This window comes from Atractosteus spatula, chromosome 11 (assembly GCF_055471065.1).
Source record: "Atractosteus spatula isolate fAtrSpa1 chromosome 11, fAtrSpa1.hap1, whole genome shotgun sequence".
Lineage (NCBI taxonomy): Eukaryota > Metazoa > Chordata > Actinopteri > Semionotiformes > Lepisosteidae > Atractosteus > Atractosteus spatula.
The window spans coordinates 47,565,323-47,707,775 of NC_142716.1; the positions used below are offsets into that span (position 1 = coordinate 47,565,323).

General features: G+C 45.3%; 2 protein-coding genes across 8 annotated transcripts; one reads left to right on the forward strand and one right to left on the reverse strand.

Annotated features, from left to right (window-relative positions):
- Window positions 1-37,127: 37,127 nt before the first annotated feature.
- Window positions 37,128-100,471, forward strand: tnrc6c1 (trinucleotide repeat containing adaptor 6C1). Of its 5 annotated transcripts, none has more exons than XM_088926912.1 (23): window positions 37,128-37,847; window positions 54,172-54,274; window positions 55,718-55,739; window positions 68,968-69,285; window positions 77,801-80,299; window positions 82,623-82,826; window positions 83,482-83,648; window positions 83,857-83,937; window positions 84,306-84,363; window positions 84,820-84,968; window positions 85,521-85,670; window positions 86,192-86,287; window positions 87,680-87,829; window positions 88,110-88,229; window positions 88,770-88,853; window positions 90,165-90,399; window positions 90,585-90,752; window positions 92,165-92,353; window positions 92,975-93,124; window positions 95,746-95,961; window positions 97,812-97,882; window positions 98,270-98,409; window positions 98,827-100,471. In XM_088926912.1, exons 2-23 carry the CDS (start codon window positions 54,212-54,214, stop codon window positions 99,170-99,172), a joined length of 5,676 nt encoding a protein of 1,891 aa, XP_088783038.1. In that variant the 5' UTR covers window positions 37,128-37,847; window positions 54,172-54,211; the 3' UTR covers window positions 99,173-100,471. The 5 variants fall into 5 exon arrangements, with proteins under 5 accessions (XP_088783038.1, XP_088783042.1, XP_088783040.1 ...); XM_088926916.1 differs by lacking the exon at window positions 86,192-86,287 and adding an exon at window positions 94,702-94,812; XM_088926914.1 differs by lacking the exon at window positions 92,975-93,124.
- A 10,241-nt stretch (window positions 100,472-110,712) lies between these two features.
- LOC148824228 (uncharacterized) lies at window positions 110,713-118,463 on the reverse strand. Of its 3 annotated transcripts, none has more exons than XM_088927643.1 (5): window positions 118,173-118,463; window positions 115,522-115,887; window positions 114,464-114,823; window positions 112,325-112,428; window positions 110,713-111,363 (listed from the first exon to the last, which is right to left on the reverse strand). In XM_088927643.1, the coding sequence occupies exons 1-5, from the start codon at window positions 118,219-118,221 to the stop codon at window positions 111,145-111,147; spliced, it is 1,098 nt and encodes a 365-aa protein (XP_088783769.1). In that variant the 5' UTR covers window positions 118,222-118,463; the 3' UTR covers window positions 110,713-111,144. The 3 variants fall into 3 exon arrangements, with proteins under 3 accessions (XP_088783769.1, XP_088783770.1, XP_088783771.1); XM_088927644.1 differs by having other exon boundaries at window positions 114,464-114,820; window positions 118,173-118,444; XM_088927645.1 differs by lacking the exon at window positions 114,464-114,823 and having other exon boundaries at window positions 118,173-118,328.
- Window positions 118,464-142,453: the final 23,990 nt, after the last annotated feature.

The following is a 142,453-nucleotide window of genomic DNA, read 5'->3' on the forward strand; positions in this document are numbered from 1 at the left end:
GGGGAGTCTTTACTGCAGGCCAGACATGAAGAACCACTGAACACAGAGATCTGTGTGTGGCAGTGGAAATGACTGGCAATCCCAGGAGAGACATTCAGAATCACAACTTCCTGTAACAACTCAGACGTCATTCGTTAACTGGCAGCAGGTCATTCTGATATTCAGGCACCGTGTCTATTGTCTTAGTGGATTGCAAACTCCTACGAAAATGAGAACGATTGCAAACTAGAGGATAATTTTCTGCCCATCTGGCCTTTTTATGATTGCCAGTTGATCCAAGGATGTCATCTAGCCATTTCTTATAAATAGCCGGGGTATTCATCAATCTGGCTGGTTAGCCTGTTCCAGAGGCCCCACTACCCTTTGTGTCACAAACTGCCTCCTCTTCTCGTTTCCAAACAGACTTCTGTGTAGGTCCCGGCTCAATCAGTTCTCGGGTCTTGTGTGTGTGTGTGTGTATGTGCACGCAGCTGTAGACACAAGCACGTGTGCGTGCAGGATATGTCAGAGTTCATCCCCGAGACCCAGCCTGATGAAAACGGGAGGATGTTCTGCCCCCTTGCCAACACGTACGGCAGGTTATTCACGAGGACGCGACTCTGCGATGCGAAGGTTCGCAGGTTCCCCTGCAGGCTCCTGTTATTGCACCCCCCTTCGGGCTGATCTATAATCCCCCCCGTCCCCCCTGGAGGTGATGAGCCACCGTCTGCCTGGAACTGCCTGATGTGTGAATGAGCAGAGACCTGGGTCAGCCTATTATGTAAATAACTTTCCGTTGGGTAAAAGGTGAAGCAACAGCTAATGGAGAGTGCCTCACCCCCCGTCCGAGCGGCTGTTAATGAACACGGGAAATGCTCAAGTGCGCCATAGCTTTCTCACGGGGGGAGAGCAGCGTTTGATCTCGTCTCTGCCCGTGTCTGCTCCCATCCTTCCTCAACAATGCCTTCACCCCCAGTCCCCAGTCTGTACATTTTGCCACTTCGTTTTTATCAGATTCAGGTTTGGCACAGCCCAGATCGAAGTCGGGAAATCGGCCATATACACCGCAAGGTGTAAGGCAAAACATTTTTTATTTTTACAGTCTGGGCCGCCTTTGTGTGTTTGCAGAGTGGACTTTGAGCGTGCTGGAGAGGACAGTGCTGTGGAGCTGAAGTGGGAAGATGTAAAAAAATCTCCTGGACCCCATTACCGCTGCCAGAGAACCTTCTTTCAGTCTCCGACATCATTATCTCTGCTGCTTTCGGGAGATTGAACTATTCAGAACGAATCAGATATTTTTAATAATCCTAATATATTGCATTTTAAAACATCTCACCTGTCATCTAACCTCCCTGCCGGCCATTAGAGTAATTAAGATTGTTGAAAGACGCAGGAGATGTAAATTCCAAATTATTATATTCTAGCCGCTGCTATGCATTTTCACAAGAGGTTCCCGAGTCACCTGGATCACAGCTCCTAAGGGCCCTGCAGAATGAAAGACTTAAAGTGGATGTTGCAGATTCGTCAGCCTGTGTGACTGAGCTGTGTGCTTGGCTTTAAAAAAACACATGGTTGGATAAGCTCAGAAAGGCACAGGGACATATTGTTTTGGTACTGAAGTTTAAAGAATTATTTTTTTTTTGTTTGGGTTAGCAATTTGCTTACTTCTTTTAATTGCTCAGAATACAATGCTAATGCACTGAAATTTCTTCAGATTTTCTGCTTGACCCCCTTTCTCAAGCCGGTTCTCAGGCTCCGACAACCCCATCATCAGCCTGTAGTGATCCCTGACAACTCTGCCACCAACCGGTCTTGAACTAGCAACCCCCCCCAATCTTCAGTCTTACTTTTAGTTATCAGTTAATTACTCAATGCATAGCAGCACTCGCAAACCGAATGAGAAGACAGGAGTGGCCCTGCTGTCCTCCTTTACTATCTGTTCATCAATCCCTAGTTCATCATCTGCTGAACAGCAGGATCCCTCCCCGTGCTCTGGCTGGGTTGGGTTCACTAGTTTCTTTTGCAGGGGAACCCCACTCTTCCCACATGCAGAAAAAATAAACTAGGATATTCAACAAAAAGCAGCAGTCTGTTCTGCACCGTCGTTTTCCAATCCAGCTGAATCCGGCTGGTGTCCGGTGATTCACTGTGCAGAGTCACAGGGCTCGGTCTCGGTCATGTTTCCCAGACCTGTTGTCCAGTGCCTCAGCCCATAAAGACAGCAGGAGCTGGTAGCACCACATGCTAACTAATCAGTCAGCAAAACTGTCAGCTACAAAGACGGAGAAGAAAACCTGGAAGCAAGCAATCAAGGACGAACACGACAGCACTGCAGAATATGAATTATATACAGATTACAGCTAGTTTCTATTGGGTGGTTGAATCTTTGTCCTGCTCTGGCTTTCATTTCTGTTTAGGCCTTCCTCAGCATTCTTGAGATAGTTGCATTCTCGCATAATAGCAAAGAAATGCAGAGAGAAACGTTGCCACGTTGCGAGCTGTTGTGTTTGTAAATATGGGGGCAATTAAATATTCAAATCTGCTTTGAAACCGTCGTCATTTCATTCATTTAAATTTATACCACTAAAACAATGAAACACGGAGATGAAATGAGTGCCGACTAGCATGCTGTGTTTGTCAGGAGGGGGGCAGGGAGCTCTGTGTTTTAATACAGCCACTTAAAGATCTTCTGTGTGCTGCGCAGTCATGACAAATAGTCACTTAAGCTGCTGCTGACACCCAATTCAGAATCTTTGATTATAAAGCTCCTTTGCACATTTCCGCAATCACCCATCACCGAAGTGACAAAAAGCCCATCCTGTTTCCATGGGTCTGAGCAGAGAGGCGGGGGAGGTGGAGATTGTGCACTGGAGGTGGGGAGGGGGGGGGTACTGTTCGTACTGCGCGTGCATATTATTATTTTTTTTCCCTACCAACATTTTGCTGCATGGGCTTCTCGCTAACCTGGCCATGAACTCCCCCCGCCAGCGCGCAGAGATTATTCACCCTGGATACTTCACATCAGCGCAGCCAGAATAAGCCCCAGCTAGGTAATCTCGTTAGTGTGATTCACAGCTAAATGGATCTTGATTGAACAGGGCTTCCTGTCGCCGCAGCTGGAGACGTTCAATCGATGCCCATGAGCAGAAATGGCGAGCACGCTTGCGGACCTGGGTTCGGGCAGGCAAATGTCATTTACCGCAATAGAATAGAGCCAAGCCACTCACACCAGAGTGACCAGTTATCCTTCACGGGGGGGATGAAACTCTATAACAGTAGATTCTGAAGGTTTGGTTGCACCCAGTATACCTCAGCAAAGTGCACATCGTCACGCTGGATCTCAGGAAAGCTCCTTTTCCCTTCTCTATGTATGAGGTTACTGAAGTCACTTCCCATTTGGTATGCTCTGCTGTCTAAAGAGAGTCACCAAATTCTGTTGTGTTATGGATTAACAATGGGGGCAGTATTACATTGGGTACAGGGAGATTCAGGGAAAGCTCTCGTTACTCATGTTGTGGGGGTGGGTCACCTCCTGTGGCACCGAACGAGGTTTCTCACGAAGATTTGGACCATTTTTCACTTGTCATGGGGAAGCTGGTCAGAGAGCGTTTCCCGCTAGTTAGTGCTATGGCCGTAACAATCTCAATGTGCTGGAGCAGCTAGCTGAAATCCCAGGAACGCCAGGGGATTATCCAGGTAAATCCATGGGAAGATTAAAAAGGAAGAAGCAGAAATCGTGTTAGTGGCCATGTCTGCCTTTAAAATGTCCACAAAAAGAGATTGAGGTTCTTAATGAGCTGGGGGGGATTACTTTCAAAGTTTCTTAGCATGATCATTTTTAAAAACATTCTCTGAGCATTCACGTGGTCACGTGCAGCATGGCTTTTTTTTTCCTGTACTGTAACTTGTTAAAAATAGATTTTAGACTGGCTCTGGACATTGATTTTTTATTCGGACATACATGTACAGAAATCACTGTATAGACAGAACAGTAATCCATGTATAAAACAGTAGTGCGAGGTTGTAAGAAAGTAGGATGTTTCACTTGTAAATATTTGAAAAACAAGTCCCACTTTCACAGCTGTTTAATAAATGATGGCGTTACAGATAATACAATCTCTATGCAGCCCATAGAGATCTCAACGCAATCTCAACAAGAAACCTTAGTGCGATGCAAGTGGTAATAATTTTTACAACAACAAATAGAAGTTCCGCCAGTTATATATTAAATTAAGGTTAAGCCATTAAGAGATTATGGTGATGAATGCTAATACACACTCTTTGGACTTGCTTTGTCCAAGTAATGGAAATTAAGCAGACTCTTGTCCATGCTTGTCATGAAAGAAGTCTCTTCCTCTGGCTAAGAGTGGGGGATATTGGAATGGATGTGACCCGGTTTGCGTTTCTGTCGCCGTACTTTAGGTGTGAATCTTGGGTTCTATGGTGTGCCAGGATTGTTTGGAAATGAACACTGCAGCAGAGTCTGATGCATGGTGCCCAGCTGTGGGGAAAGAGGGTACATTGGGCACTGTTGCTGTGCACCTAGAAATCTCCCCGCTAGCAGCATTCTGTCCTGTCCTTCACAAAACACCCTTTATCTGCTAATTAATTTTAATCCTCTTAGTGAAAAAGCTCAAGACGAGGACTTATCAAGTTACCGCAAAGCCCATCTGCCACAGGGAGGTCCTTTTCCTCGTTAGGCAGTATTTCCCAATAACCTACACACCTCTGGACCTGGTTGCTCCTAGGGCTCATGTGGAAATCTCTCTTCAGAAAGAAATATGTCAAGGAGAGAAGCTCCTCAAGTCTGACACTGGACAATTAGTAGCACATAGAAAATCCAGAATCCTGGAAGCATAGGGCACAAGGTAGGATTACACCCTTGGGCTATACCCTGTTCCCAGGCTGCTGTGTGGAGCAGTGGTTATACTCCTGGACTTGTAACTAGAAGAACTGTGAGTTCAAATCCCAGGTGAGACACTGTTGTTGTATTCCTGAGCAAAGTATGTCACCAGTTTCTTTATTCAACTGTATAAACAGGTTGAACTTTGCTTCACTTTGGATTAATGCATCAGCCAAAAAAAATTAGTCGTCAGCAAATTAATAATGCATCCGTTGCAAAGGAAGGGAAGCAATCCCACTCTCCTTGTTTGGAATCGCTGACCTGATCTGGATCTGCCTCTGTATCCATCTACTTGAGACAACCACATTAGCTTAAAGAAAAATGCTTTTATCAGTTATTTGCAGAATACATTTTACACACTGTGTGTGGTGCCTTGGGTACATGGGATTCATGCACCTTTGTAGAAAACGTGGGATTTGATTTAACATTAGATTGAAGTATTGAGTAAGTGTGTGCAGTGCAATTCACAATAATACTTGAAGAGCCATATAAAGAAAAACATACGCCCCTACCCCCTGGAAACTCAGGAGAGTCTACACCCTTACAGGTACGTGGATAGATCCACCAGTATCAACATGTTTTCAGTCGTTTGACCCACAACACAACACATTTAACGAGCAGAGCAGCCATCTCCTTCTTCCTGCCTTGCATTTCCTGTACAGAATGGATCCAATATGGCTCATGAGGCCAGGTCCATCCAAGTCCTCCCTTCCCCCTTACTGCCCTCATACCAGCTTATCAGCTCCAGCTCCCCACTAATACTTCCTGGGAGACAGCGTTTTCGACTATGCCATCTCTTCTGATCAAGAATGCGGCACTCGTACGCCAACGTTGAGGGTGTGCTCATGGGGTGACAATGTTGAGTGTTTTTACACCAGTCGGAAAGCGTGCCGGCAGGCTCTCCAGCTGACCACATGTGCTTATGACTGAGTGGTGGCAGTTTAGGTTCAACGTTGCCTTGTTAGTTACAGCTAACGATCCTATCGCCACCCACTCTCAGGTTTCAGGTACTATGCTGTGATCAGACACAGAGCTAGCAAACCTACCCTAGAACCATCACCTAGAATGTGAAAACCAGCTTCCTGAAGACCCAGCTTGTCGTTTTTGTAAATGAATATTGTGAATATTGCAATCCAGAGCTGGTAGTGGGTTTGTCTGTAGTCTGTACTTCTGCAGGTTTTGCAGAACTGCAGAGAAAACAAGTCTGAACACAGATTGTGCATCAACCCCTTGATCCTTAACGGTTATTAGTTTAGTGTCTCTGGTTCCATCATGGGCAGAGAAGAAGACATCAAAGACTCAAAGGTCATATTCAAATCTTATATGGGGATAACATACTGCAGTAGCACTGAGCTAGGTCTTGAGTGTGTGGAAGCACTGAGCACAGGCATTTCTGCTGCAGCTGTGTTTGAACAAATAGGACAATAACACTAATAATTTAAGTGCATCTCTGATTCTGCTGGCACAATGCAGGGGGAGGGGGGGGCACTTCACTGGAGCAAATTGGTCATTCTGACTATTTTTTGTTTCTTTCAATCTTTTTCTGTTTATTCCCCAGTTAACTTTGATGTCTGAAGAGCTCTGTTTGTGCCCAGAAGGGCCCTGGAGACGATGAGAGCGCAGAGGCTGGGAATTCAGCTCTAACGTTCTCTCTCTTTCATTCCCCCTCCCTCTGTCTTTCAGCTGCAGAGCAGCGCTCCAGAGTGTACTGGGAAAGGGCTGATGGGACTCTCTGAATCCCACCGTCTACCCAGACCCGATCAACACGCAGGTCTGCTCAAGCCTCCAATGCCAAAGCCCTGTCACCCCAGCAGCTGACACAGTGGGACTCCTGGCCACACACATCCACCTACTGTATGCAATGCTCGCAATTTAAAACCTCGCAGAATGTAAACAGCAGACGAGTCAAAGAGGAGTTATCAATGGAAGTTTCCTTTGAAAAAAATCTATTAGATTAGGGCGGATTTGGGAAGCATGTGGAAGCTCAGCAAGAGCCTCAAGCCCAGAGATTTGCCCTCCCACTCCCTGACATGAGCACACCTCCAGCCTTGATCTTCCCCTGCTTCCTAGGATTGAGAGCTCCCAATTAGCTGCCTCAGAACTGATGCTGTAGCTGCCCCGAAACGTAATTTCAAACCTTGCAGAAGCAGCAAGGCCAGAACCCAGAACTTTTTTTTCTGATATTAAGTTGAATATTAAGGACAGAAGAAGAAACAGAGATAGAAAAAAAATACTAAGGCATTCTGAGATTACATTTCTAGTACAAAACTGTACTATATGTGTGTGTGATACAGAAAAAAAAACATCTAATGTTATTTTCCTCACAAATGCCAGAAAAATACATCTAAACCAGGAGACTCTGGCTCGGAAAACATCTTGGGTCTTGCAGTTTATTATTCATTGTGTTCTGTAGTACTGCAAAGACATTGTTTCACCTTTGTATTGCTTTAACCCTGAACAGCAGCTGCTGTCTCAGAAACAAGGGCGAGATTTTATTTTTTTGTACCTAAAGAAATGGCTGAGTTAAGATTTTGTGAAACTCTCAATGGTGTGCGCAGAACAATGTCTTTACACTGTTCCCTCCACATCTGGTGGGCTTGCACAGAATTCAGATGAGTCCACTACCCACTGCAGAAGCCTTTCAATGGCCAGTGCTAAAATGAACATTGATATTCTAGTGCACGAGCCTCCAGCGTACTGGAGTCCCAACCCCCAGCCCAGCGTATTTCACAGGTAACCGATGAATCTCCAGTTCTGACAGAAAGGGTGCGATTTTGTCGGGATTAGTTAAACGTTATTTGTAAAATTCAGAGATTAAGAGATGGAGTGATTTAGAGAATCTGAATACCTTTCAGCTGTCTGAGGTCAGAGTTCCCGTAAACAAATTACTTGCTTAATTGGTCAATGAGTTTTCTTAATCCTTAAACAAAGGCCCTTTAGGATAATCCGGCCTCCCGGGATCAGGTCTGGAGACCCCTGTTCTGAGGGATATTTTGCAAAAGAATTTGCACCAGTACAGAGGAAAGCAACCTTGCAGGCTGTTGCAAGACTTGTTTCGCTTGATCCTCAATTGCTGAAATGATCATCACCAACATTAAGCAATTAAAGATGACTTCAGTGATTGAAGGATTCAGTAACTCATTAGTAGGTGGTATCACATTCCGGCAGTGGTCTGGGACGGCAGAGGTTGCCGTCTAGAGCCAAAGGCAGTTGTGCCCAGCTGGGCTTCAGTCTTCTGGGTTAGGCTCTGGAGCGCTGCTGTGTCTGCTGGTCTTCAGTCCAGCTGTGCTCTTCATCATTTACCCGAATCGGCTCATTATCAGCCTAACTGGACAGCTGCTCAGGTCCTGGAGCTTGGCAGAGCCCTGGAAATCCTGCAGACTCCCTGCCCCCCATGACCAGGAGGACTGGGGACCCCTGGCCTGGAGCCACAGCTGGACACCCAGTCGAGCCAACACACTGCGATCTGTAATCCTGTGTGTTGATAGCACTTGAGTTAAAGGTCTGAAGCCTGCTCTGTCAGTAAAGGCAATTTACATTTACAAAGACAGCCTTAAGAACCACTGATTCACTGAAACTCTGTAGTTCCCACCCCAGGAAAATGTGCACTCACAACAAAAAGCATAGTTTTCAAAAACATCAGATTAACCAGATTTAAGACCTGAAAATTAGTCGCATTCAGTGTGTCCGGCAAGAGCTTTTATCTGCGAGACAATTTCAAACATGATATCCTTACGTACATGACCAACAGCCCTTGTAAAGCAAGCTCTGTCTCATTTCAGTACATAAGGAGAATAAAGACCCTGTGATTAATGACTTAATTTGTATTATAGAATAATAATGATGATAGTAATCCTTCTATTCAGACTTTACATTCTATCATTATATGCATTATATATAATGAGATTATATGTAACATTATACAGTATATAAAGGTGCCAGTGTTACTGTTCACTCTCTCTTGCAGTCTGTATTTTCTGGTCAGAGTGAGTGTGCACACTCCTGCTGTCTGTGGCAGTGTTGTGCAGTCAGGCTGAATGTGCACTCTCTTGCTGTCTGTGGCTGTGTTGTGCGATCAGGGTGAGTGTGCACTCTCTTGCTGTCTGTGGAAGTGTTGTGCGGTCAGGCTGAGTGTGCACTCTCTTGCTGTCTGTGGCAGTGTTGTGTGATCAGGATGGGTGTGCACTCTCTTGCTGTGTGTGGCAGTGTTGTGCGGTCAGGCTGAGTGTGCACTCTCTTGCTGTCTGTGGCAGTGTTGTGCGGTCAGGCTGAGTGTGCACTCTCTTGCTGTCTGTGGCAGTGTTGTGCAATCAGGGTGAGTGTGCACTCTTGCTGTCTGTGGCAGTGTTGTGTGATCAGGATGGTTGTGCACTCTCTTGCTGTCTGTGGCAGTGTTGTGCAATCAGGGTGAGTGTGCACATTCTTGCTTTCTGTGGCAGTGTTGTGCGGTCAGGGTGAGTGTGCACTCTCTTGCTGTCTGTGGCAGTGTTGTGCGATCAGGTTGAGTGTACACTCTCTTGCTGTCTGTAGCAGTGTTGTGCGATCAGGGTGAGTGTGAACTCTCTTGCTGTCTGTGGCAGTGTTGTGCGGTCAGGCTGAGTGTGCACTCTCTTGCTGTCTGTGGTAGTGTTGTGCGATCAGGGTGAGTGTGCACTGTCTTGCTCTACTTTCCCCTTTCACTCTGGCAGTCCACCTCACCACCAGAAGGTGGGCTGTCACCACAGTGCCACGCTGCTCAATGTTTGGGTCCTGTAGCACTAGAAGCACGTCCTGCCTCAAGGACCTCTAGTCTCAAAGCTCAAAAAGTAACACCAGCAGCGCGCTGAGCAATCCCAATGATTAGAGTGAAAAAACTTGTGAACGTGCTTTGAAATCGTGCCCTGATGTGCTTATCCTTCACCACGGAGCAGCTTGCTGAGTCTCACTCACCACACTGTTTATTCCAGCTCTCCTGGAGGCCACACAAATGCATTCAGCTAATTGGATTATCCCACCAGTAATGCGCTGCTGGGCTTTGCTCAAACTAACTAATAAATTGTGCGCAGGAATTAGGCATATCAATTGTGAGAGAAGATTAAAAGAGATTATATTAGAATTAAGTAAGTGCAGCCCCCTTGATGTTAATAAAGGATTTCATTTTTTTTTAATGCCATCACATACTGTATGTATGCAGTAAAAGAATTGCATGAGGCCATAACATCATCATCATCATAATGACCAGTGTAAGTGACCCAAACTTAAGCATTTACTTGCAGCTTCTTTCCTCAGGCTCAGATCTATTAACCATCACTTATTTGGTTCCATTACATTCATTTTGCTTGTGTTGGACACACAGCACATTTTCGAAGCCCATCTCTGAAACAAAACTACTGCGGAGTGTAATGTTGCAGGGCACCCCATAATGTTTTAAACTGGATTACTGATTTCTAAGCGTGAGTTTCAGGTCAACAAAGACTGCCTTCTCTTTTCTCCTCTTTCTTCTCTTTTTGAATGGCAAATGCTTGTGTGCAGTTTGCTCTATTGATAAAATGGTCGGAGAATGTCCAGTTTCATCAGGTCAAGTTTTATGTGTTATTTTGTCAGGTTCTCTTAATGAGATGATTTTTTGTTGTGAGTGCTATGGGTTGTCGTTCCGTGACGTGTTCTGGTTGTGAGCTCGCCACTCCTTCACTGAGTCCCCCAGAGCTTCTCAATTTTGTCACTCATGGCTGATGGTGTTTTGCTCGAACCCTCTTGCCGCCTGGCTCTGGGGTCAATATCGTTCTTCTCCTGCAGGCGGAACCTTTTTTCCAGTTTCTGGTTGACCTTCGCAGTCTGGTCCTGCCTTCCATCTCCTTGACCTTTTCGGATTTCTCCAGCCCGGTTTTGTCAGCAACCTCAGGAGCCGGAGGTGAAATTATGGTCTGGCTGGCTGACAGATTTATTCATCGTCTCCTCCATAGCAACGGGCTGCAACAGCTGTGTGGAAGAGGGGCCACGCCCCCAGCACAGCTGGATCGGCATCTCTGATGAACAGGAGAGCTTCTGTGTCTGAGGTTGACACTTTCAATTATCATCGTTAGTCCACAAGGCTCATTTATAAGATTAAGATTAAGACTAAGACTGGCCATACCCAATTTCTTGCTTTAGGAATTTGTCTTTTCTGCATACCCCAGCTTGCTCCATGAGACGTCCAGGAACAGCTGGGGTTAAGGGCCTTGCTCAGGGGCCCAACAAAGTAGGATTCCTCTGCCGGCCACAGGATTTGAATCGGCAGCCTTCCAGCCACAGAGCCACCGCTCCGCCCACATTACTATACAAACAGACAGGGAAACCAGAGGATTTTAATAGAAAATATCTTTGTTGAAGTAATTTGTTCCTTTTTAAATTCTTATTTTCTCAGGCGTTATTACTTTTTATTAATAAGGCAACAGAAATTCAGTGAAGTTTACTATAATTATGCTTTCTACAAGTTACCATAGGTGTTTAAAGATTTCTGCATTCTTCCAATAAGAGTTTGGGGCAGATGTGTAAAATTAACACATTTGAAGGAAACATTCAGATGTTTGTTCCTGACTAATCATCTCTTCAGTATCTCATATACATTTTATATATAGTATAGTATACACTACACTATATATAGTATTAGCTTCAAGTGTAGGTGGTAATAGCTTTCAGATTGGCTTTTAAAAAGGCTTCTTTCATTCTCTGTGGATTTAAAAGGTTCTATACTGTCACAGTGTATCAAATATGATGATACTAATTATAATTTGTAGTACCTAGTGCTTTTAATTTACTTATGCGTTTCATTGTTGGATTCAAATGGGGTCTTTCCAAGCTGTTTCAGGTGAAAGCAACCTGCACAGAATTTAAGACATTTCCTTGATTTTTTATAGAACCTTTCATACAGACGGAACCCAAAGCGCTTTATTTGCACAGCGCAGAGAAAAAAGATCGTGTTTTGTGAGAAAAACTCCCTGTTTTGGTCTGCATTCTCAGATATTTTGGACCTAAAACGTAATTAAAGAGACGTTCTTGAAAGTAAATGATTGAGATAACCTGATGAAACGTAAAAAAAACACAAATCACACAAACATAATATATATTTGGATTATTTGGTTACCAAAATGACGCAGCAGCAGATACCCTTGTGGGAAAATGTACTGTATGTGATGCCTTGCATTCGTTGACTGGAGGCACCTCCTCTGAGCAACAATGGTTTCAGCTAGATGTTTCCTGGAATTGTTGAGCTGAAGTCTGCAGTCTTACAGAGCTGCCTGAAGTCACTCACACAGGAGAGTTGCCTTGCATGAACAGCCTCCACCCCAGTACCGACCAGGCCAGCTTTAAGTTTCAAATTTGCGCAGCATAAACTGGTTTTCCTGCCATAAATATACATTTGATCATATTGTATAATCTCGGGAGAAGGCATCTCAATCAGAACTTTTTGGCATGCCTTTTATTTTTTTAAACACCACCAAAAGAAATGGCATGAAAGCAATAAGAAAGCACAGCAACAATCTGAAAACAACGGGGGAATTTAAAATTATTACCTGAACACATAATCCAGACTCGAGGCCAAACTAGGGGCGTGCAGGTAGATTAATAACCTTGTTGTGCAACATGTCCACCGATGTTGGTCAGATATTTTAGGCTGGAACCTGAGAAATTGCTGGACAGGCGATACTGACTGTGGTAGGTGATCTAGGATCGCGTAGCTTCTGCAAAATGGACACAGAGAAATCAAATTAAGCTTTCTTTGTCTTTGTAAGAAATTTTTCTGATCACTAAACACAAACAAGATTGTATTTAATTTGTCTTTCCCTCCTCTTGCTACTTCCTAAATTGAAAGCAAAGAGACTCACTTTAGCTCCTTACCAGGTATAACATCTGGATCTAATGTAAGTCTGGCATGTACACTACCAAATTTTAAAACACAGCCCATTGTAGGTCCTAACAGAAGCTCTAATGTGACCTGAAAGTGCTGAGTACCTCTGTGTTGATCTGATCTTTAGGCCCCAGAGCTCCTTGAACCCTGACTCTCAAGCTTCGCAAGTGTCATTTCCTTTGGTATCCAGGTGAAAGGCATTAGGAATCTGGGGCCATTAGACTGGTGTCCTGAATAAGCAGTGAAGGCTGAAACGGCTCCTCTCCTCACTCTCCTCGTGGCTTTTCAAACAGTCGTGGGTGATAAATAATTCAAGATGCCGAGAGATATCGGGCACAGTGAGCTGAAGAAACCGAGAAGATGGGCTGTCTGTGAAGGTCCCTCTGCTCAGCCGAGAGCTGGGGGCTGAGAGCATGAAAAGCTTACCTTCTTAATGGGAAGAGAAGCTAATTATAAAATAATGACTTTCTCATCTTTCCCTTGGCTTTATTGTGCGAGATCTAATTGCACCGTGCGATTTCTTCCGCTCTCCCTGTCCTTAACACCCTTTGCGGGTATAATTGTCAGTCTGGATAAGAAATGTCATAATCTGGCTCTGTTAAAGAGCCGACTGGAGCCCATATGTTCTTTAATTGGGGGAGCTGGCTGTCTGATTTAGCACCTCTGTGGTCTCGGAGCTCAGAACAGGTATGTGGGTGGTGGCTGTGCCAAGGGCGGGAGGAGGGCAGCAGCGCAAAGCAGGTCGCTGACACCCCGATATCTCTCCTCTTTTGAAGCGCGTTTCCTTTCAGAGGCTTGTCTGCCTGCTTGATTTCTCGTGCCTCGCTCTGCAGAACTTCGAAAAGGGCCGCCCAGAACTTGGTGCTAAAAGATCTCGACACGGATCCTCGGTAAACTTGGGGTGCATTCAGCAGCCACCCCAGCTACCGTTGATCCACAGTGCTCGCCTGGAGTGGAGACTTCTCCCAGACGTCAGACCTGAGGCTCCAATGCATTTTATTACGGTACATTTTTAAAGAGCATTTTTCCTTAACTTTGCCTGTTGTCCACAAAATGGCCCTCTGTCAAAAGTACATTTGTATCATTTTTTAAAATGAGCATCTAGTCTCAAAAATAAAACAGTGTTTCAGGAATGTGATTTATTGCTCAAGCAACTGAAAAAAGCCTGAATCGCTTAATCAGCCGTTTAAACACACAAACCGAGAACTATTATTGTTCTTTTTGCCTTTTAAAGATTTAATTTACATGTGACTCAGAAGAGACCCATGCATCCTGTCAAACAATAATTATTGCAGTTGTTTGACTAGAAGTCAGTGGCTTTAGTTCACAGCAAGAACTGAAGTAAAATCCACTAATGGCGTCAGCAAAATAAACAAAACCCGTTACGGATTTTTGAAAACGTTAGTAAACGCTGAATTGTTAGTTGTACAAAAGGATTTGTTAAGATCCCCCCTGTTTTTTTTTGTCAATTGCTGTAAAAAAAAGCACTTCTGAGATTTGAGCTCGATGAAAGGTTCTCTTGGCATTTTCCTCTATGTTCAGAAGCACCAGGATTTTACTTCCCTTTCTAATCACTCCTGAACGCGAGATACCAATCTGCTGCTCCAGATGAAACCACTCAAACGTGAATTATCAAGGAGCTCCGTCTTCCATTCTTGAACATCTATTCATTGTATCTTAATCTGAACCTACAACATTACATGTGGTCAATTAGTACTGAGTTTCTCTTGGAGGAGATGAATCAAAAGCGTCCCTTTTTTTCCTAAAGTGGTTGCTGTCTTCCTCGTTAGTGTTTTTAAACATGAATGTGCCCAGAGGCATGTGTGAGATGAAAACCTTATTCAAGAAATCAGCAAGGGAAGTCTGGAAAACAGGCTGCTATCTCCCCTGTGAGAGATTAAGTACGTGTGTAGAACACCAAGGAGGAGAACTAACCCAAGACGCCGTGGCTTATAGTTCAAGCAGTTCAAGTGTCCTGGGTGACCCAAAAGAGAGTTTACAAGGCCACACATGCTAGGGGTCTGCGCTTCCCCAGTGATGTAGTGCTCTTTCTTCGCAGCAGAGGGTGCTGTTGAGTAGTGTGTTTTGTGCCCCATGGGGTAAATGAGATAACAGCACCAGAGCTCCACAAATATAATGTACAGTTTTTGTATCTTATTTGGCCAGGATAGAGATTAATATATATGTATGTACATATTATATATAGGCAATTTATACCTCAGCGGTGCTTACAAAATCTGTTAACAGTTTTGGCCTGGGCTAGACAGAAGGGACAGAATTACTTAGGAAAGGAAATGCTGCTAAAAGGTTTTAATCATACTGTAACAATGCACATGAAAATGTTACGTTGACATGTTTTGGGCTGACTGGTGCCAGTTCTTCCTCATTGCAGTATCGCAGAGCTAGAATGACTCCTTCGTGAAGACGTCAGAATGAAGATGGAATGTCCTCCGCTATCCACGATACTTCCATCCTCCCGTTGTCTAATCTGCCTGTCCAATACAGCCACAGTACATGACAGGGCACACACGATCACCAGAGGCCAATGAACCTTCCCATATGTCTTTTGGACTGTGGGAGGACACCAGGGCGCCTGGTGGAAGCCCATGTAAACGCACAGAGACCATGCAACCTCCACGCCGACAGCACCCCGGGATCTGACGAGGGGCCCCAGCACTGCGAAGCAGCAACGCTTCCTCCTTGAATAACTTCCTGTCCAGCAGAGAACAGCTGGTCTCTCAGACAGGCGCTTTCAACCCCTGAGGGTCCTGTAGGGTGCTCTAGGAGCTTGGGCTCTGTATCGACTAGACGCTTTCTGCCATATCCCCGTGGGAACCCCAGGGGTTCATTCACGTTCCTGTAAGGCTTTCACCCCATGGTTCTCGCTTGGCCAACACTACAGGGTGTGACAGAGCTGGTTTCTTCCGGTGGCTGCTGCTTTACAGAGGGGGTGTGGGTGGTCAGTCCGCACAACAACAACAATAATAATAATAATAATAGCGCTTTTCTGGACACTCCACTCAAAACGCTGTACAGGTAATGGCGATCCCCTCCACCACCACCAGTGTGCAGCCCCACCTGGATGATGCGCTGGCAGCCATAGTGCGCCAGAACACTCACCACACACCAGCTCTCAGTGGGGAGGAGAGCAGAGTGATGGAGCCAGTTCAGAGATGGGGAGTATTAGGAGGCCATGATTGGTAAGGGCCAGAAAAACAAAAGATTGAAAAGGCCAGAACACCTGGGCACCCCTACTCTTTTCAAGAAACACCCTGGGATTTTTAATGACCACAGAGAGTCAGGACCTCGATTGTATGTCTCATCCAAAGGACAGCACCTTTTTACAGTATAGCATCCCTGTCACTATACTGGGGCATTAGGACCCACACAGACCACAGGGTGAGCACCCCCTTCTGGTCCCAGTACTACCTCTTCCAGCAGCAACCTCAGTATTTCCCAGGAAGTGTCCCATCCAGGTACTGACCAGGCTCACACCTGCTGAGCTTCAGTTGTGAGATGCAGGGTGATATGGCTGCTGGCTATGAAGGCAGAGGCAGTTATGTCACAACCAACTTTTAGCTTTTCATCTCGCTCGTAATATCTAATAGTAGCCCCTCCTGTGCTTACCCTCACACCCCCCCCCCCACCTCCCCACCTCCCCACCTCCCCTTGCCTCTGCTCTCCACAAGCTCCTCTGCGCTTTATCTACATATATACTGTAATTGACATTTTCCATTCGGCAGGTTCTATATCTCCTGCCTGCTGTCGCCTAGGTAACGATCGTAGGGCCTCAGCTGGCAGGTTCGTGCTGCCCTGTGGGCTGCCTGTCTCCACATCACCTTTTCCCGACCCGAAAAGATGTTTGACGTGCGTTCTTAAAAACAATTAAATAAGCCCTACAATAATCATTAAATGAACTGTAAGGAGCAGGGTGACTAGAAGGGAATAAGGCATTACCATGTCATAAACAAGGCAAAGTGGCCGTAATAAGGAAGACGGATTTTAGCGACTCACTTTTAGGTCTTTCAGAAATCAGCTTTTTTTTTTCCATTTTTAATTCCAGTCTCTCTGTGTGCTAGTGGCAGGGGTAGGGGGTGGGGGCTATCGGGAATCAATACATTCTCTGGCCTCGATTTAATTGCTGCAACGTCTGTGGAAGGTGATTAAAAGCAGCGGTATTGCTCTGTTCCTCAGAAAAATACTCCCAAGTCCCTGATCTGTATTTAACCTAGATGCTGATGAAGATGAATATTTCTGTATTACTTCAGTAATGGCCATGATAGCAGTTAGAAGAAAATAACGAAGAAGGCTGAATTGGTTTTTATGTCATTTCTAAATCACCTACTGCCTAGACTCCTCTCTCAGTCTGCAATTCCCATCATTTAAAAAATGGTAGTTGGCAGAAAAGGTGTGGATGGGTTTCAGGATTTAAAAACTAGGGATTCCTGTGCACTCCTTTCTAAGGTTAAGCATCCGAGTTGCAAGAGGCTTTGAATGAATCAAATAAAACAAATCAGTATGCTGAAGTCATACGAGCTCGAGGCATTGTGTGTGTCGCAACAAAAAGAGTTTGTTTGTTTTTTTTTATTTCAAAATAAGATTGAGGTCATTTCCTCTGGAACAGTTTCCCATGCTTCTGTGATGCCTTCACAGTGCCAAACAGACGAGCCAGCCTGCTGGGCACCCAGAGGAGGCAGCACTGGAGGGGGCGTTCTTTCTCCCTAACTTCCTCTCTCTTCTCTCCCTTCTCCTTCTCCCTCTTTCTGTCCCTCTCTCTCAGGAGCACAGGCGGCTAATGATATAATCCCATGGAATTTTAAGAGGATTTAGTTGGGGCACTTATTATCCTCATTGCAGCCCTCTGTGCAGCGCATTCCTGTAGGCCTTCCACTCATGAAGGTCTGGCACTTAATTTGGCATATTGCCTTAATTACTGGGACAAGAGAGGAGCCCTGTGAATTCTCTGCCCCCTCGGGGGGCTGGGGCAGGGGAGCTGGGATTTCTGGGTCTGTGTGCTCTTGTCCTCCACCTCCTCCACCCCTGTGTGCACTCCATGCTGTTGCTATGGCAACCCCCATTGTCCTGACCAGACCCCAGCGCAGCCCATGTGACTATCCGCTCTGTTTAGCCAATAATTTACTTCTCCACCTGCGCTGACTATATTCGAAAATGTGGGCTTTTGCTTTTTTTTTGCCCCCACTTTTCTTTTTTCCTTAAAGAATAATCCCCTCTGCCCAATCTGTACTGGAGCGTCTACGTCCTGGCAGACAGGACCACTCTGTTAACTGTTAACGCATTGAATTTTTTCATTGAAGGAAAGGTTGTTCTTGTTGCTATCATTATTTCTCGTAATAACAGTAATTAGGCGGTTTACACAGTGAAAATAAACTGTTCCTGTTTGCTGCTAACATTCAGTTATACAGAAAAGCATCTTTTAGAGTTTAAGGTGGTGGCAAAAAAGAAATGCCCCCTGTTTGCGAGGCTTGTCAGGAGAAGCAGAGTGCTGCGTCGGTCTCCGAGCTCGGAGGACCTGTTGGGAGGACGGACAGCATCATTCCCAGCTCCCTCTCTGTCTCCCAGTCTCCTCCTGACACTCCTTCTCTCTGTGTTTGCGTCTGTGGCCATGTGTCGCCCATCTGGATAGCACAGGTGCGTGGGGGGACCTACCAGGGGGGAGCACTGAGGGATCGTGTTTTCCGTCATGTAAGGGGAAACCCTCCAAAAACCATCCCCTAGATGTAATTATGGCTAATAAATTATATTAAATTACAATCCCACTGTAAACAGATGGGGCTCTGTAAAGACGAACTGCTTGTTGCTAACTAATCTTTCTCACCAGATGGAATAGAAACCACTTTCCAAGATGGAAAGACCCGTCACTGTACACAGATTAGCCCTTCTTTGTGGGTTCTGACACGTTTGCCTAGAGCCCTGACTTTTACTTGGCATCGGCTTTAATGTGATACGAGTTTCCATGCTCTTCTGGAACATGATGCCGCCTGTACAACTGGCTGATAACTGTTTATTTATCGACTTTTGTTATGGTTGAAATGAACTTGGCAGGTTAAAGAACTGTCTCGGTGGCATTTCAGTGCAGGTGCTTGGGTTCAAGCATGGGGCAAAATAATCATATTAAACTGAGGACAATATTGTCCAAGTGCGTCAGACCAGCCCTGGTCCTGAAGAGCGCCACTCCAGCTGGCCCTGCAGGTCACCTGCTGGAACTCTTGGCGATACCTGTAATCTATTGTAAGCTAAAAGCTGGTCATGGTCCATCAGTTGTGATACCTCTGGTCCTTGAGGGCTTAGGAATACTTAGATCTGAGCCAAAAATGATCTCTAAATTAATCAATTTGAGAAATCACCAGTTTAATTGAACACGGTGGATTGTGTGCTATAGGACATGCTGGACTGGGTCTCCCCAAGACCAGGGCTGGAGATCCCTGCTTCTGAACATGAGAAAGCTTACAAGCCAGAGGGGGTCATTCAGCTATGCTATAGCTTGGCCAGCTCTTGCTGTGCTCCCTGTTTCATCTTTCAGTGGGGAAAGCATCTAATTTGTTAACATGATCTGTAATTGCTGAAAACAGAGCACGTCAAACTATTTTCCTTCTGCTCCACGTGAAAACAGCTTATCAGGCTTGCAGACGGAGGTATCTCACTCATTTGCCAGGTAAAGAACATCTCTTTATGCCGGTGTGACCCGAGCTGTTTCCTAGCCGCTGTCCTGAGTGGATCTCGGCACTCCGAACGCGTTCCGTTGAAAAACAGATTTGGAGGAAATTGTCCCTGAAGCTTCCCTTCCACACCAGCTCATCCAGCCTCCCTGACAGTATAATTAGGGGCTGGAGCTCTCGTCAATTGCACAAAGAATGGAAAAGCTTGCAAATAGTGGAAGAAAGTCTGGGCGTCTTAATAAGCACTTCTTTTTTTTTTTTTTGCTGATACGGAGACTTCAAAGCTCTTTGTAACGGGAGTAGAGGATGGAGAGAGCAGATAGAGGGTGGAGGGGTAGCACTTGGAGGTGGTAGGAAGAGGGGTTGGGGGTTGGCGTTTAAATGGAACCAACAATCCCAGCATGCTGAGGAAGTCTGCAGCCATAAAATTACCTGGAGAGAGGGTGTCGCTCAGCAGCGCCCCTGAGGTGGCAGGCATTAGAGAGGCTGGGCACGCAGCAGACACGGTCAAAGCAATTTCCTCTCTGGGCATTCTAGTCCTCTGCATTCAAAGCCAGAGTGCCTACTCTAATTGGGCCATGCTACATTTCACACACGGTACTTTTTGCATGGCGATGCAGGCAAATCATTATCTAATAGGTACTGCGACAGTAATTAAGCATGTAATGTGTTGTGTGATGTTTCTCGAAGGTGTCACTCAAGTTGCTGTATTGTCATTTGTACCTCTCCAACCAGGAATTCCCAGCATGGAGACACCTTCCTAGACCTCCCCACCCCCCCCTTTCTGTCAGCATCACCTAATTAGTAACAAAGCAGAAACAAATCAGATTAAAGATTATAAATTAGCGTTGATTGACTTAATCTTAAGAGGCTATAATTACATTGTTTTCAAGTCCAGAGGTTTCTTCGCCAATACAGCTTAGCGCCTCGTCTAGGTTTGTGAATTAGAAGCAGGAAGGGAAGGACGCCGAGCCACACTCTCCTACACATTGCTCATAAGGAGGTGAAAAGGAAGGCATCGCAGATATATGGAGCCAAACTGCAATCAGACATAATAATGCCTTCATTAAGCCTGTAATTACTTCGTCAGAACATTTTAATTTGGTGCGTGTTGTGTGTTGTTACCCATTCTTTATTAATACAATGAACATGTTAATGCTGGTTTGCTGTGTTCATGTTTATTTATAAAGTATTTCTGAGCGCCGTACACGTTTTATTGTTACAATTTGCTTTCCCCGTTGCATACAGTGAAACAATAATCGTAAACGCGCCGCAACACCATCGCTGCAGAGGAAAACGCACCTTCTAAATCCCTCTTGGAAACAGACAACGGCTGCCCTCCTCTTAGAGAGCTGAGAGTTAGAACGTCTGAGAGCTAGCTACAGTAAATAGCATTTCCTCATACCATATACAGTACCTGTGTATGAGTATAATGACAATAAACTCGAACTTGAACATCAGCGCAGGAGGCCGATGTTTGTGGGTGGAGCAGTTAAGCCTTTGGGATCTCTGAACCCCCTAGATGTGCACCCCAACTGCCCCTCCCCTGACGAGGGGGTGCTGTCTCAACTGGCTCCCAGAGAGAACATCCTGCTGGAGTGACAAGCGGGGCCTGATGCAGACAGCACGACAACTTGACCCGCACTTCATCATCTCACTTCAGCGCTGAGAGCTGGTGGTTAGCAGTAATTTGATGGGGGTGAAATTAGGATTCTGCTTTGAAATGAGTCTGAAATTGAGCAATATCTGGGCCTGTAAGTGGTAATTCAGAATGAAATAGGCAGCCTGTCTGCCTCTTCTTTTCTTACGGTTTGAGACTGTCACTCCAGGATTTTCCGTCTGCCCCAGCGATTCCGATAATTTCCAGATCTTTTCACGAAGTGCAGTACTGGCAAGTATCAACCTTAAATATAACAGTTCTGTATTTATCAGTCCATTAATACATTTATGATATGATCAATTATAATGCTGGGGGGACAGGGCTCAAGCTGCAGTGCTGTACTCATGCAGTTTAAAGTGGTATGTGTCACGGCACTGGGTTTGAGGAACAAAAGCAGGTGAAGACAATGGAGTGCTTCAAAAAACTCACGTAGGGTAAGCAAGAATAGAAGATTAATCAGTGCAACCTGTTCTGTAATCAGTATTAAATTAAGAACTGAAGAATTTACAAAGACATTAGTATAGATTTTGTATACATATCAGAGTTTCCTATTCTCTGGGATATAGAAAAGTAATTTAATCTGTCATCAGAGTATACCAGCACTGCTGGTGGCATGAAGATGAATGCATTGCATGGTCACGGAACACATATTTCCTGATCCTTTTTGGAACTTTAACCTAAATTGGAGGGGAACTTTATAACATTCCCTTCAATTTTATGCACATGAATGGATCCCGGAAATTGGACTTCTGAAAAGCCGCCAGCACGTCTTTGGAGAAGCAGCAGTGTCTTGGCTCTGCGCAAGGGAAGATGTGCAAGCTGGAATCCAGTCCTCGAAAAAGGGCTAGGATTTGTCTGTTCTGTTCGACACTGGGCACATGAGGCCCAATCTGGTATGAATGTCGTCCAAGTCAACAGATGCTCGTTACATGTGTACCTGACTGATGCGCTCGTGTTTCCTTATGATAAACTTGTTTGTGCTGTAATTGAGTTTCACGGTGCTGTTTCTTCTCGTTGTGACAGTGCAGTGCGCCATTGTGTCAAACAGCAACCCTAATTCTCTATGACAGAAATGTAGCTCAGGGTTCTTGCTAAGCTCTGCATCCAGGAAATGTATCCCACTGGCTACCCAGCAGAGTGTTTTGATGTTTCTGACTGAGCACTTTACATCAACAATCCCCAGACAGACAGAACAAGCATTGTCTGCCAGTATGTGAGCAGGTATGTTTTTTTTAATTGCTGTCAGTTTTACATGGTTTTAGAGTATAACGGCAATTTCTGATCACCTGTGTGTGTGTATGTGTGTCCTACTTGAGGCATGTGAAAAGAAACAATGTTTAGGTAGAAGGCACGGGACCCAGGAGAGCAGCAATGCTCAAATTAAAGCACCTGTCCCTCTTACGAGCTCCTAAAGTGTCTTTGTGCAGGTAATGCCGAAGCATCAGGCTGGTGTGTCACCAGGAGCTCCAACCCTCCCTTTTCTGTCTCTGTCTCCAGCACTTATGCTTCTCAATCACTTTGATTACCTTGTTGCTAGACAACCAGCCCGGTCCCGCTCAGTTTCACAATCAAGACTGCTCAATGAGGAGCTGCAGGATCCTGAGAAGCAGGAGGCCAACAAAATAAACCCCATTTGCATAGAATATAGGCTACAATGAAGGGAGTGTGTGTGGGGGGGGGGGAGCAGAGTCGTTCTGTTCCTGAGTGGATGGGAAAAAAAATACGGAACATTTCTTGCTGTTGCCAGTTTGATGAGCTGCTGAAAAGGTGGAGGTGTACCATTCTCTATCTAAGTGCACCTGTACTCAGGAAGGAACTCTGACTCAACATGACATCAGAGGGCCTCATCAGACACCTCAGGCCTTTCCGTCCTACCTCTCCACTCGCCACAAATAGCACATTTTTAATACACGGGCCTATGAGGAATAACTGGGGAGTAGTGATCAGGATGAAACTCTCATGACCAGATATCATCATCAATCTGAGAACGTCGTGTGGTGCAAAATATCAGCTGTTAAGTCGCTTTCTTCGTACTCGTTGGGAATATTGAGGTTGTACAAACAACAGTTGAATCCAGCAGCACCAACAGCTGCATTTTAGCAAAACGTCTTTTAAGCTTACATTGCTAGTTATCCTAAAATAAAATTCTTAGGGTGAAATTGCTCTTTTGATGGCCTTACTCACCTGCTGCTCTCAGGAGTTTGAAATACCCATCTGTGCCAGTATGTAGCGTGTGTGAGGGTGTGGCTTAAACGTGTGGGTAACGGCAATAAAAGACATTAATACAACAAGAAGAAAGGGGCTTCTCCAAGGCAGCAATAGTCCATAGGCATTAGAGACTAAATTGCTAGATTTACTTAAATAAGTTGAAATTAAAACACTCTATCAATTACATATTAGAAACATATTGCTTTATGCTCAAATTACTGTCCTGAACTGACTGTATTGTGAGAGATTCCTGTTGAATGGTCTATAATCCCATTGTGTTTTTAAACAATGAATAAACATGATATATTTCCTTTCCCCCAAAGCTGACTGTCCTACCTACCAGGGCTGGAGGAGACACACACAGCTTCAGCTGCAGCTCCACCCCTCCCTCGCACACACACACTCGCGCTCACACTGAGACCCTCCTGGGAACATGACTGCAGTAGCTATAGACAACGGTCTAGTGTGAGCAGTCAAGCTCATCTTTGTCATAGCTTTGAGCTGTACAAACAAAAAAAAGCAGCGATGTGACTCGTGCAGAGGCAGCATGGTAAACACTCTGACACTACAAAGGGATTAGCCGCTCCTTTTGAAAATCACACCACTGCCAACAAAAAACTATTTATAATCATGTGAAAGGGGAAACAAAACACATCCATGGTTGCATTTGCCACTTAAACATTTAATGCTAACCATGCATTTAATTAATATGGTACTATCTATAGAATAGTTCAATGCTAAGAATTGCATTGATTTATTGTATTGGATCGGTAAGTCTATTTTCAGGAATTATGTTTATGTGCAACATATTATGAAAGAGAAGCAGAAATTGATTTTAAGTTAGAAATGGAATTTCTTTACTGTGAGCCGCTTTTACATAAAACAGTTTTTTAAAGGTGCTTTCATTACGCTTTACAGTATGGTACACAGCGAGTTGTATTATAGTGTGTGATCACGGATGTGCTTCTTTTCCTTCCTTTGTTATAAGTATATGGACCTTTGCTCCCATCCCATGCTGGGATGCTGTGCAGGTCTGTTACAGGACGAGAGGGTCTTGTCCCAACATGTTGTTATAGGGAGTGGTATGAGGGCAGGAGGAGCCATGCTCTGCGAGGGGAGATAGATGACATATTTTCTCTCTGGCTCTCACGTTTTAGGTGCAGAGACTGGCCAGGATCTGGATTCCTCCATCTTTCCCCAGGACTGCCTATAGCTCATCCTAATCGTGTCCTGTTTAAAGCGCTCATAAATACAGCACGTGTTGGGCTCACAGCAGGCTGTACGGGTGCTCTTGAGCTGCCAGGGACTGATGAAGACAGCACAGGAGCACTGCATGTCATTGGCCTTGACCTCCAAGAGCTCTCCCTCTGCTCTCCACAGCTGAACATTTACAAGGAAGCAACCAGAAAGAGATCCCCCCCCCCCCAACCTATCGGTTTAGATCTCTTTTCTTTTCTTCAAAATGATGCGTCATGTCTTAGTGATGCAACCAACTGCAAATAATAGCATCAATTTTCAAGTTCAAGTATAAGTTTATTGTCATTATAGTCATACACAGGTGTATAGTATAACGAGATGCTTTTTAGCTAGGTCTCAGACGGTAAACAGTACAAAAAAACAACAATACAATTGTATAAGAAAATAAAGAGAGGCAACAGGCAGTGTGCAAAACAACAACAGGCAGTGTGCAAAATCATACATCAACAGAATGAAATAAAGGATAGGAAATTATGGGGAGTGAACTTTTGACATGTGAGATAGAGGTAGATTTTAATGTGTGTTTGGGTTTTGAAGAAGAGAGAAGGCACTGTGAGGGTTCAGATTGTAGGTGAGAGAGGCTGGGAGTTTAATAGTTTGATAGCGCGGGGGTAAAAACTGCCTCTGAGTCTGGTAGTCCGGCCTGAATGCTCCGGTACCGTTTTCCAGATGGTAGAGGGTCAAACAGTCTGTAGCTGGGGCGTGTGGGGTCTTTGATGATGTTAGAGCTTTCCTCAAACACCGTCTGTCATAATTGTCCTGGATGGATGGGAGAGCAACCCCAGTGATGGACTGGGCAGTTTTCACCACCCGCTGTAGGGCTTTGCGGTCAGCAATACTGCGGTTGCCATACCACACTGTGATGCAGCCTGTCAGTGTGCTTTCTGTAGTGCATCGGTAAAAGTTACTGAGGATCTGGGGAGATATCTTAGCCTTCTTCAACCCTCTTAGGAAGTGCAGGCGCTGTTGCACTTTCTTAATCAGACAAGTGGCGTTGAGGTCCTCAGTGATATGGATGCCAAGGAATTTGAAGTTACTGTCCCTTTCCATTTCAGTCTGGTTGATGTGGATAGGGGCATGACCGTTTTGCAGTTTTCTGAAATCAACGATCAGCTCCTTGGTTTTGCTGACGTTGAGGGTGAGGTTGTTGTCTTCACACCACATTGTAATGAGATTGACCTCCTCCCTGTAGGCCCTCTCATCATTGTCTATGATCAGACCTACAACTGTGGTGTCATCGCAAACTTGATGATGGGGTTGGTATTGTTTTTGGCCTTACAGTTGTGGGTGTAGAGGGAGTAGAGTAATGGACTAAGCACACACCCCTGGGGGACCCCAGTGTTCAGAGTTAGTGTGCCGGAGGTGTGGTTTCCAAGCCTGACAGCCTGAGGTCTGCTTGTCAGAAAGGCAGAAAGGCAAATTTTAACGCAACTAGCACAGCTGTAAGAGGCTGAGGCATGAAACACTCCTGAAGATCTGCACAAACAGCTGGCATTTTTCTGATAATCTACTCTTTCTTTACATGTGCAGTTCAGGCAGGGCAGTTTCATCGATGCTGGGTTGTCATTCCTTAGTCTTTGGCCTCAGTCCCCTCGCAGGGTCATTATGGAGTTGTAAATATACAACTGCTGAGCAAGGAAGCCCAACCATCTGTTGACTCAAAAGAAAAATGCAAGATTGCATTTGGAGGCCTAAGGCTGGAAATTGAAGAAATGCTGCATAAAGTTTATAAAGTCATGAAGACGCCACGGAGAATATACAAGATTTTGCTGACGTGTCATGATAATTATCTCATCTTCAGTCCTGAATGAAATTCAGTTTTAACTCAGCGGTCTAAGTGCGGAAATGAGCCGGCCGAAGCCCGGAGTGAGACGGACTGCTTTGTTCTCCTGCGCCCGGGCTGGTGAAGGGTGTAAAGAATCTATACATTCAGATCAGGGAATGATCGTTAGTCTTCAGTCCTTCTGAAATGCCAAACCGGGCAGGAGAGTGATGAAGGGAAATGAGCTGATATTTCTTTTTAGATGTGTGAAGAACGAACAAGAGGGATTCTGGCTATAGCAGGAGGCTGTGATGTGCTCTTTGCCAGCTCCCTTCCAGGAAACTCCTGGCAGAGGAGGACTCGTATTTTCCCCTCTGCCTCTCGCCTCTTCCCTCTCCCCTTTCCTGTTCCTTTCTTGCATAGTGTTTCTTTTTCTCTTTTCTGCGCTGGAGATAGGAGATGAAGGCGGCCAAGCAGGTCTCGAGGGAGAGCGCCTTAGGGATTATGCAGAGTTCTGGCATGAAAGATTCATGACGCTCCAGAGAGTGTGTGCGCTGACTGAAAAACAGGAGGTGGGTGAGGGGGGGGGAGTGTGTGGGGGGGGGGGAGGGAGAGCGGGACTGGCTTTGCTTTCCGAGCACAACCAGGGAAAGAAATGGAAGGGATCGCAGAGGGACCAGTTCAGGGCTGGAATGACAGACTGCTCTCTGCCCCAGTCTGCAGCAGAACACGGAACCCCTTTCTACTGAAAATACCCCCCCCCCCTCCAGATCACCACTCAGCCTCATTACACATCCTGGCCACGTCTCCCTCTCTGCTCAGGACAGCGGAGCTTGGCAACGTCCTGATTTCAGGGGACTGAAAGTCGTCCTCTCCCCCTTCGTCCCAGCTGACAGGAACGGGGCCCTGTTACTGATCTTTAAACACCCACAATCTGTTACAGACACACCCTGGGAACGGATTCTGCCATTCGGAGCTTCAGGAATCGGGAAACATGCATCGCTGCTGTTCCAAGCATCGCAGTGCCCTCCCCCCATAACCTTTGAGGTATTTGTGAAGTCGGCCCTGTTTTATGAAAGAGTTCCCGTGTGTAATTAATGGCAGGCGATTAAGAATGCACTGGGTAAAGTGGAGTGCCGTCCATTCAGGTCTGTGGGATCTGTCAGGGGAGGCCAAGTCCTGGCTCTCTGCCCTGCGGTCAGAGCCACTGTGACGGGCGGGGTCTGCAGTACAGTTGTGACTGTGGCTGTGTCAGTATCAGATCTGCTGTTTGTTTTTCTCACTGGCTGCATGCTGAGCAGCCCAACAGCGCTGACATGCACTTGGGGTTTCACAATGTAACCCCAAGTAATAAATGAGAATATCATCATCATCATCACCATCATAATTATAGGGTCCTATAATAATGTGTTCTCCTCTTCATCTGAGATTTTATTAGAATTAAGTGAATCGCATTGTGTTAGTATATAACTATGAATATAATATGACTCAAGACATAACTGTTTAAACGGGTTTTAAATTAGTGTCTGCCTTTTCTCCTTTTTCTTTTTTTAAAAAATCTCTTTATTTCTGTTTAATGCTATTTTGGTTTTATATTAATTTGGCGGGGGGGTTACTCTAACACGTGCCCCCAGACACTGTTAGCGTATATAGGCACTGAATTTAATATAAAAAAAAATACAAAATAAAGTTTTTTCATTTTGATTCAGTCAAGCACTGCACTGTCTGTCCTGAACAGACGTCCCAGTGCGGACCGCTAGTCAGGACGGCACACGAAATTAAGAGCAGTCATCGGAGCAATAAGCCGTTATTGCTGATGTGCATCTGCTGAGTGGAAGCAGACCCTGCCGAGCACGTCGATGTGTCCGCAGTCGGGGTGGGTTCAGCAGTTTCTCTTTTCCGTGTTGGTGTGGTTCTGGAAGCAGCTCGGAGCAGCTCCGTTTTCCCGAGGCACACGGAAAAGTGGAATAGTAAAACGTAAGAGGTTTATTCCCAGCTGAAAAGAGAAGACAGGAGACACCCGAAGAAGGCTCCACAGCTGAAACGTTGTGTTTCCTGTCTTCTCTTTTCAGCTGCTCCGAGCTGCTGCCAGAACCACAGCGGTGTCGGGGGGGAGCTGGCTAGAGTCGCCTTGCATTGCTCGGACATGGGAGCCGGTGCCTGTTGCTTGAGCCGCAGAGCCGGCTGGGGGAGAAGGGGGCGCCGTGGTCCTCCACTGCTGGGTTTACCGAGCCGGCACTCCCGGGGGTGGCCAGCTTTTGGGAAGGCTAAAGCGACCGCAACCTTCACTATAATCGTACCCCTGAAACCTTAACACAAAGGAATAACGATCTCAACTTGCAGCGCAATAGGCAATGGAGTATCGGTGCGCACACTCTCCCCGATAATACTCATTTGCTCCGTACGTGTGACTGCGTGTAATGTGTTTGCTAGTGGATACGGTTATTGATATATTGCAGCAGATACAGTGTGGCACTGCCCTGCGGATTATCCTTCAGGCAGCAGCGACTTAAATTCGTTTAATATCTTCCCATCGATCCTGGTGCCTTTGCGGTATGATTTTATTTCCTGGTGAATTTCTAACAGCACGATTCCCTTCATCTTTCTGTAGGTGCAAAACGTCACCCAGAAATCGAAACTGCAGCTGCGGTGCTTCCAGAGGCGAAGGCCCGTTCCCTTCGCTCTGCGGTGTGACTGAGCCCGTGATCGCCGTGTACCGGGGCTCTCGCAATGCAAAAAGCGCACCGACTCGGAGGATGTCTGATCGGTTCATCGCCCTCGTTCCCTCGTCCCCTGCCCCCCACACTCCTGGTCCTCCGAGCAGGTGTGTGTGTGTGCTGGAGGGAGTTAAAGAGAATTGGGGGTGCTATGAGTAATCGTCCCCACTCCCCCCCGCCTCCTTGAACCGAGAGCGCCGCGCAGAGCGTTGCATTACAGAGAGTTTGATTACATTTCAGATTCCAGCAGCGGCGCTTCGCTCCGGTCCTTCAGGGAGTAAATTATGCAGTCGCTTCCCCCCCCCCACGGTGTTCCGGGGAGTCGGGGAGGCTTCGTTCCCACTCTTCAGGTGACCTTCGGGGTCATTGAAAGGGAAGCGGCATTAATCAAAGTGACACTCCGCGGCGGCCCAGCCCCGCTTCTCTCCCGCGGCTGCGCTTCCTGCGGGAGACGCGCTGTGGTCCTTCACCCTCGCAGTACGGCTTTGTTCGCCACCTCTGTCAAAAGGCTTTCCGAGTCTCCGCTGTCCGCTTCTGGGAGCTTTATTTTGGGGTACCGCCAGCACGGCAGACACCATCTCTGGACTTTTAACCTCTCCCTGTGCCCCTTTACCCATCTGTGTAGTGTTGTTGTTCCGAAATCCCGCAGGCGGGTGTTGATACGTCAGAACAAGACTGCGATGACAATCTGTGGTAGAATTTGCCCCGCATTTGGCAGAAGCAGCTAAACCTATGAATTATGCAAATCTGGGAAATTCAGTCAAGGGTACTCTTTCAGGTTTTAAAGTCTGCCAAGTAAGAACAGATGCTTATTGATCGCTGACCTCAATGGGGCACAGAGACCATGCCACAGCTAGAACACTGTATACAACTCCAGGAATAAGCTTTTGTAGAACTTGCAAGGGGGGGGGGGTTATCGAACATTTTCTGCAGTTTGACTTTCATATTCATTGCACCGGGCATTAATGTGTGTGATTAAAATGGCTAACAAATATTTTTGTGACAAAATGCACAACATGATAAGGCCACACAAATGTTTTAAGCATAAGCAGCTGTTTATAATTCTCGAAAGTAAACTTTGGGGAATTAAGGTAAGCTCTTTCATGACAATCAGCCTCCTACATAAATGTTTTTCAGTTATGACATCTATAACACCGTGAGGCTAATTCACCTTTTCTTTTGATCATCACTGCAAATCACAATGACTCAGCCCTGTGCTTAAACTGTGGAAGGTCTGTCAATATTAGCTAATCAGTTCGGGGCTGGTTAAAAGATATTACTTGAAGTTGGATTCAGTAGGATTAAGCTGTGGAAACAACCTATCAGAGAGCTGAGTTATCAATTATGAAAGAAGTGAAGCTTAAAATGCATTATCTTAATTCATCTCATTATAAAGACTTGTGCTGGGCCACTACACCTCCCTTTTACAAGAAGAACAAATTAATTTGTATTTCCTTTCCAATTTTTGCAATTAATGTTATAGTCCTACAAGCAGTTTCTATCAAAACATACTGCAGTCTGAAAACTAAATCTACTATGTTTATCTTGTGACAATCTAGGTTACAAAGCATTAATTGTATGTTGCTTTCCATGCCTAGGAACTGGCTCAGTAAAACTGATAGGCATCCTGCTGTCTAATTAAAGCACTAACTGCAAAACAGAGGAGGGCCCATCTAGCTTATTTGGTTGCTTGTACTGTAGCTGATTGATCTGGGGATCTCATTCAGAGGTTTCTGGAAAGAAGTCAGGGTATCGACTTCAAACACACGGCCTGTTCCAGACTCCCACCACCCTTCATGTAAAGAAGTATTTCCCATTCTCTGTTTCTGTTTGTGTCCTCTTGCTCGTTCAGCCTCTTTCGCTGCGGAAACTGAAGAAGCCCAATGGTGTTGGCTTTAGCAGTGCTTTGAGGATTTTGAATACTTGAATCAGTTCCCCAGCCTCCCACATGACAGACAAGGGTACTTGGTGCTATACTGAGGAGGAACACTGAAAAGTGAAGAATACTGATTAGCTGGCAGATTTAGACCTTTTTACATGTTGGCGTTGACTTCACATTTTCAGCCTCTTGGAGATGTTAATGAAAAAGGTCCAATTAATCAAATTATATGCTCAATTAAGGGTTCAATTAAGCAACTGAATGCACAACTGGAATAGGAACCATTAGACAGTGGGGTGAGGTGTACCAACATTGGGAGCCTCTGTCCTTTAGAAAGTTCTTCTCTCACGCAAGCGCCATCATGATGGGATCCTCTGTGGAAGAACACGGTGGACCTCTTTGACTGGCAGAAATAGCCCGAGCAGGACTACAGCACGTATTCCAGATTTCGAAATACTTGTAGTCCATTTCTTTTCCGTCTCAGGGCAGGGTCGTCTTCAGCTGGAGAGACGGAGAAGGGAGAAGGCATATGGGAATTATTCTGCAGGTTGCACCATTTCCACCAGTTGGATTGAGGTCGCGGGAGTGTTCTGGCTGAGGGGTGGCCATGCACATGTGTTTGGTGCTTCAAAAGCCAACCACACATATTCTGCTATAGATAGATGGGGGGGGGGGGTCCTAATATTTTGGCCAGTATGTCTGTATCAATGGTTTCTCAATCTGGGACACTTGCACTCCACTCCAGAGCTTCGTGCGTGACTGCCAGCCCCTCAGTTACCTTAATTGATATTGACCAGGAGCAGCTTGAGTACTGGGTGTATTGAAGCGGAGCAAGATGCAATGAACTGGGAGTGGCTTGTGTTGAGCATGGTTGCCCTGCTTATGCAGAGCGTATATCAGCATTCACACATACTGCTCACACCATCCTCTAATCTGAGTGTGTGCTACACTCTGACGGATGCTCTCCGGTGTTGTAGATTTGGGCGGTAACTTCACTGCTGTAGAATTTCTCAAATAGAGTATCAGAGGTGTGATTGGCATGTGCCTTTTCAGTACAGGGCACTGCAGCTGAAACAAATACCCAGACGGTTCTATACGATGCGGTTCTCTGAAAGTCCTTACTGGCGGTTAATTATTAATTTAGATTCATAAAGACAATGAATTACGTTTAAGTGTGTAATAAATCTGATTAACCAGTCAGCTCCCAAGACATTAGAAGATCAACACGGTCCTAATATTTCATAGGAATGTGTGTGTGTGTGTAGGCATGTGCGCTTGTGTGTGTGTGTGTGGAGAGATGTCTGGTTGCGCAGGAGGCTGGTCTCTATAGGAAGGCAATGAATTTTACTTTTAAAAATGCATTATTTCTTTCTTTATGCAAAGTGGTTTAAGTTAAAGCTTCACACGTATATGTCTTTAACCTGCATTTCAGGTCGAGCCGGTGAAGGATATATATTCCTGATCACTGTCTTTAATCCGAGTCCGTCCCTCCCTCAGCCCCAGCGCACTCCCCCAGCTCCGTCTCACTGCACTCCCAGACCCTTGCTTCAGTCCCACTCTCCTGGGAAATCAAGGCAGCTGAGAGGCACGGTCCCATTACTCTGTGCTACTTATGACCCGCTTACTCAGTAATGGCCTGTGTTGCTTTGCTAGCTCCTGACCGTGATATTATTTGACTTTTCCTGTGTAAACTGCCCTGAGCCACTGTGGGAGCAAGGTCCAATATATTAGCAAGCTGTGGCTGGTCCACATTGCTTTATCAGGCACCTCAACAATGCTTAATCCTAATCTTTACAACGCCCCGTTGAAAAACACCCCCCAATGCCACCTAATCTCAGTCTGCATTTGACAAACGGTGACTGCTCTCTGATCTTGATCACGCTCATGTCAGTCCCTGCTCCCATCCATCACAATCCTCCCATCATCTTCTACTGGAGCCGAGCAGACCAATCCTGACCCAACGCCTGCTCTCGTGTTGTTTATCGGCAACACTGTATTATCTGACGTCTCCCCTTGTTCCCATGTGTGCCATTACATGGATCACCGTCTTTACCATCCAACTGCTTGAAAATCCCCAAAACACACCGGCAAACTATCTTTCAGAATGTGGATGCAATGCTCCGTGCTTACTCCGATCAGGGGATGTTAACCAACCGGTGATCAAGCACAAAGTCAAAGATTGAGGGATGGGCGTTTTCACACTCATCAAAACTTCCAGCTATCAGCCTATCATTTTCACTGCTGACCTTTTCTTAATTCACTGAAAAACAAACGGGTAGCAGAGTCTGACAGCCCTCATGCTTTCTCTTACTGCGTTGGCCGCTGAGCTACTGGGCTTCTAATTGCCATCAGTAATTAACAGGGGGAAATTAAGTTTGTGTAATGTAATAGATAGATAGATAATACTTTATTAATCCCGTAGGGAAATTGATAATAATAATAATATTCTCCAGCATAAAAGGTGACGTAATTGCATGCTGAAAATAATACAAACAAGTGTTATGTTTTCATCCTGTGTTTCCAAAGGACTCCCATTCATTTCTCTAGAGTGTCAGGTGTGGCTACTGATGAGCAATATCCTTGGTAGGTGATAACTTCAGGCAGACACATCTCATTTTAGTGAGGTCCAATTCTGAGCCATTGCTAACTCTTTTTTAATTGGTCGCTGCATCTTATATATTCTAGCAGATTCAAGTGAGGGGGCTGTCACTAGGAAAGAGGAAAAGCAAGGTCTTGAGTTGTACTAGTAGAAATAATGATGCTATTGTGGAGATCTTCTTACAGTATATTTCTATAGCCTGTAAGGAAAGCAGAGTGAGTGCAGTGCTTCTCACATCAGCAGGGTAGGGTGTAAAATAAATACCTCTACTGGATTTTGTGAACACATTATTAATTAAACTGCAAATTATATTTTGGCAGGAACACCTCTAGGTTACTTACAGTGATAGATGTCCCGATGTGTCCTTTCTGACTTTTTTATTTTGTTGAGAAATTGCGAAAAATGGATTTTGAAAGTATAACATCAGTTTGACCCCGCAGGCGCAGTGGTTACTGTAACAGTGCTTTGTTTTGTGAGTCCTAGTAATTTAAACACTCTTTACTCCTTTTATAACTTTTGCACACCTTTGGTTATGCTGCCCTTTAACAATGTGAAAGACCTGGGATGAAGTTCACGGCCAAATGCATGAATTAATTATAATTTTTCCGAAATTAAAATCTGCCGGCAGGCTGTTATATGTGGGTTTCTGTGGAAGCCCAGAGCCGGAGCAGCAGAAGACACAGACTGCACCTGCACGGGCAAGAGAGATTCTGCGAATTCCTGGAGCCAAACCCCAGAGGAGTGAAATCAGATCATCATGTGTGACTGGGCACGATTTAAATTCTCGACTGAAACGAATGGCAAGAGGGAGAAGAAACCCCAGCGAGAGTGGGAATGACTGAGCGGTTGCCAATGGTGGATGATGTGTGTTCGTGTCTGTGCTCCCTCTTTTATCAGAATGTCAGCCAGACCTTTCCACTGCCTGTGCTCCATCACCAGCGGCTTAAATGTGAAAGCAATTAACAAAATTGGCAAAGTCAAAGAAACATCTGAGGCACTTCAAAGACAGGAGCTCGATGTGTTTTGGAGGGAGCACGCGGGGTGAGGATGCTCAATGCCTTTTTATTGCATTCTTTGTTCTCCAGACCTACTCCCGATGCTGGGGGATGTGGCACCGCCTCGATCAAGATTCTAGAAGGTGCTTTTTTTTTTTTCATCTCTCCTGGAATGCTGGAAGTAAAGTGCCGCTACAGATGCTGTCTGGCGCTGGCAGTGTCACGTTAAATTACACCCCCCTCCCTTTCTCTCTCCCTAGCCCGCACAGCATTCGTGTAGTCTCCGCACTGTTGCAATCCTTCCCTGATATTTGGTTGTTCCTCCGGAGCTGGAATGCAGCCCAGAGAGGAAAGCTGTGCTGCAGCCTGCATGACGGAGCTTCTGCTCAGACTGCCCTCTTTCTCTTCATGTACATCCAAGGGTCTGGGCCGCTGTTTCAGCCAAACAGTAATAAAGGAGGTAGATCTGTAAGACCGGTCAATTAAGATTGGAAGAGCACTGTTAGAATCCCCTAAGGTTTCTCCTTGTTTCATTTTGTTTTCTATTTTGTGGTGTACTGCATCACTGCCACCTGTGATATTTACTGGCAGTAGTGTACCGGTTTTCAGGAGATCATGATTAATGAAGTGTCCTTGTTAATTTGCATGTGAAGATTGCCGTTGCTCTTGTAGGTAAAATTGAAAGTTAGGTTCAAACCGCAAACTCATGTAAGGGCTGTTTGCTGAATTGTAAAAAAAATAAAAAATGGAGGAAAAGTGAAAGCATGATTTGAATCTCAACAGAGTCTGTTAACAGAGACTAAAACTAATAGAGAGGTATGCAAAAGATCTCCGAATAATATTTTATTAAATATCCATCTTAAAAAGAACATTTATGAACCAAGAGCAAAGTTTTTGCAGCGTGCATTGTTATTTTTTGTGCACTTGTAATATTTTGATCCCTACAACTATGACAGACACAATGCGATAACATGTGCACAGCTCTATACACACAGTGACACTGAAGTGCTTCTCTGATTAATCTTGAGGTGACCAAATGCTTATGATGTGTTTCTGATCAGGTGTTACCTCTGTCCCCTCCCTGAACTAAAAAAGCCCACACTTGGAGGTCATGTCTGAGGGCTATTGAAAGTGCTTTTAGTGGTCAGCTGTAACTCTAGTCCTTATTGCAGCACTGACCTGCTTCCAGAGTTCAGCCTCATCTCCATGAGAAAGGACAGCTCCGAATGAATGGGGCCTGTGTATTGGGGTGGTCCAGGAAGGATCGGGACCTGCAGAAGTTACTGAGAATGGAGCAGCCTTTCACCTTGAACAACTGAGCTGAAAACTGAAACCAAGAACTATATCATGGAAAGCAGCGATGATGAAACAGGTTTCTAAAGTGTAAAATGACAATGCAATGTGGGAATTTACTTCGTCCTGTAATCCAGGCAATCTGTTCAGAAAATCATACATGGTAGACCTCGGTTGTTTTATATACTCTCAAAGGCATGGATTAAAACCCACTAGTATTTACATTTAAAATAGACACAATAATTAAAAAAAATAATGCTTCGCCCCTTGATGAAAAACAGCTCATGGAAATTCGGACCGGTAGTTTAAAAACACCAGACGAGACGGTGAACTCGACTGATCACTTCGGTTTTAAGATCTTCTATTTGAAGTAGGGTGGCGAGGGGGGCCGGCGTGGAGTGCATGGAGCATTAGACTAATTGCTTAAATCCGACTTAAAACGAAATGCAAAACGCCGAGAGGACGGCTCTGGTACTTGGCGATGCTCTCGAAGGTTTTTTTGTGGACTCTACGGAAGTGCACCCCCTCTTGGCGATCACAGGGAACCACAGTGTAGTTGCAGAAAAGCCATGCCCCGTTTAGTTTAGACTGGGAAACCATGGACGCGCATTTTCCTGTGTTGAGTCACTTAGATGGTGTTTCCTGCGACTCGGGTCTGCGGAAGGCGACCTGTCTATCTCGCTGTCCCCGACAACGGTGCATACACGTCTTTTTAATGTTACTCCTGGAGTTGGGAGAGGGGGTCTCTAGAGCACACTCTGAGCGAGATTTGGGAAATAACAGTACCGCCAGAAACAAAGAGAAACATCCGACTCAGATCTGGAAGAGTGTAAAACCCACAGCACTCGCACAACCAGCGGGTCTGCCCCGACAGCAGCTTTGAACTCAACCATACGGCTACGTATCCGGGCCTTTTTAAGCATTCAAATTGCAATTGCAAAGTTTTTGTTGCTGTGGCTGATATGCAATGAGTGGTCCTAAACTGGGGTTGGAATCTCTAAAAGAAAAGGCTCCCCACGGAAGGAAAAGGGAGGGTGAAACCCCCCCACGACACCGTCTTGTCTGTCCATCAGATTAACGCAGCAGCAGCGCTCGTCTACCCGAGCGGGTCAGCTAAACAGCTCTGCGCCTGACGACGCTCAATTCTGCAGCGGGGGATGAGGAGGAGGAGGAGGAGGAGGAGGGAGGGGGGGCGGGCTGCCGGGCTCCGGTTGTCAAGGCGACGGCGGGGCGGAGCCAGTCTTTTTTTAGAGAGGCTGGTTTGTTTGTTGGCCGAGGTCACATGACCAGCAGCTGGGGCATGGGGGCCACTTCCTGTTTGAGTTCGGCTCAGAAGCGAGCTGCAGTTGTCAGTTACTACAAAATGGCTGCTGGAACACCATTAAGGAGATCTCACTGAATGCTTTATTATTATATAATTATAGTTAATGTTGGGTTTTTTTTTTCCTGTTTTCATGGGGATCTGTCAGAGACTTTCCGCTCCGAGAATTGGACTTCTCAAGAATTTTCTCCGTTGGATATAAATTCTGCGTGTGTCTGTGCGCAGTTTTTTATATATTAAAAACAAACATTTCCTTTTTTTTTTGCACTTTAAAGTCTCGTTACATGGGTTTTTCGATGTGCATTCATTAGAGGAGAAAAACAGCTTAAAAACTGCGTTTTCCATTCTGCCGTGTAACTACAGCATGTCGTCTTGCTTTACAAGATAATTGTTGGGAATCTTATTGTAGAGATTTGCACGGGCGGTCTGTATTCCCCCTTTTTTCCTCTCTGGAATTTGGAATTTGAATAAAAAAAAAACAGCCCAGCTTTGGATCAGACACATTTTACTGCTGTTTTTTTCGCTTCTTCTCACTCTAGGGCAGCTTGAAGAGAGGGGACATCACATTCAGTGTTAAACTGCAACGACCGAATTCGCGATCTGTCAAAATTACGGGTACTTTTCAAGAAACGGGAAAAAAAAGATTTTTTTTTCTCTGCATTCTTTACCTTTTCATGCAACGATTACGCATCTGAAGCTACCTGACCTAAACGAAGGGTTTACACACCAGGTAAGCTAGATATCATTTTTTTAAATAGTTCTTTTTATTTATTTATTTTTTTTTGCTGGTGAGGGAAAAGATTTTTACGTTTTTATGTTGGAGGAGGCGGGGTTAGGTATGGGTTTTTCTCTCTCTCCCTCGGAGAGCCGGAGTGTTTCTGCTCCCCGGCCGGGTGAGGTAAACACTCCCCCCCCCATAAATTGAAACTTTATGGAGACTGAACGCAGGAGACACGACTTCCTTTAACAGAAAGACCACCTTGCGTGTCGTGTGCCCCCCACTCACCCACCAGCACCACGCGTGGGTTCGACACAGCGGTTAAAACGGGGGGGGACTGGGACGGTTTAAATTTGAAACGTGCCCCCGGTGTCGCTTCCACGAGCACCCGAACCCGGTCCGGTACCGTGTGGCCAACAGCCTGAGGTCCCGGGTTGCCCCGGTCCGGTCCAGTCCAGTCCACGGCATGTAACGACCCGGTTCGGCTGCCGGAGCTGAAGTTGGGTCTCGGTGCCGCGCTGGACCGGGGGTTTTGATGGTCAAAACCCAAACCTGCCTGCAAACGGCTGCCTGTTATCATTCCTGTTAGTAATTAATACATTGATAATACAAATAATTATTATTGGTTCATAGCCGGGGGGGGGGCGGGGTCGCGTCTTGAAAGTCACTTAGGGGAGCGGACGGCTGTCGAACCGGCTCCATTTTGACATGAGAGGTGGTGGTGGGGGGAGATGGGGATAAATTTAAAGCGAAATCTACCCCCCCCCCCCCCCCCCCAGACACACACACCTCTTTATCTGCCCTCCCCTCTCCCTCCATCCTTCACATGCCGGGTGCGCCGGTCAAGGACGGGGCTGGCGGCGATACCGCCCTGATTATCGCTTCCGATCGGATCGATATCGACACGCCGGCCGGGGCGTTTGCAGACCGCGCTCGCCTGTGAGGAGTTAAAAAGCCGTCTCAAAGGGTGTATGTAAACCCTGTGCTAGATGGTGACCTTCACACACCAGATAGTATATTTAGCTACAGGAAGGAGGAAAAAAAAATCGGGTCATAACGTCTGGTATGAGGGGGGGAAAAAACGTGTTTTTTTAACGTTTAGGAGAAAATAAAACAGTGGTTTGGTACTTGAACGCGTTCGACTTTTCTCTATTTTTTTTTTGCTTTTTTGCTGAGGCTGGTTGGCAGCTATGGCAGCAGCGAGTTTAGCCGTACGCGTAGGAAACCAAACATGTCGGATCTAATCCAGTAAGGTTCAATCCGGCGGCTTTCGATCAAGATTCAGGCAGTCTGGGGGGGGGGAGATGAGTGCTAGTATCTAAAGGCTTGTGGCTGGACAGATAAGGCGATTACTGTGTTTATCAACGCGGCTTGTCCTCTGTGTCGGATGCACAGGCGATCCCTCGGAAGCAATACATACCTTGTTATTTATTTCTCTGCTCCATAGGTCAGTAGCCTGACAGCCCTGCTCTCTGTTTGCATGTTGAGGTGTCACCCGAGGAAAAGAAAAGCTGCCCCAGGCCGATTGTGCCGTCACGAACTAGAAAATAGTAATATGTTTCATATAGCGCCTTTGCACAGCAGTCACCTCAAAGATTTTTGCAATGCATGGAAAAGCACGAAGCACGGTAAAAGAATAGAGAATTAGCAAACAAAGCAGGTGCAGAAGATCTTCGCAGGAGAAAGAATCGTTTCTGACAACATAAAGGTGTTCAGGCTAGTTTTAAAAACGCTCAGTGTGGCCGAGTCCCAGGTTTGTTGTGGGCTGTCCGGCGCTTTGGGGTTACAGTACAGCAGCACAGTGCCCCATCGTCAGAAACGCAGGGTCTTTGAATATTAATAGTATTATTGGTATGTGCATGTGCTCACCAGCAGGAGGTGAGGGCTTGACCTGACACATACTGCATATTGCACGAAAGGGGAGGCTTCGTGGAGCTGCTGGCTGACCTGAAGGTTAAGGGTTTTTTTTTGTTGCAGTAGGAGGCCCTTAATTTGGCTCTGTGATGCTTTGAACTCCCTCATAATTGCAGGGCTTTCCTCACTCTCCCAAGCTTTTAGCTGGGGCTCTGAAAACCTTTCCACTGTGTAGTCGGACGTACAGCTGACCCTGCTTCCTTTTAGCTCATTTAACATTGGAAATGTTCTCTGGGGCTCTGGGTGTCCTATCGGGAAGATAATGCACAAGGAGAGGGGGTGGGTCTAGCCTGGAAATAGGCACTGTGTGAAAGGTACTGGCTCAATAACAAGGCAAGGCCCATGGACCTGTTAGCAGATGAGGGAAATATGAGAGTATGTGTATTTTAGCTTTCTTAATTAATCTTTTTTTAGTTTAAGTGTTGCGAGTGGAACAGTGCTGATTTGAATTAAAGTTGCACGGACTGGGTGCAAAGCAGATGGAGGTGATTCCAGATTTCACACAGATTTATGTAGGAAGCCCTTTTTTTTCCTTCTCTCTAGGCCTACATTGTTAAATTAAATCTGAGTTTTTTGGTGAAAACTCCCCGCCCCCAATGTGGATCTTTGTGGAACAGTTGGCTTCATCACTCTGCTCTGCTCTCCTCTCCGCTGAGAGCTGGTGTGTGGGGGGCGTACTGGCGCACTATGGCTGCCAGCGCATCATCCAGGTGGGGCTGCACACTGGTGCTGGTGGAGGGGATCCCCGTTACCTGTAAAACACTTTGAGTGGAGTGTCCAGAGAAGCGCTATATAAGTGTAAGGAATTATTAATTATTATTATTAGTTGCATTACTATCCCATTCCACACAGATCGAGTGCAGCCTTGGTTGAATGGCTGTTCTTAATGTATGTCCATAAACACTCCTCTACATCCATTTTGTCCCTGGTTAATGACCTACATACTTTTGTCCTTTTTACATCTGTCCTTGCAGTCTTTCCCCCATCCCACAAAAGGCAGGGGCGATAAAATCTATCAAGATAGGCTTAGTGGCTTAGACTGTGACACATATGTCAACCTGAAGGCCTTAGGGTTGGTTAATGTGTTACAGTCCCTAATCAAGCTTGCAAAGGCTTCTTCTGAGGAAAACAGCTGTCAGAGCCTCACTTATTCCAATAGGTCAGTGGCCTCTGTCAGTGCTGAAGCCTGCGAAAGGAGGGAGTTGTACTGAGGCTAAAAATGAACGGGCACGTGATGCTTTAATTACTACCCCGTTAGGTCATCCATACCTAGAGAAGATCTCATCTTTAGTTTCTGGAGAAAGCCCTTAATGAGGGATCTGCTTCTTCGCAAAGCCACCATTAATTTTTATGTGGTTCAAGACATTTCTGCAAGCTGGCTTCTCTTCTAAATAGTCAGTGATGACAGCAGATAGCCTGAGTGTTACGTTTTGCAAGAGAGAGCTTGGCTGGGCACAGAGTCCTAATCCACCAGCTGATCCATAAATTTAGACTCTTCTTTTGGCGGTAGATTTGGTCTCGCAATCTTTGAAAATCTTTTTTTAATTGTTTTGTTGGTTTTTCTGCCTTTGGTCTAACCGACGCATCGCCCTTTAAAGGGCAGCTTTGAGATGAATGAGTCGGTTTGAATGCTTTGACACTGAATTATTTTAACACCCATCATAGCCTGGACTAGTAAACAGAAAAGCACAGCAACGGCTAAATATGTTTTAAGAGTGGGTGACTAAGCTACGAGTTCTCGTTGGAATGAGGGAGTGGAAATGGATTCAACATAAAAAAATACTGCAACGCCTTACTTAGGTTTTTAAGAAGTGTTCCAACATCGGAGCTCCTTGGCCGAGGTTATGTTCCCAAAAGATTTTAGAATCGTTCTTGTCAAGTAAGTTAGTCTCCAGAAATAATTAAACGCTCTTGTTAAATAATAAAGAGAACTATGACATTGGTGGTGCCACAGACTGTTTCAGGTAAGACCTGATATCCTACAGATACTGTGTGTGTGATTTGAGCACGCTGTGCGAAAGATTAATTTTAGCACGTTTGTGAGTCCAGAGCTGTGTAACGGTGGTGACCTTTCATTGTTTGTTTACCAGGTGCCCTTTGCCTGGGTGATTCAAATTGGTGAAAAAAAAATACAGTGCAGATCAGTGCAGCCGTATGATGGTAATATTCAAACACAGTACAGTTCAGTGCAGTGATATCAAGAGCAGCACAAAATGAATACATGTGTAATATACAGCTTGGAGGAGCAATAATGGTACAATTTAAATACCAGTCAAATGCAATCATACTAAGAAAATGCAATGCCAGTGCTGTGTCAAGGATGTTTAAACAATCTCTAGTCTTTCACTTTGATGGTAGGAATCAGACCAGTCCCAGCAATCTGTAATTTTGTTTCTGGTCTTCCCATGTTCAGTGTTGTGTGGTTTTAGAATGACGTCTGTAATATTTGTTTGGAAGAACAGGTCTTTCCTTCTGTCCCAGTTTGAGTGGTGCTACCACAGCATCAGACTTCATTCAGAAAGATGCCGGTTTCTCTGCCTCCACAGCTTGCCTTGGTAATCTGTTCCTTTAGGCGATACAGACGGAGTTTTTTGGTATCGGGGCACCATCGGCCTTAACAGATTTCCCTTTGTGTTTTCGTTTTTTTGGCGTTGTGTTGACTCAACTGTCCGCATCAGTGGAGCTTTCACCTGTTGTGGTTCCTCAGCCATCTTAACTGTGGCTGAGAAGCAAGAGAGGAGAGAGTTCGGACGATCACACTCATGCCTGCTATAGTCTTTGGGAGTGATGGTGTTTAAAAAGACCTGTCACCTTATTTGGCTGTTTTAGAACTCATTAGGAGATGGGACCAGATCAATACAAAAATCTCTTGCCATGTGCTTGTAAGGTACAATCTTTGGATATTTCTCATTGTGAAATGCTTAATTATACTATATGGCATGGTTATTAGGATATTAATATCTATGAAAATGGGAGCAGACATGGCGTTTGAATTCACTCCCTTTCTGAAAACCGAGCACGTAACCCTGACTGTAATGGATGATGGAGTCTAAATCAAATGAAAAGGAGTACTGTTTGAATTTTTAAGTAAATTCCTAACCCAATAATACTGTCGATGAACATCAACTTTTGTGATACGGTAAAGTTGATTCCATCAAATGGTTTGTGGTTTTATTCCCAGAGCCCGGCATTGTGCTTAACAGTGTATTCATCTCTTGCCTCCTATATCCCAGTGCCATTTCTCTGAAATGCTGTTTTAAGAACAGGTTGTGTTTGCCTCATGGTTTCAGACTCCCTAGGCGTCCCTGCACACAAATATCAGGTGACAGCTGTACGCCCTTTGTCTTTTCACACAGTGGACACATTTAGCCATGCAGACTAATTTGATTTGTGGAGAGCCAAGGCTGAGTGGAATCCAGGTGTTGGAGCCACTCTGACCCATGTGTAACCAGGCAGACAAAACATCCAAGGACGCAGAAAGGCATGTGGAGGGGTAAAGGAAAGGCTGTAGCAGGCCGGGTTGTTCGTAGTAACAGGGTGTTCGTCTGTCTTTGTGTGTTTTGTCTCTGGAAGATAAAGCACTTGAACACATTTCCGTGTTGAAAGGATCACAGGTTATTAAGGGGAAGAACAGGGCATCAAGTTCATACTTTGAGAACAGCTTAACTTTGAGTTTTATCGGTGCTTCTGAAAATAGACAAAAAAAAATCCCACAGTGGGGATTGTACAGGAAAAAAGTACAATTTTTACTGTTTCCTCAGTACTCTGACTGAGGAAAATGTTGCCTGCGTTATTATGGGCCTGGACAACACAGGGCACCTATTTGGACAGCTGGTTAGAGTGAGATCTGGCTTGATCATTAAATCTCTCACCTGGGTCCAATGGAGGAATTGATTGTTTCGGGATGTACCCAGTGAGCGAGTTTCTCCAGGAGTGTGAAGCGGATGATAAGTGACCTGGAAGGGGCAGGTCTAGAAAACAGTAGCAGTAGGGGGAGACGGTTTCTCAGTAGGTTCGTTGGGTTTGGTGCTGCCATGTGAGACGCAGACACACAGATAACACTCCTGGTTGTTGGGGAGGGTTTGGGAAACTTAGTGTTTGGGTGGGGGCCCTCCCTTACATTATTCTTACTTTACATGAGGCTCTTATTTGGAATGGTGAGATAATGGGGACACTCCCAAGTAAAACCTCAAAAGAAGCTGCCAGATGACTTACCTTCCATAACTTCCTAACTTTCTAGTGATGTAATGTTGAACTCCAGACTGTGCAGACCCTGGAAACTAAACGGATTTCTTAAAGTGAAATACGGAAACCATGCTCTGTTCTTGGTTTAAATGTGGAGTGATTGCTTTCTTTAGAAAAGAAGCACAGCGTTCGATATTTTGGAAAGGTGAACCATCAGAGTTTCTTCTCCATAGTGGGTTGATGTTAGGGTGGTTTCAGCCAGTCTATTGTTCTTTTTCATTTTCGGCTCTTATTGTTACCTGATTTGTTGGTACTATTCCAAGCTAGTTAACTGCAGAAACATTTTTTCGCTTGATTCCATGTATTTGTTTCTGGTTGGTCTAGATCAGGGGTGTCCAGTCCTGGAGAGTCGGTGTGTCTGCAGCTTCACATTCCGACTCGCCTCTTAATGAGCTAAACCAGCTGGTTTCTGGCTGAACTGGACCGATTTTACAGCTCCTCCCAGCTCTTCAGGTGCTGCTGCTTTATAGACGCCCAGCAATTCTGCTGACACACTGACCCCTTTTGGACCACGATTGGATTTCTTTGCATCAGAATGGTGTGAAGCCATTAGGGTTTCCATTTCCTCCCTACAATGTGCAACCCTCCATCTGCTGGATCCTGGCTTTGTCCGAATATGACAGCCGTCTGGTTTTTCAGTTTCTCCAGCATGTCGCAGGCTGGACGCTTAGTGAAAGACTATCTTTAAGCAGGAGCTGGCTGCAGGGGCGTCTTTAAAGAGCGTATCTCACTCTAGTTTGAATTTTGCAAAGTTAATTTGGGTGATGGTATTTCACCTGCTGAATGTGTTACTATTATTGAGAATTTTCACATTTAAGTAAGAAAAAAAGTCATTTTTTTCCCTTTAGCGTTATACATGATGGTTTACAAAATGAGTCTCAGTGTCCTTTTTTTCCAGGAGTCATTCTCCACCCCCTCTACACACACACGGACACCGAGGCAGGCAAAACTGTGGTTTATGTGTTTGTTGAACCCTGGGAAGCTGCACTGATTCTTTCTCTCTACAAAGTTTTTCATATGACTGTGTTCCTGTGATATTGTTCTAGCATGCCCTCCCTGTTCTGTCTGGAGGGTTCAAGGGACACTTTCACTTTCCTGCTGCACTTGTGTGTGCTCATCCTGCAGTCTGTGTCTAGCTCAGTGTGGTGCAAAAAATAATAATCGGTTTAAATAGCAGCAGGGGTGGGCTTCCTTCAGTCGTGTGCATTATAAATAGCACTGGTTGCACATGGTTTTGAACATCTTCGGAGAGTTTTTTTTTCTCCTGCATTTTTCAAATCTAGGCACGCACATGGCGAGATGAATGCTTTTCCAGTGCTTTACCCGACACTAAACCGTTCCAGTCACTCAGCATTTTTTCAAAGGCTTTGTTCTGGCTTTAAAAGAGAAACCTCTCTTTTCTTATTTGCTCTGCTTTATCTCTTGACAGGCATCAGTGCTGTCAGCTGTTTTGATTGACACCTCCCTGTGTTTAAAGCCTGCTTTACATATGGCTTATAGACATCTTCTTTTACAATCATTGTAATTAGAGCCTGTTTTATCATATTTAATATTTTTCTTTGATATTGTTATCTCAGAATGCTTTTATTTCTGCATTTGTTTGTGTAATTCATGCATGCATTTCTTATTAGTGAACAAATCCATTTAAGTGAAATAATGATCTGTGTTTCATGCAGGGACTGTGCTGGAATATTTGATGAATATGTAAGCAACTCTTTTAGTCTAGAATGGAAGAAGATGAAACTATAGTTTTGATACTGTTCACTGTTGTCAAGTGGGTTAGCAGATGAAGTAAATGAATTTCCTATGCTGAGATTTATAAATCGAAGGCTTTAAGTTTTTTTCTATGGCATTTTTAACTTTTAAAAAGCGAGTCAAGGCTTCTGGATTTGGTAAGTAGATTGGCAGGTGTGTGCTTCTGTTCACATTGGTACAACAATATGAGATTTCTTTATATGACATTTAAAGATGCACAAACCTATCCAGAGGTAATCCTGTAGAAAAGAACTATTAGAAAGATAAATAATGAAGTCAGACGTGTACATATTGTAGTACATCGGATGAAGGCTGTCGCGGAAAGGTGAAGCCTTTATTTGAAAATTGAAACACTTTTCTAAAAATCTGCCTCATTTGTAGTTGTATGAAATGGTCATACATTTTCAAAGAGTTTATTGGTGGTAAGATGCGCTTGTTTTAGGAATGCAAAAGCTGTTGTAAATACCCTGAAATCTCTCCAGTCTGCCCTGGAATGTGACTTTATCACGGATCACAATGATTTCCTTTCAGGTACCTAAACAGAGCAGTGGGACACATGCCTCTGTCTGTTGGTAAGGGGGTGAGACTTAACTACAAAATGGGTTTTCTGCCTTCGTGAGCATTCCAACTCTGCTCGGCTTTTCCCCTTGCAGTCCCTTGAGAAGTCCTTTTGCTTCTGTTAATTGCTAGAGATTTGAAGCAGTTTACTGTATGGGTGCTTCTAGGATGGGAGGCGAGCTTGTTTTTGTGTGAGTAGTGGGTGCCTTGTGCTATTAACCCCAGTGTTGCTCCTGGGCTCAGTCCCGGGATTGGGATGTGTCTTTTGCAAGGACCTCTGTTTGCAGATCTTTGGATTCTCAAGTGTTGGAGGGCAGTGAGGCTAAAGGAAGTCATGGTTTTTGAGGACTCATTGAGGTGTGGTAGCCCCAACCCCCCCATTCAGACTTTCTTGTCCTTAATCCTTTTGTCTAATTCCTAAACTGTGGAGATCGCGGAGGCTTGTGGTTGGCTGAACTGGTAAAGGAGCTTGTGCAGGTTGAGCTCTTGTGATCTAGGCATCCTCACCTGTGTGCACTGAGCGGTGCTGATGACCGGGTTGGGGGGAGTTAGCTTGGCTGTCTTGGGCCCCCAGCGACGCGGCGACGTTCCTGGATACCTGCGTGCCTGCTGTCCCGCCGCCAGTCGGGAGCGTATGTCTGCGATGCCGAGCGTCCTGGACATGGGAGAGGCCGCGGCTGGCTCCGTCCGCTCTTCCTCATTTTCCTCACCCTCGGTTCCAGGGCTTGTAGCCTTGAGCCGGGATACGAAAATACTTTGCACTTGCCAGGTGTGAGAAAGTAATTGAAAACCGGAAACCAAATTAAAAAAAAAAACAAACAAAAAGATTGCATATTGTGGGCTCTACCTTTAGAGCGAGCAGGAAAACTCTAGGCTGGAGTGTCTCTGGGTTCGAGGGATGTGTGTGGGGGATGCAGTGCAGTAGTTTAGCACCTCTTTGGATGTCGCTGGACTGGGTTGTGCAGTAAGAACACCGCGTTTTGGTCCAAGAGATAAACCTTTGCCACTCAGAAACCTGATTCTTGGTCAGTCGTGTTTTAAGTGTGGCGCTTTTCCCCCGTGGTAAAGGCAGTTTCTGTGGTTATATATAATCTCATTTAAATCTGTCCTTTCATTGAGTAATTTCCCTTTCTTGCACTGACTTGTTTTATACAGTTCTTACTAAGCAGCTGGCATTACGTGATAGTTGTACCTCATTTTCCAAATAAAGAAAACTTGTCACCAGATGGGTGATTTTGAGGCTACATAGTCAAACCCTCACACTTTCTTCACAACGGAAATTGATTTTATAGACATGCTAGTACAGTAACATTCCATTTCCCTTCCAGAAGTCCTTATTGTTTGCTAATTTCTTATTTATTTTTGGCATCTTTCTTAACTCTACAGAAATCCTGTAGTGCAGATATGACTGTACCCAAGTTAAAGACATCTGCTACCTGTATGTGAAAGTGTTTTGTTTTTGCAGGCTAATGAATACATGGGCTACACTTGGAGGAAATGAAAATCTTAGCTGGGTGATTTAGAAATGAGTCATAAGTTCTGTTTTTAGAACTATTGAGACTTTCAAAGTGAAGTATTTGAAAAAAATTAGTTTGCCATGAGGTGGTAAAATCATTGTTAGAGCAGAGGGGGTACAGTTTGGTTGTTTTACATCTGCCAGAACGAACCACATCACACAGAAAAGGGAGTTAAGGATTTCTGAGCCATCAAATTAGAGACCGTAATGCAGGATTTCTACATCTCCCCCCTCCGTTTGCAGCGACATCTGTCTCTTTTTAAGCTTTCTTGATCTGTTTGGTCTTTCCTCGGATGTTCCGGGTTCAAGCGCCGGGTCACGGGATTGCCGGATTAAGTCCCCTTCGGGAAAGCTTGGAAAGCTGCGACTTCCTCATGCGAGAGTCGCGGCAGGCGGGAGAGAGAGAGAGAGGCCATGGCCGTGGCCGGCCGCAGGTCTCTTGCAGTCCGTGCGGCTGGCGCTAGCCGGAGGGCTCTGTGGGAACGCGCACCTCTGTCTTGCAGCGCCGACATTCTTGGCCTTCCGCCCGGAGCGTCGAGCGGTTTCTCTTTCTCCCCCCTCCCTCTACATCTCTCTTCTGTCTGAGGCGCGCAGGAGCACGTACCCGTGTCTGGTGGCTGGAGATGGAAAGAGCTCTTCCTGAACAGCCGTCTGTTCCCCCCCCCCCCCGGCTCACGTTCGCCCGTCTGCATTTCCTGCCCTGTTCCTCTGCTCTTCTTGCCTTCTGCCCCCCCCCCACCGGCGAGCGGGTTGCGTCTGGGCTCCTGCGTTGTACCGTCAGCCCGGGCTGCTGTGTTTTTAAATAGTTTTGGGGGCAAACTTTCTTTTTTTTTTTCACTCCAGTGGCTGGGAGACGGCTGACCTCCAAAAAACAAACGAACAACGTATGTTCCCCCGGCTCACGTTGAAGTATTGCTGCCGAGTGAGCTGATGGCGTCTTAAGAGCCGTTTTGTTAAGACCCCTCGTGGGTCATCTGGCCTTACAGGTTTAGCTATATGCTGCTGTAGCACTTAATGTTATTCAGCTGAGCCCTGTTGAGTAACACTGGATAATAAAAACCAGTAGACCTCCGTGCCCTTGAGTGCTCACTGGCCTTGTTTTGATTGGACGCTGCAGAAACTCAAGATCTGGCTGCCGTGATCTTGCCACAAATAAAGAAATGGAACATTTTTCCATTATTTGCAGAAGCAACTTTTCTTTTCACTCCCTCCGGAAAGAGCTAAAGGCAAAGAGAAATTCCCTGCTGCATCTCCCCCCCCCACCCCCATTCCAGGCTGTCCAGTTCTTACTTAAATCCCAAAGGTCTTTTTAATCTTCACCTTTCGTATGCAACGGTTGCCTTTGCCTGCACTCCGTACCTGCCAGAGTCTTTCATCATTAGAAAGAACAGCCATGATAGAAGAGATGTGAAAGAAGATAATCGCCCGGTATCTTGAGAAAAAACAAATGCATCTACAACCGCAAGCACGTAACCCCACAGTGTAATGGAAAGAAATTGAGCCTAGCAGTAAATAATCTTTCCTTTGTGTTTGCTCTGTGTTCTCCTCACATCATGAAGAAGTGCTGCTTTATAACAGGGCAGATGATCAGTGTTGGTTCCCTAGTGTCTTATGCTATAAACTTTTCAGTTTTGTTCCTATATGTAGTTTGGTTCAGCCTAGGACCTATATCTCCGCCTGTTCGAGAAGCAGTTAACCTACGTGTCAAAACTAGGGCAGTCTGAAATGTGTGTCCTCACCTGTATAAATATTTTTCCTTCTGAAAGCAGCCTCTTACGCGGAAGAAACAAGTTTTGTTGCTGCAGGAACCTTTTCATCCACACTCCAGACAGAGATGGACCCGGCCTTTGAGTCTGTGAGAAACGAGTGAGACCAGTTCCTTTAAGTGATGCTGTTCCAGTGTGACTTGGCTTATACAGTGCCACTTATTAAACACCAGCGACCAGTTTTTCTCACATGTTTGTTTTCATTCTCCCTCTTTAAACATAGTCCCTTTAATGCCAGCCTGTACCTCACTCTATCGATTTTTTGGTGGCATGGTAGCAAAAGTAATGAAAAATGACAATTTTTGACAAGAAGGAAATATTTTTTAATGTCAGCGCTTAGTGAAAGTTGTCAATTAAAAAATCGAAAACGTTTCGCTGTTGTCGGTTATCTTGATTTGCGGTCGACTGCGAGCACCGTGTCTGCTCCTGGCTGGCGCTGGAGTGAAAGCTGTGTGTAGAATTCCACCAGGAGGGAAAGTTTTCATTTAGATTCGGGTTTGTGGGTGCGGTTTGCTTTTGCCTGCGTGGAAATAGCAAGCAATGTCAGACAGAACCGCTGAGTGCTGAGGAGAAGGATAGATGAGTCTGTTTTAAAGAAGCGACCGGAGCTGTCTGTTCATTCTGCAGAGCACTGTGCAGGATTCCTGGTGGTGTCATTCTTTAGGCCCTGCTTAGATGATGGATGAAGTTTTGAATTGGTCCTCTGTGTGCAGATAAATTTCTGTAATTTATCTTCTGAGCAGTGTGATGATCTCTTCAGTGTAATCACTGAGATTCTCATTCGCCCATTCCATTACAAAGCAAGAAAATGAGAGCAGTGGAGCCAATCCTGCAGTTTAATACCGGTTTCTTTGATGATGAGACGTACTATAGCACTTCACTTTGCATTGCGTTTATTAGCTGTACCACATGGTACTTGCTGGTAGATATTTTATCTAAATTCAAAAGTCATTTTGTTATCTTTGATATTTCTTTCTGCTAAGTGGGTGTAGCGTTTTCACTCGGAATACTATTTTTGGATCCTTTTTACTGGCTGAAGATAAAGGAAAATTGTGGTGATAGCATTGCAGCTAAATATTTGGAATGCTGATTGTACATGTTAGAGACTGCATAGACTTTTTTATGAAACTGCACATGCTGTTATTGAAGTGTTAATTCAATAGATCTGGAATTTTTTTAAACTCTTAGAACAGAAGCAAAGCAAACCGTTTTATTTGTGCACACTAACAGGAAAATGTTAGCTTGCACAGAGTTAATGAAATTCAAGATTTTTGGATGCATGGGGGGGCCTTTTACATGACACATGGGTGCAATTTATTCAGCTCTGAAGCCTGGCCTTCAGTGGAATGCATCCAGACAGACTTGCTGTAAATGCCTGGAAGAGGCAGGGTTCTAGTCCAGGGTCACATGAACGTTTGGGGGAAGCAGGACTGTAGGCTCGCTGTGATGAGACTGTGAATAACTGGCAGGGCGACTGGGCCCCCATCAGCACGTCGACAGCCCGGATACCTTGTCCCGGAGCCTGGAGGACACTAGCATGCTGAACGAGCCGTCAGTCACCCTGAGTGACGTCTCCCCCGCCAAACTTTTTGGCTCGACGGCCCCCCCAGTCTAGTTTCCGAATGCAGGCTCTCGTTGTAACGATTACGATTCTGCGCCCCGTGTAGCTGTGTCAGCTGGTCCTATTGTCTGTGGGGGGCGAGGGGGTGTGGCTCGGCCGGGAGAGGGGAGTGTTTCACGGGGATAGTGGAGCCTCCTCAGACAGCAGGGGAAGAGCACAATGAGCCCCATTGTGCTTGGCAGGCATGGGGCTCACTTCATAGGCAAGCTCAAACAATAGAGCGCTTTTCCTGCAGTGGGGTGTTGAACACCAGGCCACGGGGGGTGAGGGGGGGGCTGAGGTGTGCGGACAGGTTTACTGAACAGGAAGGCTGGAAAGCTCTCTGGCAAACAGAGCACAGGGTGATGAGTGATTAAAATATCAGTCATTAATTGAGTTTGCGGTATCTTTCTTTTCAGCTGTGTTTTAAGACAAAAGGAAAATGAGTTTTTCCCCTTCTCGTTGGGAAGAAATTGCATTTTAAATTCATTTGTATCTGTACACTTTAATTGTGTTTTTTTTTGTGTGCGTTTCTAACCAGGGTTGGTCTGTTGTTAAGTTTTCAGTGATCCCTAACTGAGCAGCTGGTTGGGTGTCATGAAAGCCTTTGAAATACGTTGCTGAAAGTAACCCCTCTTTATTTTCGCTCAGTAAGCGGAATACCTCACAAAAGAGGTCAGAGATATTAACTGTTGATATGAAGCCTGAACTTGCATGCTGAGCCACCACAAGAAGACTCCCTTCGTCTTTCTTTCTGCTTTTCTGTGTGGAACTGCCCACTGATTGTTCCTCTACAGCCAACGCGTCCTGATACAGCTCCCCACTCATACCTCCACACACGTTATGCCGGGTCTCTCCACTTAACATCTTTCTTTTCTTAAAAAAAAGAAACGCAGGCTTACACTCTTCAGCTAGCTGGGCTTTTGTGTCTGTCAGTTCTTTTTTCTTCTCCTTGTTTAATTGTGAAATTATTTCTGCCGCCGATCATGTTTTCAACAGAAGAAGTGCCTTTTTTTCTTGAGGAGAGAAATGCTGTGGACAGCTTCTTTGATTTCTGATTTTTAATGGGATGTAGTATGCCCGGCTGTTCTTTGTGGCTCTGGAGAAACTGATGGATGGAAAGATGTTGCTCCTTGCTATGCTGTACTCCAGTCTCGGCTCTTGAATGCCTTGGGATTGGAGTGGCAGTGAAAATGCGCGATGCCGTTAAGTGCTGTAGGTCGTGTAGGGGATGTCAAGCATTATAATCTGTTTTACAGTTGGGATGTGTTGATTGGAGCTGTGTTTGGCAATAAGGATCCCATGCTGCATACTGTAGGTTATTTTTCTCTTGGAATATGCCCTGTATTTCTGAACATCCAATATAGGATCATTTTGACAATGTACATTTTCCCGATGGCAATTGTGAGTACAGTGCCTGCATTTAATCAGTGTTTGCCAATTCTTGTGGTCTAGAGCTTTCAGGGTAGGATACTGTACTTCTCCCAGTCCTCTTGCTTTGTTCAAGACATCCGCTTTCTGCAGTCGGTTACCGAGGTATTGATGTATTGAAAAGAAGAGGAGAAATAATGGATTCATTTCATGGATTCATCCAGCTTTAACTGTTGGTATTCAGTGAGCTACTGACTGAGCCATGTGGTCTCCTGAGTATATTTAAACAATTCGAAGATCTTAAGGAGGTGCAGGAAAGTTGACAGTTGGAAATCTCTGGGTTTCAGAGGCAGGTTTCTCTTGTTCTGCTCTCCAGTACCTAAATCCAGTCCCGCACTTTGCTAATCTCTGCCTGCTGTAGGTCTCCATGGGACTGGGGGGAAAATCTTGGTGTCTTGGAGAGCTGGACCATATAAAGTGTTGCATTTAAAGCAACTCATGGACTGTCAACTGTAAAATACTGAGCTCAGGTGGTGACCTCCCTGTAAATATCTGCATTGTACTTATCTGAGGGTAAGATTAATAATAAAATCGTGGATATAATTTGAAATTGCATTGCTCTAGTGATACTTCCATTTTAGGGATGGGTTATAGTCACTTATAAACTATAAAGAAATGAATAGGTTTGCTAGCAGAGACTATTATTATAAATAGTTTTATATTGCACTTTCTTTTTTAATTGTTGTGTGTAATCTTAACCCCAGGCAAGGGCAAAACTGTTAAGAGCATAATTGTTTATGGATTTTTTAAAATGGATTCTTAAACCAAAGGGGTTGCATTTCCCAGTATGCTTGGTGCTCTCCGAGGTGTAGCCGATGAAACATCGGCGCAGAGCTGTGATGATGTGGAGGTAGTGAAGCAGTCTCGTGTTGCTAGCCTTCCTGCAGTATCTGTTTTCCTTCAGGTGAGGATCATGTGCTGCAGTGATTGTTAACTGACCTAGCGTGTCGTGTCATTGGTGCCAGTGGAGCGGGTGAAGTCCCTGCTGGGATTTGATCTTGAGCACTCAGGGGCTCAAAGCACCCACCACTCCACTCCCTGGACAGCGGAGAATTGTGCCGCTCTGAAAGCCAGGCTCCTCTGCCACAGGAAACGTGTGTGCTTCACTCTGCCCCTGCCAGGATTGACACCGTCTAGATTTCAGAGGGGTTCGACATTATTCTTATAGCTGGCTATAAGCTGCGCCGCAGTCGAGTCGAGATACCTGTCATCACTAGAAATCTAGTCCTTGGTGCCCCGGGTTCTGTTAATGTGAACGTGATAGTGTTCCAGCAGCGTTTGGTAAAATGGAGCTGGGGAATGTCTTTCTATATTGAGGAAGCTGTTACATCTTCTTGGCAATGTTGAAAAGAGAGCTGCCCTTTTATTGGCTTACACATTACTGGCTTTCCTCAGCCCTGCTCTTTCATTGAAGGGCTTGAGGTGAGACATGGATGTCTGGCAGCAGAATGAGGTGGAAGGGAGTTTGCAGGTGTTATATCAGCTAAGCTTGTCCCCCCCCCGATACTCTCTGACCTCTCGGCTAACAAAACCTGTCTGCTTCACTTCCAGCCGAGAGAAGAAGCAGGAGACACAAGACGAGAACCATTTGATGGAAGAAAAGAAAAAGAAAAGGCAAGAAGAAAAGAAAAAGAGGGACGCTGCTCAGAAAAAGGTGGGTTCATTTCTTTTTGCCCCGCTCAGTCATACCTTGAGTGTACTTTACCTTGCGCAAGAACCTCAGGTGTTTTTGACGCGATGCAGGCCTGCTTGTTTCAGGTTAACAGGACAGGAACCCCCTGTAAATAGGGCTCTGCGGGCCCAGTGGGTATTTGTTCTGTTAATTAACTGTGGCTTTTAAAACACTTTCACTCCGCTGAAGTGCTTGGCTCTGTGTGTTTGCACCGCACACACATCTGCTCGGCTTGTGGCTGCACTGGTCTAATGTTGTTGACAAGCTCCCTTTTCCTAATGGAGTAGCAGAGAGTCGTAGTGTTGTCCAGGTGAGGTTATTGCAGGCTGATTAGCTTAGAGCCCTGGAATTATTAAATGAGTGACTGGCCTTTCACACTTCTGGGCTTGTGTATCTAATTATTCTCGGATTAGTGGGTAAGTGGTGTAATGTGCCACTATCTCCATTTATCTTTTTTAGAGTTTAAAATGAGAATGAGTTACACCAGCTGAACTATTTGATCTCAAGCCTGGTTTTAATTTGGTTGGTCTGGATTTATGATTCAGTAAATTACCATCTGTAAAGCTGGCAGTTTTGTAAATCCCAATTTGAACAGAAAAAATGTGCTGCAAAAGCCATTTATTATTTGTGCTGAAAATACTTTGAGAGTACACTCCATATTTAAAAAAAAAATATCTTATTTTGTAATTTATTATGCTTTTTTTAGTATGCAGCTTCAACTAATAAAACTCTGGGAGTTCCAGAGTAGTGGATAATTGCTGGATTATGAAATTTCTCTAGTACTACAAAATAAAGTTAGTCTGTGCCAGGATATTTCTTAGATGACTGTATCCCATTTACAGTCAGTGCTGTAACAGTGAGTAGATTAATGTTTCAGAGATAGCATGCATGTTCCCTCCCTGAATACTCTTACATACGTAACATATGAATAACATTTACCGATTGAATTCCTAACAAGCTAAAACAATATCGTAGTAATCAAATTGTAATATCAATTCTAAACTGATGGCTGTACCCACTGTTAATATTACAAGGCCCAGAATGCCACCCAGAGTTGGTTTTGAACTGTAGTTTAGTGCTGCTGTATGAATTCTTAGGCAATTGTCATTCTGAATGTGAGACATTCACAGGCATCTAGCTTTTCATTGTTGAGGTAAGTGATAATGGTGATCTGCTCTTTAGCGACTCAGTGTGATCTATTAAAACAGTCAGAGGATCTTGTGCCTTTCAGGTCTGTGTAGAGTATCATACAGTTAGGGGTGACAGCGTTTTTTCTTAGTGTTTGGTCCTGTGTGTTGTTTGTGTCACCTTGCCTTGTTGCTATTGAACATGTTCCAAAGGATAACTTGAACCTTATCTATAATGTTTTCAATAATAAATTTAACCGTTTCAGCTGTTCATTTCATTTCTGTTTTTTCCTTTCAGGCTGCTGAACAGAAAACCAAAGGTGAGTGCTGAAAATGCCCGTACATGATTTTATCCGTGGTTTCTCATATTAAATGTCAATAAAAAAATAGAGGTAAAATAGACGTCCCATTTATCGATTCCTCTCCTTGTAAAGACGTTCAGTGTGATAAGTAGCTGTGTCTTTCTGTTTTTTGTCTAGGGACAATTCTGTATTGCGGTGTAGATTGATGCAACGCTTATTTGATTAGCATATTCTCAGTGATGCTTTGATTCAGTGTAAACAAGCTGATTTGACTTGGGCTCAGCACAGTTCCAGTCCGTTTTTTTTGTGGCTGGCCAGATGACGAGAAGCCCTGGCTGCCTTTTGGAATGGCTCCCGCTCCAAAACAAGCCTCTTTACCTCCTGCTAATGTGGACTGTCTAGCCGTGTATGACATCACTTCCTGCCGGGAGTATGACATCACTTCCTGCCAGCTGTCTCTACTGCCCTGTGTGCCCCTCCAGCAAGGACCTCTCACAGAAGCAGAGGACTGATCTGTGGCATTGCCTCATTTCTTTTTCCTTTGTACTTTAACTTTGCTTAGCTGGTACGGTCCTCCATTCTAGGTCCAAACACAGGTTAGCTATTACTTGGTGTAATGTTTTGTAAAGCTTTCTGACCGCATCCACTGAGGTGGGTTTTTAAAACTGTGGTGGAATCAGCTTTGAAAAGCTGAGTCGTGCCGGGGTTGTCCTGGTGACTGCATGACCTGTGATTTTGTTTGGCCTGCCCTGTCACTGTTTGAAGGAACGATGTTTTTAATCAAGTGGGAGGCGTTTTTCTGAGCAAGACGCATGAGTTTTGAAAGCACCTGACTAAATACTTGTCTGCTTGTCATGTGTTTTAATTTCACGTTAAGGTGGGGGAAGCAGTGTGATGGGTGGCACTGCGCAGACAGGAGCCGGGTAGAGAAGTAAAGCTTTAAATGGGAGAGTTTTCCGTTGGAGAGCTGTTAATCTCCTCCAGAAGGGAACTGGGTAGGTCTTTCCTGGTGCTGTCAGGAAAGCAGATGGGGTCTGGGTTTACGTCTTGTCAAAGCCCGGCTGATGTAAATCTCATTAGAGCTTCTGCTAATGGCACTCAAGTGAGCATTTCTCCGTTTGGGTTCCTGGGTCTCGGCAGTCAGAGTGGTCAGGAAAAGAAATGGGATACTTAAGATTGAGGCTGGCAAATAGTAGCTTTTCAGCCTAGAGGTGGTCCAGCTCTTCAGTGCATGGCGGGCTCAGCTGGGACATTGTGCTGAAGTGCTCTCAGGTCCTTAGTCGTGATGAGAAAGCATCCACTTAAGTAGAAGTTGTTGTGAAATAGCAGTGGATAAAGCTAAGACCCTCCTTCAGCAGAAGTGAAGTTCCCTCCCTTTTTCTTTGTGTGATGTTATTTCTGAACATGGAGGCCTTTTAATAAAAGGTCTAGAATATCAGTCTCTTCCCACCCTCAGTCACTGCAGAACAGTGTTTATGGATATTGAATGGGTTTTGTCTAAGAATCTGCTTGACTGAGAGGTTTTGTGTGATTTCATCTGAAATGGCTGGCTTCCATCTGTTATTTTTCATTGTTTGTTAGTTACTATTTTCTTAGTTTTGCGTTTACTGGAATTCCTGTTTTGTTAATATTCTGGTTTCTGAAGGGAAACGTCCTGGAGAGAGCGCACTGTCTTGGCTCGGGGGGGAACGGAGTTTAAGACAACACTCCAGGCTTGAGACTGCTGTTCTGAGGAGGCCCTTAGCAGGGAGAGACAGGGGAGGGGGTGGAGAGACATAACTGTGAAGGAAGAAGCAGGTTAGTGATAAAAATGAACCCGGGACCAGGAGTCCAGGGAAGTGTTGAATCGAAGATAGGGGAGAGAGGGAGGAGAGAAAGAGACCCGAGGAGGAGGAGAGGTGCAAGAGCATGCTGGAGAGGATGCCTAGGCTTCCAGTCTGATTAAATGTACTGTTGACTGCGGCAGTGTGTAGCTCGGGGGGGCCTCTGAAGATTCTTCAGAGTACCGACAAAACAAGCTCCCGATGGCGTCATTCCCAGCTGCCCCCCGAGTGCCTCATGCGCAGGCACACACCATGAAGTAGTGCAAAGAGCAGCTAGAACGAGGAGGAAAGACAAATTGCTTATAGAAGCACGCATTCTCCTTTCCTGGCGCGGCCGAGCGCTGTACGCTGGGTGTCTCCATGCAGATGCGGAGCAGCTGCTGTGCCATTAACCCTGTGCGGGCAGGAGCCCGCGGCCGCGCTTGAGCCGAGCTGCGGCCTGGCTTCCTGCGCGGAGCGGGCCGCTGTGTTCGGCTGCGCCACGTCGCGCTACTACGGCACAGCTTGAGATCGCGCCTGGCTTGCTGAGCGGTCTGTTTACTGGAATCAAAAGGACAGTCAGCCGGCGTTCGTTTGCCAAAATATCTGAAGTCCACAGTCGGCTCTCATGCCGCAGCGGAGCTGTTCAGTGGCTGCGAAATGTGCTGTCCTGCTGGGCCGACTGTGTTGCTCTCTCAGTGGCCAAAAGCGGGACGTGTGAATCTGCGCTAAAGTGTTTACTCTGACTAACAGTGACCTTGTATAGAGGCAGTAAACTGTTTTTTTAAACGGCTTCAGTATTGCATTTACCCCTTGCCCCTCCCACCCCTGCCTGTCTCATTTCCATTTTAGAACCTTGCGTTCCAACCCACAGCTTCGGCTTGCTGTATATGTTGCTGTTCATTTAGAGGAGAGTCTCGGAGCAATTATCTTTGGCCTGTACAGCACTTGGGAATGTATTTCCTGGGGTTTGTGTTTTTGCACTAGGGTCAGGATGGTCATAGCCTGTTGGAAATGTGATTCTCGTGCTGTGATTCTGGCGCACCGGAGCGAGGCTGTCTCCTCGCGTTCCTGTGCCCTTTGTTTTCCTCCTGGCTGCAACACCTCTTGGCGTTTCAATTTGTTTGCAGTAGTCGATCTCGCCTCCCCGAATATTTACATGTATGAAAATGAGATAGACTTGGGTGCTGTTGAATTAACTCCTGTGCCCCCGATTTGCATACGCTGAAGCGTACTTGGGTCCAGCCAGCTGCTTTCCACATTACAGGGCCACGACATACAGCAATTTCCAGACGGCTGTGTGAAGAAGGAACTCGTTTGCCAGCTGAGAGCTGGAGCATCCATTAACTCGGGGCGAGGGGTCTGGGATCTATCAGTTGGGAATTCTGGAGAGAGGGAGAGTCGGCTCACTCAAAAACAGTGCCGTGGCAGGGATCTCCTTGGAATGCGGTGGCGAAAACAAAGACATGGCGATGTTAAACCGACTCCCTCGGAAGACGTTGACTGCAGTGAGCCGCTGGCTTTGGAGAATGAAGCGCCAGTTCCTGTACTGGACAGCTGTAGCACAGTGCTGTTCGTGGATGCACAGGGGGTCTCCGTGTGTTAGCCGTGCTCTGTCTTTACACTGCTAACGAAGCGAGATTAAAGGTTCTCTTGTACGGGGGCAGCTTCCCTTGAAGTTAGACCACAAACTGAGGAAGGGTCCACAGCCAAAACATTGTCATCTTTCTTGTTACCCTGCAGTGTGAAATTGACCCCTACTTGCTCCTTTGCATCTTGCATGCTGATGCTGCGGCATAATGTCAACCCTTGACCACAGATTGTAGATTTGTGTTCATGCAAGATTCTCTGTAAGGCCTTCTTATGCACTGTTTGGAAGTACATTGTGATTGGCTGATTCTGCTCCACCATTGGTGTAGGTTGCAAAGAAATAGGATTTAAAAAAAAAACCCAAATGAAAATAGATACCCTTCTAATGGAATGGAAGCTAACATGTGTATGGTTTCTGCCTTTCTAATGTATATTGGTGACTTTATTAAAGACATTTCTCAGTCATGCTCTTTTAGGGAATAAAGGAGGAAATTTGTTTAAACGTTTTATGTCCTTTTCCCTTTTGCACTTGGTTTTTCCCTGACAACGTGGTTTAGCATACGTAAAGTGCAACATGTTTACATAGTGTCATGACCGATAACAGGATTGTCCCATAGCAAGCACATTGTAATTTCATATTGGCTTAATTTGCAATTTCACATTCAATTAATTACATCAACACTTTGTCGGATTTCATGAATTGCAATCTAATTAAAATCCAATTTACTTTGCTAAGTTCTTAATAACATTTATAAATTCACTATAAATTAATATTGTATAAAGGGTGAGTTATGTGTTGCAGATTGATTAGCGGGAGCAGTAATTATGCTCTTTTTTAAGTGTGGATATTGCATGCACTGATTGGTAAGAAGGGTCCCAAATTTTAATTTTCCTTATTGCTTCTGGTATTGCTACAGCTTTGCTCATGAGAGTCATTACCTCCTTAAGCTATAGCTAACCTGTTCTAGAAAGAACAAAATCACTTTGCATTCTTTTTGAATGCGTTATGTGTAAAGGTTTAAAAGATTTTACATAAAAAAAGATTGAGCCAGCAACTGCAAGGAGAGGATAATTTGCATTTGATGCATGAAGTAAATCTTTTCTTGTTTTGCTTTGAGAAATGAGGAAGTATGTGGTAAGCTTGCAGCACATGAAGATCATTAATTGGCATTAATCGATACCCAGAGTCTCTGAGACCCACTTGTTTTCCTGGCACAGGTTGGCACAAGAGACGATGGATTAAGGTCGCCTGACTGGGACCAGTGTTTTTAACCTCCTGGGTGCGAGCTGCCTCTCGCAGTCTTTTCTCTTGAGTGGCTTGCTAATGTATTGGTCACCTTGTGTGATCTGCCTGCACAGTGGTGTTGGAGAATGAATACAGAAAGATGCATGGCCTCCATGGAATGTCAGCACCAACTGGAGGCACTGAATATCTTTGACTGTCTCTTTTGGTATGAGAACCCTTTTGGTGTAAAACAGGGAACCCCCATTCCTCAAGGGCCTGTATATATTACAGGTACTTGTTAATCAGTAATTAGGACCTGTCTTTTCCTGATAAATAGCCCAATTAAGTGCTTAAAATCCCACTGAAGACATTTTGGCCCTTGAAGACTGGCGGAGCCCACTGTGCTGTGCTAGATAAGATATCTGGGAAAACCTGTTCATTTTCAAGGATGCTTAAATGTGGCTGAATCATCCCCTCACTTCAGTACACAGGGGCAGCACCCTCCTCCTATTCCTGCTCCCGGCCTTTGGATGCAATAAACGTCGCTGAGCCCAGCCTGGCAGGAATGTTTGACATCGACAGATATCTCTTGAAACGGGGTCTCATGAGAGAGCCTTAACTGCAGGAAAAGATCTGCTGCGGTTTCACACGAGCTGCCAATTCATGTCATTTTTTATTCCGGTGAAGCTGGTAAAATGTCATCAAAGGTCTGAACCTGTCACTGCATGTTTGTCTAACCCGTGTGCTGGTGAGTTTGCTGAGAAAGTGCCGTTTGTGTTACATTGTGTGTGTGGCAGTCACAGGTGCTGTCATTTGTTTAAAGGGGACAGGGGTAAATAAGCCACCATGACTCTGAATCTTGTGCAGTGTTCATCTTCTGAGCTCAACACTCAGGAATTCCCCTTCAGAGAGAAAACATTACAATGTGCTCCTCATTCGTTGCACGCGTTCATTCATATCTTTCCCACTCTTCATTTCTAAGATCACGAAACCATCTTATTCATACTGTACAGTGGTGTGAAAAAGTGTTTGCCCCCTTCCTGATTTCTTATTTATTTGCATGTTTGTCACACTGAAATGTTTCAGATCATCAAACAAATTGAAATATTAGACAAAGATAACACAAGTAAACACAAAATGCAGTTTTTAAATGAAGGTTTTTATTATTAAGGGAAAAAAAAAATCCAAACCTACATGGCCCTGTGTGAAAAAGTGATTGCCCCCTAAACCTAATAACTGGTTGGGCCACCCTTAGCAGCAACAACTGCAATCAAGTGTTTGCGATAACTGGCAATGAGTCTTTTACAGCGCTGTGGAGGAATTTTGGCCCACTTATCTTTGCAGAATTGTTGTAATTCAGCCACATTGGAGGGTTTTCGAGCCTTAACCGCTTTTTTAAGGTCATGTCACAACATCTCAATCGGATTCAGGTCAGGACTTTGACTAGGCCACTCCAAAGTCTTCATTTTGTTTTTCTTAAGCCATTCAGAGGTGGACTTGCTGGTGTGTTTTGGATCATTGTCCTGCTGCAGAACCCAAGTGCACTTCAGCTTGAGGTCACGAACAGATGGCTGGACATTCTCCTTCAGGATTTTTTGGTAGACAGCAGAATTCATGGTTCCATTTACCACAGCAAGTCTTCCAGGTCCTGAAGCAGCAAAACAGCCCCAGACCATCACAATACCACCACCATATTTTACTGTTGGTATGATGTTCCTTTTCTGAAATGCTGTGTTACTTTTACGCCAGATGTAATGGGACACACACCTTCCAAAAAGTTCAACTTTTGTCTCGTCAGTCCACAGAGTATTTTCCCAAAAGTCTTGGGGATCATCAAGATGTTTTCTGGCAAAACTGAGACGAGCCTTTATGTTCTTTTTGCTCAGCAGTGGTTTTCGTCTTGGAACTCTGCCATGCAGGCCATTTTTGCCCAGTCTCTTTCTTATGGTGGAGTCATGAACACTGACCTTAACTGAGGCAAGTGAAGCCTGCAGTTCTTTGGATGTTGTTGTGGGTTTTTTTCTGACCTCTTGGATGAGTCGTCGTTGCGCTCTTGGGGTAATTTTGGTCGGCCGGCCACTCCTGGGAAGGTTCACCACTGTTCCATGTTTTCGCCATTTGTGGATAATGGCTCTCACTATGGTTCGCTGGAGTCCCAAAGCTTTAGAAATGGCTTTATAACCTTTTCCAGACTGATAAATCTCAATTACTCTGTTTCTCATTTGTTCCTGAATTTGTTTGGATCGCAGCATGATGTCTAGCTTTTGAGGATCTTTTGGTCTACTTCACTTTGTCAGGCAGGTCCTATTTAAGTGATTTCTTGATTGAGAACAGGTGTGGCAGTAATCAGGCCTGGGTGTGGCTAGAGAAATTGAACTCAGCTTTCCAAAGATGTGATAAACCACAGTTGATTTATGGTTTAACAGGGGGGGCAATCACTTTTTCACACAGGGCCATGTAGGTTTGGATTTTTTTTTTCCCTTAATAATAAAAACCTTCATTTAAAAACTGCATTTTGTGTTTACTTGTGTTATATTTGTCTAATATTTCAATTTGTTTGATGATCTGAAACATTTCAGTGGGACAAACATGCAAAAAAATAAGAAATCAGGAAGGGGGCAAACACTTTTTCACACCACTGTATGTAGCAAAGACTAATACTGCACAGTGTTTCCTTAGTCTGTGCCTATTCTAGGTACAGTGGCTTTAGATGGGACAGCCATAATGAACCATTTCCAATAGAGAGGGAAGTTCATGTTCCTCACTGCAGTCTGGCGGCGTCTTCCTTTAAAACAATTGAAAGATTGAAGGAGCTTTGTGAATGGAAGCAGCGGTATTTGGTGGAAATGTTAATGGCTTTCAGTGCCAAGGCGGGAGGCTGGAGCTGTAGCTGGTCCAGGGTTCTGCAAAGCATTTTGCTGCTGCCCTCGATCAGAGGCAGCAAGGATTGGAAATGCAGAAACGTGCCTCCGAGAGTCGTGCCTTTTAACTACTGCATCTTATTTAAGTATCTCTAATTAATCTCCATAATCTGTGTGCTGTCATAGGAATTTCCTTTGAGCTGAAATCTCTGAAATGCCGTGTTTCAGACAGTGCTGCACCAAGTCAAGCAGCTTCTGCAGCGCTGGTGTTCGGCAATGTCTTCATTGCCAACGCTGGACTATGGACTTCATTTAAATTCCAGGCAGCATCAGGAGTTCCATTAGACTGCTGCATGACGGCAGTGGGGCACACGTGCGGCTTTTTGTTTCTCTTTGACGAGAGCCAGTCGTTTTTCTTCCGAGGTGATGCTTACGGATGTGGCCCGCCACTCGAAGGCCTGCAAGTAAAACGTGTCCATAAGCCTGGATAAAATTTTGGCGGCTAGTCAATTAAAAAGCAAAAATGGAAAGCTTGCCTTTTTAACAAAAAATAAATAAATGTCAAGCCAGCAGAAAGGCAGCGGCCTCATTGCGGTGCTGAGGATGGAGGGGGAGGCGGTGATGCTTCAGTCCCAGCTCTGCTGCTGGGCAGTCAAGAGCAGCGTGTGTCAGAAATGGACAGGGAGGCCGTTTTGATTTGATTAATGATTACAAAGAAGCTTCTGATCCGAAGTCCTTTCAGATTTAAGGCTCTGTGAATGGGGAGTGTGTCTTCCTATGTGAGAAGTTGTTCTGCTGCTAATTTGATAACCAAGTTAGTAGCCTCTAGAGAATGTGTTTTTTATCATCTGGAATAAATGCATGTGAGTATTTCTCCACTTATGGAGCAAATGCAGTGTTTTGTAATGTTTTAAATAAAACTGTCAGATCTAATGTGGATTTTGATTTTCTGCTTATTTATTCTACATTGACATCCTGAGTATAGTAATATCACAAGATCAATTGGAACTAATGTTTCTAAATTGGTTATAAAGACTCTAAATCTCAAATTCAGAGCTCAAAAATAGTGCTGACAGAATATTCTTGCTTAATTTTTCTAAATTTTCCATTACTAGCATTGATATTGACTGGAGGAAAAGTTAACATTGGCTTATAATTAACTTGAAAAGCGGTGTTGATGGCCAAGGTTTAAATCGATCTACTTCCCACCTGGGTCAAGTTACTTGTCAAACGTTTAAAAAAAACAGTGATTTCATTGATTGAGATTTGGGTATGATGGAAGGCTGGGAGCATCTTTACCTTGCTGTTCATTGAGTGATAAATGGCATAAATTTGATTGCTGGATTTGAAAACACAAGGCTGGTATGCCTGACCTAAGAGTCTAAAAGGGGGGGGGGGGGGCGAACTCAGAGGAGTTTTGTTCTGCAGAGGCTTTTCATAACTTGCAGAGGAAGACAAAGTGAATCGTTTTGCCAGTTTAGAGTTGCTGACCTAAAAAAGGATGGGCATGAGCAGTTCTTTCATTTTCTGTTTGGCCCCCAAGAGAAGTGGCTCCTGGGGCTGTGAGGGGGGAAAAGCCTGCCCCTAGAGGAGGGAGAGGGCACTTCCATAATGGGCAAGGGAAGAGGGGGTGGGGGGGGGGGTCACAGAGGAGCATCATGCAGCCAGCATCTCCATGACAACAGCCTGGTATCTGGAGAGCAGCCTCAGCCTACATAACAAACAGCAGCTCTTGGCGTCACCCAGTGTTGCTGAGGCCCCTGCTCTGCAAACACGCTGACAGATGGGCTCTGCTCGCCTCGCAGACAGAAGCCGTTCTTCATGGAAACAACAGCAGCGCAAGCAGAGCGAACCTAAAGCGGGGGGGGGGCAGTCTGCGCCCCACGAAGTGTGGGGATCTGCACCACGCTCCGCGGTTGGGAAGCAGCTCTCTGTCCTGGTCAGCAGCGGTTTTGGGGGATACAGCGCCCCACTGCCTTACCACTTGACAGTCCTGGTGGTGCGGCACATGTTTTCCTTTTAAATTGTCTTCTCTAATATCCATATTCTAACCTCTTCATGCAATTCAGGGTCACAGGGGAGCTGCAGCCTATCCCTGGCCCTGGATGGGGATGCCTGTTCCTCTCTGATGTTTACGTTTCTTTTGTGGTCTCATATTAGTGTCGTTCATTTTGGACCCAACAGTGACAGAAGACTATTTTAGCTGTTTTCAGTAAAGTACTAAAGCGATAGCAGTGTTGATTGTGAGTACCGAGGACATTGCTTGCGTTTTCTGAGAGACCTAAGCTCACAGTCTGTGAGCGTGATGGTGCCTCCAACAATAAACGTTTTCGGGTGCAAAGAAATACTTTTTCAAATGCCTATGAATTCCTTAGTAAAGGTTACAGCTGCCTTCTAATAGTACAGTAAGGAACCCTGAGAGTGGCTCTTTGTGTGTAGGATTTATATTCATTGCATTCCTGTTTAATTAACTATTCATCTCTGGAAGATGTAATTACAAGTTCATGGGTGATCTTGGAGTGCTTCAGTTAGTTTAATGGAATTTACTATAGGTGTGCTGTGATAAATTATTTAATTGCCACTTTTCAACTTCGGTTGAATTCCTTTGGTTTACCTAAAAGAGTATTTGGTTTTCTATTCTTTTTGTCCCCTGTGCTGCTCTTAACATCATAGGCCCTCTGCCAGGTGTGAGTGAGAGTCTCAGATAGATTCACTATAATTTCTTACAACATACAGTACTTTGTCATCATGAGATACTGTGAATCCAGCATCTTGACTTCTTCACCTTTTTTCTTCAGTACCTGTAATGAACTTAACTAGCTGCATTTATATATATATAGGTCATAGTATTGTAGTATAGGCTGTCAGAACCGATTTTCCACGTGTGCAGACAATCCCTTTGGCACTTAGAGGACTGGTGGTATCTGATCAGTAGGTGATTAGCTCATTCATTTTTCATCCCATTCTCTCCACTCTGCAAAGGCTTCAAAAAAAGACAGACATGAAATTATCTGAACATTTTTCATCCAAAAACATGGAGTGAAATAATTACAGTATTGATGACCGAGATTTGACCTTCACAATCAGCTGCATGAATGCTTGTGATCTCTTTCTGACTGAGCTTTGTAATGCAATGACATTGACAAGCCTAGCCTAGTCTCATGTCTGTTTTCAGATGTAACTGAGTTTTATTATTTTTGTTAGTTTGTTTTGTGTGTTTTCATCAATTAGCTTGCATGACAGAGTATTCATATGATGCAAATCACAATTCGGCCTTTTTGTCTGCTGCAGATACATTGTTTTAATAGCACCAATGATAATTACTCTGTCAGTGGTAATATAATGTAAGCAGCTGAAAGAAGAAATGTTGAAAAATAATTGCCTTGTGAAGAATCGCTCAGTAACATAGTGAAGATTAGAGTAATGGGCTGAGGCAGCCCTGGATGGCTGGGAAGAGGAGGACGGATCGCGGGTCTGTGCTTCTGGTACCCCTGCTTCCACATCTCCGAACCCCACCCCCAGATCTGCTCCAACTGCTTCCTTTAAAGCTTCCAAAAGGATTTACGTCAGAGCTGGGATTTAATTCGTCGGCATCAGTGCAAAGATTTGAACCATAAAGAAAAAGACGGACGAATAAATCATGTCATGGATTGTGAGAGAATAGCACAGAGTTGTGGGGTCCATCTGCTTCCTGTAATATATTCATAAGAGCACTGAACAATGAGGTGTTTGAAGTAGATGAGATGGGGTGGAGGGTGGCGGGGAGGGAGAAAAGAGAGAGTGCAGGCTCCTTTCCCTGTTCTTGAGCGAGGCGCGGGCAGGCCTGGTATTAATCAGGGGCTGGCGTCACGCGCTGTAGCTTGCGCTGAAGCTGCACGGAGGACGCAGTCTGTTAATCACTCCTCTGCAATGGGGAGCAGGCCTGGCATGGTGGGGGTTGTGTGTCTGTGTGCACCGTGCAGGGTGCCAAGGTCTCTAATTCACTAGCTGAGTGTCTCCTTTTCAAAGTAGTGTGAGAGAGAGGTTTTGGCAGCTTCCAGAACTGGGTGGGTGGAGATTTATTGCTTTAATCCTGGTGGCTGAGCTGAAAGACCGCCGGAGCACTAAATAGTCACCTTGTAATTGTGTGTGTGTGTCTTTAAGGAATAAGCTGTTTCGATGGATCAGTAGCACCGCGCTGGGGTCACAAGACCTTTGAAGGGCATGACAGGTGGCAGTTTCATCAGATCAGATGCTTTTCCCCTATACCAGTCTGTTGAAAGTTGAGTACTTTTGATAGAAGATTTAAAACTCAATTCCCCTGCTGGAACTTGTTCAAAAATATTGAGGCCTCTTCCCCTGATGATGATTCATTATAATCTGTACTAAAAATGCTTGCATTCTAATTCACATATCTTCCTATTTGTAAAATTGAGTGTTAATACCTGCTTCATCTATCCTTTGGTGAAGTGGGTGCTTTAACAAAGCTTTATATCGGGTTTTATAGCTACATATATATAAACCTGGATTTAAACCGTTTTCATATGGGTCCTGAGGGTCTCTCATACATTGTATGCCATCTGTGCATTGACAGATACGCATTCGAGCTCCCTTCAGCTTCTCTAGCTGTGTTTACAGCAGTCGCTATAGAAGTGAATTAAAGACCAATACGAGCCGGGCCATGACTGGGAGAGCCCAGAAAAAATGGAGAGAAGGAGACGATTCTCATAATTCTTTTTTTTCCCCCTTTTGGGTCGCTTTGTTTTTAGCTGTGCTACATTGTCAAGGTTGCTCTGGAATAGAGGGAGCATCTCAGCAGCTGTCTGAGGAGGCAGCCTTGGCCCTTTGAAACGAGTCTTTCCTTGACGCCTCTCGCTGTCAGTCTGCTGTAGCCCCAAGGCGACGGAGATGAAAGTCTGGGTTGCTCAGTCTTTAAAGGGGGGCGGGAGGGGGAAACGAAGCTGTTAGTTCTGCCTCAGATGGGGTCTTTTTAAATTTTCTCTTCCTCTCGGAGACAAGCTTGTTTCCAGTGCAGAACTCTGACAGAGATCACACATTCGTAGCGTAAGCATGCTCTCACTTGTCAGTATTTGGGGGGTCCAGCTCTGCACAGCCTATGAATTACCTGTTTTGGCAAAGGAATTGGTACATGTCGATGAATTTAACAATGCCAGACGGAGAATGATAGGAGGTAAAGGCTGCCGCAGCAGTTTGTAACCCACAATCTTGTATTGCAGATAAATCGCAACATGCCTTTTGTTCTCTTGCTCAAAGAATGGTCTTCCTCTCTACATGGCACGGCTTTGTGTTAAGCCACAGGTTAAATAACACCATACCTTCCCTCATCTACTGAAGAACAGTCTCAATGCATTTCACTGCATGAGGATAGGTTTTGAATACAACATGAGAGCGCAGCTTTTTAAAGCCCAGTGTCTTAAACAGTATTGCTCAACAGAGTGCAGGTTCAAGACTCACAAATGACTTTTAAAAAGTTCACAGTAGCTCCTATTTGTGGGAGCATTAAACAAGCTACCTAGACATGCTGTTTCCTAAGTTCTTTCATGAAACTGCTGGGTGAGATCTATGGATTAATTAACTACTAGTTGTCAAACAGCAAGGTGGGCTGAATGGCCGTCTCTCCTTTGTAACTATTCTCATGCTCTTAAATCATTTTCAGAAAGCTGCTGTTAAATGTTGAAGCCCTTGTGTGTACTGTCTGGTGTGCTTCCAGGGGGGAGCAGGGAAACTGGACGCTAAACTGCGTTTTCTGTGTCGTGTCTCCTTTCCAGTGCCAGAATCTGCCAAGCCCAGCTCCAGCGCCCCCCACCCTGCCAACCCCAGCGCGCCTCCGTCCGTGCCCGCAGTGAGCACCAGTGGCAATGGCAAGAGAGCTCCTCCCAGTGTCCAGCAGCAGCAGCAGCAGCAGCAGCAGCAGCAGCCGGCCGCCCTGCGCTACCCTCCCCGCGAGGTGCCCCCCCGTTTCCGCCAGCACGAGCACAAGCAGCTACTAAAGCGGGGACAGCCGCTGCCCGCGGGGACCCTCCCCCTCAGCACGGGCCCGCCGGGGGCCGACTTGCCACCGCAGACCGCCGGCAAACAGCACGCAGGTGAGCAGCCCTCCGCCCGCCCCTTCTGCCCCCGTGGTGTGGTGCACGGTGGCACTGGCGTGTGGAGCTCCCGGGCTCTTCTGGAGACGCGGGTTCAACTCTCCCTTCTGACGTCCTCGCGGCTCAGCGCTGTGGCTGAGAGTGTCAGTACTGTACATGATCATTTAAGAGCTTGACCGCTCTTATTGGTCTCTGAGGTTATTGAACACTGGCTCTTCCTGGGGAGGTGTTCAGATGCATCAGTGCATTCACTTTGAGATGCATCTGTATTCAGTCCCTCACCTGCTGCCCTCTGACACAGTGTTTCCTTCCTCAGAGTTCCTGTCCCCCCAAAAAAGCACGTTTTTACAAGTGCCTGAAAGTTTTGACTGTCTGACTTCTCAAGTTCAAATTGAGAGTTACCGATGAAGATCCCAGTATGTTTTTATCATGTGTTTTTTGTTGATAGCTTTTGAAAGACCTGTTGAGATTTATTTGCATGGGTGGAAGCTTACAGTCACCAGGCTTGTATTTCTGTCATTTTCCTTTAGAAAGAATATTAATTTTCCCTTGGACTCCTGCAGTTCCGTGGTTTAATTAGCTTGGTTGCCAAAGGAATTGCTTGGATGGGTTGGCTGTACATCATTGGTGCTTCTATCATTTCAACATTGCTGCAGGATTTTGTTTCACAAGTATGAAATAAGATCATCAAGAAATGAAGTGAACAGCATTGCCTTTCTAATTTTCCACAAATTAACCCGTCGCTCTCCTCTTCCATGTTATATAGAAGGTCTGTAGGTGTTATTGTAAGATAATGAACTTCTGCAGTGCTTGCAAAGGTGACATAGGTTTCTTTCACAGCCCAAAGTAAACAGTTCATTGTCTGAAGAATTCTCAGTGCAGCAGATATTTGAAACAATATGCCCACATTTCCGTCTGTATAAATAGTGTGTTTTCAGTCAGGTGTGTTTCATGATGTAATGCCTGTTAAATGAGGAGACGTGATATTTTTTTAATGAAAGTAATGCCCCAGGCCTGAAATACACCAGGATTTATTGATTTTTATTATTTTATTACCAAACAGTACCTGCCATCTCGCATTTTTAATCCCTTAATTGAATAATATATCCAAGCGTTGTTATGAAAGATAATTCAATTTGAAGTAGCTTTATTGGAATGACGAGATTAAACGCGTTTTGCCAAAGGATTTGTGTTAGGAGAACCAGTGCAAAATGAACAAAGAAATACAATAAAATAAAAAGAAGCATTTTCCCAAAACTTAAAATATTCTGCTGGTGAAGAAACATTGGATTATAGATTGTTAGCTGGTCTGCTATGCAGAAATATATATGAACATAAACTGTGTTGGATGCCATGATTGGCCTTGAGTCTAGTTTTTAATCATGTGTATTTCCCTCTCACGTGTCCTGTTCTCACACTCCCTAATTTCTCACTTGAGTGAAAACCCAATTCAGGTTAGCTAAGTTGAGCATGCAGCGGTCTGCGATTGTGGCAGTGGACCAGAGCTCTGGATTTTGTGAGTCAGAGTTTACAGTAAAAAGTGTGTGACTCATCTGGGGCTCTTGCTCTGCAGCACAGCAACATGTCTTTCCCTGTTAAAGCCAGCGTAGGAAAGAGGGCTTTAAGCTAGACTTTCAGGCCATTGAGAGATCTGGATGCAATCGCACAAACCAAAGCTGATGGTGGAGGCAGAGGGGAGAGAAGTGTGATGGACAGGTTGTGGGCCCCAGCCTCACGGGGTATCTTGGCTGTAGAGGAATCAAGAAGGGGAACAGCGCATTTATCAATACGGCCAGTGTTCGTTGTGGCGCAGTGCATTCTTGCACTGCTTGCAAGGCAGTGTTATAAACCAGTTCCTTCTGTAGTGAATTATATTTAAAGAAATAGCTGCAGAGGAAAAAGAAAATAACCTGATTTTTATCTAGATTTATTTAAGTATTCATTTTGTATTTTTACCCAATATTATACTCTGTCTGCAGCAAACACACATCTTTTGTTGTCATCTGGAAGAGTATTGCTCAGGCATACTTAATGTATAGCTGCTAATGGCCTTCACATCCGTTTAAATTGTCCCTATTCTTTGAGTATAGAAGTGCCTTTTGCTGTAAAGTGTGTTGAAAGCAAATTAATTGAATGATTGAATGAAAGGATCATCTCATTACAAAGCAGTGACATCGATGATCAAGTGTTCTCTACAAAATATCACTGAACCTGGGTTTACCAGCAAATGCATGGGCTTCCGATTAACAGAAATACGAGAACATTCTTCTGCGTATTTGGTTATACAGCTGCTGGCTGGTCTGTATTTCTGTATTGGCTGTCTTAAGGATAATGGCCTGATCTGTGATTGTGTCCCTGGCGGCACTCTGATCACAGCCATTGATGAATTACTATGAAGATGTTTTAGTAAAAGCTGTAGTAACCAGTTGGCATTCATTTTTATTTGGTGCTGTTCAAGATCTAGCTCAAAAAAAATAATGTCAGTAATGTTTGGTAGGATAAAAGCAAGTGACACACACAACACAGGTTGTATATATTTCTGTAAAGCGCATATGGCCATTTGTTTGCAAATGGCAAAAATGGATATCCTTGCGTTAATTTAGGTGTATTACAAAGTTCACAAGTGTGCTAGCTGTGGGATATCTGGCTGTTCTTGTTTTCTGAATGATTTTCTAAAAAGAGCTTTATTGGTATGGGGCTCTGTATCAAGGAAGTATATGTAGAAGTGCCTGATCCTTGCTTTTGGTTGGCTTATGTTTCTGTAAAAAGATATAGTTTTGACTGACAGGGCAGGTGTGTGCCTGCCCCCCATCCCCCAGTCTAAGGGCTCATGTCATTGCCCTTAAAGGTACACTTACAACTTGAAAGCACACAATTACAAAATGCAAGTGCACAACTGAAATATTAAAAAAAAAATCTGAATTGATTTTTTTCCCCTGGGTTTTACAGATCTAAAATTAACAAAAAGGTCAAAACCTTGTCATCATTCAGGGAATTTAACATTACTTTTGAAATCCTCAGTTTGCGTATTTAATCTTTGATGCAGCATAATTAAATTATCAATTGCCAAGACCGTAGTCCTTAAAACCATACTGCTTATACTACTGTGTTACACATAAAGGCTTTCAAATAAATGTGGTTTCCAAAATATCTTAAGAGCAGTGTGATTGAGCATGATTGCAGCAAGGCTTCTGTCCATTCTCCAAGAGCTTGGAGGTGCTGGGTTCTTCTCCCTTCTCCAAGATTTTTTCTAAATGACATCGGTTCTGGCTACAGACATCCTCGTATAGATCAGGTCCGAGTGGCACACTGCTACCCGGAAGATATCCTGGGCCTCCCCCCGAAGCGAAGCAGACCTTGGTCACCCTGCCCTTTCTGTCCTTATTGTGTCACCTTTCGTTTCCATCATGTGCCAGAGAGTCAGCTGGAGCAGGATGGTGCTGTGCAGTCCCAGCTTCAGAGCGTACAGCAGATTTCTCTGAATGTTCCCATATGTAGCTATTTTGTAGCTGCATCAGCCAGGTCTGCCTCTCTTGACTGGCCTTTAAAGTGCCAGAACTGGGCCATTTGGCGAGCAGAGAAGTCCTAGGGCAGCTCTGAGGAGGTTTTTTTACAAGTGTAACTGGGGCTTCAAGGTTAGAGTATCTTACCTTACTTAACCTCAAAGCATGAAGTTTTCTTTAGAAATGTAGCCAGTTTTTGACAGTTGTTTTTGCTATATCCACCCAGTTTGGAATAGCCAATTGTGGGATTTTTGACATATAAACCCTGTGACCGCACACAGGGGAGAATGTGGAAGTGAAGGCGGACTCCCTCAGACCTTCCCACTTTCCTGTGTCTAACACAAGTGGAATAGCCCTATGCCGGAGATGCAGCACCAACAGGAGGAGCAGTGCACCCCTCTCTGACAGCACTGCATGCATGCAGACGCTGTGACATTGAGAGCCCTAGCTGGCCAGTCCCACCCAACCCTCAGTGGCGCACAACCGAATGTGCTCCGCCACCTGGGGGATTTCCCAGTCCCACCTGGTTAGTGATGTGACCCCGGCTCGAGCCTGCGATCAAGGAGCTCATCCTGCTCTTGGGCTTGCACCTTTTACCATTTGAGCCACGTGGAAGTCCCACAGACCAAAAAAAAACACATTATATTGGATGCGGCTCAGTCTAGATTATTATGAATGACATCAATTGTGACTACTGCCTCCTCCCCCTTCACTACGAGGAGTGTCGTCTTGCAGTGGGGTGAATTAGGTCTACTTCACAATGAAAAATCTGTGATGCACAAGGCTTGCAGCGCAATTAAGGAGGTGAACAGGTAGCTGAAACATATGCATTGTCTTTGTTGGCCCTTCAGAACCATAGCAACTACTGCATGTTTTCTCAAAGTTGTCAGGAAAGCATGAACGAAACTTTAAGCCATGATGACTTAAACTCCAGTTAATACCTGCATTAGAAACTTGGGTTGCCTTTTCGATTAAGCTTTAAAGTGACTAATGAAAGGTTATTTATATAACAAAGGGTCCAGCGAGAGCAGTGATGATGTTAGGGTCACTATCCAGCAGTCCCTCTGTTTACAGTCAAGTGATCATCCATTATCAGTTTAACCCTTATCTATACAATTTAATTTCAAGCATTACCAAAACCTGTCGTTTGTGTTGGAGCTGAACTGCTATAACAGCTGCCCCGTTTTCAGCTGCCCTTTGATCTCGAGGAGCCTGAGCTTCCATAAAGGGGTATTTAAAGACAAAGCTAGCAGTCAGGAGCAAGTCTGATGACATCATTGCATGTTTCACTTGAGAGAGGCTGGAGCTGAATTAGCACATAATAAAGGCCCGTTCTTTGCAGGCTGTGACGTATTGTTTTTGGGAGTCATTTGGATCATTTATAAACAATGTAATCCTTCATGCTGCAAGCTAGTGTTTTCTCATTCTGACACCCCCCCCCCCCCCCCCCCCCATCCACTCTCTCGCTCATTTCAACTCGGGTACTGTGAGGAAGGACATTTCAGTCTTTGGCCTCTTGCCCGTATCCTTGTGAGCTTCATTTAACATGTTTATCTCTTTGTTTTATGCGAGTGTTGGGTTGTGTTTTTTAAGTGGGGGTGGGGGGGCACAGAAGCAGGGGGGGCTACACTTGTATGCAGAGCATTCAAGGATTTGCTGTTTTAATATAAATACAGAAAACTGCTTTGAGAGAGAGAGAGTGTGTGTATTTTAGAAGGATGATGAATAGAGAGGAGTCTCATTTCCAGAGTGGCCAATCAGGGAAGCTGGAGTGGCTTTGTTTTTGGCTGGTATTCAGAGAGAGACTGTAAGCTGCACTGGTAATTGCAGCCAGAGTGGTGTAGGCTAAATATTTTGTGACAGTTTGAAGTGCAGGGAGAAGAGAAGGAAGCCCTTTTCTTTTTTTCCCCCTCCATTAATCCCCTCTGTGTCGCACTCCAAAATGCCTCCGTTCGCAGCAGTGCTTCAAACCCTCCCTCCTTCCCCAGCCCAGAGAAGAAGACACCTATACCTCCGTGCAAATTTCAGATTCCTGCAGGAAGAGAGTGTTTTAAGTAGGAAAAGAGAGAGAGCGGGGCTGTAGAGGTTGGATCAAGCCGAGCCAGACTGGGATTGAAGGGCGGTCGCTTGCACACAGAGAAGCAATCTCTTGGCAGCTTTTCAAAATGAGGTTCAGATGCCTTGCAGCAGACATATTGAAACGGGGATGGCCACCGCTTCACACACAACGTAGCAGCCTCTCTCAGGATGGTCGGTCGGCACCTCTCTCCAGGTATTTCGTCTGCTCCGCGGCAGCCCCCTTCCCTGCTGGCTGCGTTTATTTATTCCTGTGTTTTCTTTCCCCACTTCTCCAAGGGTAGCGTTCAAATGATAACAAAAACAGAAGCGGCAGCTCGCTCTCCCGAGTTGTGTGATTAATTTAGCGCTCGGGCGTTTTTAGAGAGCGAGCGAGACGGAGACGCAGCAGTTCCAGGCTCTTGGCTGCGGTTCAGGTTTGATAAAATGGCGTCCTTTGCAGCAAAAGGACAGTGTTGTGTCGAGAGCCTATTGCTGCTCTTTATTCTCCCTTCTTTTTCTGCGTCGTCGTTCGTTGTCACTTTTCTTTTTGCAGGAAAGGGTTGAGATCCTGGCTGGTATGGGATCTTGTTATACTGCGCATATAGCTTGCTCTAAGGATCAGCCCCCTCACACACGCATGCATGCAGGCACATACCAAACACAACAACAACAAAAAGGGATTGACACCATGCCAGTCTGAAGCGCTTGCCAAGAAATTGACACTGAAAGATAAAAGAATTGCACTTGTTCCGTGCCCTGAAACAAGTCCTGTTTTTTTTTACATAGGGACGCGTGAAGAATGTTCAGATCTGGAAAACCAGCAGAGGAAGAGGTAGTCTGGGCTGCAGGGTGGTGCAGATCCCATGAGAGGAATACAGGATTGTTGATAGCAGCACTGAGCGGGCGGGAGTGTGAAGTGATTGTGAAGAGCCCAGGTCTGGACTGTTGTGCTTTGGTTAGGAGAGGAAGTGAGAGACTCCTCTGCGCATTCATGTGTTGATAGCGGGAGTGCTTGACCTTGGGGGCTTGGAGTCGTGGTTCTAAAGACACAGTATTGCAGTTAAGAGCTCAAGGGCTATCTGTCCAGGTGGTCACTGTAATGGTGTGGAGCCACTGTGGCTTTCTCTGGAGGGGAGGGGGGTGTCCTGAAGAGAGAGACTAGTGCGTTGATAAGTAGGGAGGAATTAGGAGTGGTGCTGTCGTGGGCCTCGGCAGTAGTGTAGTGCCCATGTGACACTGGGGAGGTGTGAACTGTATTAAAGGGCAGAGAGATATCGCAGCCTGGGAAGAGAAGATAAGTGCCTGGAACCGGAGCATGATGTAGAAATGACTGTAGTTCACAGAAAAGGACACAAGACAAGTTCCAAAAATACAGTTTTTGCAAACTTTATATCGGCATCTACAAATACTGCCGAGGCTTAGTCTTGTTACTAGGAGTTTCAATCTATAATACAAACGAGTTTCAATTCTTAAGTTATTCTTTTATCATTCCTATTAAAATAGAATTCTTTAAATATGTTCCATTGCCAACAGTTCGTATTTTTGTTGTTTAAAAAGAGCCGGTCTGTCTAAAATTTTTCCATCCTGTCTTTTTTGTGTGTGTGGGTGTGCAAGAAAGAGAGTAGCTAGAGACGTCTAGTTTTGAGGTGATCTAAGTACATTTAGGAAAGCATTTTCTCTAGCACGTCGCGTGTTGAAGTCCGTGCACCAACCTTGCAGGGCAGGGAAATTGTGAAGTCGCTTTCCTGCGTGTTGTTTTATGAACAGCACTGAAGTTGTTGAAGCGGGGTGGAAAACTCGCCCCGATTCCCCACAGGAAGCCAGAGCACCGCAGCACTGCTGTGAAGACGAAAGGAAGGGAAGCCACAGAGCTCGCTGCTGTCTTTTGCAAGTTTTGATTGGCTGCGCTGCAGGGCTTTTCACTAATCTCGCACTGGGACGCAGCCTCCAGCTGCACACTGGAGTTTTAAGATTCGGCGTTTAAAATGGCCGAGCCTTCCCTGCTCTTTTCTTTAGCTGTCCAGTAATGATGCAGCGTGGCTTCTACCCCTATGGATTCCCATTCATTTTTAATTTCACTGCAGCATAGGTCCGTGTTACTAGAGTAAGTTCGAGTTTTTAAATAGTTGAGCCCCAGCTAAGATGAGCCTTATGTGCTTTTCTCGACATCTGAAGGATGAAGCTTCTTTTAAAAGTGACCGTACAGCAGATGAATGAACCGAGCAGGGCAGGCAAAAGTGGGGTTGAACACTGGAGGCGGTGGTCCTGTACCTGGCCGTGCGTGGGCGGTGAGCGGCGGGAGCGGGCCTGCGCCTGGAGCCCCTGGCGTCACGTGGTGCAGCTGCAGCCCCGGTATTGTGCAGGGCTGGCAGAGCGTGGGGAGTGATGGATGAGGCCACATCTTGGTATGATCTCGCTAAATGAGCACCGTTCCGCCCCGTCGCCCCTCTCTCGGCGCCAGCCTGGGAAAGTGAAATGGAGACTGATGGGCCTCCTCGGGGCCGGCCCCTTCTTCTCTCTCTCTCTCGGGCTGGACGGTACCTGCGCTGAGCGGCTGGAACGGTTTGCTCTGCCTCTCGTAGAGCTTTTATCCCCTTGGGCCGTAAACGTCTCACTCCGTCTTCTATACTTTTAATTAGCAGGAAGTAGTTTACATTTTGCAAAGCCCTTGAAGTCAAAGATTTTATCACATTTTTATATTGCCTAGTTTTACTCACCTGTTTGGAAAAGGGCTGTCACATAATATCAAGCTACAATACAATGAATGTAATTTATTCTTAATCGTACAGAATTGTTCGCTGTGTGCTTTTTCGCAGGTTAGGGGTGATTGGTGGCATTCTTTTATCTTAATAAATGTTACGTAAGTGATCACAGCCTCAGGGACTGAAACAGCCAGTATAACTTCCTTCTTTGCAAGGCTAACAGCTTGGTCTCCCTGTCTCCTTCCCTTGCAGAGCTGCCCCACCAGAGCGGCCTGGGAGCCCAGTATGAGAATCCCCACTGGGGACCCCAGCCCACCAGTCGGAGCGAAGCCAACAGCAGCAGCTGGGATCAAGTGATCATCGACGAGCGTGACACCGAGGCGTGGCCTTCCATTTCCCGCGGCGACAGCCACGCCCCCCCAGAATGCACCACGGACACTGACTGTGCCACAGAGATTAGCAGCAGTAGCAGTAGTAGCAGCATGAGCATGGCCACGGGGGGCGGGCAGCAAGGCCACTTCCCCGCCCACCACCCCAGCAGCAAAACCAGCGCCAACCACTCGGGAAACATGGTTTCTGGCCAGGGCGGGGCCAGCCGCGGCTGGGGCTCTGGGCCCGCCCACTGCCCCTCCACCATTGGAGGAGACGGGAAGACAGACAACCTGCCAGTGGGAGGGAGGGGCCAGCCCTGCTGGGGCTCCTCCAACTTTAACTTGAACCTAAACCCGAATGCCAACCCTGCTGCCTGGCCTGTGCTAGGGCATGAAGGCAACGGCATGGGGGGCAGTGGCCCGGGGGGTAATAACCCTCCTCCTACCCCCAACCTCTGCAGCCCAGCAGGAGCTCCACCGGTTCAGGGCAACAGTGGCGGTGGCAATATGGGCAGCGCCAATGGAAACCTTGCAGGGGGTAATGGCAGCAATGCCTGGGGGAGTCTTCTCCCTCCTGACGCTACAGAGCCTCGCTCCTCCCCGTCCACGAATGTGTCTTTCAGCGTCGAACCTCAGAACCTTAACACTGATGGACCAAATAACACTAAACAGGAGCCTCTCAGCCCCATCCACGGCCTGCCCAGCTGGGGGACTGTACCCGTGGGCATGGGGTCCCTTGTTCAGCCTCCCACTGGAGCCTCACAGGTCAATGGAGAGGGGGGTTCAGTGTGGGGCAATGGCGATGCCAAGTCAGCTGGCTCTAAGGATTCTGCTTGGGATTCGGGGCCAACGAGCGGCCCTGGCCTGCTGTCTGCTTGGGGCCGTGCCGGGAACGGAGGAGGAGGAGGAGCTGGGGGCACTGGTGCCTGGGGACGATCAGCTGGCGGCGACTGGGGCAAGCATTCCAGCGAGGCCAAAGGGTGGGAGTCGACCGGCACCCCCCCCCAGGAGCAGCTCAGCTCCTGGACTCGCACGGCCAACGCCCCCGCCAGCGAGGGCAGCAACGACAGCCTTGAGGGCCGGTCCCGCCGGAGGGAGAGGTCGTCCAGCGAGCAGGAGCCGGCCCCGCCCCTGCCCAGGCAAGACCTGGATCCCCGCGTGCTGTGCAACACCGGCTGGGGCCAGACCCCGGTTCGGCAGCACACAGTGTGGGAGATCGAGGAACCGCCGCGGCCCGACCGCAAGAACGACAACGGGACCGAAGCCTGGGGCTCATCCTCCGCTGCCCCCTCCTCAGCTGGACCCCAGCTGGCCAGCGGAGGCGCCAACGCAAACCCCAGCGCTGCTCAGATGTCGAACTCGGCCGGGAAGGGCGAAGGGTCCAGTTCCAGTTCCTCGGCCGCTTCGGGCTGGGGGAACCCTTCACCGGTTCTCGTCACGCCAGCCCCCGGTCCGCCCGGCTCCGGCTGGGGCGAGCAGCCTGGCAGCAAGAAAGCACCCAACGGCTCTGGGGGCTGGGGAGACCCCTCGCCCAGCGGCCCCAGTGCCAACCCCCCCAAGGGTGGGCTGTCCTGGGGTCCCGAGGAGAAATCCCCCAGCTGGGACGACCCCCCCGCCAAGGCCAAACCCCACAGCTGGGGCGAGGGGCCCAAGCCTTCCCACGGCTGGGGGGGCGGGGCCCCTAGCGGTAACGGGGGCGGAGGGGATTGGGGGGAGACCGGGGAGGGCAAGAAGAACGGCCCAACTGCCACCCCGTGGGAGGGGGAAGGCGGCTGGAAGGAAAACCCACGGGGGTGGGGGAAGCCGGGGGGGAGCTGGGGGGAGACGCAGCGCAACAGCGCCCCCGTGCAGGGGTGGGGTGGCAAGCCCCAAGACAGCTCGAGCGGCACCAGCATGGCCGGAGGGGGCGTGGGGTCTTGGGGGGGCGCGGGCTCCGTCAAGCAGAGCGGCTCGGGCTGGGGCGGGGGCGCGAAGCCCGAGGCGGGAGGGGAGCCTACCGGCTGGGAGGAGCCCTCCCCTCCCTCCATCCGCCGCAAGATGGAGATCGACGACGGTACCTCGGCGTGGGGCGACCCGAGCGCTTGCAACAAGGCTGTCAACATGTGGGACAGGAACAACCCCGTGATCCAGAGCAACCCCGCTCCCAGCAGCAGCAACAGCAGCAGCAGCAGCAGCAGCAGCAGCAACAACAACCCCCCTGCCCCCAGCAACAACAACCACCACCACCACCACCACCACCACCACCCGCACCACGGCGGCGCCCCGGGCCAGAACCACAGCCACACCGCCGCCAACAACGCCAACAACAACAGCACGCCCGAGACGGCAGCGCCTCACCAAGCAGGTGCCCCGCAGGGCAGGCCTCCCCTCGCTGGGCCAGGTGAGTGCTTGGCTGCTGCCCCCACGTGTCGAGCAGGATTTAGGACCACTTTAATGTTGAGAGCACTGGGCCCTGGTAAAACAAACTTACCGCCTGATTTGTAAGTGTATAATTCCCTGTAGGTCTGCTCAAAGCGAGGCGTCTTATTTTGTGAATCGAAAACCCCGTGCTAACTCGTTGGAAAAGCCGAAGGCATCAGAGTTTTTGTGCAGTGTGTGAGTCTTGCTCCCCATTTTTCAGCAGCAGCAGTCCTTCCTGACTGTACAGGCATGTGCCTCCCTTCCCCTGCTGATCTTGTTTGCTTTGTTGAATCGATTGTTTGGGAAAGAGATCGGATCACCTGTTTATTGGGCTCTCCGTCATGTTGATTAGAAGTACCTGTGAGCCCTGCAGGAGCTCAGGCCCTGGAGGACGGTGTCCACCCCGGCTCGAGTGAATTAGTATTCAGGACCGGATCATACACCAGCTCGCGCTGCACTGGAAAACTCCAGGGGAAGAAATCCCTTCTGTAATTGTGTTTCTGTACAGTTGTTAATTGATGACGTTCCTTGTAATTTTTTCCCCCATTTATGCATCTCCTGATACAGCCCTGACAGTGACTGCGTTTCATTCGTATCAGTGGTTTTGATGCCTCAAAATATTTCCTTGTGTTGTTTTGTAATTGATGCTAATCGCAGACTTGAATGGAGTCTCACCCGGTCATGTATAACGGTGTTCAGAATATTCTGTGGGAAGGTAATTACAGTGTACATGGCACTGAAATTATTCCTTCACCTGAGTGCAGTTTTATTTTCTGTTTGTAGGGGAGGGAGAAACGTTGCAGGCTTGTGAGTCAACTTGCACTGCTAAGCATTCGTGTATTCAATTTTTGTAATGTGTCCGTTTTTGTTTTTTCGCTTCCTAAGCGTTGACCCCATCTTGAATCTTCTGAGACAACCGCACAGTCTTTGGGGGTACCTACGAGCGTTAAAATATAGTACCCCTAGTGCTGTCTGAGATTGTTCGCAGCCGATGTAATCATCTTCCAAAGAAAATAGCAGTGAACGCAGACCTTGTAAAAAAAAAACCGGGCAGTGCTGGAGGCTGTGGACTCCACACACAGCATCCACAGATGCTGACAGGACGCCCGCAGTCTTTTCCCCTTTGGGTCGCTGAGGGGTGTCTGATGGTTCAGGCACTTGGAAAGCCAGTGCGTCAGGGCTGACGTAGTGACGTGCTGCCGGCACGCTTTCAAAGCCACGCAGCCGTGATCAAAACAGCCAGCCCCCCATGTGTGTGCAGGTGCAGAGCTGGCCTGGAAGTGTAATGAGCACAGTTGGTTTCTGTCTTTGCTGGGGGTCCGTGTCAAAAACGGAGCTGTAGGAAGGGGCCTTTAGCTGGGATTTCAACCAGCCCACGGCTGACAGGTTCCACGCAGTGGACGTCGGGGCTCCATCTGAAACATCTTCAGAACATATCAAGGTTTTGGTTGATTTGAGATGCTTATTGTATAACAGCTACAAACTGGTCTTTGCAAACTGTCATAAGGGAAAAGGTTTTTTGGTTGCACCAGCAGGCACGAAGCCCATGGGATCCTTCAGAAGTGATGCCCACCAAAATGATCTAAGAAATGATATGACTTCAGATGTGTAATGGGGGTAACCTGAATACTGGGAGGGTGAAAAAGCCAAGGAATGTTGTTTACAAACTCAGTGAAAATGGCAAATTACCAGAAAGTTTCATTTTCCTTTAAGGAAATCTGTAATTATAGGAAACTGCCATCTGCAAGTGGTTATGGGTGGCTGCACTGGAAAGGTCAGGCGCCCCCTGCTGTTAGTTGGAGTGTATAGCCCAAGCCAAGGAGGGATTAGACACCATGCATGGTGAGGGTTTGGCAGCCAACTGTTAGAGGCGGGCCAAGAATTAAATGGGCATTACAGCCGTTCATTTAGAGAAGGCTGGATCTCTCAAGTTCATTTTTAAAGGGTACTTCTGCTTCCTGTGGTGTGGGGGGGATGTAGATGAATTGGTTGAAATATACACTTGAATAAGGAATCTGTCCTCAAGCTTTAGTGGGTTTTAATTGTAAAACGGTACAGTCCAAATTGTAAGGTAGCGACATAAGTTCATCAACAGGAATCGTGTCAGTAAGGTAGAGGAGAGATGTCCTGGGACAGTGGGAGCATGTGTCAGGGATGGGCAGAAGACTGGCCGTGTGTCGGGGAAGTGGTCCACCATGTGCTCCAGAGTGACAATGGCATGCACGGAGCAGGACAGGGAGGCGTAGGCTTGATCGAATCTCTGGTGTGATGGAGCTGAAGTGTCCTCTCTCTCTCTCTGGCAGGCTGGGGAGAGCTGCCCAGCGTCCACTCCAAGTCCGAGCCCTCGTGGGGCGAGCCGACCTCTCCTTCCCCTGCAGTGGACAACGGGACCTCGGCCTGGGGCAAGCCCCCGAGTGGCTGTGGGGGCTGGGGAGACAGCTCCCCGGATCCTGCAGGGCACTACAGCAGGGGCAGCATTCCCCCCGGATCAGCCCCCTGCAAGCCAGGTAACCCTTGCTGCTCCGGGTTACTTACCTGCTCGCGGCAAGCAGGGCCCACAGAGCTTCCAGACAGCACGCAGTCAAAAGATAATCTTGATCACTTCTGTTACTCATTTTATTTTGGAATGTGGGCTTAACTGGAAGTTTTCTACAGTAACGGTGTCAAGCACTGTTATTTGCCCAGGCTGTTTCTCATGTAGTTTGAGGAGAATCACAGAAGAGTTGACCATCAAGCATTTTAGAAAACATTGAATGCTTTTGGCTTGTTTCACAATACTGCCATCCGGTGGCACACAGGTGTTGTTGCAGACACAGAGCTATTAAATCAGTATTAAATTAAACTGTAATTAAATCACAGTGTTTCGCACACTGAGCTATTTTATCAGCATTGTGAAATAATCACATTGGCACCATGAATAATATTTTGAGTTTTTTTACTCTGCCATGTAAAAAATATTTTCTTAACCGGTTTTCCGTACAAACAAATAGCAATTTGTTTGAGACAGATTTACATTTTGTTTCTAGGAATTACTCAGAGCAGTGCTTATTAAAAAGAAAAAAAACTGATCATTTGCAACTGAAGTTTGCCAAAGTTTACGTTACTCATTTGAGTTACTCTTGTCGCAACACGGCCTCACTGAAAGTTATTCTGTTTTTCTAGCCTCCAAATCTATGCAAGACGGTTGGGGAGGCAGCGCGGACGAGCTGAGCCTGTCCGCAGGGCAGTGGGAGCAGGAAGAGGGGGACATGTGGAACAGCGCTGCCTCACAGGAGAGCAACTCCTCCTGCAGCTCGTGGGGTAACGCGCCCAAGAAGGGACAGCAGAAGGTGAGGAACTGGGCAGTTAAGAAATGAGACGCTCCTGAAAGTAGCGAGTGCTTTAATCTGTGAAACATTTTAGTGCAGCCAACTTGAGAACTCAATTTGAGAACTCGCATGTGGCCATTGACAAAAACCTCAGCATTGGAGAGGGAGCTCTGCTCTATTGCCAGCAATGGCAGGATACACAGTGACTTTCCTTCTCTCTCCTCTCCAGGCTATGAAGGCACTCAATAAGCAGGATGACGTGTGGCTCATGAGCCGCCTGATCAAACAGCTCACGGACATGGGCTTCCCGGTGAGTGAGCCTCCAGCGTGGATTTCCCAATCAGTGTGATGTCATAGAAGTCCTGCTTGTCCCAGTATAATGCCCTTACAGTACATGTTGATTTGTAGCTCTTAATTCTAGGTAGCATAACAATGTACATGCATGGTTGGGTTTTTGCATGCAGTTGGATTTTAGTCATTACACTATCTATGATGGTTGTAAAAAATAACATGGCGTAAAATATTTGTTACTCTGTTTTAATTAGCATATTGGGCCAATAATGATTAAAGGAACTGTGCTTGCTGTGTGTGTAATTCCTCTGGTGTTCAGCCTGACTCTGTGCCTTTAAAAGTCATGAGTTAGTGCAGCCTGCTGAACGCACTCCTCTCTGTCCACAGCGAGATCCAGCAGAGGAAGCTCTGAAGAGCAGCAACATGAATCTGGATCAGGCAATGAGTAAGTATGAGCAGGTCTCGGCAGTCACTGACCCAACTGCTTCTTAATAGCTAATAGGACTGTGTGACTTATCTGGGGTGGGTGGGTGGCTGGACGACTGCAGCTACAGCATGTCAGAGCATTTATTCACTTCTCACATGGAGGGGCTGAACCGGTCAAGAGCTGTGGACATAGGGCAACGCAAACATCAGATTCCATCAGTGTTCCTACAGGCACGTTAGTCTTGCGTGTTTCATTTACGTTAAATCTCATAGGGCTGACATCCTGGAAATAATGTTTAATTTAACCAATTAAGGAAACAGCAGAGGCTAATGAGTATCTTATAGAAAATAAATCCATTAACAGGCAGAACAGTCTTTTTTTCTCTTGGAACTTTTAAATTTTCCCCTCCGACACATTCACGCTAGATTTTTGTATGGCAGAAAATGGGACTGAAATGTTAACTTGCTCTTTCAGGCGCTCTGTTGGAAAAGAAGACAGAATTGGACAAGCGGGGGATGGGAATATCTGACTACAACAACGGTATGGTCACCAAACCGCTGGGCTGTCGGCCCCCGACGATCTCCAAAGAGTCTTCCTCTGACCGGCCCTCCTTCCTGGACAAGGTACGACGGGGTCAGCACGATGGGCTGGGCTATCGAGGATCTCATTTGTTTTCATGTGAAACTACTGGCAGAGATGTCAGATGTAGAGAACAACATGCAGGCAATCCAGATCTTTCATCCAGCTGGTGCTCGAGGTGCTTCCTCCATCTGCCCAGGAGGTGGCAGCACTTGAACAGAGCTGCTACCAACCCAGCTGCTGTGATAAAAGCAGCCTCTGTTCTTTGTTAGGTGTTGTACGCAGTGGTTTGAGTAACTGGTATGCGCATGTGCTGAAAAGAAACGAGTAACTAGCTCATGAGATAAATAGGTGTGTCGCCACTAGTTTTCATCACCTGCTAAAGCAAAGTGATCCAGCCATGATGATAAGTCTCATTTGTTCTGATCTTGGAAACGGTTGCACAAAGATATGTGAGTGATGCTCACTCCTGGGAGGAGCACTCTACAGGGAACCACAGAAAGACTGCGTGAGAGGAGCCAGCCCGTTTCGTGTCCCTGGGTGCTGAGGAGCCTGACTGGCAATGGCAGCATGCTCTGTTTCTTTTTTGCACCCAGGATGGCAGCCTGGTGGAAGACGCCCCAACCTCACCGTTTTTGCCTTCTCCCAGCCTGAAGCTCCCCCTGTCCAGCAGTGCCCTCCCCACCCAGGCCCTGGGGGGGGTTTCCACGGGGCTGGCCATGCAAAACTTGAACTCCAACAGACAGGTGGGCACCCCTAGGTTGGTGGGTGTGTGTGTGAACTGGGTTTTAGGGGCCGAACTGGGCCCCCGGGTGCTATTACACAACTATATACATTCATATATCCTAATTTTTATGAAACCTCTGCAGGGGATATGGAGGACTATGGATTGATTGGAGTTGTATTTAAAATGTATGCAGTTGGATGAGAATTGTGCAGCTTTTTTCAGTTCTCTGACAACATGACTGATGCCAATTGCATGTGATACATGTACTGTTACAGTGGGTCTTGGTGGAGCTTTGTGTTGACTCAAAAACGACAAGGAAAAAACTCTTAGACTGGGGACTTGATATTTGTGGCATCACAGTTCGCTTTTAGAATCCAGTGTGTGAAAGACGAATGATCATGACAAAGCCTCTGATACGCCTTGAAAGTGAGCAGTTGAAAAAGTAAAATCTATGCTTTAAAATGTACCTTAACCCCTCCATCCCTTCTTTGTTCCTGATGATTATTCATTCATTTATCTCTATCACGATAATCCTGCTAGGAGAGACTCAGTGAGATGAGATCGTTTCGTTTCCATGAGCGTCCCAGGAATGCAGCCAACACAGAGGACCTTACAAAGTTACAGCACCCCATCCAAGTAATGCATTCTGAAATCCCAGTTACTACACACCTAGCAGTACAAGACCAGAAGTGGAGCTCTGTGGGCTGGTGACACTCTCTCCTGATCTTGGCATATACTGGCTATGCTTCCAAGTTGACGATGGAACAAGTTACTGATTTAAAAGTTGTGAAATTAGCCCTATTCCCCCTGTCTCTAGTCACAGAGGGGTCCCCTATAAAGCCTGCAATAGCTCTCAAGGTTCAGGAGAAAGAGTCACTGGCCAGGATACTCCTAAGCAGAGTAGGCTCTTTCTAATCTGGTTTTGATTTGCATACTTTGTTTAGCCTTTTCCTATGTTTGCATTTTGTTCTTGTTCTTGCTCTTTTTTGGACTTGTCATTTAATGGAAATCTTTCATCCGGACTCGAGCTTTCACATTAAATTATATATTCAATAGAAGGCCTTAAAACAAGTAGATAATGGATAGAATATGAATAGATTTTTATTGCAGTTGCAGAGAAGCTGATCAGATTTCATTCTGCACAGATTTATTGGAAATCACTCATGCAGCAAGGTGCAACATTGGCTTATGTCAAACAGGCACCGGTGTTTCAGTACAAATGTTTCAGAAGCTCTAAAACCAAGCCACCAAGCTCAAAAGAAAATGCTCTGCTGCGTAGGAATGTAAAGTCTTGGCACAGAGGATGTACCGCTGTGACAAACCACCAAGCACAAAATGAAGCTGATGGCTTCACAACCGCTCTTAAGAGCTTGAAGTGTCGAGCAGTCCAGCAGTGTCTGGTGCCGATGGGCAGGGAGAATGCTTGCTGCGGATGTGTCAGGAAATTGGGGAATCCCACCATTTGTTTCCTTGACAATGTGGGGAGAGCTCTTACGGTCTCTGCTCTTGCAGTTCCAGCAAAAGTCAGTTCGGCCCAGGGGACGCCCCTCCGGCCGGCAGACTTTGAATGAGGGCAGGGTAGTGGGTGAGCGTGTGATTTCCGCAGGAGGCCTGTGTGGGCCAGGGGGCTCCCAGAGGAGTGGGCGCTGCCCACCTCGAGGCCTCCTCCTCTTTTTTGTTTTTGAATTGTCGCCTTTTTGACCTCGCCTTCGAATAAACATGTTGCTTTAGATAACAGGTGTCCCGTTCGCCCGCTCCAGGGGGCGCTTCTTATTTTGCTCTTCTGCACTGTGAAACCTTATTCTGACGCGGCCTCAGGGGACGGTGACGGCAGTCCACGAGTCGCCGCTGTGCGAGAGCATGCGGTTCCAGGGTCTAGCGGAGAGGAGGATGAGGATGATGATGATGATGATGCTTTGAAATGCCGTTGATTTAAGCCGTACGTGGAAGCAGATGGGGGCTCCGGTGTCCCGGGCCCCTCCCTCTCTGCCCAGCTCTCCTCTGACCCCCCCCCGCTCCCCCCCCCAGATGCAGAGCGGAATGTTCAGCAGTAGTGGAGCAGCACAAACCAGGGCCATTCAGCAGCCACAGCCCCCCCTCCAACAGCCATCAGTGCCGCCTCTCAGCTCCTCCCAGCCTAGTCTTCGCGCTCAAGTGCCTCAGTTTCTCTCCCCTCAGGTGAGCGGAGCGTCTCCTGGCCCGCCTAATGGGCACCTCTTATTTGTTTTTGTTTTTATGCCTCTCAAGTCTATTCCCCCCCCCCCCACGTTGATCAGACATTGAACTGGATTAAAAAAAAACTCCTGTAAGATTCCAGTTCCATGAATTTAATGACCTTCTTTCACTGCTACATCTCCGTCTTGATCATGTAGTTCGTGATGCAGATCCGTGTCCTGCCAGGGCGTGCACAGTGTCGCGGGGAGGGTTGTTCAATACTCCTTTGTCTCTCCGTTTCCAGGTTCAAGCACAGCTCTTGCAGTTTGCAGCAAAAAACATTGGTCTGAACCCTGCACTTTTAACCTCGCCAATGAACCCTCAACACATGACCCTGTTGAACCAACTCTACCAGCTGCAGCTGGTGAGTAGCTGGAGGCCTGAACTCCAGGTAACCCTGGGGTGCTCAAGCGCCGTGCTTGAGCAGGAAGTACACCGAGCTCGCAGACAGTGGGGCTGTGCTGCTGCGAGATTCTCCTTCTGTTGGGGACAGGGGCCTGCTTTGGAAGTTCTGAGTAAGCTGTCGGACACATACAGGTTTATCAGTTCAGAAAAACATCTTTACTGCACTTTTGTTTTGTGTTTGGCGTGCTCCAGCTGTGGCACACTCTGCAGTATTAATTGTATATCGACACTGAAGGTTTTGGCCTCGTTCACTGACAAGTAATTCATGGTATTGTTGTGTTCAATAACCAGAAAAGGGCTAGAAAATGAATGCAGGTGACAAATTAGACAATAGAAGTGTCTTAATTTACAGCAGTATTCCACGTGTTCCAAGTGGAATGGTGCCTTTTGTATAGCTGCTTTGGAAGTGCATCTGAATTACCGGAGGATGCCAGGATGCCAGTGTTTCTCATTCCCTGCTCTGTTGTCTGCGCCCCTCGCCCACTCTCTCTACCCACAGGCTTACCAGCGTTTACAAATCCAGCAGCAGATGTTGCAGGCCCAGCGTAACGTGTCCGGCCCCATCAGACAACAAGAGCAGCAAGTGAGTGCCGGTTTGAACCCGGTTCTCCCACGGGGGGGGGGGGGGGGATGCTGTGGCAGGTGGCTTTTCCCAGCTTAAACACTCTGTTCTCCGCTGTTCTTTAAACAAAGAGTGTTCATTTTGGACACCTGTTTGTTTGAGCTGGGGAGTTGCATCAGTGAGTGTGCAACAAAGGAACACAATAGGATGTTAGAGTAAACCAGCGTTGTTAACCAACTTGACCTGTAACATCACCCATCGATGGCGTACATCCAGATAAAAAGATTTTTTGCAAGGGCAAAACAGCTGAATCTGACTGAATGAACTTTTCCCTTGTTGCACACTTCGCGTGACCACGACCAGTGACGATTTCTCAAATTTCTATAGTTTTTCTTGGTTTCCGCTGGCAAAGTTTTGCTACCATAGAAGGAAGTTGATAGCCTTCCTCTCACTTATGTCAAGCTGTGAAAAAAAGGTCTCATTTCTTTTCAAACATGTCAGGATCAACAGGACAGCAGACGTAGTGGTTACGAGTCTGTGTTACAGTGACATGTTCTGTATGTGTGTTGATTTTTTTTTTCATGGTATGGCATAAAACTGTGGTTTCCTTTCCTTCTTCCCCTTTTCCCAGCTGAAAACAACTTGCGCGTTTCTTTGCGTGACTTGGCTAGATTCATTGTGGGAGATAAAGCTGTTGATGTTCTCACAGTTTTAAAAAAAAACTCATCTTGTGGGAGTTCTGTGGTGTACTTTATTCAGAGTTCATTTCTGACTTCAGCTTGGGACTCCAAGGCTAAGTGAAAAAGTCACAGGATAGTTCTTCTACTGTCTCTTTAGTCCATGTTGATTTTGATGTGCCAGTGGACATTTTTGCATAGTTTTCTTCGCTTTTAGCAATAGAGGGTGAATTAAAAGGTAGTGTAATTAAAAACAGGAAAGTCTCCACTGCAGTCATTTGTAATACATTTTCACCCCCAATCATTGAAAATCATTGAGGTAGATCAGTTCTGCAAACCTAAGATGTATAACTATAAAAAGAAAGATAAATTGTATATTTTGCAGTAAAATTAAGAATACATGAAAAATTGTACTTTTTATGTTTACATTAGAATACCTGGGTTTGATGAAACAAAGTAGTTGTACTTAATGTCCCTGTGCTTAAGTTGTTTTTTGATTATTTACTTTCTAAAAAGACCTGGTGTATCTCTCACCCCAGGTCTAGACTTTCTTTGCATGTGAGTTGTGTTTAAGATACTTCAAAGCTGGGTGTAATTGCAAACTTCTTGCTTGAGGGATCCAGGCTTAAGAAGTGGTGGTGTTGTCTTCTTCCAGGTTGCACGTACAATCAATAACATGCAGCAGCAAATCCAACAGCACCAGCGACAGCTGGCCCAGGCCCTGCTTATGAAGCAGCAGCAGCAGCCTCCTCCTCATCCTGGCCTGCACCCCGGTGCTGGCAAATCAGCCCTGGACAGCTTCCCACCCCACCCCCAGGCCCCAGGCCTAGCTGACCTGCAGACCAAAGAGCAGCAGTCTTCTCCCAACTCCTACTCTCCTTACCCCCTCGGTAAGTGTGCTTAGCAGACAATCCTGCTTGACTATTTAAACCCCAGGCACTGGCTTTCAGGGACCAATCTGTCCTTTTTAAAGGTAGTTTGGGGATTTTACTTCAAGGGGTGGGGGGCAAAGTCCTCAAACTCTGACGTTTTTGTGCGTTTTTTCCCCCCCCCCACCACGTGCCGTCTCGTTCAGCTGGGCTGAATCCAAACATGAATGTAAGCAGCATAGACGTGAGTGGTGGTCTGTCCATGAAGGACACCTCTCAGTCTCAGTCCCGCCTGCCACAGTGGACGCACCCCAATTCCATGGAGAACCTCTCTGGCAACTCCTCGCCGCTGGAGCCAAACCTCAGCAAGCACGGTAAGCAGAGGGGCGCAGCGGGCGGGGTAACTGGAGCACCGCAGGCTCCGATCCCAGCTGAGACACGGCTGCTGTACTCTTGAGTAGGACACTTCACCCAGACAACTCCGGTCAAATACCCAGCTGGGTGAGCGGCTGCAAATGTAAGACTCTGTGGGTAAAGACATCAGCCAGAATAGTTAGGAAAGCCACCACCAAGTTCCAGTGGACATCTTATAAAGGCATCTTCAGTCGCTGGCAAAAAAATTGCAAGAACATAAGATTGTAAGCTATCAAAGGCACTTGTAACCCAGTTGGTTGCTGTTAGCATGATGATCTGTGTTGAATATCCAGCTGTTTTCTAAGGGAACCAGGGCACTAGCTTCAACAGCGTGTCCGAGAAGCTTTGTTCCAGACTCCCACAACCCTCAGATGCAAGGAAGGCCGTTCATCTCGCCAGTATCATGTTTGCGTGCTTTAGTTCTAATCCAGAATAGAAACAAAGTGAACTGAAGGTCGTCTTGCAGAAGTCTGCTTCAGGTGCTCTGAGTAGGACAGCCTTTATTATAGTTGTTGCTCTGAACCACAGCCAATTCATTTGCGTTTTCTGGCAAAATGTCTTGCTACAGATTATAGTGTACGTCCAAACCTGTATGTTTTAGAGACTGTCCCACCTTTTTTCTGTTTTATGTGTTTTTACAGAATAAATTGTTCATCGCTAGTAAAAAGCTTTAAGCAGAACTGTTTTTATGTGGTATGTGGGTGGAGGATCTGCAGCTTTACTCTGCTCTGACTTGATTGCATTTTTAGGTCAAAGGTTGGTTTACGAGGCAAATGTATGTATGAAGCCATATCCCAAAAGAGGAAGTGAAGCAATACTGTTTTTTCTTCTTCACCCTCTGCTTCTGAATAGCCGCTCTGTCCCACTGAGCTGCACACTTCTGCCATTTTCTTTCTTTCCCCTTCAGCACGGTCTGCCTGTCTGTCCACTCTTTTGCCTTTTTCCTCCTGGTGGGCTGTGGATGGATTTAAGAATGTTGACCATGATTGTGCTGAGTCACCAGTTCTGCAGACACCTGCCGCTGTTGTACCTTTTGTGTCATGATGATGTAACCTGTGAGACTGTCCTGTTTAGGGGCTTTTTTCTCTTTCAACCCTGTTTTTAATTAGCCACCACTTAGATGTTTGTAGGATTGGTAGGATCATGAACTGGCCAGAGATGCTCAGTTTTACTGCTCCATTGTCCTAGCTTACTGTTCGCAAAGGGTGCCTCCTGGAATTGACCCCCATGAGAAAACAGGAGTGTGAGTGTGTGCTAATGCTTATTTCATTCAGTGAGCGTGTTGCCCCTCTGGATTGCTCTCTGTGGATCCTTGTGGTGGATGTGCTTCTCAGGGACCCGGAGAAGTGACTCCTGTTGCCTGTGTTTCCAGGTGCTATCCCTGCAGGTCCCAGTATCGGCCCCCCAGGGAAGCCCCCCATGGAAGACTCCTACAGCCCCTACAATCTCATCCCCAGCTCAGAGTCTCCAGCCAGCCCCCTCGTGGCCCCAGACAGCTGGACACAGGGCAAAGCTAGCAATGACAAAATCTCCAACGGCACCAACATCAACTGGCCACCAGGTTTGTGAAAGAAAAGCAAGAGCCCATTTTGTTTGAGAGAACTCCTTCCCCGATGTCTTTGTTTTAACCTATACAGTTTAGAGGAGTTCCACACAATCTGTTCATTCCACGACGATCTAAACTTGTGCTGTCCCCATTTTGAAGAATTGGAATCCATGAATGTGCTTGGACGTTTTTGTGTTTGTCTTTGAAAACCCACGTCTATCTTTGTCGATTCACATCGAGAAATGCCTTTGCTTTTGCATGAGGGGCAATATTTTTTTCTCCCATTTGGCTGTTCTGGTTCCTCTTATCCTCCTCGCTTAAAATGCTTAACAGTTCAATTTTCACAAGAGAAATTTTCAATAGTCACCTCAGTTTTTCTCTTTTTTTTCATTAGATAGAGAACTCAAAGTATGTAGTCAGGCTAGAAAAAGCATAGTCTAGCTGGAGACAGAAACAGTGCTGAATGTCTGATTGTGTAAAGAAAATTGTTCCAGGTCTTGATAGGCATTTGATACTTGATACCTGAATTTAGTTTGAAGCTAGAAACGTCAAGCTGGGAAGTAACTGGGTGATGTCTTAGTTTGTGGACTTAACGATCAATGAGTTTCTGAAGCTGTCATTTCGGATACGTTTCAGAGTTTTGCCCAGGAGTGCCCTGGAAAGGACTGCAAAATATTGACCCGGAAACTGATCCCAATGTGACTCCAGGAAGTGTTCCCAGTGGCCCTACCATCAACACCAATATCCAGGATGTGAATCGTTACCTGCTCAGAGACAGGAGCGGAGGTAGGGAGTGAGAGGACTGGCTAGGACTCAGTGTGTCCCAGGGTGGAGAAAGTGCAGTGTTTTAGTCAGCACTCAGCTCAAAGTACCATGTTCTGTACATGCACTGTTCATAAACGCAGTGTACATGAGGAAGCCTAGTCAACGGTTTTAGTGTATAGCTTTCTAAACTTATTCTTTACATGCTTTGGAAGATTTTGCACAGGCTGAACTTGTTCTGAAAAAGATCCTTTTTTGCAGTAAGAGAGTCTGTCTGAATAGAAGCTGTAGGTACCATTGAAACCCATGAAAAATGTCAGAAGCTTCCTTCAGACCTAGACAACAAATTCAAGTAATTTGTCTGTTTATACTTTATTTTCCTTCAGATGCACTTAATCTGCACTCATGACTCAATGTATTTGGAAGTTGAGCATTTGGTCGCCTGAATTTTCTGTGTGGGGGTTAAAATGTTAAAAGGTTGCTGAAGTGCCTACTGTATGAAGCAGAGCAACATAAAAACTTGTTTGTAGGACAAAAGCTACTAAACAATTCATGCCTATTGAGTAAATTTGTTATTTGGAAAGATAGCTAATCTACTGTGGAAGGATGGATAAAAAGAGAAACTCATTCATAAAGGTGACGTCAAAAAACATTCAGAAAATGACAAAGCATTACTTTTCCTATTCTGGCTGACTGACAAAATTATATTTTTTGTTAAATGCATTTAAATGCTTGATTTGATTATTGATTACAAAATGCACTATCGTGATTAATAGCTTTCTAACTCTTGTGTTTCTGTGTTTCTGAAGACATTTTTATTGTTATACGTTGCAGTAGATTCATTGTGTGGCAGATTTCCACTGGTCTGTAGCACCACTTTAGCAAGGGGATGGTGTTTGCCATGAGCTTCCTTTTTTTCATTTATTTTGTTTTTCTTCTTGGGTGGCACGGCGCCTTGCAGTGCTAGGCCCCCGGGTTCAGGTCCTGACCTGGGATTCTACCTGCAGTGGAGTTTGTATGATCTCCCTGTGTTCGCTTTGGTTTCCTCTGGGAGCTCTGGTTTCCTCCCACAATACTTACCAGTCCAAGCAGCTTACTAGCAGCTTAACTGGCTTCTGGGAAAGCTGGCCCTAGGTGGGAGTGTGTGCGTGTCTGTGTTGGTGTCTGTGTATCTGCCCTGAGATGGACGGGTGTCCTGTCCAGGGTGGATCCTGCCTTGCGCCCGTTGCTCGCCGGGATAGGCTCCGTCTCCCCCCGCAGCCCTGAGTTTCAAAAAGCGGGAGGAAAACTGTTGGATTTTTCTCTCCCTCGAATGCTGTTGACCTGTTTAGTGTTGCATGGCACAGGACCTCGCCTGTCCTAATTTGCCGTCTCTGATGGTTTAATACAGTGTCATGAAAGTAACGGTAAAGAGTTGTTTTGACTCCCAAGAGTTGTGGAAGTCCCAGGTTGAGCTAAAAAAACCTCCATGATATTCCTCACCTGACCATGCAGCTTCCCTACGACGGGGGACGCCAAGCTGCAGACACGTCAGATGATGTAAATCCCCAGCCCCCTTGCTACAGTCTCTCTCTTCTTTTTCATTTTCACGTATATCATAGGCTCGTCCCCAACATCCTCTCAGAATGGTGCGCTGCCTTCTTCCGACGCCTGGCCTGTCAGTGCCTACACTAGCTCTTTCAGTTTGTCACCTTCGGCTACTGACTCCGCAGGTACCGACCCCTGCCCCAGCTCCTGCCCGCTCCCCTGACCTCTGACCCCCTGTTTCCAGTCCCGAGTGCACGCAGACTCGCTGCTCCTTAGCACCAGTGTCGTCGTGTGACGCCGTCCAGTCTGCCACCTTCGTAGCTGTCCATTTCCACGAGTAGCCCAGTCCGTTTCCCAATAGAATACTTGAATTTTGGCTGAGAACCAAAATTCTGGTTCGGTTTTTATATAATTGGACTTTAAAGAAACATTTTGACATAGGTTGTGTTTTACTTGTGTAGCTCGGTATTCTATTTGTGAAGCCCTTCATCTCACAGTTTGTGACATGAAGGGGTTTGAACTGGTTGGGATGTGAATGTGTGACGCTGAGAGAAGATGAATGAGTTGTCTTTACCCTGCACCTCTTCCCACCTGTTATTCTCACCCCCCTCTGCTTTGGGTTGACATTTAAGCCCCCGGATGTAGGCTGCAGCAGTGCAGTCCCTCTTCAAGATGCTTCCTCTTGATGCGTCTTTCACAATACAAGCTCCTTCACACGCATGGGGCCCCAGGGTAGCCAAGTTTCGTTACTCTTCAGCCTGCTACAACTTGGCAGAGTTTTGCTGAGCCAAGCCAAAACACCCCAGGAAGGTTAAAAAGTGAGAGCTAGCCTCGGCAATGTTTTGGAAGAGACTGGAAGACGTGTGCAGTGCTTGTGCATTTGAAAGTCCATCTTGAGGTCCGGTGGATTTCTTATTAAACGGACATGTGTTCTCTCGACTGCTTTGACTATTTACTGCGCCTTGATTTAATACGGAGGGTCTGCATGTCAATGGCAGGGCGGTTTTCTGTGCGCGCCGGCGAGGGACGGAACTGCAGCCACTGTTTGCGAGTGGTCTGGCCCGGGGTGTGTCACCTGGCTCACAGCCACGCCCGTGGCCATCTTTCTCCCCTCCCAGGTAAACTCTCAGACATGAAGTCCACTTGGTCGCCAGGCCCCATCTCCCACACCCAGGCCTCCCTGTCGCATGAGCTGTGGAAAGTGCCGCAGGGCCCCCGAAACACTACAGCCCCCACCCGGCCCCCACCCGGCCTGACCAACACCAAGCTATCCTCCACCTGGAGTGGCAGCGCCCTGGGTCTGGTGCCAGGCTGGAGCAGCTCTTACTCTTCTGGTAGGTGCCCCCGACCTGTTCCTGACACCCCACTTCCACCCGCAGGACTCATGGGTGGGGTGGTGGTGGGGCGGTCAGACGTACACGGGTCACGGCCCAGTACGGGTCTCTCTTCTGTAGCGGGAAATTTGCATTTAGGATGGTTATTCACGAGACAGACTTGTGGTGTTTGTATGGCAAGCAGCCCAACTCGTTAGCTGCGAAAGCTCACCGTTCTTCAGTGCCTACAAAGTGACCAATTCAGCATACGCTGCTCTCTGCAGGAGCTTACCACGCACGTGTCTCCAACGGCGCTGCGCTTGCGCTCCCTGTGCCATGCTCAAAGGCCTGCGAGGTTTCATAATAACACACCGTTACACCCATGACAGGTTCACCTCTGTGGCTGAAAGGTCTGATAATGTAGTGTGTATACTCGTAGAAATCAAACACTTGATTGATGCACACCCTGTGCACACCCTGTGGTTTTTTTACCGATTAACTGAAATTCTGAGGTTTAGCTGAAGGTGTCTGTAAGCCTGTCGGAATGTGTTCTCATTTCTCTACTTTTCTTTTGTGTAAGTTTAATCACAGTTTATACTCTGTGTTAACCGCCTCTACGCTGTCAGGATTTAAAAGTGCTGTCTGAAGAGGACGTTCGTTAACTCTGCATCTGGGCTTCTGGCCTGGCAGGACTGCAGAATCATGTTAAAAGACTTCATTAGATTTCAGAATCAAGGTCGCCGCTGGCCAGGGCTCGTCTCTCAGAGAGTCAAATGTGAACTGTGCGCCACTACACCAAATTTTCTTCTGTGTCAATAAAAAAGGAACTACTTGAGTTTCATGACACATAGCTTTTTTTAAAAATTGAACACGTATGTATTTGTACCTAAATCATTATTCTGCTAAAATATCTAATTCTTAAAAATTTATGAAATTGATAGTTTATCTAATAAAACAATATATAGATATGAAAATAACCGTATGCATATACAATATAATAACATCAGAATATTTCATGTGTGTATTCAACCCAGATGCGGGTAGACCAGTACTTCTTAGACTGGATGCCTGCAAATATTGTTTTAAAACAAAGCTTTGAGTAACTTTTTTTATCAAAGGAAACATACCTTCCATATTTGAGCACTATTTTTTGTACACAAAATAAAGAGGTCGGAACTACAATTTCTGCCACTTCTAACTCCATTTTGTGCATGCATTCTCTATTCGTTTTGCCTCAATACACGGTTAACTAGTATTAAATTGAATTATTCAAAACATAGTGATTTCATTATATGAATAAGGGATGGATATTATTTGATTATATACATGTCCAGTTTGGAATTTTGACTTGGCTCTCTGGTAACAAGTCCTGTACGGCACTGGAGGAGCCACTTCTCTGCAGAGCCCTTACCCGTGTGACACTCTACCAGCTCTGCGGCTCCTGACAGGAGAGTCAGGGCCGATCGGAGGAGCCCCTGTCGCTGGCACCCCCATAACTGGCATTTCCTGCAAAGCCTTGTAAGCACTGGCCAGTCAGTGCCAGCCCCACCCTGCCTGCAGGATGCCGAATTGCAATTGGGAATCACAGTTGCAGTTGGCTGGTGACGTGACCCAGGTTGCAGCTAGCAGCCTCTGGATCATTGACATCAGCCTGTGCACCCCCTCTGATTGAGCCACACGGGAGCTCTCATTTCTGATCTTCTACTTGTCCCACACACGGGAGACGGGCAAGCTTCAGTTTGTGAAATGAAGCATTCCTCTTTGTCTGCTGATCTGTGTGCGGTTCAGGGGTTTGCAGGGTGTGGGGTGTGGCTTTGCTGTGCATCTCGAGGGCAGCTGCAGCTCTGACCTTCCTCTCCCTCTCCTCCCAGGTACCACCTGGAGCACCGACAGTTCTGGGAGGACAAGCAGCTGGCTGGTACTGAGAAACCTCACTCCCCAGGTACGGAGCACAACCCTGAGATGCCTCCTTCCTGTTGAAGCTCCTCAACTCTGAAGGGGGAAGGCAGGCCGTGGTAGAAAAAATCTTATAGCTAATTGGAAGATTGCATACTTTACCATTACTGTTGCAGCTACCTACAGTATGTTGTGGCTATCCTCAAAACACTTGATTCACTGTTTTCTGGTCACCATTGTGTCCAGTTTCTTTTTATAAACACACCACAAAAGGCGCTGAAATGTTTTAATGTCTCTTTCAACAAGAGTCAAGATGGTCCTTACGGACAAGCTGCCTTCTCGTGTAATGTTTAGGAGCGGAGGTCGTGAAGATCGCACGCTAGCCCCGTTTACCCTTGAACATGGATCTTCACTGCTCTGGTGTCTGTTGCAGATTGACGGCTCGACTCTGCGGACGCTGTGCATGCAGCACGGCCCTCTCATTACATTCCACCTCAACCTGACCCAAGGGAACGCTGTCGTCCGTTACAGCTCCAAGGAGGAGGCAGCCAAAGCCCAGAAGTCCTTGCACATGTATGACAGGAAATAACATTATACAGATGTTTAGTGCTGTGCAACACAGCTGTGAGCTTCAGAGAAAACTGGAGCCCAAGTGACCAGTACATTGCATTGGTGTGCATGCTTGAAATCTGTATAGTCTGGATACCATCTGATGAGCTGCTGATGTATTAACGCTGGCCATCCCAGCTCCCTTTTTGTTTTTTAAAAAAATACCTTCACAGCTGTTTGGTTTTTAGATTTGACCACATTTTTTTAAACATGGCTGTGTATAATTACACGTGCGCTTTGCAGTTTCAACCCGCAGAGGGCTGGAAGTCCAAAACAGCTGTTCTGAGTAAAAACAAATTGACAACAAATTTAAAAACGCGATTGTAGTCGTGGCGGGTGTTAACCTTTGACCTCACGCCCTTCTGTTCAATGTTTTTCCAGGTGTGTTCTGGGTAATACTACCATCCTTGCTGAGTTTGCCGGGGAGGAGGAGGTGAACCGATTCTTTGCACAAGGTCAGTCGCTGACGCCCACCACCAGCTGGCAGGCCAACCCGGGCACCAACCAGACCCGGCTGGGGAGTTCCGGGGCGTCCCATGCCATGGGCCACTGGAACAGCAGCGGGCTGGGGGGCGGCAAGGCCAGCAGCGACCTGCTGTGGGGGGCGGTGCCCCAGTATTCCAGCCTGTGGGGGCCCCCCGGCGGAGAGGACGCCAGAGTGATCGGGAGCCCTACCCCGATCAACACGCTGCTTCCCGGAGACCTGCTGAGTGGGGAGTCCATGTAGGATTACAAGCATGGAGACACAGGAGCAAAAAAACCAAGCAAATCATGTGGAGATAATCAGTAGACGTGGTGAACAATGACGTGTTGGGAGCATGCTCAGTCTCGTCTTGGAGTTCTAAACGGAGGCTGCGGCAAAACTTGTCTCGAGGCTGCTGATCTTCTTCGTCTCTTCTTCTTCTTCTTCTGGCTTTTTTTCGGTTTTCTTTTATTTTTCAAAGGGGGGGGGAGGGTAAAAAAGTATTCAAACAATTTTGAAGAAGAAGGAAGAAAACGATGAATAAACGAAAGGAAAGTGAACCTTTATTCATGACATTTTTCTAATGATTCTGACATTCGGTGTGAAAATCGTGTTTTCAGGAGAATTGAAGAAAAAAGCTGCCATTTTGACCTCCCCTGTTGGCCCCGCCCACCATGTGACCCGTGCCCTGTAAGCCCCTCCCTCTGAAACAGCATCATTCCGAGCATGCCCAGTAGGAATGGTTCAAGTACTTTTTGTTTTTCAGCACTAATATTAGCCTTAATTGCTCTCCAGCCCAGGTCCTACACATGCTTTTTACATATTGAAGAAACCTGTTGAAAATTGCACAGTCCCAATTCTGAGCCAGCATATGGAACAGAGAACAAATCTGAACAACAACAACAACAACGTTCTAAGTAGTGGGTTGGTCTGACCGGCCGACCCCAGTAGTTGTTTTTTTCTTAAAGGGATTTACACTGCTGTTTCACACATTCAAGCTGTCTTTATATCTATCGCAAAATAAGCTGACAAAGGGTGGGTCTGGCTGAGCTGGTGTGTTTGTGTGTGTGTGCGTGCCTGTAGCTGTGAACCCATAAACCACTGCTCTACCTTGCTGTAAGAAACACCTCTCGAAAACGTATCGCTGCAGCTTGCTGGAGGACTGTTTTTTTTTTCTTCAGTTTTTAAAGCCGTGTCCTGGGTGATCCCTGTCCTGAAAATGGTCCACCACTTTCTTCAAACACCTTCATCTTCAAAGCAATGTGCAATATGCTTCACCATAAGGCTCCTCCGTCCACTGTCACTTTAGATGCTAGTCTTTGTTGTCTCTCATCAGGACAAAGAGAAGCCTGCAGAACCCCTCCACCCAGTCTGTCGCATGGATCTGCATCTCGGTGTGTTAGGCAGCACGTGAAACTGATCTGTCACACGACGGGCTGTACCTCTCCATTGACAATTCAGCAGTGTGCAGATCCTCAGCTTACGGTTCGCCTCACACAGCAGAGACTGGAAAGGGGACTGTCTGCCACTCTCTCAGTAAAAGGTGTTTCTTACAGTGCAGTAGACAAAGTGTGTGTGTTGTTTTTGGTACAAAAGTGTGAAATGAAGAAAAACATTTTCAAGAGGTGGTTTGTCATAGCACTTACAAAGAGCAAGAAGCTCATTCTTTGCAATGCCAACAAATCAGAAAAGAGTTCTGTGAAACCCAAAAGCTAAGAGGAAAATGGATTGATCCAATGGCTTCTCTCTGCTCTTTTTGTACTGTACGCGTTTTTCAAAAGACTTTTAAAGTTTTGATTTTTTGTTTTGTCCCTCCGTTGCCTAGGGACCGAAACGGGCTTGAAAAAAAAAGATAGCAGGATTGAAGGGAAAAGACTGAATCTACTATTGGGCAAAGAAAAGAGCAATGCTTTAAGTATATCAAAGTAAATATCACTGTTACTCCAAGTTGTTTAGCCTCCCGTGGGAGAAGCTAGACGTGCAATGTTACATGGAATAGCAGGGCCCCTTGCTGAGGCCCTGTGACTTGTATAATAGTTTGGCCATTGAGTGCCTATCTGCTGTGGAGCCTCTTGGTATTCAGTGCGATTCTGCAGCAGCACTCCCTCTCAAAGCCGTTGAGTCGCCTATGCATTGTTTGGCATACTTAGACTGGACTCTTGAGACCTGCTGGATGCAGTTGTGTTGGGGCTGGGCAGTGACGAGGACTGCACCAGTGCCCAACAAAGTGTTTTGTTTTCTCATGTGGAGATCACTTTAGCTTGAAGTTCAGACATTCAGTTTTTCAGGAATCATCAGTGTTTTATTTTTTGTATTGTTTTACTCTCATGCCCGGCGTGCTCTCAAGGTAGCTGCTTACTAGGTATTTGCTGTGCGGAAATGCTTAAGTAAGCAGAGCCTTTGGAAGCAGTGTGTGCATGTAAAATATCAGTGGGGAGGGCTTTGGGAAGGAATGGGGTTAATACTACAACTGTTTTTCTTTTTCTTTGGCGTTTCTATTACCTTCAGAACACAGCTTCTGAAAACCTCCTCTTCGTGTCTTGAGGCGCCTTGGTTTAGTTCCAGACAAGAGCGGCTCTGGGTTTTCGGGTGAATGGGCCAGACTCCCTCCAGCAAGTTAATCCACTGCTGCTCAGCCCCACCTGTCTCTCCTGCCTCTCTCGCACGTCGCCTCTTCCCAGCAAGCTACAGGCCAAGTCATGCGATCAAAGAAACAGAGACGAACCTCTACTATATGACTAGGTCACTCTAGTTGGTGCTTCATGACATTTTGAAAACATTAAATTTTCTTAGTCCATGACTTTTTAGAGAAACTGACACTGACCTCTGTTTCTATGCAATGGTGAAAATGTACATACACACCGCCACCCTACAATCCTGTGCCAATGCCAGCTCAGGATGGCAGCTACTGTTGCTTGGAGTGCTGTGCCCTTCTCTCTCACAGGGGTTTTTCAGTGCTCAGCGTGATATTGATATCTTGTGTACCAAAACTGGGATAGGTAATGAAACTGTAAAATCACTATTTCTTAAATCAGGTGTTTCGCAGGTGGGGTCCTCAGTGTTTACTTGCAGAACAGTATCTTTACAACAATTAAAAATAGCTATTCTCAGGGGAGGCTTGTGAAAAAACATAACTTTTCAGTCTCAAGATAAATGCAGCTTCCTGTTTTTTTTTTTTTAATGCCTGCGTTGAATTATATTGAAGAAAAGCGCAAATTTGCAACCAGCACACTAAAGCTTGGGCGAGGAGGAGTGCAGGAGGCAGGATGCTCGGGGTACAGACCTACCCTCGTAGAGGAAGAAGGCAGTCTTGGCCCATTTGTTTGGAATTCCCGGCAGTGATTTAACTTGGGGTTTAAGAAGTGCAGCTTAAGACACTTGTCATCTCAAAAAAAGAAGTAGAAACTTTCCTCTCGGGTCTCCAGGGGGCTTGCAAGACCTTTTGCCACCTACTGTAGGAGGGGGTCTGCCCACTGGGCACATGGCCCTGCCCATGGTGTTGGTCCTCATGTCCCGATGTGACCCTGATGCGAACAGGCCGGAGCCCTGTTCCTGCTGGCCCCATGACTGTGTGCAAGCTTGCTAAAGCCACAGCTCCTTTTGTCCTGTTGGCTGGGTGGTGTGTTGTTTGCTGCTGAGCACTTTTATTACCCGTTCCTGTGGGAGGTGGCGCTGGTCAGGCCAGGAGACGGACACTATGGAAGGAGAGGTACAAGAGGGGAGCACCTCAGCTTCAAGGGGTTTTAAGATAATCGTGCGTTTTAGGGGGAAGACCCTGCAAAGAGAGAAATACACATGGGGACTACATGCTTAGGTGCACTGTAGTTGGGTAATCCCGGGTACATATTTTTTATACCAAAAATTTGCATTTATTGTCATTTTTCTTAGGCTTGGGGAAAAAAAACTGCTATATATATTACTAATGATTCAGCTCTGCACTTGTCGCTGAACTGGACTGAAGCCTTTTCTTCCCAAAGTGGCGTCTCCCCTCCACGGAGGAGATCCCGATGGGCTGGGAGGGGGGCGCCGAACCGTGCGCTTTGACGGATCTGGGTTCAGCGCAGATCCCGCTTTTATCAGAAGGCATTCTTATTTCACCGAGGAGACATTTCAATTTGGTACAAAGTCTTAAGGGGGGGAAGGTGACCTTCCAGAGCGACACTATAGAGAATCACTATTTGCCTGTGTTTGATCCTGCCTTGGCTCCCCAGCTCGGCCGGCTGCCCCGGGATGTTTTTAACGGATTGTACAGCGCGCTCTTTATCTGGGGCAGAGTTTGACGTGTTTCGGGATTTTAATGACTGCACCAGCACTGAGAAGCTGTTTTAGGCTCCACTTTACAAGGCGGCGGGGGTGGGAATCCCCCCCAAAAAAAGTTTTGTAGCACAACACGGGACATTTACTGTAGGATCCGAGTTCTGAGACCCTTTCCGTGCAGCTTGGGGTTCCGAGTGTAATCTTCCCCAGTCGCTCAGTCAGGGCCGGGGGAGCGGGGTGCTGAAGGTTATCGAGCAGCTGCAGCTGTGACTTCTCAGAGGGCCTGGGTTGAATATGCACGTGCTGATTACAAATCTCTATTTTTTCGACTTGTCGCGAAATAAAAAAAAAAAACTCCCCACCCCCTCCCGACCTTTTTTTCCTACTTTTCCCAGAAAAGATCATAAACATATCAAAACAAAAATATATATATACAAATACTTGAATCACAAAGAAGCGCCAATAATGTAATGTGAACACTTTTTTTGTAATGATTTTGTCTCACTCTTACACTTCCGAGCTTTCGACGACGATACCAGTTCAAAGTGAAATGAAATCAGTAAAAGGCAAAAAGATGACTTTGTATGTGAGCGTTTGCACAAATGTACGTACGAGTGTGGCAAGTAAATACTGAAGTGTGATTTGTGAAAATGCGAGTGTGTGTTAAGTGTTTAACTCATAAGTTTTATTCAGTACGTTAGTCTTTTTTTTTTTGCTCATCAGAGAAAAAAAATATATAATGATGGATATTGTTGTTATTATTATTATTATTAGCTTCTAACGTTGCACTGAGTGTCTGGTTCCCCTCATTCAGCTATTTTTCAAAAGCAGTGAGAAAGTACAGAGGGGAGATGGTGACAATTCATGTGTAAATGTTTACTCAAGGACTTAACGAGAAAAAAATGTGTTTTTTGTTTTCTGAATCTGTAAGATGTTTATCTACCTTCTAGTGGCTTTTATTGTGGAATAATCCCCAAAAAGGATTATAATTGAGTATTGCCCATTTTTTTTCTTTTTTTTTGTTTTGTTTTTGAATTCTAAACGGGGAAAAAAAAATCAATAAAAAATTTAAAAAAGATAAAAGGAAGAAAAAAAAAGATTTTTCAAAGACCTGTGGCCATAGATTTCTTTAGAAGGACAAGAGCTCTCTCTGCCTGTCCTGCCAGGACAGGGAGAGAGGAGGAATCTGGACTCCAGATGGATAATGAGACTCTTCAGAGGTGCCTACTTTTCTGTTTTTTTCGTTTGTGTGTGTTGTTTCTGTTCACAAGGCCACCTGTCGTTTACAGACATTTCGTTTTTTCCGAAGTTCAAGGAAAAGGAATATATATTACAGGAACGTTGGAAAAACAACAAAGGACAAATACTCTTCCATCAAATGAATTAAAAAAAAACTTTTCAGAATGAAGATTATGCTACTTTCAGAACTCTGGGATTGATCAGTGTTGTGTTGTATTTTACTTATTTTCCTGTTATTGATGTTATTAATTTTATGGACTGTCAAAGCCTGTATGTTATATTTTTTTTTCCTTTGTAAAAGAAGATGGAATTTGCTCACTATCTTGCACACACACAAAAAAGTGGATAATGTCTCAGGAAAGCCAGGGTTCCAGAGTACCAACTCCACGCCATTTTAAATGTACATTTTTATGAAAAAAAAATAATTAAAAAAACCCAACTCCAAGCACTGAAGGTTATGGATTTAAAAAAGAAGAAAAATACCTTTGTTTCTAAATCCGTAGCAGTTACATATTTACCAAATAATGGACTCGAAATGAACTTTAAAAAATGGAGTGCTTTATATATAAATCTATATATTAAAATTGCTTTACATTTTAAACAAAATGATCAATGATTTTTGATTGTTTAAAAAAAGGACAGTGAACGAACATACCATTGCTGTATGTTGCAAACTTTATTGTATTTTCTTAATATGAGGTCCCTTCCTGCTCAGATCAGGAACATCGTGCATTACTCTTTCTTTCTTGTTTCTCTTTCTGTCTTTCTTCCTCTTATTGTGGCGGGTATAAAAATTATTTTATGAAAAGTTGGTCTGAGTTGCAACAAATTAGAAAAAATAGCTGGTTTTAAAAGGATCATGAACTATGCACAAACAGGGGAGGGGTGGTTAAGGGGGGCAAGACCTGCTTTTGCCGTTCATCTGTCTCTCTCACTTCCTCCTCATACTTTCTCTGTCAGTCTCTCCCCTTGCGCCTCACTCCCTCTGGCTCTTTCTGCGTCACTCTCTGGCACACCTCTCACCATTCTTGCGGTCTCTTGCTTTCACTCCTTGTCTCATTCCTTTGGCTCTCTACCCCCCTCACACTCTGTGTGTGTGTATGTGTGTCACTCTAACCCCGTCACTGTGTGTGTGTAACTGGCTCCCCCCCCCCCCCCCCCCATACACACACTGTCTCTCTCTGTGTGTATCTGGCTCTCTACCCCCTTGCACACTCTTTCTCTCTCTGTGTGTGTATCTGGCTTTCTACCACCCTCACACTCTCTCTGTATCTGGCTCTCTACACCCCTCACACTCTGTGTGTGTGTGTGTGTGTGTGTGTGTGTCACTCTAACCTCGTCACACTCTGTGTATGTATCTGGCTCTCTACCCTCCTCACACTGTGTGTGTGTGACTGGCTCTCTACCCCCCCCCCATCACTCTCTCTCTCTCTGTGTATCTGGCTCTCTACCCCATCACACTCTTTCTCTGTGTGTATCTGGCTCTTTACCCCCCTCATACTCTCTCTCTCTCTCTCTCTCTCTCTCTCTCTATGTGGCTCTCTACCCCCTCTCGCACACTCTCTCTGTGTATCTGGCTCTCTACCCCCCTCACACTCTCTCTCTGTGTATCTGACTCTCCACTTTCAGTCACTCCTTTCTCCTAGGGATGTATTTTTGTTCTCAGATATTTGTACCCCCTCCCACTCCCCACCCCACTTCCCCCCCATAAAGGTGAACCCTGCGTCTCTTCACCATGCTGTATATCCCTAAACCAATGATTGTCTCTCACACTTCAAGAGCACTGTGGGCTGCAGGTAGAGCCCCTGATTTTGGAGGGTTTCTGTGTTTTTTTTTTTTAATGGGAGGGAGGGGAGGGTGGACTTGCGCTTTTTTTGCCTTTTATTTTGAAATATAAAAAAAAAGTCTGTACTATGAGATTTAATGAAAAAGTCAGTGGCTTTTAGTGTTTTTTTTTTCTCTCTCCTCATAGAATGTGATTGTTAAAGACATGCACCGAGATAAAAACATGTTTTCATGAACTATGGAGCTTCTTTCAAACTATTAATAAATTACAGTTTTTTTCTTGGCTGTTAAAAAATAATGTCCTGAATTCTTTAATTTTTTAACCATTTTTAATGGATCATTCATGCGAATTGCTTGTTTGATTGGGTACCTTGTCAGTACCTGAAACTGATGGGGATATTTTTTGCATTATAGTTTTTGTATGCTTTTCGGTCCATCTCTCAGAGCTGTGATTCACACATTTCTCCTATCAGTCTTAAAAGTCTTTTTTACAAGAGACATAGTGCCCACAACCCATACCTGGAACTCTATATAACTAGTTGTCATTTCCCCCTTTTTGAAAGTCTTTCATTTATATGCCACGTGCAAGGACTTTCCATTAATGTATAAATGTTTGTATCTATAATCTCTGTGTAAATTGAAGATAAATTAGTACAAGCTTGTGCAATTGCTAGGAAGTGACAAGTTTTTTTGAAGTGTTTCCAGGCTACTGCCGGCTTCCTTATTGGGCATTGAATTTAAAGTAGAATTTTTTTTTCGGTTTTGTAATTTCATTTGGTTTGGGACAGAATCATGATAATGCCGTAAATAATGCACTCTTTCACTGTAAAGACTGGAAAGACCGGAGCAGTCCAGAAAGATGTTGCTATTCCACACGCGTGCATGCGTGCAAGCGTGCGAGCTGAGGCGGTCAGGGGCAGTACTCTCCCACCAGCTGATGTCGATGTTGAACTTGTTCATGCTGGTCTGGAAGACTCTTCTTGCCATGGCTGAGCCGGGAGAGAAAGCCATGTTCTGCCAATCGAGACTGGGCTTGTGGACACCGTGGCCACTCCAGCGAGGGTGATGTTGCAGGGTCAACCCCTCAGCACTCCTTATGCTTGATTGCAAGAGAATGTTAAGGGTGGTTAGCCTGTCTTCTGGCTGTATTGGAAACATCCTCTGCAGACTGCATTGATAACAGTTTTCCAACGCCTTGAGGCCTCTTCTGTATGTTAAGATTAGATCAGTTTATTAGCCATATACAATTTCTTGCATTAGGAATTTGTCTTTTCCCAGACCCCAGCTTGCTCTTCCTGAGACACACAGACACGGAGAGAAGCTGGGGGTCAGAGCGTAGGGTCAGCCATTTATACAGCGCCCCTGGAGCAGCTGGGGTGAAGGGCCTTGCTCAGGGGTCCTTTGTGCCCATTGTAGTTGGCCTGGGGCTGCGTGGTCGTGTTGGATCCGTCATGCCTTACTGGATGTCAGTATCGGCCAACTGTGAGAGAGGATGTGTGAGCTGTGGGGAGCACTCCAGCATCTGACCGAGAGTCCGAATTGCTAGAGGTAGCCCCTGCTCGCTGAGGGCTGGCTGATGGAAGAGCTTTGTCTTGTTAGAGTTGAGCTTTAATCCCATTTTTCTCATCTGTCTCAGGAAAGACAGATTGTCTCTCTTGAAGGGGCGTGGGCGCACTGGAGCTGGATGGTGACAAAGTGGGGCTGGGCTTTGTTCTGGATTGGAGTCAGCCAGAGTTCAGTACTTTACCTTGCATATGGCAATAAGATCTACTTGAAACAAGCTTTTTAGTGGTCAGGTGTAACATTAAGGGAAGGAAAAATGAGACTTCTAAAGATTTCTAAGTGCAGGGCATTCAGTTACCTATTGTATTAGTGTCAAGTATTAGCAAAACTGATTGACAGCGGTCTTTATTTTTAAAGAGCAGAATATATTCAAAGCGAATGTCTGCCTTTTAAATGATTAAGAATACTGAAACGTGTGCATTTCTAATGACTAGAAGCGCCGTACATCGTTCATGGCTATAACTCCAAAAATGCTCTCAGGTGTGTTGATATTGAATGTTTTTAAATAAAGCAAAGAACACGTAGGCTTTAGCAACGCCTTGAGCCTGTTCTTTTTACAAAACACCAAGTTAACTGAAGATAGATTTTTTTTATTTTGAGGCTATTGTTTTCATTTGCATGTGTGGAGATGTTTAACTGATGTCTGTTGACTCACTAGAAAGCCACCCACCATTTACCACATCAGAATAACAGCTTAACATGATCTATTTAGTGTAAAAAGTGTGGTATCTTCTGGACACATCGCCTCAGAACAACACCCCTCAGTGCTGCAGAGCCGCTGTGCTCTTTGTGTACCACATGCCCAATCTGATTTGCGCAAGTCACCACATAAGCAGTTAATAGCCTGTTCGCAAGAGCAGAGACTCTTCTTGGTAAACACTGATCTTTGAAAACCATTGTTCTGCTGCTGAGAGGCCTCAGCCTAGCTGCAGCTCTTAAAACAGTGTGAGCTCTTTATTCCTGGCTAATTGAACTGAACTCCTACATAGTCACAGTTCATAACTTTACTGAATATAACCTTATAATCTCACGGGTTTTGTGTTTTTATGCCAGATAATCACTGAAATAAATTAGATGTCCTGGAGCAAATGGAGAATGTGAAAGAGGAATTAACCCAACGCTTTGGTTAGTAGCTGCTTTCCTTTTGGTTGAATTGCTAAAGAAAGCTCAGGCATTTTAGCATTTTGAATTTCAAAAATTTTCCCTGGGGACATTTAGAGGAAATGGCATTGGTGAAGGGGGTGTGTACAAAAATATGTAAAAAACACAATCTGAAACACAATCTTGTGAGTTTTTTTCTCTGCAAATGCTTTTATGGAAAATATAAAAACGTTAAATAAGAAATGGTGAAAAATGACGAAGTGTTGCAATGGTATCAAGGTATGTAAAGTGTAGGTATTGAACTAGAAATGGTGTTCTCCTGCCAACCTGACTATTCAAGTTGTCCTTCTTAGGAAAGTTAGCATTGCTTGGAGAGCTGATGCAGCTATCAATACGATTCTACTCATCATGTTTGGGCTGCTCATAATTGGCTCAGGGAAGGGTAACCTGGTACGTTCCTGGTCTAAAATAAAAAAAACATCCTAGTCTGAAAGAACTGTGTCTTTCTCAGTCCACTTCGGATAACGCTGTGAGACAACCTAATTTAAATACTCAGAATCCTCAAAGGCAGTGTGATGACGTCTTCTTCAGCCCCAAGAGGGAAACAGGACCCAGAGGGACACCCGTGGGAACTACACAACTGAGCCTTTAAAACGGAGAACAGGAGCCACTACCTGCCACAAAGGGTGGTGGGAGTGTGGAACAAGCTGCTCAGCCAGGTTGTTGGAGTCCATATCCTTCATCCACGGCTGGCTGGGATCCTGGGATCAATTTACTACCAAACGGGCTGGGGCCGGCCCCCTCAGAGTTCCCTTGCCTGTGACAGCATGGCGGGCTTGCAGATGTCCCAAAGCAGTCAAGATGTTTGTGCGTCACTGTCAGTCCAGCAGCTGTGCGCTGTGGCCACCTGCGGTGGCTAATGGTCAGCCCTGCACCACGAGGCTAGATCTCCCTGCCTGCCGGATCTAGTCCTGCTCCTCGAGTGACTGGTCCTGAATGGGCTCATTATGACCTGTGACCTGTGACCTGTGACCTCTTCCCAGACCAGGGAACATGGATAGAAACTAAGCGCTGGCGTGTTTGTTGAGATGTTTCGGGAAGTGGCCTGGCTTTCCGTCCTTCAGGAAATCACCTCTGTTGTGCCTGGAAAGTCCCACCCACAAGGCAGCCCGGCCAGTTTTTCCCCTGCGCTGCCGTCGGATAAGTCAGCAGTGTTTGTTCCCTCAAGAATGCTGGGTAGGAAAGGGTGGTAAAGCTACATTAAGATACAAGGTAGGAGAAAGCTTGGCATGTCACGATGCTGTAGGTCTGAAGTTGAAGCAGGGTTTTGGTTAAAAAACATGTCTTTGTCTATAAAAAGTGGAAATGAAGTTGTAAAGCTCATCCAATTGTAATTACCCTGGGAATTAGTGGATATTTCTGGTAACATCCCAGGATAACTGACCAGTACTCTGAGCTGCTGAGACAGTGGGAGTGACAGTGATAAGTGATGTGAGTTACTCATTTCTAACCTGTCTTCTATCCAAAAAGAAAAGCTGATGTGCTTCAGGATCCTTTCTAGTTTTTTATGAGTGTTGTGTTTTCTGGTGCATGGTTGAAAGGTTGGAGCCACAATTACTTCCGATTCCAAATGCATTGATTAAAGCGCTAATTAAACAACAATGAAAATGATCTAATTGAACATGAGAAAATACATTCAAAACAATAAATTGGTCTTACTAGTGATGCCATGAAGTTATTTGTGCAGAGCAAGTACTTCAGATCTGTTCCACTTTTTTCACACAATTCATGTATTGCATTGGTTTCCTTCAAAGTGTGATCATGAGTGCAGCTTCAAGGTTAAACAATGCAAAACAGGATTGGACACATCAAGGATGCATTTATTCCTCATTAAAATTTCTGCAGTTTTCAGGAGCGACAGCTTTGTCTCTTAAATTAAAACATAATGTCAAGTTCTATCAGAGACATTTATCAATGTATAATCATGCAGATTCTGATTTAAATGGCTTCTTGTTACATCTGGGAAACAAATTAATTAGCTGCACATCAATAAGCATGGCTACATTCATTGGCATGTTGTAGGCTGTTAGCACTCGGAAGTAACGTCGGTAAGGCAGAGATCAAAGATAACGTCGGAAAATGCTGATCAGCAATTACTTTAAATATCACAACGATTTCCACTGCATTTCCATTCCATCTCCATATCCAGCTCCGTGAGCAGGCAGCGGATGAACGGCCGTCTGTTCTGTCTGTGCCTGGACCGGCAGGCGCGTTGGGAAAGACTCGCCCCGTCAGTCCTTGCTGTCCGCAGGGACGTGGCTGGGGCTGACGTAGTAGTTCTCGTGCGGCTGCCGCGCGTGGGGGTTAACGTAGACCGAGGTGTCGGTTTCCTGCAGGAGGCTGCTGTCCGGAAAGCTGCAGGGGGCCCTCCTGCGGGGAGGCTTCACCCCGCTCATCTCCTCGTAGATGGGGACGGGGGCTCGTGGCTTTGAGCGGCAGCACAGCTTGCCCTGCGGCACAGAGAGACCACCAAACCTCATCAGCTCGCCCTTCGGGGGCACCGAGGGTGTACTTGACTTCTGCCTCGGGCTGCGCTTAGACCAGACTTCCCTTTCCGTGCCAGAGCTGCTGTCCAGGACTGCAGCAGTCGTTTTCAGCTGGGGCCCGAGTGCTAGATGTGGCTAAACTACTTGAATGAAGGACTTAAAATATTGAAAGCAATGCACAAAGGAAGCATCGTTATGGATTTACAAAATGCAGTGTGAGCATAGGTAATATACGTCGATATTTTATTAGCCAAAGCCTTCTAAGTAAGTTGCATGAACAATTAAAAAAAAATGGACAGACCCACAGTCAGCCATTCTACATACTACTTCTGGAAAATCAGACCACAAGAGCTGCCCCAAAAGCTGGAGAGAGAATCATATTGTACTCGGTGTGCTATTTGTGCATCTGCGTCCTTATAAAAACATGTCTATATGCAAAGATTGTCTACCCCCATAAAGAAACACATTTTGTTTAAATTGTTTTTTACAATCTGGAACGTTCCAAGTCAGTGGTTCTCATTTCCCCAGAACGACATTTGCTGGCTGAGCTCTGTTACCTAATTAATCACTTAAACAGGTTAATCTGAAGTCTTCGCTGGGTTTCGGTTCTTAAACGCGCTGGATAGGGGCGGGAGATGGCACTTTCAACTATTACAACTCTTTAACTTCAAATCCCCGCTAATTTGACCTTGAAAAGGTTTCAATTGCAGACTGTGGTGCGTTGGCTCGATTTAGAAGAAGATTTAGAAGATTTAGAGCTGAGCTGGAATGACACTAGAATCGGGAAGCCCCCTTCTAGCCAAAAGAAATCGAACTTAACAGTTCAGTTGCCTTCTTATGAACACACGTCGGCCAAGACCAGACAGATGAAACGTCCAGCACTCTCTGCTGCTTGCGGAGTGTCCAGTCAGCCGGGGGTACTCACGTAATGGGCTCCGAACAGCACAGTGACGATGAGCAGGAGCAGCGCCATGCCTCCGGAGATGGCGTAGAGCAGAGGCGGGTAACTGGAACAGCTGCAGATGGCCTCTGCAGAAACACAGCAGGACGCTCTTGAGCACAGCTTGCATGGGAGGCGCAAAGTGTCCGCGCCAAGAACCGGGGCTCCTGGGCCTGCCATCACAAGGCACGAGTGCGCCGCAGGAGCCCAGAGGAGCTGTGAGCCTCCGAGAGCTCGGCAACTGCCTCGCCACAGAGGGGAGGAGGTGCCTGGAGCCGGCGAGTCCCTGCCTCAAGTCCCTGTCTAGGCACAGACACTGCTGCCACAGGGAGTCGTGTTAAACTGGAAACTGACAATGTCGTTTTCAGTCATGCTACCACAATCACTGAGAAAAATGCCAGCTTATTCCATAGCCTGGGCTGTTTCACTGAGGCGTAGCTGAAGATTGGCTTTGCTCTTATATCTTCTTAGGTATAATGGAAAATAGACACAATACGAAGGAACAGATACAAGGTACCAGACAGTGTTGGAGTCCCCATAGGGAGCAAGGTCTTGTTTGTAAAGTCCATGCTGTACTCGTGAGGGTAACACTGTCACAGCTGACTAATTCTTGTGGATATGCAAACAGTTCCCTGTGTTGATTAGACTCAAGGGTCTCCAGGATGAAGCAATTTTTTTTATGATGGGAAGATCCATTTAATAAAAGGTTGTGCTCCGGCTGGCATACGGTTCTGTGAGTCTAGGACAGGACTGGGATGTTTGAGCCACCATTACACCTGTCAGCAAGCAGAACTCCTCTCGGTGATTTGGGTTAGAGGTGAAAAAACAATGTGCGACTCACATAAAGAGTGAACGAGATCTGTTTTAGTGTCGTATATCGGCTGTTGTATTATCTCTCTACAGCTGCTTGACGGATAAGCAGTATTCCATTGAATAGCAATATTCAGTTTTGCACAGATGTGATGCCGAATTGACATGTCAATCACTTTTGATTTCAAGGGAAACTTCTGTGTAAAAGATGCACTGTGATCAGGCCACATTAGAGACTTCTCCCTTTTGCTTAAGTAAATGTCACTAGCTGGTTTTTACAGTAGCTCTGGGTCTCTGTATCTGCTTTGAACAGGGGTCTGAGGACCAAGGCAGCCTCTGTAATGGAGGTTAAAACAGCCAAAAGCTTTTGCAATGTTGCTTGCTAGCGTGCCTCTTTAATTTATGATGAGGAATTCAGCAAGTCATAGTCATCTGAGGAAGTGCCAATACTGCCCTGTCAGATTCCCTGCTTTGAGGGTGAAGCCCTCTTTATAAGGGGGATACGTTACACAGCAATGAAAGAGCACTTGCACGCTTGGTCATGCAAAAACTCAGCCACTATAATTATAACTCATAATGACAGGCAAGAAGATTTATGGGGTGGCTGTGGCTTTTTTTTAATCATGAAACCTGACTTTCAGCGCTCGTGGTAGGAGCTGGACAGATGATGCAAGCCCAGTTCCTGTCTCTGAACCACACGCACCGCACTCAGGAAGCTCCAGAAAGTGGACTGACTCCATTGTTTATTGGACCTCAGCCCTCCTTCCTCCTTGGCCATGAAAAACTGTTTTGTACCTGCAATTCGGGGCACATGCCTGCATTGGAGCTTCTGAGAAGCAATCTCGTACCCCTTGAAGTTTAGACGGAAACTGAAAAACTCACTTCCTTCCTGTCCAAAGGTTCAGTCCCTGCTGCTGCTCTGAAGCTCAATCTTATTGTACAGCTGTGGTCTGACCAAGACACTAACTTTACTTGGGACAAATAAGGTCAGAATTTTAGAGGAACTGAAGCTATTTTTGTGTCTTAAAACACAATGTGGTTTTGAAGTCGTGAAGAAGACTTGCCTAAAAGACGTGGAAGGAAGAAATGCAAAAAAAATTTTTTTAGCGTTAAAGAAGCTACTTCTACATGAAATAACCCCAGGAACCTAAACAGGTGATTTTCCACAGTTGTATTTTTTCCAGCACTAAAAATACTCCCCATTTGACAAAAGCAATAATGCAAATTCTAGTAAGAGATGCTATGTTATGTAGGAAAGGCTGAACTAGAGTAGAGCAGAAGGCTTCAAACATGCTCTGAACATTTTCAACCTACCTTGCACAGAGATAAAGTAAGTTCTCCTCCCTAGAATGCGCTTGTTCTCTTGCTTGCCAGGACGCAGCAGCTCACAGCTGTACAAAGCACTTTCATTGCGCTGCAGGTTACTAATAGTGAGCTTATAGGTCTGGGTACTGAGCTCTCTTTCGAACTGAAGGCGACTCTGGTGCAGTCCGTTTTGTCCATTATGCCTCTGTTCTCTGGAGTGGTACAGCACCTCCACCTCTGCCCCTGTCCTCTTTCTTTTTAAGCAGAAGCCATCCATAAAGCTGTCTGTGCCTTCAGCAGGACAGGGGATCACAGCAGAGTCCCCTTCGCGTGTCTGTAACGGCACTACTTCCACAGAGGGCATTTCTTCTGAATAAGAGACAAGAGACACTGCTTACTACATGCCTGCTCTAGAAACCTTCTGCCACACGCCTGCTCTAGACCTTTGCTGCACAACTGCTCTAGAACCGTGCTGCCTGTCTGCTTCAGAGCCTTGGCAGCTCCCGTCAGCTTTCGTTTACAGCAATCAAGTTGCGTGACAGATAAAAACAGCAAGAGAGCACAAACGTGATTTTCAGGTTAAAACCATCACGTCTCCGTTAAGTCATGAGCATAAAGGCCTTGGCTGTACAGTAACAGAACCAGAGCCTGCAAGACTGCTGTAAACCATAAGGAGAAAAAAAAGATAATGTGTTTTGTAATTGGATTTACTGAGACCTGGTGTTTAAAAGGACTGACTCCCGTTTAGCAGCAGATCTGAAACGTACATATCGGTGTCTATGAGAGAAGACAATTAGAAAGCTGCATGTTAGGTAAAAGTATTTCAAGGGTCTTCAGTATTAATTTAGGGGATGGAGGTGGGACTTTGACAAAACGGGGGGGGTTGGAGCTGTAGCCTTTTTCCTCATCCCCAGCCGACCTGCCGGAGCGTCCTCTCAGAGCGGAGTCGTGATCCAATACCGCAGTCCCAGGGTCAGGAATCCCAGCCGCCTGCAGTCCGCCAGCCGGCACTGCCCCCACGCCAGCGGCCAGACAGAGGGGGCGTGGGGAACCCCGTGATCGCCTACCTGCTCTTTCCACAAAGACGAAATAGTCCCTCTCCCCTGAGACGTGCCGGTCCAGGGGGCTCCCGTTGTACACGAACTCGCAGTGGTACAGGCCGGTGTCCCCGTGCTGCAGCAGGGAAATGGTCACGTTCAGCTCGTTCTCCCGGGGCTCCCCCTCCAGCCGCAGGCGGTCCCTGAACGAGGGGCTGACCGTCCGGTCGCGGGCGCCGGAGCGCAGAAACAGCACTTCCTTCTCCGGGTTCTGGCACTTCTTCCGCAGGTAGAAACCAATGGGGGAGGTGCTCCTGTCCTGGGACAAACAGGAGATCTGCACGGAGCCCCCCTCTTGCCTTTTGAGGTACACCACGTCTGACAGCACCCCCAGATCTGAAAGAGAGGGCAGGAGGAAGCAGATAAGGCAGCAAGCCACAGCAACGAAGGCAGGCGAAGACTTCGGGATCTTGGCTGGGTCTTTTATTGTTTTAACTCAACATCTGGGACTCCTGGTAACCTTGTTTTTGAGAAAGCAGTAAGAAACACGAAGACTGTAGTAGAGAACTGAACCACTGACAGAATTCTAATATCATACCATCTGTTTCCACAGGATATAAGAAGTCAGGAAGGAGGATTATCATTTTCTACAGAGAACTTTTTTGGAGGGGAGGCTGACTGGTAATCTTTTTCTTAATTTGACAGGCTCAATGTTACGCCTTATGAATCATGCATCTCTTTATCTACAAGGTTTCCCTTACAAAGTTCAAATTTAACTTTCTTCTGACAGGGACAGAGTGTGGAAGACCTGTCTTCTTTTGACTCATATTTAGCATTTACTCATCCTCAATCTGCTGTATTGGAGGCCTGTGCTCTTGAATGTCACACCTTTGGTACTCCCTCTGTTAAGGCACACAGGTCTGAACACAGCTGTGTTGATGCAGAACTACAGGGCCGTGGAGTCTGGGGTTAAGCGTCATTTTCTTATCGGCAACTGCTACATCTAAATGTGCAGCCATATCATAAAATCAGAAAGCAAATGTCGAACATCCATATGCTGGGCGCATCATCTCAAAAACCACTATCGTGTACTTGGCCATTTTTATTTTGCAGATTATAAAATATGTGCGACAACCTCACAACACGATCACTTGTCAAATCCAGTCAGCGCTGGTGTGGCTGCACAGTGCTTTTTTATTAATACACACGGAACACATAGTTTACCCTGTCATCAAGAATGTATATAAGAGTTTTATTCCCCATTGAAAGATCAGTGCCTCACTGTCTTTAGAGATTGCGGGACACCCTGTGTGCAGTCTTTGGAAGTTTGGAAGTTGTGACCCAAGCAGATCATGAGCCTATACACAAGAACTGCCAGTAGGCAATGTAATAATTTATCCCCCCCCCCAAAAAAAAATACGAGCAAGCCAAGGTTTAAACACGGGCAATAAAGGAAAGTGAGAAAACAGTCTCTACCTCCACGCATTTGACAACAGACCAGTGGAGACCCCGCAATCCGACAGAAATTAACGGACGTCTCCATTATTTTCCCCCCATTATCAGCGGGCTGACAGAGAGGACACGCACCCTATTGGGGGGAAAGGAGGGGACAGCTTGGGGAAGACAACGCATTTCTCCCCCTCCCCCTCCGAGACCCCGCTGTCCCAGTCTGGGGACTTTGCAAGGGACTTGACCGTACGTTAAATGCCGATATTATCTGCTCCACGCTGCGGCCACCCCGTGCCCTGTGCTCTCACATCAATGAGGGGCTACGCACGCGGCAGTCGCGCGCACCCAGTGACCTAATTGCTCCCCAGCCAGCAATGTGCGATTCCCTCCAGCTCACCCATGTGGTTTTCATGCTCCTAGCACAGAGTTAGTAACGCCAGCAACCGGGCAGGAGAGCCTTGCTTTTCCGTAGCAGTGTAGCCGGGGAACAAGCACTGCTCATCTTAGCTGTGCTGAATTCGAGATTCGAATAAACGAGAGACAGCCCCTCAAACCGGTTATCCGCGCTGTTGAGGTTCGTCACGACAGGATATAAGAATCGGTTCGTGCCCAAGGAATAACTCTTTATAATTCTTTCAACCCAGGTTTCCGTTTCTTTTTACAGAAAGAGGTGACCTTGTCCTTTCTGAAACAGGCTCAGTCCTTGGAATTCAAGAGTTTGAGACCGACCCGTACGCGTCTGAAGCCGAACATAAACATAAATATTTTCGGCAATCCCGTAGTACAATTAAAACTGGAGCTGAGTCATTCCGTGAAAAACAAAGAATATTACAGCGTTAGAAGTCTGCTTTCTAAATCAATCCTCGCTTTCAGATTCGCCTTTCGGAACAGGTGTGTTTTAGTGGATAAAAGAAAACTGTTGACCCAAATTTATTAAGAGCATTCTTTAAAATAAGCACGCCACGAGTTTTAAGTGCTGTAACACTTTCCAAGCCGTTTACATAAAAATCTCAGTTACTAACTGGGGAAAGAAAGAAGTTCCTACGAAAGCTACTAGTTACTTATCCTTCTACAGATGCTCAATTATTTCTTCAATTACGGGCAACAACACGGTAGATTGGCGAAAACAAGGTGAGTGGATTGATCTTGATGTATAATTATTGCATTCACGTTTCAGAAATAAGGCTCCTATACTAGCTTAAAAGTTGGACTAGAAAAACATGTCGACTTACCAACTGCGGCTGAAACGATAATCGGTATCAACCAGCCTGCATGAAGCATGATTGATCCCTGTGACACTGTTTTTATTCCCGAATGGAACTCCTTAAGGAGAAGCACGTCACTTAGGCATAATGCACGGAAATGAAAATAATAATAATGCTAAATAAAGAGATATACTTTTTAAAATAAAGTACCAAAAGGAGAAATATCAAAGCAAAAGGCAAAAAAGAACTAGACAAAACGATGTTGAAAACATAACATCCACAGATGTCGCCTTTCTGGAAAAGGATTGCTCTGAATGCGCAAATAAATAAAGACAATGATCGGAACTGAGATAATGCTTCTGCTAGACAGACAGCCCCGCCTCTCCTCCAGACTTCTTCCTAATGAGAAGATTTCGGAACGCCGGGAAAAAAGAAGCGGTACGCTAGCTCCCCGGGATCCATCGAATCGATTGGGACCGGTTCCGACGATTTCCGATTAAATTTTGCCACTGCGGAAAAGTTTTTCCCCCTTTTTCCTTTTTCTCTTGTTGGTTCTAACGCGGCGGTGCGCTGCCCTGCTTCCAGCACACAGCCTGTGTAGATGTTTCAGACTCTGCGCGTCTGCGGACCGTCGCAGGACCGGAGGCGCAACGTCGAGTTTCAGAGACTCCCAGCCCGAGGGGAGCCTGTTGACTTACTGGAATCGCCAGCTGTGTGATTTTTCAACTCTTATCTTGCAGCTGTGAATCCCGCGTCCGCACGCAGAGGAGGAGCAGCAGGAGGAGAGAATGTGAGCAGTTTCTTCTCACCCTGCTGAATTGGGCATCTCCGCTCGGCGACCCAGAGCCCTAACCCAGCTCACGGCATGACCCAGGAGGGCGCCTTTACCGCCAGAGCCACTGTCCCGCCGGAGGACGGCACAGAGGGGGCGCTCACCTGCCCCATCATTCTCTAACGACAGCAGACCACCGTGAGACGGGTAAAATGACCTCCCGGTAGCTGCTGACGCGTGACTCCAGTCTGTCTCTGTAACTTTTGGAGCAAAGCGCGGCGCGGTACCGTCAGTCCTGCCCACTGGACCAAGAGAGTCAAGTCTGCCTAGCTGCGACAGATCCTGCCGGCGAAAGGGTCACACTTACAGCGTGCCTTTCTTTTATTTTGGTGTTTTGTAAGTAAAACCTTATGTGATCTTAACGGAAAGGAAAGTCATTCCTGTTCATTCCTTTATTGCACATTGATAATCATAATCATAATAATAATGTAACTGTAGGGCTCGTGTGATGGTGGTTGACATTGCAGTTTCTTGACAGTTTATTACAGAACAGCCGCATTTACCACACAAGTTCTCAGTCGCTTACTTCCCGTTCTCCCCCTTAACCAATCAGAAAGCAGAGAGTCACAGTACCGTTAACCTCAGCCACCAACTGCACCCAAGAATCCACACAACCCAAAACCCTTCAAACCGCTCCACTGAGCAAAACACACACAGAACCTAAGCCTACAATAATAATACTTCCTCACACTTATATAGCGCTTTTCTGGACACTCCACTCGAAGCTCTTTACAGGTAATGGGGATCCCCTCCACCCCCACCAGTGTGCATAATCCACCTGGATGATGTGCCAGTCCGCTCCCCACACACCAGCTCTCAGTGGGGTGGAGGACAGAGTGATGAAGCCAGTTCAGAGATGGGGATTATTAGGAGGCCATGATGAGTATACATCACTATACTGGGGCATTAGGCCCCACGCAGAGCGCAGAGTGAGCACCCCCTACTGGCCCCACTAACACCTCTTCCAGCAGCAGCCTTAGTTTTTCCCAGGAGGTCTCCCATCCAGGTACTGACCAGGCTCACACCTGCTAGGCTTCAGGGGGCTGCCAGTGGTGAGTTCCAGGGTGATATGGCTACTGGATTTGAAATGCTTGAAATCCTTCTAAGTTGTCTTAAAAGGTATCGAATTTTTATAGCATCTGTAAGATTTGTTTTACAAAGCTCCATATTGAATTACTTTCTGTGTACAGCTGTGTGGGATCTTGCTGCGTGAAGTATTGCTGGCCCCAGCTTGTCGTTCACGCTATTGAACCGTCCAGTACATTCATTCACGGGCCTCCGAGGCGACGTCTGCGTTTGTTCCACTAGAGGGCAGCATACCAACACGTTCAGGGGCAACTCGTTTTTCTACGTGTAATTTGTACAGCACGCTGTCATTACTAAAATCCTTTTGTGCAGTTACAAAAGTGTTCTGCAATACAGAGCTCCGTGTTAGCGTCGATAGGAAAGAAAAACAAAACAAATGTGCGATCATAGATTTGTTTACATTTGTTAACAAATTTTAAAAGCTAGAAATGAGAGAGAAGCAACGCCGATCTATAGGCTGTGGACTGTAAAGTGCCTGATGGCTCCCATTAAGGCCGGGAATTGTGTGGCGTCTGTAGAACAGTAGTACATCGTCTTTTCCACACAAAATTGAAATTTGCGTTGTTGTAAACTGCATTAATGACATAAGCGATGGTAAAACATTAAATAAAATTCCTTTGTCTGCAAGAACAGTGTATGTGTTGTCATTGGTCTCCTCAGGACGGGTAGCTGCAGCGTTTCTGACAAACGTGACAATCCGAACTTTAGAATAATTTAAGACGCGTTACAAAAGAGGGTGAATGGCGGCACAGTGGTTCGCAGTGAACCCCTGGGTTCAATCCTGGGGTGCTGTCTGTGTGGAGGTTGTATGTTCTCCCTGTATTTGCATGGGGCTGTGTCCTTGAGCTCTGCCTGCGCTCCGAACAGAAAGGATGCAGTTTTGAAAGAAAGACAGATGCAATTTCCCGTTACCTTCATGAAATCGAGAAGAATGTCCTGTACAGAGTAGCTGTCAGACGGATCCTGTGTATTGACTCACAGCTCCTGGCACATCTGTGCAAGCGGCACCACCGTGAAAATGTGATAAAATCATAACCGACGCCGTCAATCCCAGCAGACATTTCTGATGACTTGGCACATGTGGCGCAAGCTGGTAAGGCAAGGAGATGCCACTGGAATGCTGTGATGGGATGCCGAGTTTCCATGCTGCATGTTGCTCACACAGAAACCGCCACTGGGAATAGAGACCAGTGCCATTTACAACAACAGGCTGTCACTCCCCACTGCAGGAGAAACAACTCAACGTGAAGCACTGCTCGCATGATGAAGGCTGTAGAAGGCTCGTATACGAGCATTATGGGTGATCCCACTGAAATCTTTCTTTATTGAACGTTGCTCACGTTTGTTATGATTTGATATTATTTAATTAATTCGTTCACTTCTGGCAACCTGCGGAGTAAGAGGAGGGAGGAAAGTCCTGCTCTAACAGGATAAAAGACAAATAAGTCAATAATTGATCAAATCCTCGCCTCAAGCCTACCCCTCCCAGCTGGCGAAAGCCCTCCAGCAAGTGCTAGGCATGCGGGCCCTTCAGCATAAATACATCAGCCAGATAATTCTGCACTTTGTGAATAATTCTCTACCTGTCCCAGCTGGGCTCTTCTGCCTGAGAATCCTGGCACATTCAGTGCCATTTTCTGCATCAACAAACAGAGAGGAAACTTGTTTCACAGCTGAGAAACAAGAAAACAGTGTACTGTAATTTACACACACACACGCACACGCACACACCTCACCATGGCTGTTCCAGTTCAGTATGGCACGCCTTCTGTCATTGTATCACCTTCTTATGTTCTTGTACTGAGTTGTGTGTGCCACCTGTTCGGTTTTCCGGAAGTAGCAGTTTCTTTAAATGTTCATTTCTGGATTTTGAGTCTTCAAATAGAAACTGTTACCGGTCCCCTTCTTGCAAAGAGTGTGGGGAGTCGGCTGCCCGTCAGTTTGCTATTGTTCCGCTGTCGTTGGGAGGCTGAGACAAGGCAAGAGCTGGCACTGGGTAAAGCTCCAGACCCAGGTGGTAGTGGAACAAAACAAACAGTCAGTCTGTATTGTGAGTGGAACTGAAATGTCGATATGTTGCACGACAGTTTGGTGTCCTGACATGTTTTTTAGTGAGAGTTTCTTCTCTCAAACCACAGTGCATTGTTGCAGGTCCTTACTTGTGCTTAACCAAAGAACACTCATCTTCGTATAAAGCTACATATTTCTTTGATTAGAGACATTTTATGTTCATGGTGATGAAAGGGGGAAGAAAGAACTCTCCATTTCAGCCATCGTAAAGTACATCACCTTTATGTATTTGATCGGTTTTATTTTTTGGCTACTTGTTTTTTCAAGTGATTTTTTTTCCTGCCCTGTTGTTTATATCCCCCCTGATCTAGAACTGATCTTTAACTGCCACGTCTGAATCAGCCCTCGTCATCGTGATAGCCCGTTCCAGACGGGATGGCTGGACAGTCATGGCCCCCGAAAGGCGCAGCCCAGTCACAGCTCCCTGCTGGTCCTTGGACAGCTGCAGCTCTCACCAACAAGCTACTCCACCAGCCCGAGCTGGATGGAGGAGAGCTCTGGGCTGTGGGGTTCAGAGCCCGCATGGAGCAGTGCTGTTACAGCCAAATACGTCTAGAATTCCTTAATGCCTAACCTATACCTATAATGAGCACTTCTGCCTGGGGAAGCTTGGCACATGTGACACAATTTTATGCATCAATTTAACAGACACTCCAAGAAGACCTGTTTAACAGCACAGGCATTAAAAAGCAATATCTATCTATCTCACCAGGCAGGATGATGACTGAAACCTGAAAACAAATTCATTTCCTGGTTATTTTTGTCCGCAGAGAGCTGCTCTGTCGGTTTCAGCTCCGTCTCGCACCTCTCTTGTCATCCGACCACAATTCAAACAACGTTTATTTTTAGCAGACTTTTAATCATGGCATTTTCACTGTGACATTGCGTCTCTCTAAATGTGCTTACTGGCGTTTGCTGATTCAAGAGAATACCATAGGGATAAAAGGAACCGAGTGATCAAGTCTGAAGATATTTGGAAGGGGAAAAAGCAGGATCTTTTGTTTCTTCTTCAATGAATCACCTACGAAGCGTCTCATTCCTGCCGTCTCCTGTCCCCATATTGCAATGCGGCTCCAGTCCAGCCTCCAGACCTTGGGCTTTTCCAGGGCTTGTGGACCACTGTGCCCTGTATGTCAGTGTCCTCCTGCTCAGAGACCCCCAGGCCTGGCAAAGTGGTTGCTGAATTCCCCCCAAGTTGAAAACACATGCTTGGGTGTGAATCTGACCGGGAGTTGCAACCACATGTGTCGATTTTTCGTGTTTTTGTTGGTTGTCTTGCCAAAGCGAAAATAGAATAAAGGCAAAATCATAAAAATGTTCAGTTACTGTTTTTGGCCCATTCCCTGGTGCTGCTGTCAAACAGCAAACAGACAAGAGTCTTGTAGTCTACCTTTCCCCAGCTACTTTTATCAGGTGGATCGACAAGCTGTGAACATATTTTTAATACAGTTGAACGTCTCTCATGACTCTATAACACAGCCGTACTCCAGCACCAGGATTGGGAACACTGGTGCTCTCTGTTTCTGGAATTAATTTCTACCTACAGATTTTCCTTTCAAAAACAATAAGCCATTGTGTTGAGCAACATTCTATTCATAGTTTTTTTTTTATATTTCAAATGGAGCTGTGTGTACCTTGCACTACTTACTGTACCTCTTCAGTCTGTTGGAAAGAATTTAGTGAGGCCATCTCGCTTAACGACCTGTGGGACTAAACGTGCTGGGTAACAGTATTGGCCAAAGGCATGTTTAGAGGCCACACGCGAGGCGTGGAAAAATTAGCAACAAAAATGTGAAACACTACCTGTATGCCAGCACATACTGTGCAGTATCAGCAAAAAGAAGACTCCTGATGGGGGAAAGTGCAGGTACAGTAGCAGAGAACGGTCAACTGTTTTTGCTGCATTTAAATCCTGTATTCGAGTTCTGCTGTTGAGGAGTAGTCATTGCTATCCCGGTTATCAACGTGGAATAGCCAAACCCAGTTCTGAGGCCCTCTAGAGAGGAGGGCTTCCAGAACACAAAGGCTGGGTGCACATTTTTTGGAGAAAGAAGAACGCAACTTTATCTAGCAGGTAAAGTAAAACGAAAAGATTTTAAAAAAACACACACACACATTTGCCTGAACGTCTGAGATGTGGGCAAGATAAGCGGGTAAGGGCCAGGCTCTGAAAAGGAAACACCTGGCACACTCCTTGCTATTGAGCATGTGGTTTACTGTTGTTTGCTACATTTACTTTCGTGGCTGCCCTGCTGAAGAGTTCCAGTAATTTGTTTTAAAATTGGAAGCCCTCCATACCTTCCAGGTGAGCCCTGGTGAAATAGAATAGGCATGTTCATAAGCCTTTTTACTTTGTGAATGAATACAAGATATTGCAGCCATGCCCAGACACGCACTTGATGAAAGTCAGATGGGTGGAGCCGTACTGAACTTGGATGGGCCTACTATGAACAGGAAACACGATCGTCGTGCTTTCTGCTTCTAAGCTTGGAGTTTCCCCCATGCTCGTCTGTTGCCCACTCACTGACACGCTTATACGTTCTTGTGGGCTCATCGATGCAGTTCTGGACAACAAGGTGAAGCGATAAAGAACACACAAGGAATGATTGTACAAGTGTTAACAATGGGCTTTATTCAATCACTTGGATTACAATTGCACAGTGACCTGCGTGTCTGCCCCTGTTTGGAATGAAGAGCTCAGTAAACAGCCTTTGTTGCCCTGGAGTTTGCCAATGTGTGAGCAGAATAATTCCGAGACAAAGGTTATGGCATGCATACTGTATAAATGTAAATCTTTAAAGTCTGACACTACACTGATAAGGCATTGAAGGGATCTGATTGAGATATTTGAAAGCTAATAAATGGAATTTATTGTTAAAGTGTGTTTATGACAAAAGTAGGGAGGCAGGTTTTACAACTGGGCAGAAGAGTTGCTTGATTATTTTGGTGGTGTTTTCAAGGAGGGATTCCAGACGACCCAGGCAGCACTTTGACATGTGCTGCGGAGGTGTGCTGTGACCAGTTTCTGCCACCAGAGGGCACGAGAGTATAAATCTGATCTCTTCTTTTTTAGTTAGGGAGCATGTAGGATATTCAGTATACACTGAATATGTTCATTCAGTATACACACAGTATACACAGTATATTCACTTTATGATATTCAGTATACTGCATCATAGATTTATTTATGTTTAATTCTGAGCTGTATAATGGGACAGTTTTGTGATAGCCTTGAGTCTGAAAACATCATGTTTTGTACATTACAGTACAAAAACCAGTAAGGTTTTTGAATGGGTTACCATAGCATCACACAAAGAGACAAAGCTGTCCTCTATATTGCCAGCTTGTTGAAGCAGGCAACGGGCTGGTTATGACCATTCACAGAGCTGCTGGCTCTTACCATGAAGTTGATTCCTGTTTTCACTATAATAAATTCTGAGAACACAGTACTGGGCTGTGAAATGTATTTTAAATGATAATGTATTTAAGTCTGGAGACTTTTCGTGCAATTTCCATGAAGAAGACTTTGCCTTCATTGCTGTAGTTTCATTCTTGAAAATTAGTTTTACAGTAGTCCATGGAAACATATCCTCGTTTAAGTGCCTTCATTTATTATACTGGCAAGCATGCCTACGTTTTTAACGCTATGGTTCTGCATTAACTAAAACGCACATCATAAGGGAAAGAACACTATCTAGCCTTGAGGCTTTAACAAAATGCAATTTGTGCAATCCTGACACTTGATATCAAGTTATGAATAAAAAAACACTAAATCACTAAGATGCTTAGGATGTATGTGAGTGAAGTTAAAAAAGTAGTGTTTTGCGCTGTCCAGTTGTGTTTGTGCCGCTTGTGAAATTCACAACGGGTGGAAGATGTTTAGTCCGATGAGCCTGGTTTTGAAGACGAAATGCAATTGTCACCCTGCCCACAACAGTGAAAGTTTTTTTTTTAAATCGCTGAATGTCAGCATCTAAAAGGACAAGCACTGAGCAATGAAGAACAATGCACACATGACTGCTGCAGTATGCAGAGTGTAAATTGAAGCAGCAGAGCCTGTCAGAGATTGACTGTTACTTGACCATTTAATCTCTTGGTTTGTCAAGCATGCTCCTGCTCTGTGGATCCAAAGGCAGCAGCTGAGAGCTCTGTCATCTCCAGTGTCATACGTACTTGTGATGTTGAAAAGCCCGTTCTTGGTTTTGTTGCTGGAGCTATAAACAACGTCTTCAGTCACATTTCTGTCCTCATCAAACCAGTGCACTTCTCCTTGAGGGTAAACTTCATAGAAAGTACATGTCAGCTTTGAAGAAGACTGTGCATATTGGAAACTGCTGAATTGATCTAAAATGAAACAAAGATGGGACAATTAAAGGTGATGCTTATCAGTGATGCTCAAGAATGCAGGCTGGTTTCCCCTGACAATTGTTACAGCTATTTTGGAGTGATAAGAGGGGATCATTGATTCACAGCAACTGTAAGACACAAGTAAAGGTTTATTCCATGCTGAAAAGAGAAGAAAATAAGAATTTTCGGCTGTGGAGTAGAAACGCTGTGTTTCACACACCCAAAGAAGGCTCCACAGACGAAAATTCTTATCTTCCTTCTCTTTTCAGCAGGGAATAAACCTTTACTTCTTCATTTGCAGCCTATGCATGCTGACACAGCTACCTACTTGAACTATAAGACACTACAGTACATGATTTAGGAAGGCGAAGGCTCTCTGAGGCTTTTCAAAATTATTTTAATACATGCTGAGTTTGTATTATGAAAGCATGTAAAAATAAATGCTTCAATTAACTGGAAAACATCTTCTATTTTAATGTACATGCAAAATCTCTTGCTGAGATTTTACCTTTTTCAGAGCACTCCAATTATGAGGATGACCGCTTTGGCATGCCTAGCTGTACAGTATGTTTGACCTACTTATTGTCTTCCCTCAGCCAGGGAAAGAGCCGACAGCTGAAAGAAATGCAGGCTGAGACTCACCTTGTAGCTGCACTGTTGTATTTGTGTGTTTCATTCCAGCTTTTGATCGCAATTTGCAAATGTACATCCCTTCGTCTGACGGCAGGAAACGATGGAGAGTCAGAGACAGCTGGAGGTCTCTGAAGGTGCATGCAGCTCGCGGGTGGTGGATGGCTCTTTCATCCTCACTGGTGTAAGTGCACAGTATGTCATTGTTCTCAAAATGTATCCAACTCATTTCAATGTCTCCCAAGTCTTCTTGTGAGGATATGCTACAGTTCAGAGTGATTCTGTTGTCATACTTTGCTGTCATCTTATCTTTCACTACCAGGTCCACAAAACCTGTCATACCACAAGAAGAAAGTGTTGGAACCACTTCAACAATGCTCCTGTACTCCAGTGATAAATATCTAACTGTAATACTCCTAGAAGAGACAGGTAATGATAAGAATCTCAAGCTAAAGATATTTACAGTTCGGTATGTGCATCAGTGCTTTGGGGAGAATGCTTTTAATCCCCAGAAATAGTCTTTTAGAGTTTTGTTTGGCTACTGTATTTTTAAAGATTGGGTTGGCTGAAGAGGAGAAAACTCAGTGACAAAAATAAAACTTAAAAAAATGACATCAGTGAAGCTGACCTGAATTTACAGCTGAAGTTGCCCAAACTGCTCAAACGAATTTTCTATATTCTAAGAACTTTATAGATTTTTTTGGGAAGCCTTCTGACTTTGTATCAAATACAAAATGTACAGTAGTTCCTGTCTCTGGAACACTTTCAGCAGATGAGAGCCCATGTCTGTCAAAGAAGTTTCCTCTGCCATGTGTGACTTACTGGACAATGATGCAAAGGTGAAGGCAGGACAGAGCCAAAGCAATAAGGTCTGTCCGTGGTCAGTTACCATGCTGACTCTGTGCACCGGATCTGTAATACACAGACAGGAAAAGGGTTTGACTTTTTTTTTCTGAAGATGAAGGAAAACCGTTGTCTACATGAAATGGTGCATTCTAATACAGTACAGTCCAACCTTCAAGGCAGCCGGCATGCAATGATGGATTTTCAGGAGCTGCTACTCCCATGCTGTTTAGAACAAGAGGTGTTCGACGGGCATTTAAATGAGACTCACCTCAGATAAAAAAAATGTGACGGAAACAGATTCCTTTAGGTTCTCTTGAATTGCTGAAAACACGTCTTTTTCTCCAGTGACTGGAAGATGTACCTCCGCCGTCTTGCTTATTTTGAAGTTTATAAGTGAGGAATAGTGCAGATGAAAGTAAAACCATTAAACAGGTTGAGGTTTAAGGACAGCCAATTTATACTCCCAGACGTGCAGACGGAGACTCCGGTCTGCGTGGCTTGTTGCGTTTTAGGGAATCTGATACTGGGAGGATGAAGGAATGCTCTTTCTGGCAGAGGGTTTGGCTCGTGAAGTCTGCCTGTCTCAACACGAACAGGTCTGTCGATCCAACATTTCTCTTACCTTATGAATGTAGGCAGATGAAAGTTACCCAGAGTGACTCAGAGTGGATACATGTGCTTGTGAAAGTACAGCACAGACACTTATCTGACCCGCTGGTACCACCATACCTGTTGCTTAATTAAATGCCTGAGCAAACTTCACTGTTGATTACTATCACATACAAACCAAGCGTCATGTTTTTACTGCCTTGATTATGACTTTTTTTTTAAGAATCATATGCTCATCAATTGTGTCACTTAGTCTATAATTACCTTGTGCCTTCTACTTCAGGTAAATCAACCAGTGACATTTATTTAGCTTCATTACATTGTTATGAATTTATCTGTCTGATGCTTTTATCCAGACTTACAGAGGACATACGGATACTGGTACTGGTTTACACAGAGGGGCTCGCTGGTACATTCTGGGTAAAGGACCTTCCTCGCAGGTACAGCAGCAGGTGTGTCCCCAGCTGGGAGCTGAACTCACGGCTCTCCGGGTCAGGAGTCGAGAGCCTTGACTGGTGCTCCACACTACGCCATTGCACCTATTGCATTTTGTGACATGACTTTGAAATTGTGATTGTTGCTGAAGTTACCTTGGATGAAAGCCACATCTCTGAAGAACTACTGAGTGCCAAAGCACATGGTATCTTCCTGGCCAAGAGCAACATCACATCATCGGTAGGGTGAAAGCAACCTGTCTCACGATGGTCTAAACCCAGATCACGTTCCCTATTAGTGGGTGAACAATCCCACTCTTGGTGAATTCTGCTTCACAATGACAGGAAGAGCCGACATCGAAGGATCAAGAAGCGACGTTGCTACGAACGCTGGGCTGAAAACAGTTGCTGTACAGTACAGTGAGCTTGATGTGGGTGGAATGCCCGGTGTGCTGACACCTCACAGCTTTAGGGTCTAGCATTCAAACCCGAACTTACATGCAGGCTTTTGCCTGGGAGGAGTTCACATGTTTTCTTCAGTTGCATGTCTGTTTTGCTAGGTGCTCCCGTTTCCCAAAGGCATGCTGGGTAGTTTTCCTCGTTTCTCCCCTGCCCTGCATTGGACTGGTGTGTCGCCCAAGGCGAGAGCTGTCGTGTGCTCTCCATCCTGCTGGGACGTGCTGCGGCTTGCCACAGCCCTCATCAGGACAGGAAGTTGTTAAAGTCTTCTTGGCTTGCTACTGTGGAGGCGGTCTGGACTTGTCTGGACTCCCAAGGCACTCCTTGCAGTTTAATCTCTCAGATTTATTGCCTTTTTTTATAGTGAGCTGTGCAAATGTGCGAAAGAGCCTTTGAAAAGCATGTTGATCTGTTTCTAGGTAGAGTGCTCAAAACCCAGCCGCACCAAAATTGCTGTCCATTTTTACAAAGGAAAAACCAGCTCGGTATCAAAAGTAGTTTGTTGCAGAATTAACTTATAAAGGGCTGGAAAGGCAGATGAGAGGAATTGCTTTGAAACGAGTGGAATCCTAATCTATGAGAGAGGATTAGTTCAATGTTTCTTCATTGCGCTGTAGCTGGTTGTGTTAATCTGCACTCCAGAGACAGCTGAGAGCGAAGCTGGGAGATGCATCTCATTTTGCAAAACGGTTTGACTTGATGAGCTACGGTAAGACTGCAAACCGGGAGCCTCCTCAGGGAGCGTCTTCAATCAGCAGCCTGTGCAGGGCAGGGAATGAAGGCACAGCTCTGGAGAGGGAGGCCTTTGATGCTCTTATATTAACAAGCCCAGAACAGCTGTCCTTCACCTCAGCCCTTTGAATTGATGTTGACAGAAGAAGCAGAGGAGGTTATGATATGATCACAGCAATACCTGTGCAGTTCTGTGATGTGGTTAAACAGTCAGGAATGGTAGTTATGGGGCAGGTGAGCTCCTTCGCATGATCTACTGTGACACTGTATTAGCCTTTGTTAAAGAAATCTGTGTTGGCTTTGAGATTTGAAAGGTAAATGTGAGATTGAGAACAGTGGTGCCTTTTATCTCAATTGATGACCCTGCCCCACAAGCAGACACCCCATCTACTCCCAGCAAGGCTTTTAACTGTCTGTGCTCTCCGGTGCTTACAGAGGTCCAGCTAATCAGTTGAGCAGCGAGAGTGAGGGGGTTTTGGACAATTAGAGAATCAGAGCAGCCTGCATAAAACAGAGCTCTCTGCTTCCTACTGTTGCTGCAATGATTCTGTGGGACACTAGAAGCCTGCTTCTCATTGACAGCTAAAATTAGTCCACAGGCTCTGCTTGATTTGGTGTTCGGTGCTTGTAAGCACTGAGCACCCTCCTTGTACACCGCAGTACCAGACCACGAAATGGTCATTCCTGGTGATTTAAGCAACACAACAAGGAGAATAGACTGATTGTTGAATGAAATTGCCTGCCTTACATTTACAGAGTGTCTGAAGATGGGCAATGTATTTGCCCAAGAGGAGTGTCTTTAATCTGCATTAAACATTTGTAATGGTCCTGGCCCAACTAAGGACGCATATGTTTTTGTTCATTTCACCACCACCAACATTGAAGCACACACATTAGCACAGACAATCAATGGATTTAATTGTGTACATCAAAAACTACTTGTATCTTCCACTCCTGCTCGCTGCATCCCCACTTCAGAGGCAAAAATTGCAGGATTATTGCCAGAAACAATACACAGAGACAGTGAGAGCACCAGTCTGAATTTCATTTTCTTTTTGCCACCAAATGTTCCAGGGGTAAGAAAAGGGGAGTTTTGTGCCTTCCTTAAGGTGGAAAACATTCATCATGCTTTCTCATAGTCAGGTGTTTTACAGTGTAGGGATCTTACCTTTGTTTCAGGGCCCACTTGAGCACATCCAGGAATTCATGTTTGCTTCTGATAAGCAGCCAAACAGAACATCCTATCCAACAGTTTTTTTCCCCAATAAGAATCACACCATGACTTTTTAAAGGTACCAGTTCAGTGTAAAACTGGATCTTTCCAGCCAAACCATGTAGATGTAGTATTATTTTGACAATCCCATTGCACATTTAAGAACAGTACTTCTGTATTTTCTAAAAATGTTTTTTTTAAGGTACAGCAAGCTTTAGCAGGTATTATTGCATGTATGTATTTAAAGCCAGAATGATGAGCATACAAACAAATGTGTAGTGTGTTAATTAATTACATGTCCTGTGTGGAATCATCTCTGCTGTCCTTGAGTTTCCAGTGCCTTCCTGCATTTTAGGATGGCCACGTCTGAACTAGGGCTAGGTTTGAGTTTATAAGGTGTACCTTTGAGAGCTGGGGTATAGGTTAATGTGACAGTAATACTCTACCAACAGGGCTGTGCTTTGGCAAGGAATAAGTCTGAATCTAGGATGAGCTTCCATACTGAGTCTGGTCTTCTCTTCCTCCAGGAAGCAGCCTTTTCTGCTTACAGTTATCGCAGGCCGGTGCAGGTTCCATTTAATGAGCAGCTTTTTGCAACTGGCAACGTACAAGACATAAATGTGTGAATCTGCAAATTGGCTAATAATGACATTACATAAAACTTGATTTTGCATTTCCCAGGAAAAAAAAGAGCACATAATATAAGGCTGCCTAATTATGAAAGGTTGTATCTATTACAGCACACTTCATTAAAGAAAGCATAAAGTTGCAAATCAGCTTGTAAATGAAACTGCACCTTCAGCATTTATAATAATATCATTACTGTATTCCCATGAATGCAGAAAATTAAAAGAGGAAACACAAAAAGAAAAGATGTGCACTCTGCCTCAGATGTGCTCCTAAAATATGTTTCTGAAAACTCACAATTCATCATCTTTTATCTAAGGACTGTTAGCACTGTAGAACGTCTTCTACGTGGGTTTCTGATTAATTCATTTGAAGTATTTATGTAATTGCAAGTCTTGTACTTGTGTTTTCCAATGGGGAATAGAAATTGCGTGAACGGTAAAGATCTCAAGAGCCATGTAACGTACGCGCTTTCTTTCAGTTTGGTGAAAATTAACGAGCGTGTAGTAGGGCTCTTTTTAAAAACAAAGATTAAGATCAAACAGCAAGTGTAAGAATCAATATCTCTGATCTCCCAGACAAAGTGAATGACTATTTCATACCTAAAATATCAAGTCTATTTCAAGCTGAAAAGCACATTTAACATTCTGTTCTGCAATCCTAGGCAACGCCAGCTGTCAGATCCCATAAGATCTCTCTCCACAGCCTTCTACACTGTGGTCAAGCAGGAGTTTGTATTTCAGGGACTGGTTATGAATTGTATGAAGGGTCTTGTCTGTGTGTTTTAATACATTTACAACCATCTGCTCTGGGAATAAGCATTTGGGGGTAAATTAAATTTTAAACTGTTCCATTATTGAGAGGACTAACACTAAAATTCATAAAATAATAAAGGCAGGAATATAGTTCTGCAAGTAAAGATTAGATTTGTCCCTGATTCATTCTGGTAGACAGTGTTTTTCCAGGAGTCCCTAGAAGGAAATCAGAGAAGAATTGTTTAACCCTTCCCATGTGTCACAGGAGCCCTGTGTCAATTAAAAAAAAAAAGATAGAAGGGTCTTTGTCTGTTTATGGTAGGGGCAATTAGAACAGAGGCAGTGCACACTTGTGCTTGAGTCTCTGTTACAGTGATTCTAACCCGCTCTATTTAGCTTGAAATTCTTCTATAGTTATGTATACCACCCTCACAACTGCTCGCATTTATTTTTTAATTCTAGGTAGCTTGTACTTTAAGGTTGATCGTACCATGGATAACCCAATTTTTCATTTTTTGGTTTTTCCAGGTGCTTCAGTTTCCTCCCACCTCTGACGGACACATTATCAAGTGCAGAAGCTGTCTTTAAAACGTCCCCGTCCAAGTGTCTGTGCCCTGCAATGGGCTGGAGCCTCATCCACAGTGCAGTTCCACTTTGTGCCCAGTGATAGCAGAATATGCTTTACTTCACCTTGGCCCTTACCAGAAACATATATATATATATTCTGCTCTGATTTGCGTGTATTGCAATTTTTTTCTTTTAACGTCTCCTGTATGAATCCAAGAACATAAAAAACTCAAATAATTATAAAATCAGCAATCATAAACACACAGGAGATAAATGATCTATTTGACGCACTGTATTCAAGGAGACTGTTTCTTAAGACATTGAAACATTCTCAGCATTGATCCTGAAATATTACTTACTGTAATTAGCAAGAAAGCAGTACAAAGTAATATGTCCTCCTTAACAGTTTGAAAACTAACAGGTAGAAACGTCCGCTTTACTCTTTCTTACAATTAATTAAATTAAACAAGCAGAGAAATGCTGTTTTATTGTCAATCCATTTTATAACAAGCTTTCTCAACAAGTTTGGAAAGTTGTCTCTAAAGTCTGGGGTTATGACAGTCTGCTAACTTTATCAAAGACTGTGGGTTCCCTCCGAGTTCCCAGTGATTGACATAAAAATGTAAAGCCTGTTGCAATGTCAGGGTAACTAGCTGCCTGCGGCGACAGAGCTTGACATCTGCCAGTATGAATGTACTGTAATTGAATGTGTAATAGAACTTTAAGGTAGCATTAAATGCTTGGCTTTTTTAAAAGGAGTGCAGCAAATGGAAGATTTGACTTCTTATATCATGCATTGCAAGTTAAAGTAAGCGAGCATCAGAGTCTGTTCCCAGGGAAACGACAGACCTGTGAAGAGCAGTGTTCAGGTACAGTATACAGAGTGCTCAATACAACACCACCCTTTCACCACATGTTGACTCACTCTGCTTGTAATAATGTTTCAAACATACAGAGGGAACTGAGCCCATAAAAAGTACATTAGTGCAGTTTACTTACCTAGAAACCCCAGTGAAGCCTTTGCCAGGCGTAGAGGAAGGCAGTGAAAACGTGCCAGTCATGGACAATGGTGAAGATCATGTGGTGCATATCTACCAGAGACAAATTTAAAATCAAGGCACTGAAGACCTGATTCACCTAAATTGGATTGCTGATGCAATGATGGTGGCATCAGTGTGGAACATGGCACCAACACTGGGAGTGTAAATCGAGAACAAGGGTAGGCTAAGCTACCACAGACAGTTCTAGGGCTGTCAAAGTACAAGACAGTTTGAGACATGTGGTTTGAAACACTTTCCTTGATGAAGGAAAAAGCAACTAAGATCAGACACAACAACACTCCTAAAATCACCTGTTGTCTCTCTAGCGCAAACTTCCTTTCTGTCTAATAAGAGCCACTGGGAAAACAGCAGTATTAACATGCTTCAGTCTTTGATCATGCTTCTAAAGTCAAACCGTTGCTTAATCCTGAGTGATTCCTCGGAAATAAGCTTTAAAGATACAAAAAATAGATTAGGATCCTGATCAAGCCAAAAAACATCTCAGGCAAATGATGTGAGCTAGTGGGATATTGAATTTTTTGTATTTGGAAAGGATTGTTTGAAAGAAAATGCGAGCGGTCAACATGTTTGCATGTTGTTACATTACATTTGTTTAATTCAAGTGCTCTGCATAAAATTAAACCTTAAAACCAAGGTGGTCTTGAGAGAACGTGTTACAGTCCTGGCTTATAATGGGACAAATGCAACATACAGTATCCATCCATTATGTCTGCTTGTGCTGGTGAGGATCAGGGCAGAGCACGTTGAGTAAGGGGGACCAGACGTCATTTCACTCTGCACCAGATTCCAGCTCCACCTCAGAGCTATTCTGATGCTCCAAGGAAAAAGAAGGAACGTAACATTGATGCTATTCTTTACAAAAATTATTCTTCCCCTCAGAAAAAAAATGGACATGCCCTCCAAAATGTAAATATAAAATATGAATCGGTTATGCACTAAAACAGCACTGCAATGATGGTGGCATTGATCTTTACACACTAGATTAGAGCAACCTTAGAGCAGTGAATAGTTGAGACATGTAATGATGTACAGGATGTTTGTTCTCCATAAAACCAGTGTAATTGTCTCAAATTATTCCAGAACCTCATAAATCTCTAGAGTACAATCATCTTGTGGTGAAGATTACTTAGCTCCTCAGAACCTTATGACGTTAGTTTCCTTTCTCCTCTGCAGTAAGCACGATTAACCTATGTAGAACACAGGTACACAACACTGTTACCCACTGCAGTTTTAGTTTCTACATAGAATAGAATTGCCATAAATATCGTACTATGTGGCATTGATGATTAAAAACAATCACATGTCCCAAAACACAGCAAACCTAATTGGCACTGTCAAACCATCAACTTCCTGACAAGTCCAAGCAGTCTGCAAAGGAACAGGTCAAGGTTCAGTCCTTGCTTGAAGGAAAAGCCAAGCACCACAACATCCCAGCCGTAAATCCTTCTACTTTTGTGAAAGACGGATGACCGATAACGCATATTTAAACACGATGCTCCACCCACTTGTTCAGGAGCAGCCAATTAGAGTCCTTCCTCCTCACCCGCGATTTCGTGTTCTCGCGGTGCTAGGCTAACCCTAGCGGAGGGGGGGCGGTTGTGTTCTCGAAGCTTTTCCGTTCTTGTCCGAGGCTCGCGTCAAAAGTTTGTACGTGCATGCGGTATATGTCTACTCTCTTTTGCTTCATTATAAATCTGTGGATGTTGCTGCACTCAAAAATGATAAAGGTAAGTGTTTTATGTACGTATTTATGTTATTGCTTTTGATAATAGTCTGTAGTCCTACATTTTCGGTTCTTTTCTTATTTTCTTATTTAGCGTATTTATGCTGATTGTCACGGTTTGTCACGGTATAGGAAACCTTTTTACCAGAATATGTGTTTATGTGTTATTCTGTGCTTTTATTGTTTAATTTTATTCTTTCATTCTATGTTTTTATTCTTATGATTGGACAGTTCAGGACCGTTCCCCTCGCTAGTAATAAAAACTGGGTGATAATTTGATTTTCAAGATAATTTGTGTGCAGTTATACTTTAGTTACGGTACAAGAGATGAACACACTTTTAAAGGTGTTGAAGCTAATAAGTTTTTTTATTTTTTAATTGCCAAGGAAAATCTGTTGGTGCACCAGCCCCTCATGTAGGATTTGCTCTTTGAGAGATGATTGTAGCTAAAAGAAAATTAATGGGTGAGTGGATTTTAAAAAAAACATTTGCTCTTTTCATCACAGGCAACCAGGAAAAGGTCACAAGCTGGTCCATCGATCAGGACATTTTTCAGATTTTAACATTTTCTTTGAAACTTTAGCAGCTTTAAAGGGTGAGTGTTATTGTTGGTGCGACTTAAATTAAATCTTCTAAATTTGTTGCCCTGCTTTTCAGCACTTGACATTTGAGCATTCACTCCAGGAATAATAATTTTTCCCCAGACTACGCTGAAGTGTCTCTATGGCGGTACTGAAATTTTGTCAATGTCATACATTTCCCATAAAATAATTAAGGGTGATACTGTGGCAGTCTTTCCAAGTGTGCAACTTTGAATTTAATGTTCCTGTGTTTGGTGTAAGTGAAGCGATAAGCATGTCCTTCCTGTGTGTGAATTCCAAGGCACTCTCACCGTAGGCAGTAAGTATACCAGTTCAGACAGCAGACCTGGACAGCTGCCATTTAGTCCAATTAGTTGCGATATAATAATTATGCATTAAAGCACGCTATCTGACTATTCTCTGAATGAATAAATGAATGGGTATGAATGAAAACAAATCAATTATGAGCTGGGAAGTAACTGGAGGTTTTAACTTTTTTGTAAAATGAAAATTCCATGATGGACTAGTGTTTTATAGTCCAGTGGTTTACAGGATATGTTCAGAACTGTTGTGGTTTAGAACTCGGAGCTCTTAAATGGGGTGGTATGAAACTGAAAAGGATCCTGACATGTATAGGAGTTTTGTTTGCAATATCCTTGCAAAGCCCCGGTATTCTGTTTGGACGTGCCTCTACAAGAATTCTGAAGCTTAATAGTATAATTGAATTTATTAGTAGCACATGTGCGAGTGAAGAAAAAAACATCTTGCATTTCTTCTGTGATAGCTGGCTGAACGGAGAGGATTAAATGTTTTCACCTTTTAATGGCTGGGGCTGCGGTTATTCTCAGTCAAAATCCTCAGCAGGCATCTTCATAAAATACTAACAGCCTGAGGTTAGCGGAGCCCCTCCACGGAGTATTTGGTAAGGCTGAGATAAGGATGTAAACACTCGCCTCAAGCTGTTGAAGTCCTATTTGCTGCTATAGCAACAGTGCCTGAAGTCATCAGTCTTAGCTTGTTGACTGTGAGATATTTCGACCTATCCCCACACCATTGAAATTGCTATAGGCCTTGCATTAAAGAAAAAATGATTTACAGAGACCAAATTCCATGAAATCATTCAGGCGTAATGCCATCTTAGTTTTTGGGCTACAACCACATTAATTCTCACCAGATTCATTGCTGCCATTTTAATCCAGATGTCTAAAGTTTCTGTTTCTTTTATCAATGACTCTCCACACAATTTCCACTTGTGTCCTTTGGTTAGTGTTTCACTTTTCATTCTGAAGAAATCCACTGGGTTGACTTTGTTGATGCTTTTAAGGATTTTAAATACTTGTTCCATTTCCGTTCATAATGTTCTCAGTTCAAGACCTTTCAAGGTTCAGTTCCAATCAGACAGTCTGCTTTTTCAGATCTTACTGAGCAATTCATGATTTAACAACTGAGAGGCCATTTGGTTCCTTTAGCCTGCCAATGTAGAATAATCTTTCATCTCGAAATGTATTGGGTTCACCTACATGCATTGGGACAATTTAGAAACATCAGTTAACATAGCTGGAATGTTTGGATAGCAGGAAGACATCAGAGCACCCAAACCCACCGGGACATGGGAAGAATATGCAATCTCCGCACAAAAGATGCCTCAGTCTAGACTTGAACCTGGGCTCCCAGGAGCTATGAGACAGCAGTGCTTGCTACCAAGCTGGTGCTTGTAAAGATGTGCTATTCACAAATTTTTATTTTAAAAATCAGAGGAGGTAACCGAATGTCTGTAAAGCTCATGAGGTTGTATACGGACATTTTCATTTGCAGATGAAAGTGTTTGAGTTATAGCTTTTCTGATATAAAGCAAAAAAAGCATAGTTTACTAATAGACAAGCAGTTTGCAGTTTGTAGATTTCGTTTGTAAAGAAACTAAAGTTTTATGAGTCTTTTCAATTGTTTTTAGTTTTAAACAAAAATGCTGCTCACAGAATTGTACAGACCGATCACTAAAGACTAGTGGCTGTCTGTTGCACGTTATAAGTCTCACTGTTCTAGTTTAGTTTCCAAGAAGGTCATTGACCACCCACAGTAATTACAGACAAAGAGAACAAGCTACATTTATTATACTAACACTTAAAACTCTTTTCTTCTGTAAAGGAATGAACATGACTTTGTCCTCTGATTTATGTGGGATAAAACATTATATGTTATAAAACATTAGCCTGCTCAACAGCTGTAATAAAAGCATTTACCCTTCAAAATTAATGGCCTCGTCCATTAAGCCTTTACATGATAACGGCCTTTTATATAGAGTGTAATAATGAAGAAGTGTCTGGTTCATTGACATTCTAAAATGATTATGGTTTTGTAAATGAGAATCCTCTTTTTTAATTAACTTCCTGCAATGAAGAAAAATCCAAAAGCATTATTGATTAGTTCCTTTTAGGTAATAAGAAAATGCAACTTGGATATCTTTCACACTTTGGCATCTCAATGGGAAGTAATTCTCTCCTTAGTGATTGGGTGAGGTGAATTTCACACACAAAAGGAGATGAAGAATTCAGTGGCACTGCTCTTGTACGATTGCAGGACTCTTTTCTCAATCCATTGCTACTAATCAGATCTGTTTTTGCAAAGAGCCCCTAAATCTAAAGCTGAAATCTGACACAGCACTGATGAGAAGCTTTCTGCAGACAAGAGGAAAGCCTGATTCATGTATCGATAGCTTGTAATTTCCTGCCTGTAGGGACGCATTTCCTCTTTATTGACCTAATGTAGAAAGCAAACAGGTTTGATTCACTGCTGGCAATAAACTGATCCTTAGAAGTCGCTATTAATTTTGAGATGGAGATGCATTTTCCATTGCCTTTACCCTGCCTAAATTCCTGGGGAATAATTCTATTTGGAAGTAAGTGGCTGAGTGAATTGGATTAAGAGAGCACAGTGTAATGTGACAAGGTGGGTGGCAGTATATTTGCGCTCCTGCTCACATACCACACAGAAAGTAGGGAATGCCATTCCTCAGAAATACCCAAGATGAGGTAAATGACAGCTTTTACTCTTCGCAAGAAGTCGTTGAGGTTCCGTTCAGTGAAGCTCGGCCTGTATTTTCAGCATTTAGTTTGTTTTCCAGTCATAGTGAGTCATGTGAATGCATTTCAAAGGAGACCTACAGTAAATAAGTGTCTGTGTTCTATCCTGTCACCCTCAAGATGGTGTTCTCTCTACCCTGGATTAAAAGATTGTGCAGTCTGTACATGTAAGTCAGCAGCTGTGGTTTTATGCTTATTACCTGTTTGTGATTTGCCTCGACAGTTTCGGAGTTTAAATGATATCAACAAACTTCCCTCCTCTGTTCCGACTGCACAATTTTGCAAAATCTGCAATTAATCAACTGTTCCTTGAAATAATTGTTTTTACTCATTTGTCTTTCAGAACACTACAGTAAGGGGCTCAGTTAAAGCACTCCGATCCCATCGGGAAGGGTTTTGGTTTGACTGAAGCTGGTGATTCAGACTATGGTCGTCTGTTTGAAGACCCGTGACAACAATTATTTGTCAGAATACCAGATCTTGTATGCAATCTGTTGTCTATTTTCTGTCTTGGACTATATACTTCGATAATAGTTTTATTTCAGTTGTGTGCGCAGTTTTAAAACCTGTATATTGAGAGTAACCATAGGACACAGCATGTCAACCAGGTCTTTTGGAAATATTTCGAAGTAATTATTTAAAGGTTTATTATTACATTTTATTAAAATGGAAAGACTGGTATTAGATGGGAAACAGGGCAAGTACAAAGCCCTAGACTGCTATCCACTAGGGAGTGTTATGTAGTTTCTAGCTCTTGAACATCTCAGACCTTTATAGATTTTCATACTCTACCAGCAGTCTTAATGAATAGTCATATTGTGAGACGCATATTGTTATGAGGTGTGGCTGTTTGTATATAAATTGTGGAGGTCCAGAAGTACTTGGGATCAGGCTGAGGTAGGGGATAGTACACGCTTGCACACCTAAACCCCCTCCGTATAAATGAAAGAAAAAAAATCAAGTGAGCAAATTCTAACACATCTAACTTTGAAATCTGGATAACATTCTGCACCCCGGCTCAGGCCTGCCTTGTTTTCAGCTCTAGAGGCTCAGGCTGAACGCTGTTCTGGAGGAAACAATGTGCAAGCTGCGTCTCCGGTTTTCTCTGTTTTTTGGTTGATTCTGGAAAAAAGCAAAGGGGGGGGGACTTTTTGTTCCGAGTTTGTTCTCCCGAACTTCTTTTTTGTTCTCCCTCTTTCTAGCCACTTTCTTGTGATGATAATTAAAACAACAGATAAAGCTGTAAAGATAAAGATAAAACAGAGACTCCAGACCTTCCAGGAAACAAGCCAAGTTTTTTGCCAGCCTGCTCTTTGAACGTAAAATAGTGCCAGAAGACATTAGTAAACATTTAAGGTAAAAAAATCTTTCCCTTTCATTTTTTTATACTACTAAGAAACATTAAGGCTGTCACTAGCTGGGTGTAATCATGGTCAGCTGTGTTCTGCTGCTTAAATCTTTTGTCAAAAATACATTCTCTTTGTCAGGGAGTAAACTTACTTTTTTCGAGTAGACTGGCGTAGATGTTCTGCAGAACAAGTGACAAACTAATAAACAGCTTTAAGAGGTAAATGTATTTCGTAAGGTTTGTTGGTTTCTGTCAGCTCTTCTGCTCCATGTAATCATTGTATTTAGTATCTCTTCACCTGTCAGGAGAGAATGAAGCAGCATGAGGCACATCCCCTCTGTTTTCATCAGCTACTGTACAGTTCTTACTGTTCCCCTCAAGCTATGAAAAAATTAAGAACATTAAATGGTAAACAAAATTAACAGATATGTGTGGCTTGGCACAGCACAGGACTGTAAATATTGTTTGTGTTCACAGTCTGTTTTCCAGGTCTATTTAACTGTTTGCTTGAAGAGGATCTCCCATTTTACTGGATTCTGTCGTCTTTTGATGTTGACTTTTTTTCAACATCTCAGAATATGATTAAATGTATTTACCCATGGGCTACCAATTAAACAGTGATTCAGAATTTGCCCTAATTTTAAAAGAAACTTGAATTCCATGTGGTTCACCGTTCACAAGTTTGTTTTCTCTTGGGGTAAAAATGCCACCTGGGTTTTAAATTTGGAATCGGAAACTTATTCGCCAAGTACAAGGAATTTCTCTTGGTGCAGGTGTCGACATATAAAATGAAAGTAAGAAAAAAAAGAAATATGGACAATTTAAAAGTATATACAGTTGAGTAATAAAGTGTGCTGTAAAGAAAGTATCAGTAGCATGTGCTGTTAAGTGAAAATGTACAACTGATCACAGAGGAAGGATGAGAGAAGTGTCCTCTTATATTATGATATGAGATATCAGAGTGCTGTGTACTGTATTCTAAACACAAAAAAGATGGTGTACCCATTTAGTGTTACTTTTTTGAGGAAATGAATGCACTCCTTTGCTGAAACGTCAGCATTCCGATGTTAATTGGATCAATCAAGTGTTTATTGCGTTTGGGTGGTAACGGAGTGGGTGATTTCCAGTTATATTCCTCTGCGCGGCTTCTAGTTTAGTGACCTGCACATGCTGGATTTCTTTGCCTTGAACAAGATCCACTTGAAAATCCATTTGTACAGCAGGGGATTTGGCTGGAGTCTTTGGAGTGGTGTGCCTTGTATAAGGGTATGACAGTCCACAGTCTCTAAACCTCAACTCACCTAGATG

Excerpts from the sequence above, each read along its gene's own strand:
- tnrc6c1 (XM_088926916.1), top strand. The coding sequence starts at position 54,212 with ATGGAAGAAAAGAAAAAGAAAAGGCAAGAAGAAAAGAAAAAGAGGGAC. Across the intron at positions 83,649-83,856 it reads CCAAGAAGGGACAGCAGAAG|GCTATGAAGGCACTCAATAA; the intron begins GTGAGGAACTGG and ends TCTCCTCTCCAG. Across the intron at positions 88,854-90,164 it reads TCAGACAACAAGAGCAGCAA|GTTGCACGTACAATCAATAA; the intron begins GTGAGTGCCGGT and ends GTCTTCTTCCAG.
- LOC148824228 (XM_088927643.1), bottom strand. The coding sequence starts at position 118,221 with ATGCTTCATGCAGGCTGGTTGATACCGATTATCGTTTCAGCCGCAGTT. Across the intron at positions 114,824-115,521 it reads CGTCTTTGTGGAAAGAGCAG|AAGAAATGCCCTCTGTGGAA; the intron begins GTAGGCGATCAC and ends TCTCTTATTCAG. Across the intron at positions 111,364-112,324 it reads TGCTGTTCGGAGCCCATTAC|GGCAAGCTGTGCTGCCGCTC; the intron begins GTGAGTACCCCC and ends TCTGTGCCGCAG.